At 42.1% G+C, this 144,179-nt stretch overlaps 2 protein-coding genes across 4 annotated transcripts; one reads left to right on the top strand and one right to left on the bottom strand.

Annotated features, from left to right (window-relative positions):
* The first annotated feature begins 27,081 nt into the window (after window positions 1-27,081).
* On the top strand, window positions 27,082-42,670 carry BNIP3 (BCL2 interacting protein 3). Its single transcript, XM_050959751.1, has 6 exons — window positions 27,082-27,475; window positions 33,885-34,062; window positions 35,211-35,295; window positions 38,772-38,878; window positions 38,984-39,133; window positions 41,361-42,670. Exons 1-6 carry the CDS (start codon window positions 27,430-27,432, stop codon window positions 41,410-41,412), a joined length of 618 nt encoding a protein of 205 aa, XP_050815708.1. The 5' UTR covers window positions 27,082-27,429; the 3' UTR covers window positions 41,413-42,670.
* Window positions 42,671-57,046: 14,376 nt separating this feature from the next.
* PPP2R2D (protein phosphatase 2 regulatory subunit Bdelta) lies at window positions 57,047-104,445 on the bottom strand. 3 transcript variants are annotated; one of them, XM_050959540.1, is made up of 10 exons: window positions 104,304-104,443; window positions 103,826-103,918; window positions 84,835-84,932; window positions 74,527-74,692; window positions 69,915-70,027; window positions 64,594-64,771; window positions 63,530-63,694; window positions 61,766-61,935; window positions 61,594-61,685; window positions 57,047-59,208 (listed from the first exon to the last, which is right to left on the bottom strand). In XM_050959540.1, the coding sequence occupies exons 1-10, from the start codon at window positions 104,308-104,310 to the stop codon at window positions 58,929-58,931; spliced, it is 1,362 nt and encodes a 453-aa protein (XP_050815497.1). In that variant the 5' UTR covers window positions 104,311-104,443; the 3' UTR covers window positions 57,047-58,928. The 3 variants fall into 3 exon arrangements, with proteins under 3 accessions (XP_050815497.1, XP_050815499.1, XP_050815498.1); XM_050959541.1 differs by lacking the exon at window positions 57,047-59,208 and adding an exon at window positions 59,215-59,857 and having other exon boundaries at window positions 104,304-104,445; XM_050959542.1 differs by lacking the exons at window positions 103,826-103,918; window positions 104,304-104,443 and adding an exon at window positions 75,475-75,595 and having other exon boundaries at window positions 84,835-84,931.
* Window positions 104,446-144,179: the final 39,734 nt, after the last annotated feature.

A 144,179-nucleotide genomic window follows, 5' to 3' on the forward strand; every position in this document is an offset into this window, starting at 1 on the left:
TTTGTGAACACTGTTCTGTGAACTGCACAGCCACGGAAGTACCCAGTAATTATAGTGATTTGATTTAGAGAGGCAAGGTAAGTGTTTGACAACAACAAAAAAGCTTCATAATGGAGCCAACGTATGTGGTGTATGAAACAGAGGGAGAATGAAAGATTTCAGACCCATTCAGGGACTATCTTTTAAGCAAGTGTGCAGTGTCTGAGCTGCACAATTCCAATGGAGACCAGTCAAAGTAACCAGGGTTCCTCTCCCCCCAATGTTATGACTCCTAAGACCACTGCATTGAGTATTTAGTCATGTTTATGCTATAATGTTGTCCTCCCTCCCTCCCTCTCCCACTGGTTTATGTATTCACTTATTCCATTGTATCTAAATCTTTATGAACAGTCTTTATACAGTGCATAGCATGAAGGATCTCTGATCAGAGCCCCATAGGTACTCCTGTAATAAAACAAGAATAAAAATATGCTTTAAACTAAATACCAAATATAATGAATCTGAAACAAAAATTGTGGCTTTAAAATATTTGAAATGTTGCACCTTTTATCTAGTTGGTCTAACTGGAGGAGGTGGGTCAGTGGCTCAGATTTAAATGGAAAAAAACAACACATGGTTTTTGTGTTGATATGCAAGCAAAGAATTTTTAATGGATTACAGCATGAGGCAGGATCACAGGTTAACAGATCAATAGGCTTGTAAATGATTTGGTCCAATATAATGTACAATTGGAAGAGATAACAGCAAGGTGCTTTTGTGTCATTATCTTGTGGGCATTAACTATGAAGATTTACATGAAAATAAATATAGACTTCCAATTGCTAACAAAAGGCTCCAGAGACAAGCAACCTCTCACATATCAGTACTGTGACGTTTCCTAGTGCATGTGAAGATTAATTTGACATGTTTTTATTTTAATCAGTCTTAAGACCAACTGAGAAAGGCCATTTTATAATCTATTTATTTCCTGAATTAACGTTCAGCCATCAAAAGAAGTTCTATTCTGCCCATTTCAAAGACTTCTCCCATTCAGGACTATACCCTGACTAGTAGGGACACACCACACTGAACATATAAAATCGATTCCAAAAATTCAAATAGAATTTTTTCGAATTAATTTCATACTGTAGACGTATCCTTAGATTCTCCTCTCTCCTCCCATGCAACTCTGGAACTCAGTTGTTAGGCCATGTTAAAAAGAAATGTCTAAATTACATCTTCACATCCCAAGTAGGAGATGAACAGGATGTAAAAGGAAAGTTGATTTCACAAATGAAAAAGCAGCAATTTTATGAGTCAGATCTTCAGCTGGTGTAAATCAGCACAGTAGGCTGAAGACCATGAAGATATATCTCTTTACACCAACTAAATATCTGGCCTCTGCCTGGCACAGTGGCACATATCAGTGTGTCTGTGTGGGAGCTACACAGAGCTACTACTTGCCATTGCCTAACTGCAGAGCAATGGAAAGCACAGCAGTCAGTTGGCATAGTGGCATAGTGGACCCACAGTGACATAGTGGACCCATAACTGCTTATTTTCTAGGGCAGTGGCTCTCAACCTTTTCAGACAACTGTACCCCTTTCAAGAGTTTGATTTGTCTTGCATACCTCAAGTTTCACCTCACTTAAAACTTCCAAAATCAGACATAAAAATACAACAACGTCACAGCACACTATTACTGAAAAATTGTGTGTGTTCTCATTTTTACCATATAATTATAAAAGAAATCAATTGAAATATAAATATTGTACTTACATTTTAGTACATAGTATACAGAGCGATATAAACAACTCATTGTCTATGAAATTTTAGTTTGTACTGACTCCACTTATTCTTTTTATGTAGCCTGTTGTAAAACTGGGCAAATATCTAGATGAGTTGATGCAACTCTGAGTATCCAGAGGGGCACACATACCCCTGGTTGAGAACTTGTAACTTGCCATTTTAATATCTTCCCTTCCAAGGACAGGCTGATGGATTGCATTCACATAGGTTCACCATCCAGTCATTAACAAAGTTCCTTTAACAATACCCACCACCACTGACACCTACCAGGAGTGGTTTCTGAACCCCAGTGCCTGCAGCCCATCACACTCCACTCTTATCCTACTGATGGTGAGCAATCTGAGCAGTGGGGTGTAATAACACTTTTCACAAGTGGAAGGAGAGAGGTTGGTGGGTATGAGTTGTCCTGCTGCTGTCAGCTGCTTACTGGATTTTAGGTCAGTTGTACACCATGTGGAAGATGGGAGGAGGTAGGCAAGCTGCCTCAGTTTACACCCACCTTAGTCACACTTGTGGTTACTTGCCCTACTGTTGGATGCACGTCTGTCTTCACTGCCTGACATGCTTTCTTCCACCTCCATAGCCCAGAAATGGTGACACTCACCTTGTGCTATCACTGAATGTCTCTTGAATGTTCGTGCCACATTTTAGGCACCACTACATCTACAAAAGTAATTACACTTGCTGTTACTATAGTAGTGAATTTGCCCCATCAGTTTGAAATCAATAAGTTACAAAGGGCACAAGTAAGAGCAGAATCTGGCCAATGGGTTGCAAAACAAATTACCTTTAAACTGAGGGAAATTTTGACAGCTAAATTATAACCTTTCCTGAATGTCTTGGATCACTTTGGCAAACTACACTAATGAGGAAGAGGCATTTAGTTTTAACCTTTCAAAGTTTATTACACATAAAATCCCATTTGTGGCAACTTGTGATTTTTTCTCCATATGATTGATTCATGTTTGAATTCAAATTAATGATCAAATGGTATTTTCAGTCACAGTGTAAGGCTGTAAAATCACTTCCTGTAGGAAGGCATATTAAGCCACTAAACATGTACAAGCAGCAAAGAATCCTGTGGCATGTACACTTATCCCTTTTGTTCTCTTATGGATCTATGTAATAAGAAGCGAGACTATGACAAATTCTCAAGCATGTGTATAAATATTAAACTTTGTTCATACTGCAACTAGAAAGAGTGGATAAATTAAATCTCTACATTAGAAGACAGTGGACTATGCAGTCTCATTTCAAAATGTGTATAAACCTGTATAAATAAAACCCCTCTGCATTATAGGTCACAGTTTATAACACAGCCATAGCTACCACAGAGTTTGGTCTCAACTGGAACTTACGTAAAATTAGCATTATGGTCACATCAGCCACTCCGTTTTCAGCTGAAAGGATTAAGTTTCCTTTTTCGGAATTTGATTTTTCAGTGATTTCCCTCTGCTTTCCTTGTCTTACATTTTAGTTCTTTATACTGTATTTTAAAGTTAAGCATACCATGTGAGCTACAGGAATTTTGAATCAACATTAAATGTTTTGTTTGCACCAATGGACAGAGTGATAGAATTTAAAGATGGAAAATATCCTCCCCACCACCAAAGTCATATCAGATATTAATCTGATACTCAACTTGATTTTATCTAAAAGTGTGGACAAGTAAAATAAAAGCTGCTGTAAAAAGTTTTGCTGTAGAATAAAAGGGATGGAAGAGTCTATGCAGAAAAAGGGGGAGGAAGGCAAGAAGCAGTGTGTGAGAGTGACAGTGGTTGGGCATCTTTGGACAATTCTCTGTAATTGTATTGGCTTGGAGCATCCCACTCAGATTTGCTCACAGGTGAATGGAACAGATATTCAGACATTTCTGTAGCACCATTCCCCTACTCCTCTCCTTTGAAGGGCTTCAGCAGGTCTGGGTAAGGGAGGGGACAGAATGAGCTAGCGGAAGCACTAGGCAGGACACAGATTATCCTCCTAGCTCCGCATAGATGATCTGGAAAAGATAATAGAGCATAGGTCTGTATTATCTTTTGTGCTGAGAAACCTTTCCCCACCCAGCATCCTAGGACAACAGAAGTGTCCAATGACACCATGCTGCCAAGGGGCTGGGGAAGGAGACTCTCACTGGCACCAGAGCACAAGACTTCTGCTTAGATCCCTTGAGAGCTGCTGCCAAATTATGAAGTGTGCACCATGTCCTATTCTGCCAGGTAAGGGCAACACTCTGCCTCCTTTCCCCTCCACTGGAATAACAAAGGAGTTCCACAAGAAAATAGCTAGCTCTCCTTCCATAGGGGCTTAAACACTGATAGCATAAGAAGTCAGCTCTAAAACAATGTAATATATGCGCTCGTGAGACAGGAAATACATTCTGACTGCACTGTGTTTTATACAGAATATGCTTGGTGTTTCACTAGCTCTGAAGTATAGAATATTTATCAGATTTTCTTATTAGAAGACAGATTTTAAAAATTTTTAGTGCCCATTTCTGTTTGATTTTTTCATGTTCATCTACAGTGTGAAGTACATTATTGCTTGTTCCCAGAATTAAGATTGCAGTGTGAGCACAGTGCAGGTATTGGCTGTTGATGTGAATAAACAGATGAGAGCTAATGTCTTCTCCTCCATAGAGTCATTGATAGGCATGGGGATTGAAAAGGTGAAATAAAGCAGTAATGGTCCTTCTTTTCCCCCAAGTCAAATGAACCAGTCGGAGCACGTCCTCCATGCTATCATATTTAGCCTTTGGTTCTTGAAACATTGGCACATTCATTCAGAGTCGTGGTCAATACATAATATGCAGCTAGGCAGGCCTAACACATTTCTGCTGTTTTGAACGTTTTAAAACATATTTTTCATATCAGTGCTGTGGGCTTTATCTTAGATTTCCTGAGGATATTTTTCCCAACTAGATGTTAGTATCAGATTTAATGGACAGTAGAGGGCAATGGAGAGCTATAGGCTTAATACAGTAAATCACAGCGTACTTTAACCATTGGAATACTATCACGTTCAGGGCTATGTGCATATTCAGTTCTTCGGAGGAAAATATCTGAATCACTATTGTGACCAGCACACGGATCTATAATAATGATAAGATTGTTTCTTAAAAAGTTAAATTATAATAGCTTCCATTTGTTCTATCTAGGAGTTTTTGCTTCTCTTGTCAGATGAGTCCATATCTTTGATTCCATTTTCCCTATTGGAAAACTAACAATACTTTTCCTCTCTATTTTTTTAGCGATTTAGTGATGGAGTTAGATTAATAAGACCTGGAGACTAACATCTTCTGTTTACCCACTGACATGCGGAAGATTGTCAGCCCCAATACAAGTTTCTCCACATCACTAACCACCTCTGTGCCGCACCTGTGATCTGGAGTCAATGAGAGGAGAATTTAGTTTCTATGGAATGCTTTTCAAAGTGATTTAAGGTGCCTCAGTGTTTGGGTACCCACCTCAAGACACCTGATTTTCTCACCACTTGCCATCAATAGGGCTCCACAGAGGCCGCAAGATATGCCTGTGTGGAACAGCATCTAGGGTTGGGACCAGAGAGGATAGCTTTCAGAGTGAAGGTGATGATTCCAGCATAGGGGAAAGTGTTGCAACAAATGTGCCACTTTTATAGCAACATTTGCCAGATATCTGTTACAAAAGAGCTGAATAATCAGTGTTTTGTAAAAAACCTGGTAGGTAGCCTGATGTAACATTGTAAAGATATGCATACTGATTCTTGATCTAAATGAAGGCATAAATCAAGATGATGAATTAACTTACTTTTATTACAAACCAGCATAATTTAAGAGTAATTTGGTCATTACATAATGAGTGCTAATGATTAACACATATATATATATATACACAGATCCCAAAGCATCTTTGCTTTATGGTATATTACTATTTATTTTGGTATTTCTCTCTAGCACATGTAGCTGTACCAGAGATCTATCAGCATGAAGGAACATGAAATGCCTTCAGTTTGTGAGGACCTGGGCAAATAACACACCAACGTTTTTGTGGTATTTGCTTGAAATTTTTTTTTTTTAAAAAGGATTGTATCCTTTATATGTTCCCTTTTCTTAAATATTAAAATGAATGAGTTTTTCCTCACATGAATGGTTATTTAAATTGAATTTTAAGCTCACTTGTTGGGTATTCATATCAGACGTGAAATATTATGGAGGGACAATAGCCTCTTCATAGTTAAAGATGCAACCACCTTCTACTATAACACCCCATGTTAGTCCGTGCTGCAGGCCCAGGATTGGGAAAGTGGAAAGATGGCTCAGAGGGTAAACTCAGCACAACTGTGAGTTCAATAGCTTGTTTCTGGCAATAACCAATATCTGATACTTGAGATAAATACTTGTGTTGTCATCTTTGTGGTGTATTCTGAATACAACATAACAACTAATAAGGCCCTAATCTTGTACCCTCCATGAGCCCCATTCACTGGAGCTCTGCATCAGTGCAGGGCTTTGTCTGGGCAGGATCAAGGCCTAAGGGCTTTAAGCAGAAAGGAAGGCCACAGATTGGTCTTCTACTCCCAGCAGAGCGTTTCAGTGAAAATTTGGCTGTGCTGTAGATCTGAAATGAAGATTTTCACCTGAGTGAATTAGATTGTTTAAAACAAGCAAAATATAGAAACATCCCCTCCCCCCCCACACACACAGAAGATACTTCATTTGTTCTTCTTGGCTGGATTAATTCACTGCAGTAACCTGTTACCTGCTGTCAGATGGCAACATTCCTTTTTAATTAGTGACCTATCTTTGGAGACCACTCATTTTTTAGACTGATGGCATTAAACACTCCATCAGTATTTGAAAGAGATAATGTTGTCTGACAATGTTAAGACTTTCCATGGCAGTTCATCTCAGGGTTGCTGTGGATTGGTCTCAAGGCCAGAGCTTGTGTTTTTAAATTCAGATGTGCAATATCTTTAGAAATTAAAGCACAACCTTCCCACTAGCTGTGCATAACCTTTTTTTCTTTTTTTAAAGGATTATTATTGGCTTCCATAAAACATTAAGACCTTAACATGAGCAATATGATCAAATGAGAGTTTGAAGTACAGAGTAGCAAATAACACCGAGCAAGCAAATGTGGGCCGTGGCAGGAGTAACTGGAGGTATGTTTTGTGGGAAAGCAAGGAATCCCATCCACAGCAGGCTCTCCCCAGTTTTGAATTAGGCCAATTCACATGCTGGCCTGTAACTAACCTTACAAGTGGCAGGGATCTATTGGTCCCATTAGTCCATTTCACATCTCTAGTGCTGCATGAAACAGTTCTTAGCTGTGATTGAAAAAGCAAAACAAAACAAAACAAGGAACCCTCAAACACCACAACCTGTTGTTATATTTCTTCTATTCCACTTGAGGGAAACCATTAAGCACTCAGACTTACAGCCATACCTGTCAACCCCTAGACTCTGAAATGAGGGCAGTGACCCTCCAGATGAGGGACATCAATTTTTTTACTGAGTATATCTGGAAAGGATGCAACAAGGGTCCCTGGGATTGGCAGAAGGATCCCTGAAGATGGCAGGAATGTGATATGGTTCCTCTGAGCCTGGCAGGAATGGGAATGGCAGGTGGGGAGCGGGGGGGACTAGGCTGGCAAGAGGGGTAGCTTGAGAAGTGTCCACAGGGGGAATCCGGACCAACTATGGTAGCAGGTTTAGAGGAGCTGGAGTCTGCCCCTCTTCCTGCTGCAGCAACAGCTGCACTTTACCATAGGCACTGGTACTCCTGGTGTTTATGGCAGGCTTCCTGAGGTGCAGTGCTGGAACGCACTTCAGAACAGGTACTGCTTCATGCATGGGGTCCTACCCAATTCACAGTCCATTTTGGTGAATTTCACAGTAATAGGATTTTTAAAATTGTAAATTTCATGATTTCAGCTATTTAAATCTGAAATTACACAGTGTTGCAATTTTAGGGGTCCTGACCCAAAAAGGAATTGTTGGGGAGGGGAAGGTTGCAAGGTTATTTTAATGGGGCTGCAATTCTTATTTCTGCGCTGCTGCCTGCAGAGCTGGGCCTTCAGTCAGCAGCCACCACTCTCTGGCTGCCCAGCTCTGAAGGCAGCAGCACAGAAGTAAGGGTGACCTGGTATGGTATTGCCACCCTTACTTCTGCACTGCTGCTGGAGGGGTGCCACCTTCAGAGCTGGGTGCCCAGCCACCAGCTACCATTCTCCAGCCACCAGCCACCACTCTCCAGCCACCCAGCTCTGAAAGCAGCACAGAAGTAAGGGTGACAATACCGCAGGCCCCCTCCCCCAAAAAAAATTATCTTGCAATCCCCCCTTCCCGCAACTCGCTTTTGGGTCAGGACCCCTAATTTCAGAAATGCCGGTCTCGCCCATGAAATCTGTATAGTATAGGGTAAAAGCCCACAAAAAACCAGATTTCACAATCTGTGACACATTTTTCATGGCTGTGAATTTGGTAGGGCCCTATTCGTGCAGGTCGGAGCTCACTCTGCAGCCATGATGACCTGCACTGGGGCAGCTGAATCAGGAATTTGCTATGGTAATGTAGGATGGAGGGACAACTTTATAAATCGTAGACAGATGCAGGATGTCTTGCACAGTGAAGTACACTTGGGACGTATGCTTGTAGCTGATGAAGATTCTAGGTGTACAAGAATTCTATCGTTTCCTCAGCCCAACAATGTCAAATGATATGCCAGTTTGCCAACATCTTACGCCGATATACATTTGTCATCAATATCAATGATATAATTTATTTTATGCCTCTATCGAAGATTTAGATATGCTCTCGGCCAAATTCTCAGCTAATGTAGATTAGTTACATTTAATAGATGTAGATACACCAATCTGTGCCAGAAGTTTATAGACTTATTTCTGACTGATCACTCACAGCACATTTACTAATTAATCATTGGAATATTTAATTCCTATATCTCCTTCTCACTTGGGCTTCCCCAGTGTTCACCTGGCAAAATTGATAAGCAAGATTTGAAGGACACACAACCAACAGCTGGTAGTCCTGCAGATTAAATACAGGCCAGATCCTGAGCTGGTGCAAAGTGGCATAGCTCCACTGATTTCAGTAGGACTATTCTGCTTTACATGAATCTGGTCTGGAGATGATTAATGCCTTATATAGTGCTTAAATTGCAGAATATATCTCTGCACAGTTGTGATTTAGGGATATGCTAACTACCTGTGGGCTTCTCAGAAAACATATGAGTTTTCCCTTCACAGATACCCAGCAAACTTGCAACACTCTGTGGAGTTATAGATCAGTGACTGGAATGAGGCTTTGCCCTGGGTTACCTTGCAGAATTTAAAGAACTTGCATCAGATTATAAAAGCTAAGTGAATTGCATCATTGGTGGGGTCTCCCAGTTCAGCTTTAATTATAGCAGATAACACACTTGTGGCTCTTAGACTGTCTATCCTAGCCTTTTTTCTGAAAGATTTTCCAGTTTTGCTAATACTAGTGTGGCCACTGTTTGATCTAAACCTGCATAATGCAGGTTTACACCATATGCTAGTAAAAATGTCAGCGGGTCTTGGTACCTTCTCTACACCAGTGCTCCCATTATTGCTACCAACCAGTCAAGGTACACAATTTTTCAGAAAAAAAAGGATAGTAATATTGAGTCCTCTTCAAACCCCTTAGAAACCAAGAAGGTCTCAACCAGCCATCACCAAATTGTACTAATTTGTACTAATCAGGCTGAAGTTTCACTGTATAATGTGGAAATACATTCGCTAAAACTGTTACTAAAACTCATCTGATCCTGTTTAGGAAGCGCAGTCAGTGTAGTCAAAGATGCTTTCCACTTAAAGTGAGGCCACTATCTATAGGTCATCAGCTTCTCAGATTCAAACACACTGTGTGTCACTAGCATGAGGTATTAGGGCCTGATCCAAAGCCTAAAGTTGATGGAAAGATTCCATGGGCTTAGGATCCAGTCTATTAATTTCACAGAGGAGCAGTCTATTGTTATTAATAGTAATTTATATTACACCAATGCTCACAGGTCCCAAATTAGGATTGGTGTCTCATTGTGCTAGGACACACAGAAACACAAAGAAAGACCTAATCCTTGCCTCAGACAGTTTACAATCTAATGAGGCTTGCTAATATGGGCCAAGCTAATAGGGAGTTTATTTGTTATTCATATTCATTGGAAGGTTGCTTTGTCCCCATGTCTATTATCCCTTTGAGATATAAGCAGTCTGATTTAGCTCTTAACAATAATAAAGTCCATCCAATTCTCTTGCAGACAGGCAGATTGCTTCTTCTGTTTCCAAGGAATAACAGTGGAACAGTTCAGCTCCAAGATCTAAATCTGTCAAGGGTTCTCCATCTCCCTCCCCTTTTTTAGTTGTTTGAGTAACCAGTTAAAAAGCCTCTTACGAAAGCCTTCAAGGCTTCAATACACATCCTGAGTCACGTCCCCTGTGCAAATGGGTCATTTGAAAGCATCAGTATTGGAGTTGATTGCGTCACTAAATACATGTACCTGTGGGATAGTGGCATGCTGTTTGAGAATACATGTCAATTGACTAACACAGATTAATAGAGAGTGATTGGACAAGAGTCTGGGTTATTTTTCAGATTCTTTTGTTTTATAAAGTTTCCTGTGAGGTACCCACAGTCATGTCTAAATTGGATGGAGATTTATCCACTATGGAGAAAAGAGTGTTTGTTCTGACTGGGGTGTTGTTCTCTGCACATTTACCAGCTCTAATTCAGCTGTAGTAGATACAGAGCTAGTCTATTTTCTTAGACGATATAACCCTGAGAACATTACCTCTTTCCCCACTCTAACATCATTACAAAAATGAAAGTCACCAAATTAGTCGTTACAAGACTTTAGTTGGGCGAGATCTAAAAGTGACTTTTTTGAGCAATATGTAATTTCAGATCTAGTGTTATCATTAAAGTATATCTATTTGCTCTTTCATTCTTTCACCAGCTTGCAAAATTTTAAAATCACAAACAGTGCCATTATTATGAGGAAATCTTTTCCTCCAACCTTTCTGATCTTTGGCTTCTTCTGCTAATTTGTACTTTGCACAGGTGTCTCACAGGTGACATGAGCAAAATATTGTAACTCACCCTCTTTTGTCAGAGGTAGGCTAGATCTTGAGCCCATGTGAGCAGTAATACACAGAGATTTGTTCCTTTTGATAGCCATGGCAACCACACCACACTACAAATCCTGGAGGCAAGTGTGATGGATATTTCTAGTATCAGAGCAATAGAGTCGCCATTGTGTGGGTTCCCCCAAGAATGACACTTCAGAAGCCATATAAAGGACCTTTTCTGGCAGAGATAAAAGGTGTAAGATGAGAGAAAAGGCAGAGGTTAGTTAGAACACTGGCTACTTCAGTTAAAGGAGTTACAGTAAAGAGCAATAATATATGAAGAAATAATAATGTGGGTATATAAATACAATTAAGAAGTCTAATAGCTGATTGGTCAGAGTTAACTCTTTCAGTCTACAACTCTTCTAATCCCCATAGCCTACATGATCCTGCAGGTTATGTGAGTCATTGCCCAAATCAGGATGCTAAAGTCTATCTGTGCTGCAGATGTTTCTTCGCTTTGGTTCTGAGCATTTTTATTCTTCCCATTATTTAATCTTTCCCATGCAGAATGGAAGCCCCATGCCAGTCTGTTCAGTACCAGAAGCTGGGAACACCAGTGAAGACAGAGAAATAGAAGCTGTGACGTTACAGTCTATATGATTTTATAAAAAATTAATAGAGTGAATATAATGTAACTGGAACATGCTTCATGCAAAAGGTCTCTTGTAAGGTATCGTTACAAAGCTTATTATCTACTGAGTGTGATCATCCTATTTGTACATATGTACCACTCTTGTATCTGAAACTAGAAATATGAAATATAACTCTGAGGGCCTATTGTAATTATGCAAAGTGTGGGCCATTAATGGTGGTTTGGAATCTTGATGACTCCCATTAACCAGGACAATTGACTGCGGATGGGTGTGTTTTACCTATAAGTCTTCTTGTACACGTGTGCTGGCAAGTGGGCAATGAAGTCTTGCAACGACATGTGATCATGTCACCTGAACTGGAATCTATCTTTAACCTGCTGTCTTTCCATTGAGAAGGAGGGGGTGGAAACCCAGAGAGGGACAAAGGATTCCTGCCTTATGCAAAAGATATATAAAGGGGTGGAACAGAACAAAGAGGAGAGAGGAGCCATCATGAAGAATCCCCTAGCTACCACCTGAGCTGGAACAAGAGCTGTATCAGGGGAAAGAATTGTGCCCAGGACTGGAAGGTGTCCAGTCTGAGGAAAAAAACTTACTGAAACATCTCTAAGGGTGAGATTATCTGTATTCAGTTTGATTAAACATAGATTTGTACATTTTATTTTATTTTGCTTGGTGATTTAGGGTATGTCTACAGTACAAAATTAATTCAAAGTTATTTTATTCAAATTTCCTGAATCGAGTTCATACAGTCAATGTTGTGTGTCCCCACTAATGCACTTGAATTCGGCAAAGTGCGTCCACAGTACCGAGGCTGGCATCGAATGGCGGAGCATTGCACTGTGGTAGCTATCCCACAGTTCCCACAGTCTCTGCTGCCCATTGGAATTGTGGGTTAAGCTCCCAGTGCATGATGGGGCAAAAATATTCTCACAGGTTTTTCTGGGTGTGTGCCATCACTCGCTCCTCCCTCCATGAAAGCTATGGCAGATGCCATGCTGCCAGCAGACAGTGCAGCACGGTGCACCGCCTGTCTCCTGGTATGTTGAATCCACTTCGAATGTCCTCTCCTTTTTATATTTACTCTTTCATCTAACCATTTCCTGCAATTTTTAGGCCATCGTGAACAGAGCCGCACAGCTTCTGCTGCTTTCTCCAGATGGTCTGGACTGGGCTCCCGTGGAAGCTGCAGAAGACAGCCATTTACCACCTTTTATCGGCCATCTTGAACCGAACAGCTCATTTCGTGCCCTTTTTCAAGGATTACTCATGCAGGCGTCATTGTGCGGCAAACATGGACCCCGCTCAGATCTCTGCTGCAGTTTTGACCATTGAAAATACCTCGTGCATTATCCAGCAGTATGTTCAGTACCTGCAAAACTGGGCAAGGAAGTGACGACAGTGTGATTACTACACTGATGAGGACATGGACACAGATGTTCCTAGATGCACAGCATGTGGCGATTGGGAGATTGTGGTGGCATTGGGCCAGGTTCATGCTGTGGAAAGCCAATTCTGGGCCCAGGAAACAAGCACAGACTGGTGGGATCGCATAATGTTGCAGGTCTGGGATGATTTCCAGTGGCTGCGAAACTTTTGTATGCGTAGGGCCACCTTCATGGAACTTTGTGACTTGCTGTCCCCTGCCCTGAAATGCAAAGACACCAAAATGAGAGCATCTCTCACTGTTGAGAAGTGAGTGGCCATAGCACTGTGGAAGCTTGCAATGCCCAACAGCTACTGGTCAGTGGGGAATCAGTTTGGAGTGGGCAAATCTACTGTAGGGGCTGCTGTGCTGCAAGTAGCCAACACAATCATTGAGCAGCTGCTATCAAAGGTAGTAACTTTGGGAAATGTGCAAACCACTGTGGATGGCTTTAATGTGCTGGGGTTCCCTAACTGTAGTGGGGTGATAGATGGAATGCATACCCCATTTTGGCCCCAGTACACCATGGCAGCCAGTACATAAACTGCAAGGGGTACTTTTCCATGATGCTGCAAGCACTGGTGGATCACAAGGGACGTTTCATCAACATCAACATGAGATGGCTGGGAAAGGTGCATGACGCTCGCATCTTCAGGAACTCTGGTCTGTTTGAACAGCTGCAGGAAGGGACTTACTTCCCAGACCAGAAAATTACTGTTGAGGATGTTAAAATGCCTATAGTTATCCTTGGGGACCCAGCCTACCTCTTAATGCCATGAAGCCGTACACAGGCAGCCTGGACAGTAGTAAGGAGCAGTTCAGCTATGAGCTGAGCAAGTGCAGAATGGTGGTAGAATGTACTTTTGGACGTTTGAAAGAGCGCTGGCGCAGTTTACTGACTCAGATCTCAGCACAACCAATATTCCAATTGTAATTGTTGCTTGTTGTGTGCGCCACAATATCTGTGAGAGTAAGGGGGAGACTTTTATGGTGGGGTGGGAGGTTAAGGCAACTTGCCTGGCTGCCAATATTGCACAGCCAGACAACAGGGCAATTAGAAGAGTGCAGCAGGGCACGCTGCGCATCAGAGAAGCTTTGAAAGCCAGTTTCATGACTGGCCAGGGTACGGTGTGACAGCTGTGTTTGTTTCTCTTGAAGTTACCCACATCCTATATATATGAAAGGAAATAAAGCCAAAATTGTTTTAAAACTGTTGTTTATTATTCGATGCACAATGCATTGAGAGAAATCAGAAGGTAGACTGGGGGGTTGCGGGGGGGGGGAGGAGGAGGGAAGGACAAGTCCAGAAACCACATCAAAAGTTTGCATATGCCAGCTCTTTGCTGCTTGGGCAGTCCTCTGAGGTTGAGTGTGTGGGTCCCCATAGCCTTCCCCCTCATGTTCTTGGGCGTCTGGGTGAGGAGGCTATGGAACTTGGGGAGGAGGGAGGGCGGTTATACAGGGCTGCAGCGGCAGTCTGTGGTGTTGCTGCCTTTCCTGCATTAGATCCACCATACAGTGGAGCATGTCAGTTTGCTCCTCCATGAGCTTGACCATCGCATCCTGTCTGCTCTCATCATGTACCTCCCTCCTCTCTTCGTGTTTCTGTAATGCTTTATGGGACTCCGCAATTGTTTGACTGCATGCATTCAGCTGGGCCCTATCAGTGCGGGAGGACTGCATGAGCTCGGCAAACATGTCCTCCCGAGTTTGTTTTTTCTGCCTTCTAATCTGGACCAGCCTCTGGGATGGAATAGATAGGGGCCCAAGTGAAACATATGCACCTGCAGGAGGAGAAAAGGGAGGGTAGTATTTTAAAAAATACATTGCAGAGAATAAAGGGGCCATCACACACGGCTGAGCAACAGAATTCATCTTGCAGGCAGCCCCTAGGGGCATGCGGCATTGTGCTTCTTCTACATTCGTTTCAATGCTTTCAAACTGCTTGGCCCTCTTTCCCACAGCAAGCAATGCCTGGTGGGTTTGCTATTTAATAAAAGGAGGGTCTGCGGACTCTCTGGCATGATCACTGCACACAACAACCCCACCCCTCCACCCCTGACCGCGTGGTCAGGCTCAGAGCAGGGATGAGCTGAGTCATTTACTCTAAACACTAACAACTCAGCACAACTGGGTTCTCCGCCCCCACTGTGTGGCTCCAATCAGGCTTTCACTCACCAGAAGTACCTTCTCCAGGGTCATGGAAGAAGAGCCCGCCTTGGGAGTCAGGGGAGACTATTGGATCCAGCATTAAGATTAGTTCCTGGCTAGGGGGGAAAACGGATTCCCAACTTGCCGCCTGTGCACTTTCCTCCTCTTCTTCATCCTCCAGTGTCTCTTCCGCCTCACTCCATGCAACTCCCCCCTTGCAGGTGTCCACGGACAGTGGTGGGGTAGTGGTGCATGGAGCTCATGGTAGAAGCGGAATGTATGGGGCTGTGACCCAGAGCACTCGTTTGCTTCCCTGGCTTTTTGGTATGTTTGCCTGAGCTCCTTGATTTTTGTACAACACTGGTCTGTGTCCCTGGAGACGTTAGCATAAGTATTTGCGTTCCTTTTCTTGGAACATAGTTCTGCCATAACAGACTCATCTCCCCAGCATGCAATGAGATCCAGTACCTCCCGTTCGGACCATGCTGGGGCTCGTCTGCGAATTCAGGACTGCGTGATCTCCTGTGATGGTGGACTCTGCATGGTCGCCTGTGATGGCGGACTGTGCTGCTGGTCATCGGTGCTGCTGGTGACCAAACAGGCAATGAAATTCAAAAGTTCTCAGGGCTTCTCCTGCCCACCTGGCTAGTGCATTGGATTTGAGAGTGTTGACCAGAGCGGTCACAAGGGAGCATCCTGGGATAGCTCCTGGAGGCCAATAACGTCCAATTGCATCCACAATACCTTTAACCCAGGATTGTGATCTCAATTTAAGTGCTACTCCACTTGCCTAGGTGGAGTACGGAAATCAAATTAAAGAGCCCTTTAAAATGAAAAAAAATGTTTGACCATGTCGACGGAATCATTTTTTTTCTGAAATAACTCGGCTAATTCCGAAATAACAGGCTAGGGTAGACCAGGCCTTACTTTGTTTTGTCTGTTACTACTTGGAACGACTTAAATCCTACTTTCTGTATTTAATAAAATCACTTTTTACTTATTGATTAACTCAGAGTATGTATTAATACCTGAGGGAGCAAACAACTGTGCATATCTCTATCAGTGTTATAGAGGGCGAACAATTTATGAGTTTACCCTATATAAGCTTTATACAGGGTAAAATGGATTTATCTGGGTTTAGACCCCATTGGGAGTTGGGCATCTGGGTGTCAAAAACAAGCATATTTCTGTGAACTGCTTTCAGGTAAATCTGCAGCTTTTGGGGCAAGTAATTCAGACCCTGGGTCTTCGTTGGAGCAGACGGGAGTGTCTGGCTCAGCAAGATAGGGTGCTGAGGTCCCAAGCTGGCAGGGAAGGCAGGCGTAGAAGTAGTCTTGGCCCATCGGGTGTCAGATCCCAAGGGGGTTTCTGTGATCCAGCCCACCACAGAAGCATTCTTAGAGGGATTAGAAACAACAAAATGAGGCTGAACAGAAAAATGCAAACCATCTGGGGAAAATATCGGAAAACACAGATATTTAATGAGAGGGCGAAACCTGGAAATCAGAACTACTGAAAGTGACTTGGGAAATGATAGTGAGGAACACATTACACATGAGTTCTTAATTTGATATGGCTTCAGAAAAAGGCCAGGGACATTTTGAGATGCACATGCAGGGCTGTTCCATCAAACAATAAGGAGGTTAAAGTTTCCTTGTACCTGGAATATCATCACAAACAGTTCCGGGGACCTCTTTACCAGAAAGTTAATGACAAACTGGAGAAGAGAAGTATTACAAAGATGACTAGAAGGCTAGAGTAAATGACTGATAAGGAAAGATTACAAGAGAAGAGCTGAGCATGAAGTAATCTTCCTGTCCCATGAAAATTTTCCAAGGATTCAAACAATTCTCATTCCACTTAGGGACATTGACAGTTTTGCAAACAAACAAAAAAACACAAAAAAAGAAATCCAGTGGTTAGGGCACTCACCTGGGATGTGAGGGGCCCAGATTCAAGTCCCTATGTCTCTCACATGCTAGGTGAGTGACTTGAAGCTGGGTCACTCACCAGGCAGGTGAGTGTCCTAATCACTGGGATAGCCCAGGACACACACTCACACTTTGACCAGAAATGATATGTTATCACAAAAAGTTTTGTTTTTGACAAATTGGCATTTTCCGATCAAACATTTTGTCGAAAAATTCCCAACTACCACTATCTATGAGTTAAATACGTAAGGGTGAAATTCTGGCCCTCTTGAAGTCAGTGGGTCTTTTGCCATTGATGTCAATGGAGTTAGGATTTCATGGAAATAATTTGTCTACATGCAGGGGAACATAACACACTGCAAAATTTGCAATGAAGGAGAGCATGACACGTGCCAGGGTACCCAGGGTTGTGAGGCACCTCGCCCTTAATGTGAGGAAGTCTTGTTTGTGCCTGTTGTGGATTAGCTCTCTGACTCCACCAGCCTGTGGCACCACAAGCACTCACTTCTGCAGCTCTCATCTTCTCTCTGCATGTTAACAATAGGCACACACCAACCCCAGAGTCCCTGCTTCCACTGAAAACTCACACAAGTCTCAGATTTGCTACTCCCAAAGGGACAGTATGCACCAATGAACTAGTTTTAACTCAGGGTCGCCACTCCATTTAACACAGAGAACTTAGATATATGCACAGTGAAAACAAGAATAACTATCATCAAAGAATAGATATTCAAGTGATGGTAAGTCAGAATATTGGGAAAATATAAAAGCATTGTTAGGTAATAAAGCAAGTCCTCACTCACCTCTCCAGCACCCGAGTTCGTGCGGAGTTGGTATGGGGCACACAATTCTGTCAGAGACCAGACACCAATGCGTTGATCAACGGGCTCACACTATCCTTGGCTCTAAAAAGCTTTAGATTAAGTGTGGCCCCTTTATTAGGGGTGAGCATCAATATTTATACACAGAAGTAAACAAAGTGATTAACAAAAGATAATGGTCATGCATAATTAATCAAGATTTTACAGGAAAAGCAAGTTAACAAGTAAATGCATAGAGATAAAGGCTAATGGCTACTAGGGAAAGGGGGTGTCATGAGTAGTTTGCAGGTCAGTGCTTTGTTCAAAAGGGTTCAGGAAGGATTATGCAGAGACAGTCAGTCTGGGTGTGTTTTGGCTCCCCAAAGTTCACCAAAAGTTTAGACCCAACATTCCTCCATTTGTAGCTTTGAGATAACTATTAATCAAAAAGCTACACCCTATTTCAAGATCTCAAGGGCCGCTTGGCAATTTCAGCCTGGGCCAATTCGAAGAGAGTAAGGCTTTTAGCTGAAGTGGGAAAAGAATAAACTGACTTACATGAGTTTATGAGGGAGGGGACACACTGAATACAGCAACACAGTATTAGAAGGACTACTATGGCCCCAACAACACCCACCAAGAGTTTTTTTAACCCACCCAAATCCGGGCAGCCAATTTCATAAGGCTCCCCACCAATCATAAGGTGGCTGGCCAGAGGAGTAGTTTTTAGCCATTTCCCTTAGGTGTTTGGTACGTTGAAAAGTGTCAGAGTAGGTGTCATTTACAAAAACACAGCATTCTTCATAAGCAGAAAATAAACTAAAAAAGCATAAAAAAACATACAGTTGTGAGAATAAAGGGTCCTCTCATTTTTTTCGAGTCAATTTAAGTCTAATGTCTGAGAGAGGTAAGCTGGTCCAGTGGTCGAAGGCAGTGTCCTCAGTGGTGACAAGATCTGCTGGTCCGTCACTGTGGTCCACTACGGCTGGCTTGGCATGGGAGTGGTGGATCCAAGATTTGCGTCCTTCCAGGAACACTGCAGTCTGGGTTGTTAAAAGAACCTGGTGGGGTCCAGTAAACCTTGGCTGGAGGGTGTCGTCACGAACGAACTGTTTGGCCCAGACGAAGTCCCCTGGTTGGAACGGGTGGATCTGTTCCTCCAGCGGCACGGTCTGGGAAAACTGCGAGGCTTTCCAAAGGGTACGGAGGCGAGCCTGTAGGGCGAGAAACTGACACGCGGTTAAATGATCCCCTCCCAATAGTGAAACATCAGCACGTGGTAGCGCCCCGCCTTTGAAAGGGGGGTGTCCATAGAGCAGTTCAAAGGGGGATAATCCCAATGCGCGGGTTGGGCGAGTACGAAGGTGAAACAGGACCAAGGGAAGTACCTGAGGCCACTTTAATCCTGTTTCCTGACAGTATTTAGCCAATGTAAACTTAAGTTCCCTATTTATACGCTTAACTTTCCCGCTAGACTGGGGGTGGTAGGGTGTATGAAAGGAGTGTGAAATGCCCAGTCCTTGTTCTAAACGGCCAAGGACATGACCAGTAAAGTGAGGTCCGCGATCTGAGTCGAGCACAAGAGGGATGCCAAAACGGGGTACAATGTCTCTAAGGAGAATCTTCGCCACTGTGGCAGCAGTACAATTAGCAGTAGGAAAAGCTTCGACCCAGGAAGTCAGAGGGCAAACCAAAACAAGGAGGTGCTTTTTCCCAAAAGCCTTTGGCATATCTGCAAAGTCAATTTGAAGATGTTGAAATGGAGCAGCAGGCGGAGGTTTTCCACCCTTAATTTTGTTAAGAGGTGGAGCAGGTCCATTACGCTGACATGTGCTGCATGCTTTCACTATTGATAGGCAATAGGGTTGAATGCCTGGAGCATACCAAAAGCGAGCGATGGTGTTCACGAGGGCGTGCGTGCCGTAGTGACCCCCTTTATCATGGTGCCAGCGAACTGCCACGGGGTATGTGGAGCGAGGGAGGCAGGCTCGGCCATCTGGCATAAGCCAGGTCCCTTTGACCAGAGTGGCCCCGAGGCTCTCCCACGATTGTAGTTCAGCAGCGGGTACTGGTACGGGGTGCGGTGGAGTAAAGGAGGAGGCTGCAATAGCCAATGTGGGCATGGCTAAAGGTAAGGTGGCAGCCTTCTTAGCGGAGGCGTCAGCCAGGGCATTCCCACGGGTAACGGGGCTACTATCTTTAGTATGGGCCCGGCAGTGAACTACAGCCAGGACAGAGGGTTTTTGGAGGGCGTCCAAAAGCTTGTGGATGAGGGGGAGGTGCTGAATGGGTTTACCGGCAGCTGTCTGGAAACCTCGAAACTTCCAGAGGTGGATATGACAATGCACAACTCCAAAAGCATATTTGCTATCAGTAAAAATGGTAACGGTCTTACCAGCGGCCAACTGGCAAGCTCGGGCCAGGGCATAGAGTTCAGCGGCTTGGGCTCCCCAGTTGCCTGGCAGTGAGGCGGCCTCTTGAATGTCCCATTCAGAGGTGACAGCATAACCAGTGAAACGCTTGCCATCAACATAGAAGGAGCTTCCGTCCGAGAAGAGGATGCAATCGGGGTTGTCCAGTGGCACGTCAAACAGGTTGTCTCTTATCTGTAAGATGCTGTAAACTACTTCCACACAGTCGTGCTGATCCTGGAGGACTGGCAGGTCAGGAAGCAAGGTAGCTGGATTAAGGGGTCCACACCTTTCAAAAATTAGGTTAGTGTCTTCTAAGAGTTCGGCCTCTAGCTGTTGCTGACGATGGGCCGAAAAGACTTGGGTTGTGCCCCTACGCAGAAGGGCTGACAAGGCATGAGAGGTCCAAACCGTGGTAAAATGACCCAGGGTTAGGCTCTTTGCCTTTGTGAATCAGCAGGGCAGCTGCTGCCAGAGTCCGGGTGCAGGATGGGGTTCCCTGAGCGACAGGGTCGATTTGCTGAGAGTAAAAAGCAAGCGGGAAATGGTGGGGCCCGCTCAGCTGGGTAAGGACACCACTAGCAATTCCGCCCCTCTCGTGGACAAAAAGGTGAAAGGGTTTGCTGTAATTGGGGGGGCGGAGAGACATGGAGGAGGCCACACTGTCCTTGAGTAACTGAAAGGCTTGAATAGTGTCCGGGGACCACTGCAAAGGGTCAGGAGCAAGGTTAGCAGTGAGTCGGTGGAGCGGTTTGCTTAACTCCCCGCAGGACGGCAACCAGGGGCGACAGAAGCCAATTAATCCTAAGAAACCTCGAAGTTGTTTCTTGGTGTTCGGTAGAGGGCAGTTTTGAATAGTCTTTATGCGGGCTGGGTCCATCTGTCTTCCCTCTGGGGTTAACAGGAAGCCCAGATATCGGACCTTTTGTGAGACCCACTGAATCTTTTTAGGGTCTACCTTGTGGCCTCTGGTGTGTAGGTATAATAAAAGTGCCTTACCATCGATGCGGAGGGCAGCTTCTTCGCGATTACCTAATAGGATGTCATCTACGTATAGGACCAATGTGGATCCCTGCGGACTGGTGAAACCTTCCAAGTCGTGGCGGAGGCACTGGCTGAAAATCGTGGGGCTGTCTCTGTAGCCTTGAGGAAGTCGTTGCCAGACATAACTTTGTCCCTCCCAGGTGAAACCAAAGAGATACTGAGAGTCTGGGTGCACAGGAATGCTGAAAAAAGCTGATTTTAAGTCAATAACAGTGAACCACTCAGCATCCCAGGGGATTTGGCTGATGATAGTAGCTGGGTCAGGAACTACTGCATGAAGAGGGACCACATACTGATTAACAACTTGTAGATCCTGTACAAAGCGCCAACGAACAGGGTCTCCGTCCTTTTTAGGAGGCTTTTTGACAGGCAGTATAGGGGTGTTACAGGGAGTGCGCTGAGGGCGGACTAGCTTTTGTGCAATGAATCCCTCGATAATGGGGCGGATGCCCTCCCGGGCTTCCAGCGACAGGGGGTATTGAGGGACTGACGGGGGGGTTAAGGAAGGCTTCACCTGAATCCTTACGGGCTCTGCCGAAAGGAGCAGGCCAACATCAGTGTCAGAAATTCCCCAGAGGGCTGAAGGCAAGTCAGTGAGGTCAGGGGAGAGAGAGGGGGGTGTTTCCCAATTACCCTGAGTAGGGGCCGAATCTCCTAACACTGTCATCAATAATCCTACCCCTTCAGGAGTGCAGGTTAAAGTAGCCTCAAGCTTACAGAGTAAATCCCGGCCCATCAAAGGGATCGGACAAGCTGGGGAAAAAAGAAAACGGTGAGGAAAACATTTATCAGCATAAATAATCATTCAAAGGCAAAGTGAGTCCCAGAGACTGTGGGTTGCCCTCCACCCCAGTCGCAGTTTTAACCTCAGAGGATAGCCAGGGAGAGGGGGCATGATTTAAAAGAGAGAAAGTAGCCCCAGTATCAATGAGGAAAGAGACAGGCAGTCCCTGGATTGAAAGGGTTAAACGAGGCTCTTTGCTGGGAGGGGAGAAAGTGAGAAAGGAGCCGGCTAAAGACATTAAGGAAATAAGACCATCACATTGTTTGTCTTCGCCCCCGGGGTACCGTCATTGAGGAGGCTGAGTTTGCTGCGGCTGCTGCTGTTTCCCGTAGTTGATCCAGGCCTGGGGAATGGGCTGAGCTGGTGGTGCACCTGTAAAGGCATCTCTCTAACTATACTTTTATTACTCACAAGAGATTTGACAGGGACATCCTCTGGGCTATCCTCGGGGGGGGGCATGCACCCTGCTGTATCTGTTTGGACATTAGCCTAGTAACTACTCCTCCCGAGGTTTGCCCCTCCATTTCCTCCTCATCCTTCTGCAGAAATTCCAATCTGGGATTCTGCAGATTCCCCTCTGCTACATGGAGAGAGTCCCCCTGCGGAGGAATAGGGGCAGGTGCAGAGGGGACCAGCTGACGAGTCAAAACACGCCGTGGTCTACACCCTTCATTGAAATAACCTGGAGGGGGTTCACTCTCGGGAGAGTACCTGACTGCCATAATTTTTAAAGATTTCCACAGCTCTGCTGCTGTGTCCCAACAAAACCAGTAACATAACTGTCCCGGATGGTCTTTTTCGATCTGGCTCTTTACTCCTCTTAAGGCAGCCTGTTCGAAAGAGCCATACGAAGGCCACCTCATCTCCGGGTCGGCCAATACCGCGGTATACCCAGTCCAATTCCTTACACATAGTGTGTACAACTTCTTCCTAGACATTCCTGTCTGTACTGGGAGTTTCCCTTCGTTCCATAACTTATTTACAATCCCCAACGGACTCTCAAGAGGCACGCTAGTCCCTTGACCCATGGTGTCTGACAGGAGCCCTCCAACTGGCGTTTACCCTGCTGTCCAATACACGACCCCTCAATATTGAATTGGCTGGGAGAAATCTCCTGTGGCGCCTTGCCAATTCATATATGAGTGGTCTGACCACTGGACAGAGGTACCGCACCAGAAGGAATCCCGGACGAGCCCCCAAATTGTTAGGTAATAAAGCAAGTCCTCACTCACCTCTCCAGCACCCGAGTTCGTGCGGAGTTGGTATGGGGCACACAATTCTGTCAGAGACCAGACACCAATGCGTTGATCAACGGGCTCACACTATCCTTGGCTCTAAAAAGCTTTAGATTAAGTGTGGCCCCTTTATTAGGGGTGAGCATCAATATTTATACACAGAAGTAAACAAAGTGATTAACAAAAGATAATGGTCATGCATAATTAATCAAGATTTTACAGGAAAAGCAAGTTAACAAGTAAATGCATAGAGATAAAGGCTAATGGCTACTAGGGAAAGGGGGTGTCATGAGTAGTTTGCAGGTCAGTGCTTTGTTCAAAAGGGTTCAGGAAGGATTATGCAGAGACAGTCAGTCTGGGTGTGTTTTGGCTCCCCAAAGTTCACCAAAAGTTTAGACCCAACAGCATCATAACATGCTTTCTAGAGCCTAAATTTAACTCACAAGAAATTCCCTCATCTCCTATAGCTTATCCCAAGTCCTTTCCTCAGGGTTTTCAGCCAGGCTGGCTAAAATCCCCCTTTCATAAGATAAAGTCTGCAGGTGGCTTGGCTTCACATATTGAAGGATGCCTAGGGATTCATTTGCACTCCAGTTAGACCAGACCAGTCCTATGTACATATATACATAACTCCTCACATATTTTCTGTACATAAATCTTGCAGTGGTTATGATGACCAATGTGTCACAAGCTTTATTAGAGGCCTTTCATAGCATTCTTTTGGTGAACCCAGGAGTACAAGGACCCCCTACCTACCCGTGCCATTTGCCAGTTGACATCAAGAGGTCTTTGGGTGACAGAGAAAATGTACTTGGCATAGTAAATGGGTATATACTTAAGAATAATGGGTTGAAAGTCAAGTTAAGGCTGAGGGGAAATTTCCTGACACTGAGATCTATTAGCCTGCAGAAAAGTATGCTAAATAAAGTGAGAGAAGCTTCACTGTTTGACACGTTTAAACTAGATTGAAAAAAGTGGAGTCTAATTACCTGATTCAGAAATTGTATAAAGCCATTATTGTTAATGTCATTCATAGAATAGCAGGGGATGTAATCCCATGATTTACTAATTAAAGTGTCCCAAAAAAAAAATAGGGTGTTGTCTCTTTAAAAAGTGAGCAAGTGAACACCATGAATTGCTCCTTATGTCATTAGGGAATGCATTGTAACCACTCAATTCATATTGCATCAGCTCAAAAGGCCCTACATAAAAGTGATAAAATATGAGTCAAGACAGTTCCTGTTTTCTCTGGAAAAGATTATATGGAATTTGAGAGAAAATGATAATCTTTCTATAGGTTTTTGAATGCCCATTTCTTTAATAATGAAATATATCCTTGCTATAGAGTTTGATAGGATGGTAAGAAAAAAACCTATTTACAGTTTATAAGATTTTGGAATAATTTCTATAGAACACTATTGGTTTAATCCCTATTAGACTCAATAGAACTTTTGCAAAAGGTCAACCTTTATCTTTTATCAATTTTATAGCTAAAATCTATGTTAAAATAGAAGAGCTTGTTAAGTTAAGCAGTTTCAGGTCAGACCATTAATTTTAAAATCATTTGTATTTTCAACTGGTCCTGGAATTTCTGAAAAGATTTTCAGATGATGGTACCAGGAAAGTGCATGGAGAAGCCTTGAAATCAGAGGTGTACCTATGTTTCTAATTTTTCTATGCAACACACCAGCATTTTCACAGATATGCAGTGGTCTAGTTCTTATTACATTGCATTTATTAAATGTGTGCTCACAGGGTGTTGTAACTGCATATAATTATGAACCCTTTTTGCCACCAATAAAACAAGAATGTGTTGAAAGAGAAAGTTTAAAAAAATCAATATAGAATTTTGTTTATTTACCAAAGATGGTTCAAAAGCAATTTACAACAACAAACTGAAATTTGACTGTGGCCGTTTTGATCAGAAATGTCTGAAGCACTGTAGTGTAGAGATTTCTTGTAGCAACAGAAGGGTTATTTTCCCTCATCGCTCTAGTAAATCCACCTCCTTGAGCGGAAATAGCTAGGTTGATGGAATAATTTTTCTTTTGACCTAGCAGTGTGTATAATGTGGGTTAGGTTGACCTAACTATGTCACACAGGGTGTGAAATTTTTCACAATGCTGAGTGAGATAGCTAAGTTGATCCAAGTTTTAGGTGTAAACCAGGCCCCACAGTGGCTAAAGGCCACTACAATTAGTAGAGTAGGGAAAGATAAAATACTTCTAGGCACAAAGGTCAGTAACAAGTTGCATATGTAAAGGGACTAAAACTCAGTGGGAGGGTGGGGGCGAGTTGGTTAGCTAGCTCACAGTATCAAAAGAAAGGGGAAGAGTTGATTGGGAAATCAGGATGCTGAGACTGACAGTCTCCAGGAACAATGGGGAGAGGCCAATGATTCAGGTCAGCCTGACTGATCGGGCAGGCAAGCGAATCAGGGAGTCAGGGGGACAGTTCCCGTCCTCCATGTGAGCTGGAATTGCCTGAGACAGAGTGGGGCCAAGCTCAGGAAAAAGCAGGATCCCAAACTGAGCTGGAGAGCAAAGTCACAGCAACAAAAGCCATAGAAGCAGCCCAGGGAGCGGGTCAGTGCTGGGAGCAGAGCCACAGCAGCAGCCCAGAGAGCAGACCTGTGCTGGGAGGAGGGCTGCAGCCACAGAGCCAAAGGGGCCAGAAAAGCAGGCCAGAGAGCTGGAGACAGAGCAGCAGCAGCGCTGAGGCAGAGGGGAGCTGGAGCTGTCCAGAGCTGGGTATGGTGAGCAGCTGGGGAGATCGAGGGGCCCCCCCAGCCAAGAGGCCTTGCAGGACAGACTTGGAGGGGGATCATAACCCTGACAGGGCAGGGGCAACGCTGGGAAGAAGGGTCCTGCCACCCAGAGCCTGAAGGTGTGTGGTCACGGCCAGGGCAAGTGTCTGACCTGCAGCATCTCTGCAGCACAGCCAGGGCCTGAGAAAGGAGGCCTGGGACTTTGTGAGGAACAGACTGAACTTCCCTTACATTCCAGAGATTCTGGTTGTGATGTCCCTGTGCCACAGAGTAGGGTTATGTGTTTTCCTTTAACTTTTCCCACGTTTTCCTTATTTTTTTTAATTGATTGCTGTTTAATAAATTGTGTTTGCTTTGAACTGTATATAATTCTCAGTGGGTCAGGGAAGTGTCCAGTGCAGCGAGAGCATCCCGGAGTGGGGACACCCTATCCCCTGCCCTAAGTGACCACAACAAGGATGGGGGTCGAGCCCCCAGGAATCCTGGGTCCAGCCTTGTTGGGGTTACAAGGACTCTGCCACACAGGAGAGTGGAAGGGAACCCCTCAAGGTCAGGCAGGCTTCTGGGTAAAGGGAGTGGGAGCGAGGACTCAGATCATTTTGCTAGCCCACTTCACCGGGGTAGTGTATAAAACAGGAAAGTTCCCTACGATAGCGGGACCATTCCCCCGCTTACACATAGCAAGTGGAGGAATGAATAAGTGATCCAGACATTAGTGCTAGAACATGAGGTCATGCATGTATGCCTAGAAATCAATGCACATTAGTGTGGTAGGAACCGAGCATTTAGACAGTCCCCATTTCCCATCCAATCTGAAATGAGGCCAGCTACAAGTGTCCAATGCAAAGTCAAACTAGCCATTAAGGAGGCGAGGCAAGGCCGGGGGAGGGGGCGGGTGTTAAACTCTGGGACTACATAATTGCTTGGTAACAGCGATTGCAGTGGCGATGGGGCGCCACTAGGACCCAGAGGCCAGTGACTGCTCGAATCGAGCAATACCTGCAGCTGCTGTTGCTTGCTCGTAGCATCCAGCCTTTGCGTTTTGTTCCCAGCAGCTCCCGAGCTCGCCGGGCAGCCAGTGCACCAGCCAGCGTTACAGGGGCAAAGGGGGAGGAATGTGATGACAACCAATCAGGGTGGCCCGTTCCCTCGAGACGTCATAATCACAAACAAAGCCCCGAACCTGCAGCAGCGGCAATAACAATAACAGACCGTGTCAGCTGCTAGTCAGTCGGCGGTGCGTACGTGGCCGCAGTCAGCAGCAGCTGCTCCCGCCAGCAGCGTCGGGAGAGAGCAGGCAGCGAGGGCAGGCTGAAAATAGAAACGCTCCTGCCTAGAAGAAACCAGAGACAATGTCGCAGGGCGAGGGGCTCAGCCTACAAGAGGAGAATTTGCATGGTAAGAGCCAGCCCTTCCCCCCTTGACTACCAGTGCCCGGGCCCCCTAGTTCGCAGGCCTTGCTAGGGAAAGCCCCATCAGCCTGGTCTCACCTAAGGACTTGCTGCACCGAACGGGGGCTGGTTTAGACCCAGGTTCCCTTTGTTTCTAGCATGTGACGTCTTCCCAAGTCAAGGTCTGCTGTTACGCTCAGTAATAATCATTCAGTAAACATGAAACTTGACAAGCAAGGGGCAAATGTCAGCACTTGCAAATGGTGATCAGTACTGCATGCGCAGGGAACAGACAGGCAGGGCTGTTCTTAACTTCCCAAATTAGTGTGTGTGTGTGTACTGGGCTTATTGTAGCTTGCCTAGATACAGAGTTAATGTGAGCAATTTAAAAATCACAAAGTCAGTGCGGGATCTTGTTACACGCACCGCCTTCCTCCCCACTCCCCCCCAGCAGTGAGGTTGCCATTAGCAGCAATCCAGTTATGGTAACATGGCAGGTACAGTTATGGCTGCATGGATGGCTAGCTGTGTGTTTAAGAAAGAAAAACACATTCTTGCCATCTCCCTGATACAATTCAGGTTCCTTAGACTGAGAATCTATGGGGCAGGAAAGGTGGCTTTGGAAGTACCTAACACACTGATTTTCTACTGGAAATTAATAATAATCTATCATTTAACATCTTTTTTAAGTTCAAATTTACCTATTCTAGTTTTGACATCTCCACCCCTTGCAGTAAACTATAATACTTTGACTGAATATACATTTGTTTCAAAATACTTAGGCAGCATGGAAATGGAACAAAGTGAGTTAGGATTATAATAGATATGAATGTTTTACTGAGCGTGAAAAAGGAAATGAAATCACAGCATGTATTTGGCATACTTAAAAAATATGGAAATCAGTTTGCAGAAAATATTAAATAAATCCTTCCTTATTCACCTCAAATTGGAAAAAGTGGGTATTTCCTGTATATACGGGAGTTTTGGGAATAAAGATAAAAAATCTACTTTACGTCCCCACTCTTCTCTGGGATTTCCCTTTGTGCCAATGTGACAGACAGAGCAATTTGGTTTACTTGATTGCACAGAGTATATATGCCAGTTTAGGAGTTTTGCACGTAGCAAAACCACAAAAGGGTGTTTCATAACTCTCAGAGCCTTGGAAGGGTTTTGGTGGTGGTGGTGATTTTTTTTTTGAGACAGACTCAGATGGTCTTATTTCTCTATCACTGATACATGCAGATAGGACACACATTGCATAAAGGGACTTTGCCTGGTATGTCACTTATCCTTTGTGTGGTTGGAAAGGTAATGATGTTAAACACTATATGCAAACATTTATATGGGTGCCTCATCTAGAATGGGACACTAAGACAGGTTTGCCTGATAAACCCATACTTACACCTGGGATATAAATATCAGGTTTTCTTGGGAAATAAGGTTCCATTTTATTTATTGTGAGTTGTAATTTTATAGCAGTTCTGGCAGGAGATTCTTAGAAAGCTCATGGAGAGAGAGAGCTGTTTCTCCACCCAGGAAGTCAAGGCTGGCTCAGTGACTAGGTGACAATAGAGATGAAAGAAATTCTGATAGCGTGAAAGAATGGAACACATTCAGAAAGCACTGAAATCTGAATCACACACAGCTTCACTGCCAAGGATAGATCCTCAAGAGACATGGGCTCCCTGGTAAAGTATAGAATATGTTATTTGCAAACCAAAAAGTGCTAAATCAGAGTTAAGAGATTGTGCATTCAAATAGGCTCCAGTGTTATTGCACATCTTCCTTGTATATGATATGTTGGAAGTGCAAAGGAATTTGTTGGGGGAGGTGGTAAAACTGTGATTGAGCATTAAGGCATGTGAAGGACAGTTGTTTTAGAGAGGTTTTCACTGATATTTGTGATATACAGAGAGTTCTACTCTGTACAAATTGAATTGTGCCTGCTCTCTGAGCAATTTGTCATTTCAGACATCAGAATTTTGTGCAAATGTTCTGTGGCACTGACTAATTTTGGAAGTACTGTATCCTACTAAAGATATTCACAAATCCAATACTGTCCCACTAGTTACTCTATCCATGACTTTTCTCATGCTGATCCCTATTTTTTGCATAATCCTGCCTGGTCCAGTGAACCAGTTAACCTTATTTTTTTCCTTCAGATCCCCCCCACCCCATGACTCATTCCATTTAGGTTGCCTCCCAGCCCCTACTCTCTTATCTGTTTGTTCCTGTTCTTTATAAAAACATAGGCCTTCAGTATCTAATCACTATTGCAACAGCTGATTTATAGTAATCTAGCTATAGCCCCAATCACCAGAATATACAATGTAAAAACAAACAAACATGATGTGTATGTAATGTGTGTTTAGCTCATGATCTTTTAAAGTCAATCTTGTCCTCTCCCTATTCTCTCATACATGCTGTGTTATGTCTGAATTGTGTGTTAAACCAGAGACTGTCTTTAGTTTGCTGTGTGAAGCAGTTTTAAATGTCTGTGGAACTGTATAAATAGGAAATGATCATTAATAATGGGTTTGAGAATTGGGATTTTGACAATTTTAACACTTTTACCAGCACTAGCCATTATCAAAGGTTCTCTCTGTACAACACATACAATTCAGGTCCAGATCTCTTACATCATATGAGAACATAGTTTGATTTTGTTCAAAGAGTAAAAGATGGAACTGTGATTTAACTCAGTTGCAACTGGAGGCTCCTGGCACTTGCATCTGTAGTGTAGATGGACTCAAAGGCTGCAGAAATAAAACAGCGCTTAGGTGTTAGCATAGCATGCTAATAGAGCAAACAGAGTATTACTTAAGTATCAGAGGGGTAGCCTTGTTAGTCTGGATCTGTAAAAAGTGACAGAGTCCTGTGGCACCTTAAAGACTAACCAATACATCTGCTAGTCTTTAAGGTGTCAGAGTATTACTTGTAATTTCCACTTGTTTAAGATGGCCTAATATAACCATTTACTCTAATCCCATATTATTGTGCATTCTAATAATTGCAGGAATACAGAATACTTTAAAGTCTAAAATCAGTCCTGAGAGCACTTAATCACTGTTTATCTTGTCTTTAATTTGAATAAGTATTCTCACATTGCTGGAACTCAGAGACAATGAGTAGCCATTTGCAACAGAGCTAAAATGCTGAGTAATTATTGTGATTAAAAGACATAAGGTTACCTGTTCAGACATTAACCTAGTATTAAGATAACATTTTTCAAATTCAAAGCACTTTAAACATTATTTAAATAATCAGATAAGTCTATAAAAAGATCATGTCCAGATTCACAATAGTAAAGCATGTTAAATTATTTTGGTACAAAGCTAACAGCATGTAAGATAGTAATCAGTACACTGCATGTATGTACAAAAGCTATCTCTATATCTCTGGTGTGGTTTGGACAAGAGTTTTTTGATTCATATGTATCTGGCATGCTCGCAAAAATCAAATATTTGGCTTATAATTATTTAAAAGTCAACATATGTACTTTCACCAACAGGATTGCAGCATGCAAATATAGTCTGTACTGTATGACAGTTGGCTGAGTTATGTGATATCACCAACACACCATCCAGTGACAAACTAATTTTTTTCCTGTAAAGGTGTATACAACAGACAGGCATAGTTTCAATTTAATTTCTTTCATATCCTACACCTAGTAAATGGAGGAGCAAAAGGTGAGCAAGGGCTGGAAAGAGGCATTTGGAGCAAGGCAGGGCAGGATGGGAGCCAGATGGTAGGCTTAAAACTGCTGAAGGTGCAAAAGTGAGGGCCACAGTCAGGCCACATCTACTTAAACATCCACACTGATGACTCTTCTGAGCCTGTTCAGGATTTCTACCACAACAGAACAGAAGGATGAAGAAAAGTTTTTATATAGACAATCAGACAGATGAAGAGATAGGAAGGCAACAGGTGATGGTGAAGTAAAGTGTTTTTCCCCAACTTTGTTATCCCAAGTTATTTTCATGCAAAGGATTATATGGAGTTCAGATTTTAGAGAGAGGTTATTAAATTGTCCATTTAGTCAACTACAACACAAATTAGCTTGATTCAATTCCTGTTCTTATCTCTTGAACATTCTGTCCACTCAGAACACAGCCAGCAAGAATCCTCTCTGTCCTGTCGCTCTGATTACATTTCATACTTCACAAATCTCTGTATTGGCTCCATTCTTTCTGCATTCTATTAAAGCTACTACATTATTTATTTTGATTTCATTTCTTTGTGTATGCCATGCTCCGTACACTCTGCTCAAGCCTCTCTCCTTACTGTTCCTTTTCCTAGTACTGATTTATTGGCTTCTTTTAAATCTCTTGTAAGAATGGTCCCTCCAGTTAATACATGCCAGTACCCTCCCCTTTCCACATTCTCTCATTAAAAGTCGCACCTATTATCTTCACCAAAATGCAAATACTGTCATCTTTTACCTAATTGTACTGTGCCTGGACTGCCTTTAGGTCAGTGGTTTTCAAGCTTTTTTTTCCACGAACCACCTGAAAATTGCCGCGGGTTTCAGTGGACCACTTAATGGTCTTTCCAAATGTTGTTTGTACTGTTAGCTAACTATTGTAAAGCGCTTTAGATAAAAGTGCAATATAAAAAAAACAAAAACTTTTTTTTGTTTTACAAATAAAAGCACACAACTCGTATTTTAATATCAGTTATGCAATGGAGGTTCCCTTTCTCCCTCACCGCGGCAGCCCCCAAGCTGGGGCTGGGAAGGAGGGCTGTCTCTCCCCGGCAGCCACAGCCCTGGAGCTGGGGAAGGTTGCTTCTTTCTTTGGCAGCCGCACATCCCAAATTTCCCCAACCCCCTGCCCCCCCCACCTTCCCCGCTATTCCCCTTCAAGGCCACCACCTCACCTTACGTGTGTTTTCTCCAGTGTCCAGGCACTTAATTAGTGGAGTCATGTCTGCGCAGCTCCACTAATTAAGGGGGTGGCCCTTTATTTCTCTTGTGTGCTGCCACCCAGGTGCACACCTTAGAGGGAACTATCCACAAACCACTTGAATGGAGTTTGCGGACCACTGGTGGTCCACGGACCAGTTTGAGAACCTCGACTTTAGATAATAAACTGTTCAGGGTAGGGACACTATGTCAATATTTACTATTTTAAAACTTTGTGTACATGAACATTTTATATAAATAGGCTCCATTGATTATTTATGTATTTAAGTGTTATCCACTTAGCTGATTTTATAAATGAAGAACCAACTCTAGGTCCTTTGGTGGTGCTTTTAACATAGAAGTTAGTTGTTACTGAACACATTTTGATAAGAGAAACATGTCACTGTCAGCTGATCTTACATATATTTTAGGATGCACTAGCTGATCTAGCAATTGCCAAACATCCTATATTGCCCAACAGTGATGCTTTAAAATGTGCTTAATGAAGAAGTTAAACAACAAGCACTTTTTTTATGGAGCGATGATTCTACAATATTGAATAAATTAACAGTGAGAACCCTGGCCGAGGAAGTCAGTCCTTGAGATTAGAATCCATATTTTTCAACTGCATTGAGCCATTAAGATGTAAACAGTGGCCTGTCTCACTGAATTAAAATAAGAGCTTCTGTAGCTTTGTATCGAGGCAGACACTTTGTACTTTCATGTATTTCCTGTGAATCAGAACTGCATGACATATTAGCTTTCTAAGAAAAGCATCTAGGCATTTGGTAGCCATTCTTCCCCAGGTCATTAACTGGAATACTAAAGGCATCGAGCCAGTACTTTCTGGTACATTTTACATCACACTGAAGAGTCACCCATGGTAGAGGTCTGACATTCGAGCCCTTGCAGCAACTTTTACACAGAGTTGCTTGTCCACAAGTGGGCAGTTGCTATAAAACAAACCATATTACACAAATGTCTGGGGGGGGGGGGGCTGATCTAAAGCCCATTAAACTCAATTCAGAGACTCCTGTTGACCTTAATGAGCTTTAAATCGAGCCCTTAACAGACAAAAAAGTGGATAAAAAGAACAAACAATATGAACAGTATCAATTTAAGCAGCAAAGAGTCCTATGGCACCTTATAGACTTATAGTCTGTTAGTCTATAAGGTGCCGCAGGACTCTTTGCTGCTTTTACGGATCCGGACCAACACGGCTACCCCTCTGATACTTGGTATCAGTATATTTACCCTGGGGGATGAAGGTCTTCAGACAACTATTTTGGAAGTAACTGAAAGGGATACAACTTTTACCCCTTTAAAAGTCTTGTTGGAATAGAGTTTTACCAGCAATAACTCATGTGTACCAGGTGTAATCATGTTGTAGAAGGCAGGAATGAGGTTATCAGACCTAACCTGAAAATGTTAAGTGGGTGTTTGTCTGTTTTTCAACTTTCAATATTTGTCTTTGTGGCTTTTTCCTGTTTTGTTTTTAAATTGTGCCAAGCAGGTTCCTGGGTGGAGCTGCACTTCAGCAGCAATGGCAATGGTAACCCTGTCCAGCCAACAAGCCAAGAGCAAGTACCAGACTCTATTTCTATTTACAATGGTGACATGGAGAAAATACTCCTAGATGCCCAGCATGAATCCGGGAGAAGCAGTTCAAGAGAAAGCTCACGCTGTGATAGGTAGCTATAAATACATTATTACAAACACAGAAGTGCTTACTATAGTGTAGTTTTCCTGGTGCGCGTGTGCGAGAGAGATTATTTATATAAACACACCTGTATAAAAAAATAACTCTTTTTATATAGCTAAAAATAGGAACACTGTTTCTGAAGCAGCCCATCCTGAAACCATAAAAAAATTATGAGAGAAAAAGCCATGGAAAATTTTAATCACACATTGTAAATGGGTCTTTTCAAAGTTTTTGACATGCTGTGACTTTGTAGGGGAAGCGTATCAGCATCAGCTGCACTTTGCGCAGATATACTGCTAAATCACTGGCAACATTCCTGCTCTAATAAAAGAAAATCTGATGTTTTCACAACCTAGGCTTGCACATGGTGGCTGCCATCCTAAGACTGTACGATCAGTCTGTGCGGAAACAATGCCAATGCCATTCTTAGGGTGTAAGGTGTTACTTTATTAGCTTTATGGAAAAGTAATGGTAAAAAAGGATGATAAAAACAAAATGTGTGCTTGTGACCTTAGGTAATTGCTAAAATGATATTTTAGCTTATATCTAATTTATGGACCATAGAGCTTTCTAGTAGCAGCATTAAAAACAATTTCCATAAGAGGCAGCTCTCATAAATTGACTGATTTCATTGGGGCTGTGACAATTTACACCAGTGGAGGATCTGCACTATAAAGTTTAATTTGATTGAAGGAACTGGAAGACTAATGGAATGGGCAAGGGGATGTGGGAGCTCCATTTCTAGGTGGCTGGTTTGAATAAGGCCAAAAGCCATTATCATCTATCTGCTGTTCTTCAGTGATATTTATGAACTATGTTGTGGGGGAAGTCCAGTAATCCTGTAAACACATGTCCACATGTGCAAAAGGTTATATCATGCATTAAACTGGCTTCCTTCTTGGCGGATGTAGTCAAATGAGCATGGAGGATGGGTTATGCTGCAACTCTAAGGTAGTTCCATTAGGTCAGGGTTGCAGTGGAGAAGCCTATGCTCTTGCTGCCAATGCTGTAACTGTCCAGTAGAAGAAATTGCAGCTGCTCCAACAACGTTTGTTTGCAAACTTTTAGTTCCCTATATAGAGAATATCAGCATGAAGAATTTAATGAGATTTTTCCCTCCTTTTGCTGTTTACAAAGCCCTCCTCGTTCCCAGACACCTCAAGACATTAACAGAGCTTCTGAAATGGAGACTCACAGCAGTGGAGAAAAGAATAGCTCTCAGGTAAAAGCCAAATCACCCCTCCTTTGAGAACGTGTTTGTGACTATCACAGTTCCAAGACTAGCCTAAGAAAACATACACAGAAAAGATGAGACTGATCCTGCAAAGATTAAGCAACTGAGTAACTTTAATCCTGAGAGTAAAAGGGATTTCTCGCTGGAGTCAAGATACTTATTTAAAGGTGGGCCTACGCATAAAACACCCACAGCTGGTCAGTATCGGCTAACTCTGGCTCCTGGGTCCCTGAGCCCAGCCATCTGCACAGCAATTTTATAGCTCTGCATTGTGAGCCAGCTGACCCGGGCCAGCTGCAGGTGTTTTACTGCAGTGTATTACCCTAAGTATTACCCTAAGTTTTCGTAGGATCGGGCCCCATTGTATGGACAGTTATAAGCTACTGAGTTGCATGGTCACTTTTTTTGAAAACATGAGCTGGAACTTTCAAAGGGCCTAAGGAAGTCAGGTGCTCAGTTATATTTTAATGGCAGTTTAGTGCCTGACTCTCTTAGGCCTCTTTGAAAATCCCCTACATGTAGGTCTGAAGTTACAGTAGTGATTAGGAAGGATGGTTCACTAAATAGGCTACAGGACTGAGACTCAGGAGACTTGGGTTTGATTCCCAGCACAGCCACCTACATCGTGTGTGACCTTGCCGAAGGTCATACAATCTACTCATAGTCTCTATTGCCCACCCGTAAAACGGGGGTAATACTGCCCTACCTCACAGGGGTCTTAGAAGAATAAAAGCCATTAAAGATTGTGAGGTACTCAGATATTACAAAAATAGGTTCAGTAGATATACAATTATTATTGATATTCAGTAATGTCAAAGATCTGCAAGGCCGAAATTTCCTCCTCCTGACATGACTGCCAGCCCTTTGCGTTGCTCAGGCTTACGCCAGCAGGTGTATGTTGGGAATCATTAAGAAAAGGGTAGATAATAAGACAGAAAATATCATATTGCCTCTATATAAGTCCGTGGTATGCCCACATCTTGAATACTGCATGCAGATGTGATCGCCCCATCTCAAAAAAGATACACTGGAATTAGAAAAGGTTCAAAAAAGGGCATCAAAAATGGTTAGGAGTATGGAACAGCTTCCATATGGAGCAGAGATTAATAAGACTAGGACTTTTCAGCTTGGAAGAGAGACAACTAAGAAGGGATATGATAGGTCTATAAAATCGTGACTGGTGTGGAGAAAGTAAATAAAGTGTGATTTACTCCTTCTCATAACATAAGAGGTAGGGGTCATCAAATGAAAATAATAGTCAGCAGGTTTAAAACAAGCAAAAGGAAGTATTTCTTCACACAGCACCCAGTCAGCCTGTGAACTTCTTACCAGAAGATGTTGTGAAGGCCAAAAAAAACTAGATAAATTCATGAAGGATAGGTCCATCAGTGGCTGTTAGCCAGGACGGACAGAGAGAGTATCCCTAGCCTCCGTTTTCCAGAAGCTGTGAATGAGTGACGGGGGATGGATCACTTGATGATAACCTGTTCTCTTCATTCCCTCAGGGTACCTGGCATCGGCCACTGTTGGAAGCCAGCATACTGGGCTAGGTGGACCTTTGGTCTGACCCAGTACGGCCATTCTTATGTTATGCTGTTGGTTTTATTTATAAATAATAATGTGCTGCAATGAGCGTATCATGAATTTAAAAGTAGTAACTTCAGGCCTAACAAAACCTTCATTTTGTCTGTCAGAAATTATAGCTTCAAAAGGTAAATTTTAAAAGCAATGATCTGGTATTTAGCCATATGATCCCCATTCACTTTAATAACTGGGGTTGAGCAGGTATATTTCTACAGGTTACTTAGATAATTTATCCTTAATATTTTGTGTGTTAAATATATTAAAACATTTTTATACATTACTTTTTAAATACTTGTGAAGACTGCTGACAACCAATACAGCTGCTTTTTTCCTGCAGTCCTCTGCCTCATTTAGTACACACCTTCCAACTTCTGCAACATACGAGGCAGGGATCCTACAGACAATAGCCACCTTCTCTATTCAGCCCTGATTAATCTTCAAAGCAAGTCCACCCTATGTACTGAATGAAGTGGGGATCCTATGGAAAAATTAGAATGGGAAATGTAATTAAAAGTTTGTATCATAATTAGGGGCGGCTCCAGGCCCCAGCACGCCAAGCGCGTGCTTGGGGCGGGATGCCGCCGGGGGCGCTCTGCCGGTCGCCGGGAGGGCGGCAGGCAGGCTGCCTTCGGCGGCATGTCTGTGGAGGGTCCGCTGGTCCCGCGGCTTCAGTGGACCTCCCAGGGAGGTCCACTGGAGCTGTGAGACTGGCAAGCGGCAGAGTGCCCCCCGCAGCATGACGCCGTGCTTGGGGCGGCGAAATTTCTAGAGCCGCCCCTGATCATAATGCATGCGCACAAGGGGACCAAATTAAGATTTCAGAGGCAACCTTTAAGTTTAAGTTTCTGAGCACTCAAAAGTTAGGAAGTAAACAGGTATTTCTTAACTTTTGAGTGCTGGATTTTGTAACCTTAATAATGTGGTGGTGTTTTTTTTAACATAGTGGTGTGGGTGTGTGTGTGTGGCTGCTTATGTTTTTAAAAAAGTGAACTGAAAACACAAGCCTTCCATTATGTGGCATTATATTGAAACCCACATGGGTCATCAACAGGCTTGGAACCTGTATATCCAGCACACGAACTTCTGCCAATTGAGCTAAGGGAGTAACTGATAGCAGGTTCTCATCCTCTATATGGAGTATCACTAGAGGAAGATGAGAGATTTTGCCTGGGATTTCAGTTATTTGTTGGCAGCTGTGGAATGGTGAGACTGAGAATCTTGGGTTCCCTCTGGAGCGGAGCGTACTCTGGTGCTCATGGACACTTCTGCTATTCCCCCCAAGTCTGACACGTTTTAAACCATCCATCTCTAGCCAGTCTGTCTCCTTCAGAGTCCTGTCTCTTCCCCATCCCTGGTTCCACATCTCAGTCCCAGTCTCTGTTCCTCAGGTTTCTCAATGCCCATTTTCACAGGGATGGCAAAAGTCATATCCCTGATACAAAGGCCACCCTTTGCCAAATATCACGTCTCTGTACCAAAGCATGGAGACAGGAGAGCTTTTCACATTGTTTGTCAGGGGCAAAACACCACATTTATTCCCTAGTCCTGTTCTTGGAAGCGATTGAACCATTTTGACTGAAATTAAAAAAAATAAAAATAAAATAAAGCAGCCTGAGGTAAACACCCTGCATAGAGGGAAGGCGTTGAATACAGGGTTGCAGGAACATTGGGATACCCCAAATGAAATTGAGAATTAGCATGGGGGACAGATGAGAGGGCTGCATTGTGGCAGTACAACCCAAAAGGGCCTTACGTTGGGCAAAGTCAGAAAAAGTCCCAAGTTCTGTCAGTCAATCCAGTTTCTATAAGGATGGTGGTGGTGGTTGTTTGTGTAGTGATAACCGTCCAGTGCACTGTTTGATGAAGACTCTTTGTTTTAGTCTGAAGAAGATTTTCTTGAAAGAAGAAAAGAAATAGAAAGGCTCTTGCAGAAAAATTCAGACTGGATATGGGATTGGTCCAGTAGGCCTGAGAACATCCCACCAAAGTGAGTGTCCTCAGCATCCTGCAGTCCTTCAGCTGGGGCTTTTATTTTTATGGGTGGTAAATGTATATTTGCTAACGTGATGTTTGTTTTCCTCTCCTAAATTAGGGAATTTCTCTTTAAACACCCTAAACGTACTGCATCTCTCAGCATGAGAAACACAAGCATGATGAAGAAAGGGGGCATATTCTCAGCAGAATTTTTAAAGGTTTTTCTCCCATCTCTGCTTCTCTCTCATTTGCTTGCCATAGGGCTAGGGTAAGTTCTTTATTTAAAAAAAAAAAAAAAAAAAGTCTTTCTACTGTAGCTTTCTCTCATCTGTTATCAGAATAGTGTCATTCCAACCTGTAGTTCTTCATATGCCTACAATTTAAATGGTACAACTATTTTGCCACACTGACCAGTTATTCACTAACTAGTATCCACTACTTAGAAGCTATTTTACCACAGAAGCAAAGCAAAACATGGCCAAACGTGACCAGTAATCAGAATAGTGTCATTCCAACCTGTAGTTCTTCATATGCCGACAATTTAAATGGTACAACTATTTTGCCACACTGACCAGTTATTCACTAACTAGTATCCACTACTTAGAAGCTATTTTACCACAGAAGCAAAGCAAAACATGGCCAAACGTGACCAGTAATCTTGTTTTGCAAGTGTCCTACCTGTTGCTTGTGGCATTGCGGCATGGGTCAGCTTTCCTCGGTGTTTTTCTCAGTACTTGAGGATTTACCTAAAAAACTGTCAAAAGCTGAAGTTAGGAATTATACATCAGACACAGCATTCAGTTCTGTTGTCATGACTGGATTATAAATCTAAAGGGAAAAAAGTTACTGGGTTTTATTCTGCATGTTTGGGAAACGTGAGCATCTATAAAAACAATGGGAGGGGTATTTTTCAAATTAGCATTGAGCCAGACTATGCTGACCTTCAACCGCACCAGTAGGAAAGGGACTGGAGGAAGAGACTCCCTCAACTCCATCCATTCAGGGGCTGGGGTTTCCCTACCTGTAGAAGGTGCTTCAGAACCCATCCCTAAACCCAGAAGATCCCCATGTATCCCCACAGATGTTAGGGAATCTGTGGGAGGCCAGGCCATCCACATCAAGGCCCCATGGAGGTTTACTAGGGACTTCCCACAGCCCTAGATGAGTGAGCTTTGTGGAGAGGATAAAGAATTCTGGATTGTTGTGTTTTTTCCTAGGAATCTCTGTGACGTTAAAGGGGGATTATCCGCTTCCCCCACCAGCCCCACTCTTCCCTTCTCCCTGATCTGCCCAGCCTCTGCCCTCTCACCTCTGTAGATCCTAGACCTCTGAAAAGGCCTCTGGAAGTTCCAAGGGGCAGGGGAAGGTTTGCCTTATGTTGCAGGCCACTGTATTATAAACAAACAAGGTGAAGCTTGCTTATTCCATAGGGCAGTTTGAATTGCTGTGGTCTCATACCAGCATAAATCAGCAGTAGATCCAAGGGGTTCGACCATTGTATAACTATTGAACATGAGATAAGAATCAGGCTTAATAAGTTGCCAGTGATGTTTACGGTTATTTCATAGGCTTGTTTTCAGTGTTCCTTACCTGCTGGAGAGTCCCTTATTTCCTCTCTGTTCACACACCCAATCCAATTGGTTTGGATCAGACTGCAGATAAGGGAGAACTATCTGAAAGGCACACACTCCTAGATGTGTGAGGGCACAGATTAGCTATCTTCATATACAAGTCCCAGACCCCAATCACCTAATAAAATAAGTGATTTTAAACAAACCAATCTTTACTTTCCACCAAATCTTAAATATATGTTTAAACTCACTTAAAATAAAAGTCTACAAAGTTGATTATATAAATAGAAATAAAAAAAACCTAACTGTTCAAGATTTGATAGAAACACACTGAAGTTTTCCTTTGAAGTACAAACAAGAATACCCTAACATTATATGTACTTCATTATTGACTCACCATAAATTTTTCTGACCTTGCAACATTCTAGCTGACTTATGGGTACAGTAGCACAAGATCACAACTTGCAACACCCTCAGGAAATGGTACCTTTAAATGTGGTCACAATGGTTAATTTTCATAGTGGTCGTTTCTTTCATCTGAGAAAAGCAAACAAATGCAGGAAAACATAGAACAATAGTGAAATCATATTGAGGTGAAAAATAAGGAACAAACAAATAATAAAAAGTGATTGATGAAAACACTAAGTCCGATAACTGAGTGGGTGTGTAAACAGCTCAGCTAACACTGAGCACGTTATTTTGCCTCTTAATCTGGTGTGAATGGGTCAAGAGTACACACAGAATCAGGAGCAACTGAAAGCAGGTGTTTATAACAAACTCTTTTGCAATCTTAACTATATCAGGTGCTGCGACTGCTTCTGTAAATTACATACTAGTAATCTGATGAAGGAAAAAGCATTCCTTACATGCTGTATATTCTTTTTAAAATGAAAATGCTTATTCACATGTATTCTCTTCCCCAAGGATTTATATCGGAAGACGTCTGACAACCACAACTACAACCAGCACCTTTTAAAGGGAGAATAAAATTTGGTCAGACTCAAAGCAATGAGAATATCCATCTAGGAGTACAAATGGTGAATGGCAGGAACTTCTGAGCTTGTGATAGCTACATGTCCTTGCTGTTCTGTAAACGTGTTCCTCCTTTAGTAGTAGATGGGGGACAAGAAATACTGAAGCCAAGCTATCATAAATAATTTTTTAGATAAATTTATAAAGCATGTTTCAGATTGATTAATATCTGCTGTAATGCTTGGTAGCATTAAAACCCCCTCAGTGTTAAAAAATAAACTCTTCACTTTCACGTATTGGTTGTGATGCAGCTAGGAATTCATCTAAACCATTAGTTCTTTATATTTCTGAAAAAGTGAGTATTGTCATTATTGAAGTGTGGCCTTATATATATATGCTTTTAGAGAATCTTGTGACTTGATTTGAGGTGACTCATCATTTTCTTAAGATTTTGATTAGCAATTTTGCATAGGGGAGACACAAAATGTTAAGACACGTTTTAGATGCTCAGCTGGTACATAGAGTGTAGCTTCAGTGGAACTGTGCTGACTTATAGCAGCTCAGAATTTGGCGTACAAGAGCCTCAATTAAAATTTTGACCTCAGTGCCTAATGAATGATTTCCTTTTGCAGTGCTCTTTGTTTGTCGCTTAATTAAACTTCCTCTTGTTCTTGCAAAATATCGCTTTAAAACTAAGTGTTTTTTGATTTGACAATAAAAAAAAAGTACATTTCCATTCTAAATTGGCCTATTTATTTCCATTATAAATCTGAAGGAACAGCATAACTTGCTATGTATACTAATGGAACTCATTTTGATTCAAGAATTTTATCTTACTGTAATAAGGAAAAAGGAGGATTTTATTTTTTGCCAAATTCATAGGAGGCCTTATGTATTTTTTAATAAAACTTGTGCATTCACAGTTGTTTCCCCTTTTTAAAAAAATGTTTAAAACCAATTTCTGAAAGCTGTTTAAAAGGTAAGGGCTCTCTGTTGGAACATTTCACTGTTTTTTTCTTACCTAATTCATTTGTCTTACCACAAATAGCAAAGAAAGGTTTACTTAAAATGATTTCATGATTCATCCTTAGATATGAATAACTCTGAACTATTAACTGATTAAAATAAATTCTCAAGTAGAAACAACTGAAAAGCACAATCTTTCATTTTACATACATGATATCTGCACATACAGATTTGACTTTGTTTTGTGATAACATCGTTCAAAAATAAATTTGCTTTGAGCATTGATTTTCTCCTTATCATTTGGCAAACAGACTTCTATCTTTTATTCTTGGAATGGAACAGAACTTAACATGGCTGTTTACAGCAGCTCCATGACTGTACACAGTGGGCACCTGTGAAACCTCACTATGTTTATGCCCCATCACCAACAATGTCATCACAATTATGGGGATAGTTTGCTGTAGCAAAGACAGGAAGTGGCACTCATCACCTAGCCTCTGATCTTGCAGACAGTTACACGTGTTTATCTTTACACATGAGTAGTCCTTCGGGGATCAGTGAGATTCTACATGTGTATGAAGTTATGTACGTGCAGGATCAAGACCTGTTTTGTACTGTATTTATTTTTTACATTTTTCAACTGTGGATTTCTAGGATTTCTTTATTTTTGGAATAATCTTTCCCATCAAACTGTAAGCATTTGAAAATAGATTCCGTTTGAAGCCACGATTTTACTCTATATAGCCCCAGATGAGTTTTGTGTTGGCTGATGCCTGCACCCATGCAGAGTTCATTCCATGATTGGGAGCCAGAGTCATGAGGAGTAATAACTGATGTTTTTTATTCAACATCTTTCCCCCAGGCAAATATTATAGACAGTTATTTCGACGTTTGAGTGGCCGTCAGATCAAGTGTACAAGAAAAACATACATTTTAGTGTAAAACACCAATTATTTTTTGTAATTTTTAAAAACGGAAGTGAGCACCAATAGAGTTTGGTTTAATTTTTAGTAGTAAATATCAAATACATTTATATTCTTCAAATGGCAGGGTTGGCTTTTTCCCCCCTATAATCAGTGTGTGCACGTATGTCACATTTTTATGTAACAAGCTTGTAGAACTGCCCTTTTTCAATTGTGTTAGATTGATATTTCTTGTTAAAAATGTAGTGCATTGGAAGTTCCTTGTTTTTAAATATATTCTGGTATAATTAGAGCAATATTTTTAAGAAGTTTAACAGAAGCTGTGAAATGCATTTTAGAGGGACTTCCTGGTACCATTGAAGTAATACTCAATTAAACATTACCATAGTAGATTGTGACATATCACTTGTAAGAAAAATACTAACCATTAATAAAAGGAAGGAAATATGTTTTGCTTCATTTTCTTATATTAACAACAGAAGTAAAGAAACCTAACACAGGGAAACAGAGTTCCCAGTGTGGTTTCCTGCTTGTGGGAAGGATGCTGGGGAATGTAGCTCTGTGGACACTGACTTAGAGTTGACTAAGTGTGGTTTAAACCCTTTTTAGCCCAAGTATGTCACCCTGTTGAGTTCAAGCTGTAGAGCTTCAAGGCTGCCTAAGAATCTGTGCCACAATGCTGTTTGCATACCACACGACTCAAACCTATTCAGCTACATTGACTGCACCACCATTTTCTTTTCTATTCCATTTCCAGTATAATTTTTCTCAAAACAAATAGTGTTGCAAATACCTCTCATTTAGATCATCCCTTATGACAGGATTAATATCTTTGCTCCTAACTGAATCGTTATACATAGGTGACAAATAAGACATTAACCAACAATAGCTTTTTCGTCAGTCTAAATAAAAATCACTTTTCAAGAAAATATCACTTGGTACCTGCAATGTAAATTACATATGCTTTCTCAGTGGTTGTGAAAGGTGCCAGATATATTTATGTGTATCATATATTATTGTTTTGCACTAGCCTCAGAATCCTCCATATCAGGTTCAGGACCTTGTGGTGTTAGGCTCTATAAAGGCTTACAGTGTTGGGCCCTGATGTAGAATGGAGCTCCTGCTGGGTGCATCAGATTTTCACTGATTGCAGTGGGGGCTCCCAGCAGATGCAAGGGTCCAATCTTTACCGAGCTCCTTGGAGGATGGGGGCCTAAACTTAAGCATGATGCTACAAATGTGCATTGCCAAACACTGCAAGGAAGAGGTGACACCTAATTACATTGGCCAGCTATCTGCAAAACTTGATGGTTCCAAATCAACATTGGGAGCTTTTTGATTTTATATACTTAATATCAGCTATTCCCAACATCACTGAACTTAGGCATTTGAGTTAAATAAATGTACAGTGTTATGACAGACAGTTGCAAGGAAAGCATGTTTGTCAAAGGTTCAACACTTCTCCCCCTTCAATGAAAGGGAGAGCATGCTCTCAATCTAGATCAGTGCCAGCATCCTCCTCCAAAAGCTTCAGCAAAACAGAGGAGGAGAGACTTTACATTCTTTATGATTGGAAGGCTCTCTCTACATGCAAAGTGTACGGAAACAACTAAAGGCATGAATTAAAACCAATTATTTTGGTTCTAGCTTGGTGCAGACAAGCCCTAAGTCAGTGGTCCCCAACCTTTTTCAGATGACGAGCCGTGGCGGCAGACAAGCATCTGTCGAAATTCCACCAACAAGCGGCAACTTCAATAGGCGTCGCCGCCGAAATGCTGCCAACAAGCTGCGTCATCCAGAGGCAGTGGCATTTCAGCAGCAACGCTTCTTGATGACGCAGCTTGGCGGCTGTATTTTGGCAGATGCTCATCCACCGGCCAGTACGCGGGCGCACTTAGACACCCCCGCAGGCGCCATGGCGCCCGCAAGCACTACGTTGGGGGACCCCTGCCCTAAGTCAAAAATATAGCAGGACTTTTTAATTTCAAAAAGAAATATAAAGTGTAGAAACTCATCATCTCTCTCTTCAAGTCACCTTGAAAGGTAGGGTTCAATCCCTGAAGAGCAGTACAAAATAGTAGTCAGTCAATCCATTCTGATACTTTCAGAAAGAACAGGTGATTCAAAGGCAGCATTTAGCTTTCAGATTCCATTTCTCAGATAAACTTGACATCCTAACAGTGCTGTGCGTGGGTAATATAACTCACTGGGAAAATTCAAACTCCAGCATGGCTCCTGTTCTAGCACAAAAATAAAGGTGACTGATTCTCATGAGAGTTGCAGGTACTCAACACCTTTCTGCCTTCTTTCTGCACCAGCTCAGAGCCCCATTTACCTCAATGTGAATCCATCCACATGAAGCATTTTGCAGAGGTGGGGCCTACTTTGGCTGAGATCTAGTACAATGTAGAATATTTTTCCTTGAAAAGTCATGGAAACGCCATTGCTTGCGGCTTTTCAAACCACACTGAGCAAAGCATGAGAATACACTCTGTGGGAACAGTCCTGTGCCAGCAGAGGACTGGGTTTAAATAATTTCCATCTCCAATTAATATTAAAAGAAAGTTGTACTCTATATTTGCCAAGACTAGTGGGTACATTAAAATAAAATCAAGTCTTACCACAGAGAAGAGATCCAAATATACCTAGCTAATAAGCCAACAGAAAAAAACCAAACAAACTGCATAATTAAATATATTTTAATTTGTAGCTAATCCAGGAGACTAGGCCACCAATTCAACCATCTTTGGCAAGGAATAAAAACCATGATAATAAAGTGTTCAAAATAATTGGAGATCCTTATATTACTTAATACTTTAAGTATCAAACGAGAGATGTTACTACTTCAGTTTTCCCCTGATTTCAGGATCCTCACTCAGTAAATTTGTATTCACTGTTCTGACATGCTATACAAATCATGAAAAGTATTCCAAAGGAAAAAACTTCACTCATTTTACCAAAAGTGACCTTGGAGGTCATTTTAAAAGACATCTTGCAGGCAACTTCTAGTGTTATAGACAAGTGATTGTAGGACCAAGATTTCAGACTCACCCCAGACTCTAAATTTGTAGTCGTATCAAAGTGTTAAGTTTGCCAGCTGCACAAAGAGCACCCCATAGCCTTCTGAAGTCTGCACCACAGCCACAAAATATCTGCTAGATAATATCCTTAGCTGGCAGAAGATCAGCAGTTGTAGTGAGGTCATTCATACTGCACCTGAAATATGTGTTAATGAAAAATGAAGATCAACTTGACCAAGTAAAGATTCACTAGACTACACAGACCTTTTCACATGGTTGAGAAAAAGGCAAAAATGATGGATAAATGTAACCATATTATCACAGCAGTATTAATCTAGCACTATTACTACTATACTGAGCATTTAACAATATTATATGGTATATACTGTATGTAGTACTAGACTAGTTCTATCTTGTGGTCAAATGAATTGCTTTTCATATATGCAGTTCCTACATGGATTTCCTGTTTCAACTATGAGTTCATTTATACAAGCCTAGAGAGCTCAGAATACACTACAAATATACAAGTATAACTAGTGACCAGCTAGTGTATGTATTATGGGTATAGAACTCATTACATCCTGGGAATTAAAAAATAAACAAAAAGTAAATGGTTACTTACCTTACAGTAACATATAATGCACTAAGTTAGGAGCAATAAATCACCACAAGTCATAGCCAGGATCTGACCCAAAGAGAATCCAGAGACTTCTCATCCAGGCAAAGATTATAGCTCTAGTTGATATGTCCACTTGCTTGTCACCCAGTTGGCTTTCCTTATCAAGTACAGGACAAATTTTTGGTTTGAATGGCTACAGTTGAGTCTTGAACTTTGTATGTAGTGTATCCTTGATCTTATTTTCTATAGGATCTTTTGGAAGGAAGTACTCTGCTGAAGCTGTGACTTGTGTCTTTCACTGGTGGGTAGCTGCTTTACCCACACTGGGTTGCTGTTTACAGGAGGGAGAAAGCACACTGCTCATCCTGGTCTGGGGACCCATTCAGCCAAGAAGGAGTATAGTACAAATACCTTGACTATGAGAAATAGCCTGCGTGATGGCCCCAGGAGCCTGGAAGGATGCCTGTCTATTCCCCCAGGATCCTAGAACACCTGTAAGTACTGTAGGGGACACCTCTCTGGGCTTTACCATGAAAAGGAGGAAGGGATTTTTCACTTACCTCCCTGTAAGTGATGGTGCAGCCGCGTGAGGAATGGAGTCCTCACCTGTCTCTGTTCTGGTCACAGACTGCATGAAGTGCTAACAGTGCTTAAGTGTGGAGCCATCCTGTGGAGAGGGGGAAGAGCCAAGAGAGACCCCCTTCCCACTGGTCAGACTCGGAGCCCCTTTCCCTGGCAAAGTGAGAGGCCACAGGCTGAAAACCAGACCAGTATATCCCATTACACTTCAGCCTGTGAGAGAGCGTCACAGGAATGACAGGCTTCTCTTTGAAGAGAAAAGCCCCAGCAGAGAGACTCTCAAGGGAGAAGACAAAGAAGGGGTTTAAACCGATTTAACAATGCTCATTAACAATATGAGCTATGGCCTTTGGAAGGGGGTGCTTGCTTGAGTTGGCAAGACTTACCCATGAGCCAACTGTGGAGGATTCCCTTCTCCATGGGAATCCTCTGTTCTTGGTTAACTCTCCTATGGGAGTCAGCTTCAGGTGGAGTTGAGGCCCATGCAGCTGTCCAGCTCAAAGCCCCATTCCCCAGCAGAGTGAGGGTCAGCAGCTTGTGGCAGCAGGACATAGCTTGCCATCTCAAGCCAGGCACTGGCAAAGTGAGGGTGGATGGCTTGTGGACAGGACACAGTTCGGCTTCTGATGCTCCTGAAAAGCTGCCTACAGCACCTCTTGGACTTAGCTCAATGATTCTAGAGCTTCCTTTCTGCAATGGTGGAAGGCAAAAAGCCCACTCAATAGGTGCAGTACCAGAGAAGCCAGATGGTTAAAGCATCAATATTCTGGTAATTCCTAACCTCAGGAGAGAGAGAGGAGAGTTATCATCTGAGATACATTAATATTCCATGAACATGAATAAAAAATTAAGTTATAAAATAAAAACAGTCTGGAAAAACTGAACTGCTAACTTGTTCCACTGCTGGAGACAGAAAATCTGGTGACCTGAGCTGAGTCCTGGAGCCTCCAGCAATGCTGGACTACATCCAAATTCCACAGGTGGGAGGTATTCCTTATTAGTGGTGGATGAGGAGAGAAGCTAAGCAACAGAAAATTGACATTTTCACTTTTCACACTTTTATGGAAATGCTAAGATGAAGTCAAGAAATGACATGGTCTAGGAGAGAAAAAGTTAGGTACATCTCATACAGTTTGAATTATGGATATCTTCATGGAGAAGCACAGAAAAGCTGCATAATTGCATCATGTATAATTTGTATTTAAATATTATTTAAATTAAGCTATGAAATTAAATATTTGAGAATTCCACAGTCAATACCATTAATATAAATTTTTAGCACAAGCGCCTTCATCCTCTCTTCATACTATATTTTATCAATCTAGCTTTAAGGATTCCTAGATGATTTCACCACACTATAATTTCACATTTTGCAAGTTATATGAAAATGTGATATTAGTCTTTTTCTCTCCACTCTATCTGCCCTAGCAATAGAAAGTACCAATACTACCAATTAGTCTAAAATACAACTCTTTACTCAAAATTACATATCTGAAAATGTATCTATCTTTAGAAGTTTAAAATGCACACTGCATGAGCATGACCTTTATATTTCACGGAATCATACTCTCTGCATCTTCAACCAAGTGAAGCATTCCCTGTTATATATATTACTTAGACTTACGGGAGAAAGATACAAAATGAAATTCATTGATTTTCATTCTCAAGCTTACTCTTGTGCTCAGCTCCATAGTTTTCCATTGATTTTTTTTCACCATTAACTTATTTACCAACTCTTTGACTTGTAGCTGCATTCTCTCCATGTAGTTATTAGAAATGGTTGAGACTAAACCCAGCTCCTCCTCTCTGTCCTTTTTATCTTTCCAACCACACTTCCAAACTGAAGACTATGGCTTATCTTTTTCAAAAGGGTCTAAAGATTTTAGTTGCCTCAGTTTTTAGGTGACCAACTTGAGATCCCTTCAAGAGGGCTGCTTTTCATTCAGTGCTGAACAGCAGCCTTCTGAAAATCTGGCCCTCAATTTAAGCATACAAAATCACTTGAAAATTTAAGCACTGCATACACATTCTGGATCCACACAATAAATAGCTGTTCATACAGTGCTTTCTGCAGTCCAGCACTTCCCACAATTCTGAATGTCTGGAGCTGCTTTCCCCTCTTGTAAGTCACAGAGTCAGGTCAGCATTTTGGCACTACATAGTCCAGCCATGCTCCCTCTGCTCCTACTTGCTGCCAGTTTCTCTACCACTGTAGCAGCAGACAGTGACAGTTTTTTGCTGCCGCCCTTCCTCCTATTTTAACTTTGCCACCTTTTTGGGGACTTTTCAAATGGTGAGTTTTTCCCAGCTCCACCCAAGCCTTCTGTCCCAAACTGCAGTAGATCCTGGGTCTGCGAGTTGGACCCACAGATGGACTCCCCTATCCACTGAGGCGACCATGACTCCAAGAGGGGAAAAATGGACCAAAACACCAGTGCAGAGTAGAGAGAGGCTCCAAAAGTGAGGAGAACCCTGACCCATGAACTCAGGGGGCAACTTCCAGGGGACAGCTGCATAACAAAGAGGGGAGGCTTATGGGGCCACAAGTCCCCCACTCAAGTCAAAATAGCACCCTGGAGAAGCAGGGCTTCAAATCAGCCAACCAGGAGGGCTCTGAAAATGAGTTTTCCCCTCCCAGAGGGAATGGGAGCCAGTTGGAAGGTTTTGAGGCAGCTGTCTTGAGAGGGCTGCAGGCTGTAAGGAAGGCAAGCCACAAAAGGACTCACCAAAACTGCAGCAGAACTTCTACATTCCTAAAGCAATAACGATTAAAAAAAATCTAAAAGGGTCAAAAAGGGAAAGAAAAAGCATAAAAATCCAGGATTCATTGAGTTCTCTGATGACGACTCCTTCTGTGAGGAAGGTGAGCTGTCTGGCTCTCAAACTTGAGCAGGCTCCTGTGAGTAAACCTCAGAGTAAATTTCTCCTCTCAAAATCTTCCTGAGGCTGCCATACTCCTTCACTCCTCCTTCGAGGAAGTGATTAAATGGAACAAGACTGATAATGGGAAATATATTAACAAGAGCAATCTCAGGCTCTACAACATCCAAGAACCAAGGACTCTATTGCTGATAGCGAAGGAGGAGTTCTCCCCCTAAGGAACCCATAGATAGAAAGATGGAAGCCACTTTCAAGAAGGGATTTAAAGCCTCCACCACCACCCTCTCAGCATCCTTTGCAGCTACCTGCATTGCAGGAGTGTCTCCTTCCTGAAAGATCTCAAAGCTTTTAAAGACAGATCACCCTGACTGTGGCTCCACTTTAAAGAAAATCTCCATAGCAAGTTTGTAGCTGACACCTCAATGGATGCAATGAGATCCTCACAGCCCAGGCCATGGCTTCCAGCTTAGTAGCCAGGCATCATCTATGGCTTCAACCCTGGAAGGTAGATATTCATTCTAAGCAAGTCCTGTGCTAAGCTCCTTTGTTTTTGGAGAAAAGCAGGATAAGGTGGTGGCAAAAAATACAGAAAAACCCAAACAACATTGCCTTCCCCACTAAAAGCCCTCTGGAGAGGATATAGATTGGCCTTCAAAGAGAGTTGCTTCTTTCACTCATTAGCACAGAGGTACCAGCAGATTCCCCAAAGGAAAACAGAAGAATTGAGGTCCAGGGGTGAGGAGAAGTCTCTAGAAGGACCTCAGTCCCTCCTCTCCCCCTCCCACCCCAATTCATTTCATGATAGACTGCAGAGGCCTCCACCCAGAACTGAATCTAAGAGGCAGGATTTCCCATTTCCTAAAGGAATGGTTTTCATCAACCACAGACAAGTGGGTCAGTGAGACAGTGAGCCAGGGATACCCCCTCGAGCTGGAGGCTCCATCTTACCTGTTCTTCACACAGTCATTCAGCTCCGATGACCCCACTGAACAACCTGACTCAGAACAAAATTATGTCACCCTGTAGATATAGGAGTCAGAGTGTTCCCACAGAAGAAAGCTTCTCCTGGCTCCCTCCCTCGGACTTCTGAAGTTCACCCTGGCAGCAAATATCCAGTACTGAACATTCCAGTTCAGCCTATCCTCAGCTCTGGCAGATTTTAGAAAGATGATGGTGGTAACAGCCAGACTCAGGTTGCAGGGAACTCACATGTACTCCTTCTAGAATGACATCATGATCAGAGTTCCATCCCAGTCAGCAGCGCAAAGGGCCACGTCTTGGACATTGGAATCTTCTCCAGGTGCACAGCTTCATCATCAAGGCCAAGAAAAACTCTCCTTTTCAATACATAAAGTTATTTTCTTGCTTCAGAGCCACATGAGGCCTACCATAGCACTATGCCTCCAACTGCCAGGACGCCTGGTGTTGTGCATCACTCCATGGGCCCAATCACATATCAGAAGTCTTCAAGCCATTATATTAAAGGTGTGGGATCACTGCATGGAACACATGAAAAATAAGTACAGGTTTGAATGCAGGTGTTCAGCTCCTTACAGTGGTGGCCTGCCCATGACAATGACCACAAAGGCATGCCCATCTGCCTTCCAGATTCTTTAGTCCCTGCAGTCAGTGCCAGCCTGGAGGGCTGGGGAGCTCACTTGGTGACCTTAGCCCAAGGTCTGCGGAGCCATAGCATAAACCTCTTAGAGCTGAAAGTAGTCAAGCAAGCACAGTAAAGATTCCCACTCATCCTAAGGAGAAACTACATCCTGTTTCAACAATATGACTAAACCACCAAGGGAGAACAAGAAGTCCAGCACTACACATGGAAGAAATAGAAATAATGAGGTGGGCAGAGCAGTTCCTCCTTTCCCTCGGAGCTATCCACATCAAAGAGGACCTGAATCAAAAGGCAGTGTGGCTCAGCAGGTGGAAAGACAAAAACACCAAGTGGAGCCTGAATAAGGAGGTTTTTGATTTCATCGTTCAGATGTTTGGCCTCCCTCCCACCAAACTGTTTGCAATTCATAAAAATGCAGAAGTCAAAATATTTCACAAAGGAGGCAGACCCTACTGTGAGGTTTTGGGGAACACTCAGACCAGTGAGGGGTTCTGTCACTGTAAGTCTGGGTGCCTTAATGCTGTACTGCCATGGCTCAGAATTCCGACACAGTAGCCAGCCCACAAGCAAAGCTTTCACCTTGGCTTCCACCAGCCTAGTTACTTTTTGCGAGGTAATCCCAACAGCCTTTCAGTCACAGGTCTCCCCAACTCTGACTATCCAGAGTTCTTAGCTACCAGCCTCTCAGACTTTTCCCTCTGGCTCATCACCCCTGAACGTGTGAAAACAGCTCCCCCATTATAATTCACTTTTGCGCATACACTCCACAGTTTGCACACGAGACCTGTTTTGGGTGAAAATACAAAGAGCAAACAGAAAAATCAGATTCAAATATGAAATATGGTAAAACAAACATACAAGTTACACAAAAAACCAAAGATGCTATTTCAGACTTTACACTTCTATATCTGACACACCAGATTCACTTTTTTAACATAAAAGTTACCTATTCCCTCTGAACAGTTTCATAGTAGAGAGAGGCTGTCCTTCAGTTTCTGGATGAAGATTTCAAATTGAAGTCTCCTTTAAAATTTTTTTTTTTAAACCAACCAACCAACCCACTCACCCACCCGGCATGGACACTCATGGTTACATTGGACAATGGGAAGTTCTAGCTGGGATGTCTCAGTGTTTTCCCATTAACCCTAAAGGCTTTTTGTGGGTTGTACAACACTAGGTGCTCCCCTTCCTGCCTGACTACTTCACTGTTCTGAGGTGATGAAGCTGCACCAGTTTACAATCACAATTTTCAACATATGTATACACACAAGTGTATATGTTATTGTTATTGATGTATGAACATTAATGACCATCTAGTTCAGAACATTAAAAGCTCTCATGAAAGTCCTTTCTTTACATTTTTATACATATTAACAATGTGTACAACCAGTTGATTCAATTGCTTATTCTTTGGCGTTCAGAACCCCTGATCTCCCATCGCGGGGTCTGGACCTTGATCACCTCCTCCAGATCCATGGGTACAAATGCCTTATCACAGTTGGCCACAGGGCATACTTTATACTTTTCCACCCTTTCAAATACTGTCCAGAAAATGAAATAAGAGTAGGTGATGGTAATACTGGCTATTTCTCAATGGCCGAGGCAATCTTGGTTTTCCAGACCTGATAGAGCTGAAACTGGAGCCTCCACTCTAGCATCCTGGGAGACCAGACATCGTCTCTCAATGTCCTCCTTTCATCCAGATCCAAAATGGCTTTAACTAACTGCCTGGCTAGTGAGGAAGAAGCACTTGAAAGTCTCAGTCTGTCCTCCAGTGCTAAAACATGACTTTTTTCTAGGAGAGTATCCAGACTAAAAACACTCTATCTGGGCCAGATTCAGCAACTGTTGCCAAGAGAACATGAATTCCAGAAATCCAGGAATTCCAACCATTCTGGGATTTTCTCCATGAAGGCGGACAGAGGCTTCCAGCCCAGTACCATTGTGTCTGCTCTTCGTTGTGTGCTACTCGCAGGATTTTCTGGCTCCCTGACAGACAATCCACAGGGAGCCAGTTTCCTTCAAGCAGTCCGATTAGCCAGACCAGGGGTCAGGCAGCTCTTCCCAAAATGGGACCTTCTGCTAGTTTTGAGGGCTCTGACAAGCCATCCCCTTCAAACCTCTGACTTCAAAGTCAGCCTTTTATTTAGCCATTATGACTTGATTCTTAGTAGCTGTCACATCTGCCAGATGAGTGTTGGAGCTGGCAGCCTTATCTAAATGGGAGCCTTACTGTGTGTTCCATGAGGATAAGGTGGTGCTTTTGACACAAGAATCTTTTCTTCCAAAGGTAGACTGCCCTGCCACACTTCCCAGGAGGTTGTTTCCTTCCAAAATCACATCCAGCTGAAAAGGTGTGGCACACAGATGTCAGAAGAGCGCTGAAAATGTCTCAAGCATACAGAATCTATGTGAAGATTGGACTCCCTATCTGTGTCCTTCCACCTGAAATGCCAGGGACTCAGAGCTTTCAAGTCCTCCATTTCTAGGTGAATTCCACTATGTAGCATGCAAGCTTATAAACTCAGAGGTTCCTGTCCCAGAACGGATCACAGTGCATTCCATTAAATCTTTAGCGACCTCATGGGTGGAATGAGCAAAATGTATTCACCTGGAAATTTGCAAAGTGGCCACTTGGTCTCCAGCTTCATTAAGCACTATAGCGTGGGCCTTCTATCTTCTGCAGAGGCCTCCTTTGGCAGGAAGGCAATGCCTAGAAATTAAACTGAGTGAGCTCACAAAAAGGGGGACGGTGGGCGAGCACAGTAGATAGTACTTCTTTCCTATTGAACTTTTGTTTCATAACTTCCCAGAAATCCAGAATTGTAAAAATACTGGGCTGCAGAACAGAAATTTTCTGATAATTTATGTTATGCAAGCTTTACAGCTTGGAAATTGCTCCCGCTTGCTGCCAGATGAGTTGAGAAGGTGTAGCCAGACTGTATGGCACCATATTGATCTGCCTCTGTGAGCTGCAGACAGAGCAAAGTAACCCTAGATGTTCAGAACTGTATAAGACACTGCTATCTGAAAGAAAATTATCAGTAAGAAATTTTCCATTTCATCTATAGCTCTCAAAAGCACTTTATCCCTGTTTTACAATGGGGAAACAGAGGCAGAGGGTGAAATGACTTGTTAAGGTCACCCAGCAGGCTGAGCCAGGATTAGAACCTAGATCTCCTGAATCCCAGTCCAGTGGTCTAGCCACTAGGAAACATTGCCTTCCCTTATTAAAAGGAATTTTATACAACTGATTACAGCATACAAATCTTCAAATGTTCTAAAGGGAGGATCCTCTTGGATATGCTTGGTGCATTTAAAAACATCAATACATTATATGGGAAAGTATCAAAGGATAGATCAAAAAGGGAAATTTTGACACATCTGTAAATTCTGATACAAAGATTCAGGAGTTACACTTCTCATTTCCTCACATAATTGAAAATTACTCTCTCCTAAAGATTTATCATCCTCCTCAAAAATGTTTGCATAAAATAAGGATCCTTATTTCCTAAGCTGAACATTTTTACTTGCCAAGACGAGAGCTTGGGACTTAATTTCTCTTGCAGTAGTTGTAGACAACACATCTAGGCTTGAAGAATTCAATTTAAAAAAAATTGACCCATTTTATTGATGTATTTGTAAGCATTTTTCAATTTATCAATTTAAATTTTCATAACAGGGAGGGTGTCAGACTATTGAAATTCAAAAAGTTAAAAAAGTTAAAATTGCCAACACACTAAGTAAATAGCCTTAAAAAAAACCCAAACTACTAATAAGTTCAAGGAGCATTTTTCTATCATTACCTATCTGTAAATTTCTATCAATTTTTTTTTTAAAATCAGTTTTGGTGTACACAGTGAAAACATCTATCAGCTTTTACTGATAAATACTTTAATCCATCCAGTGCTACACATATCTAATGTTAACAATAGTTCCCCTGTTTATAACTTCCACTTGAAATCGTACTATAATCCTGTGTCCTTAAGTACTTAAGATACCATGGTGTTGGGTGCAGTATAACAACTTCCCTAGAAAACAGAAAATAGAAATCTCGCTCCCACCATCCCCAATGGAAGTTTTCATCCTGACTTCAACTGGGTCAGGATCAAGACTATTTAACTTGAAAAGAGTAACGTGGTGTTACAAACTGATTTCAGACACCAAACAATTGATTTTATTAATCACATTTTATTTACATGCAAATATTTGAAAATTGGAGTGGAAGAATCCCACTCACCAAAAAAGGACAAGAAAAATTGTTTCCAAGTAAGATGCGTGTTGAAAGCTTTTCTTGAATCACCAGCTGTTTAACCAAAGAATTTAAAACAAAATTTTTTTTTTATATGAAGTAGCCAAATATAATCTCTCTTACAAAATCCTTTAGTTTTTTCCTAATCGCACCTATGGTTTGGTGTTTGCTGGACACAACTACAATGGCTCTATAATAAGAACCTAACTGTATTTACAGTCATCCAGTATGGTGAGATGTCCTTCTGAATTAATGATCTGACCTTACGAACGTGTAGTCCCGGTCTATACTAGAAAATGAGTTTGGTTTAACTACACTGGTCAAGGGTGGGAGAAATCCATACCCAAGTCATGTTAAGCTGATGTAAGTCCCTGTGTAAACAGGACTAGATCAATGGAAGAATTTTTCCATCAACCTAGCTACTGCCTCTCGGGGAGGTGGATTACTTATACTGACAGGAGAACCCCTCATGTGGGCCATACATAATGTCTACACTGAAGCACTACTGTACCACTGTAGCATTTTAAGTGTAGAAAAGCTCTTACACATATTTAACTTTGCTCAGTGGAAAATTAATGGGTCTACTCAAGTGAAGTGCATAAGAAGTGTTTGCAGGAGATTCTATAGGCTTTTGCTAAATATACGTGATCATTTCCTTTTCCTAAGGAGCATACTAATTTAATATGGACGTACACATTGAATTATATAGGGGGAACTCTGCTAGAATTTCAATTTCAGAAGCAAAAAAGGAAAAAGTTGTCAAAATACACAGAGCACGTTCAGGTAAACATTTAAAATTTATTAAACTTTTTGGTCAAAATAATTGAACAAGTATATACAATCCCATTGTATTAGCTCTATTATGTATTTTAAGAACAAGGTCAAATCTAATGCTTAAATGACCTAGTTCCACATTTCAAGATTTGCAAATAGTGTCACAACCAATATACAGTATAAGATTTTTATTTAAACTTTATTCGTAGAACCCCAAAAAGTTACCTGTATTTACTAGCTTATTGTGAACAAGAGTGGCACTATGGACATTAATTGAGAGGGAAGGAACAGAGACATTTTTCTCTTGCATATCCATATCTGATTGAGTAATCATAATACACCTTCATTTTTATTAAAAATGGAGTGTAAACCACACTTCTGTATTTCATCAGGGAAGCTCAAAGGTCTAATTTTCAGAAGACGCCTCTGATTTTGCAGGCACATTTTATAGTCCTTACATATCTAGGTAATTTGATGCTATTAAAATGAGCCTGCAGTTATTTCAGGTACAATTTTACACCCACACCTATTTTGGGTGAAATACTGATGGATTAGTTTCAGGCTCTTTTGAAAAATAGAGTACCAAGAATTATTCTTTAATCTCCTGTTGTCAACAGGAACAGACATTACCACAAATGCATTTCATATCAGTATGTAGCCTCCATATAACCTGATCTCATGGTGCCAACGGGTTACAATACATTAAACTTCGTTATGTTGTGCTGCTGCTTGGCATAATAAGTTTTTTTTTTTTTTTTTTAACTGCAATGTGAAATTTAATATACATATTATGCCAATTTGTAATACTTAAAATAAAGTATATTTTTTCCAAAACAAAGGTATTCAACAGGTAAAAAAAAAGTAATGCACATAAGGTATGTGTCTATGTCAAACATTTGAGAGGCATCCGTTAAATCGGATTTTGAATTGTTAAAGCAGCAATTTTGTTGAATGTTTTAAGATATTTTTTCTTTCTATTCTAGGTGGTCTCTTTCTATTATGGCCCTAGATAACTTTATACTAACCTTTTCAATCTCCTACTTTTTGTATAAAGTATGATGTAATTTTACATGAAACCAACACAACTTAAACTAATACGAATTTTGTGGAAACTAATTTCAGAGTTTGAAATATTTCATATTACACGAAACTGTTCATACCTGCCTGTCAAAAACTAATGTTCTGGGACAAACTTTTCAAATCTTCCCATCAGAATTATTTTTCACAACCTCAATACATGCGATAAAAAAATAAAAAGACTGAATACATACTTTCAGATTTAAAAACACTTTTTATAGTTTGTTATTTTTATTAAGTGGTTTACACCAGAAGGTGTGATTATAGATACAGTTGGTGAGTAAATATACATGGAAATCTGCCTACAAACCCAACTCAAGACCTACCTAAATGCTCAGAGATAAAAACACCTAAGCCTAGATAAAAGGCCAGAGGAGGAATGTTTACAGGCATAAAGCACAATATATGTTTTGAAAGGCCCAAATATTACAGCAGAGAAAGAGCGCAGAGACAGAAATTACATTTTTATGACAAGTTTTCTTCTTGGGTGTTAAATTTTTGGTCTATAAACTGGAAATGAAGGCTCAGACTTAAATAAATACATTTGAGTATTGGCCTTTATTGAGCACTGTCCATCAATTCTGCTTCTTGTGGGCTTTTTCTTGTTGAAAATTGCAACTCACATCCCCCCTCACCGAAGGCAGAACTACACCATGAACTCAAAACCAGGCAAGCTTCTCTCCTTTATCTATAAAGGGAAGTAAGTGCATCAATGTTCTTTACTGGTAGGACAACAAGGCCTTCTCTTTTACAGAAACAACTGAGCTTAACTATGCAAGAAGACGACTCTGTCCTCAGATAAGCCATCTTTAGTTAATTTTGTCCTGGAATATATACAAGTTATTGGTGGCAGCTACAGCAATGATGTTCTCTGTGGGGTGCCATGCTGTATGAAGGATCTTCTTGTTGAAGTCCAGACTGTCAACACTTATCTCATCTTTCTTTCTCTTACCACCTGTACACACTTTGCGTGGCTTTAAGATGGCACGAGGTTTGCTACTTTCTCTTGATGCTTCTAATGTAATATCCCGTCGTGTGTTACGGTCAAACATCCTAAAGAAATTGTTGTAGGAGCCAGTCATGATAGCACTGTTTAAAACCAGAAGAAAGGGAAATATTTTACTTGGATTACTAGAGACCATAATACATTATTCCACTGCAGTCTGCCTCTAAGTTATTTCTTCTGTGCACAGAACAAATGACTGCCAGCGCTCAAGTTTAAGACTACAACCTTGCACTATATTCTTTTCCCTCTTACTTTATGTCCTTCCTCATTGCTACTCCTTTGATCCATCTTCCCACGTTATTTATTTAAAACACCACATTCACCACTGCCTTCTCTCCAGCTGTCTCCCCACCCCCTTGCTATCCTACACATCCTCTCCCCTCACTGTCTCTTCTCTTACAGACACAAACAAATCATTCATGACCTTTCCCTGCTCTAGCCCTCTGGACAAGCACAAGAGAAACTGGCTAGTGAAGTAGCAGCACGCTCCCCCTCACAGCAGAACTGCCTCTATTCTTACTCTAGTATTATCCCTTCCCTACCCCCTCTTCATCCTACAGCACTGGAAGCAGTCAGGGGGAAAGCTAGTCCTTGAGCAACCACCCAATTCCAGCTAGCAGTACCAGAAATGCAGGGCAGCTCTCCTGCACTGCAGACACTTGGATGTGTATTTCAAAACTGCCTCCTGGAGCCCAAAGCCACTTCCCAGATACCAGTTATCTCTACCTTCCCCTGATGAGAACAAATTATAAAAGTTAATACAAAATATCTACATCACAGTGAAAATTTAATAATTGAGAACAGTGTAAAATACGTTGACTTTATCAAAATACAAAGAATACTATACTGATTGGATTATACTAGAGAGGGAGAGGAAAAGAACTTCTCTGGGGTGGAAACAGGGCCACATAATTTGTATAACAAGGACGATATCAGAGCCTTAACTACAGAACAGGTTTGTTTATATATAACATTCTAAATCTATGATAGTTCTTTTGACTTTGAGAAATCAAAAAGGTAATGCAGGTAACCTTTTGCCTGCAAATTTCAGAAAATGATCAACTTTGTTGAAAGATATTTAACTCTTGCATTAGCAAAAATGTAAACAGATTGACACCACTCCTTTCTGGAACTTGATACAAGCAGGGTAGGATTGCTAACATTCCATGTGAGATTTTTGCTGTGACCCTAATAATAAGCTCTCTGTCATGGTTACAGATGTAGCTGTACCTCTGTCCTCTTTCTTATCTCACTGAGTGCACTCCTTCAGGTGTTAGGCTCATTCTCATATCTATCCCAGGGTGGAATTTTGCAATGCTCCCTCTCCTTGACTGGGACCTAGGCTACAGTACCTTATCAAACATTTCTGCCCTGCAAATGTCCCTGTGTTTGGGCATCAGGTTTTTCCCTTCGAGAATCTGTGACCAGAGGTCTATATTGACCAAACAGCCTTCTTAAAACAAAAGCATTGTTTATTTTGCAGCAGAAACAAAGCGTATGGGGTAAAAGGATTTTAAAATAAATAAGTTTATATGCATGTCTATCTTATTTAAGAGTCCTATCATCCCACGATGTTGACATAGGCAGGTCTAGCTTCCCCAGAAGCGTGGAGTGAGTTGTTATGTCAGAGTCTCATTTTACTCTGGTTCCTTGTAGGTTTTAACTCCTGCTGAGAGCATGTTCCTATTTATACCTTGCTATGGTTCTTTTGTTCTTTGGTATTTGGCGGGTCCTGGCCAAATCCAGTTTTGTAGACTGGCATTGTCCCTTAACAACTCTCCAGTGTTTGCTGATAGGTAGCTCTCGAGCCATTCTTCTCCTTCCTGCCTGTATTTCAGACATACCTCTATTGAGCTAATATCAATATATTCATGCAGTAAACACCCAATAATCAGGGCAACATACAGTATCAATAAGTTATCACAGTGCAGCTACAAACCACTGCACTCTTGTATATCACTTTTTATCCAGAAATTTTAAACGTTTCCATGGATCATGTAAGAAAACAAAAAGCTAGAAGACATAAAACTGCATTATATAGCTACCTCTATTTCTGCATGTATCATTTACCTTCAATAGCAAATTTAAGGACAGAACCCAAAGAAAGGTTGGAAATAAAATTAAACAAAAACTGATCTTTCAAAATATTGAAACCCAGTTATTTTTTGTCTTATTTCAAAAAATTATGAAAAAAATTGTTTCAGGATAGTTTTAAAATTGAAATCCAAAAAAGCTAGTTGTATGCAACCGCAGCAATAATTTATACTGAAATAGGGTTAATTGAGAGAAAGTTTACATTGCCTTTGCCACCTCTTCGAGGGTGCAAAAAAAAAAATTTAAGACCCTAATCTTGCACATTGCGTTCAAAAGGACTGTTCACATATACTTTACATAAGCATGTGTTTAAGTGTTTTCAGGATTGGGGACTAAATTTCTGAAATTAACCTTATTTCGCAAGTTAACCTTACCTATCAGAACCATTCCAGCAGCACTCGAACTTGTCAAAGATGCAGTCATTTTCATACAGAGAACAAAGCTTGCTTCGAAGATATTCATGAACCTTAAAACATTTAAGGAAATGTTAGACAGATCTAAAAAAGAAAGATAATATTTTTTAATTTTAAAAAAGCAACACTTCACCTGATATGTCTCTACAGGCCTGTTTTCCATATTGAGATCCCACACTTTAACTGAAAGGTAGTCTCTTGTCATCATGTATCGACCACTGTGACTGAATTTTACATCAGATATTGAGGAAATAATTTCTGAAAAGAATGATCTGCTGCTAGGATCTTCAGGCTCTTCAAAAACTGTAAATAAAGATGTAAAGTAAAACTGAATCCAATACACCACATTTTACAAATGGCAATGTTATTCAGTATTTACATACTTTAAAATCATGGACCTGAATACTAAATCCTCCATTTAAAAAAAGAAGAGAAAAGGAGACCATAGCCCTGCTTAGTTTTGTGGGATTTTTTTTTTTTTAAAAAGGTGATCTTTCTTTAAAAAAGACACTAAGTTCTCATAGCTGTATCACTAGCTGTTAAGCTCCAATGGGTTCTCCCATTAGGACATATCAAGAAGCTGCAATTCCTGGAATTTGAGAATGAAGTTAAGAAGCAGAAACTAAAAAAAATGATATATGAAGTTAAATTCAAAAGTTACTGTGTTCCACTAGGACTACCGATTATTCTATAACGTTATGATAAAGTAAGTCTAAAATTTTTTAAAACATGAAACAATAAGAGAAGTCAGCATCTCCAGTGTACATTTCTTTTACAGATCCCACATATTTTAGTAGTGCTGTAAGGTACATGGTTTATTTATAAGTGAGTATAAATTGCACCACACACAAAATTTATTGAAAGAGCAAGTTTGTATTTACACTGAAATTGCAACGACGATCTTTGTTTGCTTTCTTGAAACATGCTTTTTGGTTAGGTTGAAAGTTATTTACTCTTAATTCTTCAAATCAATGACAATATGAACCATTCAACACCAAGGGAATAATACCAATGTTCTTTCTTACAAACCTTTTAAAAAACCTCATAGATTACTGTACGTTTTACAAAGTAAAGGAAACTATCAAAAATATGACAAGTTAGATTGGCCATTGACATTTCCAATTATATAAGCTAAGATGACTAAAAAGGAAATGCACCATACCATACTTGCCACAATGTTTAAGCATTTTCCTTCCCCAATAAAAAACCTCATCTTTGCTACAGTATATGAGCTTACCTGGAAATATCAATGCAATTTAGGTCAACCCCAGGAAGTAGATATATATAAAATCATTACTACTGTAATACAACCAAGAAACAACAGGCTGTGTGTAAAGATAGGCCCTATTCCTTATGGTGGAAATATAAAAGCTTTCCTCACCTATATGAGGCTGTGTGGCTCAGTGCTTCAAAAACACTGGCCTTTCACCTCTGGGAACTGGCTTCAAATCCAGCACAGATCATTATGAATAAAATTCATTCCGATAGCTGTAAATGGTCACAAATGAAATGGGTTCTGGCAGCCTCAGCCCAGTTCCTAATGCACAAAGGTAGATGTCAATAAACTGCCCTGAACTGGCACTTGTTAAGCAGATACCTTTGAGAAGCACCAAGACTGAGTCTGGACAGAAGACAGGTCTCACTGGTGCCAAAAGCACTTGAGTCACATCATCAATTGTCTCATGCTACACTTCTGCTTGCTGATGGCCTAGAACAAGACAATTAAAATGTTCCATTCTACAAAACGATGACTCTTTACCTTTGTAGGTTCTTTAACAATAAGCAGAATTTGACATTTTAATGTTTGTTTATATAAGTAGAATACCTACATCGTCTCGTGTTGTATATTACAAACAAGTCTATAAAGCAAAAAGATAGAATATTCTATGTTACTTACATTTTGAATGCCTATCACAGAGGGCTGAAGAACGCATATCACAGAGTCGTATAGTTCCTTTGCTACTACTGTAGACAAACACATTACAATGATGTGGGTGAAACTCTGCGGCAGTAATCACTTCTGTTAGTTCCTCCATGTTAGCAGGCTTAATATCTACAATGTCTGAAAGTTTGTTGGTAAAGGCAACAAATAGCATTTCACTTTTATTGCTTCTAAAATAAAATTTCAAAAAAATAGAAAAAGAAAAAGAAAAAAAGGTTATGATTCTGGTATATTTTTAGAAGCATAGGGTGAGTTCTTCCCTTCTGCTTTGGGACATCTACTCATTGTAAAAGGATAGGAGCAGCATAAAAATAATCCTGGGCTGGTCCTAGAATCTGTACCCTACAAACTAAAAATATTTGTGTGGAATTTTTTTGCAGGATCTTACAAACTGAACACTGAATAAGCTTCATTCCCCTTATGCCCTGAAACAACTTAATGGCTATTTTATATTTCTTTCATCTTTGCTTTTATTGCAGACACCTATGTTACTTGCCAAAATATCTCTTGGACCATTTTGGCCTGAGATGGGCAGCCTTAAGCCACAGCAAAAGGGTCACTTTCAGTATTGTTTGCTTGATGTTACTTTATATCAAGATTAACATCAGACTACACAGCTAACACTTTGAATACAATAGGAGACAAAACTCTTTAGCAAAATGGAATTCTTTATTTTATTTTACATATATTATCAATAAGCACATTTAATGGAAGACTCACTCCTACATTTAAGATATATGGTCCCAGCATTTCACCTCATCTTCACTTTCTGCTCTGCAAAATTAAACTACCTAAACTCTACATATCTTCCTACCTGCAGCTTTCCATTTCAAAAACATGTTTCACTGTGATTTAGTGCATTTGAACTAATGTTTAAATATATGACTAGAGTTAAATGAAAGTATTTAGGGCACTTATGTTTAGTAAAACTGAAGATATAACAATAAAAATCTTTCTATTAATAGTGAAAACAGAGAAATTTTATACATAATCATAGAATTCATACAGGAAAAGGATACTAAAACTTCTGTCTGTGATTTCTAAATGCCATAGGTTAATTCTTAGGTCATCCGCAGAAAGGTATGTTTCATGATCACTATTTACTGAAATAGAGTTTATGTGATACGTGTGTGCATTTGCAAATATTCTTCGGGGACTTGCTTCTACCATTAGGTCCATGGGTTTCAATATTGGCACCTGCAAAGGGGAAGAGAAGATATAAAAACTGACTTTTCTTGTATGTGGGGAAAAAGTTCACTGTAAAGATAAAAGAGCTAATAATTTGTGATTCAAAAGTTTACATTAAAGATGAATTAATTCTGCTACTGTATAAATAGTCTTATTTGCTATTATGTAAATTAATAATGTAGACTACAGAAATCTGATTTTCTCAATGTATAGGAACACAGTTCACTTAGTTCTAGGGCACTTTTCAAATCGACTAGGCAAAAAAGTATAATAAAAAACAGTTGCACACCCTACTCTGACTTTCCATATTAGCAGTCACAAACTAGATCTCAGAATGTCATTTTTTTGCATTTCAAATATGTAAGGCTCTCCCATACTTCCCCATCGAGAGATAAGTACATGTTCATATGGAACAATTTAGAGATACTCCATTTGAAACTCTCACATACCTGAAAATAAATCTTCTGCAGTTACTTGTAAGATCTAACACAAAAATTAGCTGAACAAAAGAGATCTAAAACTGTTTACTTTGAGCATCTGATAGCAGTTGGTGCACTGTTTCTCCTTTAAAAATCAGTTAATCCCTTCTACACAGCAACAAGGGAGCTGAAAAACCCTTAAAACAACATTTTAAAATGGAATGAAAAAAACTATTTGAAAGATGAACAACAAGAAAGTTAATTTACAAATGAAATCAACTTGACCATGTCCTCATAACATAATCTGATGCTCTTTTTACTGAACTATTGACAAATTATTTTTAACACACCAAGTGGAAAGGTAAGAGAATGGAAACTTTTTTTTTTAAAACTTAGATACAAGGTTTTTGGAGTTGCCACATATCTTGTTTATTATATAAAAAAAATTCTTCTTCTTGCCACTAATGATTAGTCACATTTTAACATTTACGGTTAAAATGCAAGAAAAAATATAACTGATGAAGTGGAGTGCTAGGATGAGGTGGACTAAAAATAATATTTCAGGGTACATGACTTTTATTATAAAAGAACAATCAAAATCCAGAACACTAGAATTAGTGTAATTAAGGAAAGGTTAAGCAAAATCTAAATTACAATTAATGCAGTTAAGTGTGAAAATCTCCTTTAACTCCTGGCTGTAAGGCTGCACAGAGGAACAGTGGGCACATGAGCCATACAGAGGGCTTCCACTCTCCATGCCCAGGGGAAAGACCCTCTGTGCCAGTTTTGTAGACCAGTACTGAAGGAACGGGGATGTCTTTATGTGAATCCAGTAGGCCTAACACTCCAATTGCTACAATTGCAATTCTGGAGTACCTGCTGTTCTGGAGGGGAAGTCACTATGTACCACATTGACAAAGATACATTCCCTGCATCTAGTCATTTAGGTTTTATGTGGGTGAAGCAAATTTCTTTAAAAAGGAAAAAGGGTGAAGTAAAATTCACTCAATGAAATCTAAAAGTAACCTTTGAAACTAGAATGTGAAAATGAAATAGCATCAGGTGAACATATTAAGAGACCACCTGAATCATTCCTGGATGATCAATTATGAAAACATACAAGTGTAAATATCACCAAATCTCAAATAAAAGGTACATATGTTATTAATAAGTTACTGATAAAATTAAACCCTGAACCACAAAGCTTTCTAGTAACTGTGCTGTGCAAGTAGTTTTTACTACCTATGGCTACGGGACACTAAGAAAAATATTACCTACACATACAATCTTGCTTTGGAAAAATGACTTGACCTATTATTGTCATTTGATTGGGTTGTGACTGACTTTAATAATACTGTTTTTATAGCCTCAGTAATAAAAGCACATGACCAAAAGTAGAAATACTTCTTATTTCTGCTCTCAAAGAATTTTTAAAGTATAATAGAACCTCAGAGTTAAGAAAAACACAGAATTACAAACACTGACCGGTCAAGCATACATCTCATTTGAAAGCAGATGTACGCAATCAAGTAGCAGCAGAGGGGGGAAAAAAAAACAAGAACAAAAACAAATACAGCTCGGTATTGTGTTAAACTACAAAAAAAGGGGAAACCTTAAAAAACGGTAAAGTAATGAAACTGTTTTTGTGCTTGTTTCATTTAAATTAAAATGCTTAAAAGCAGCATTTTTCTTTTGCATAGTAAAGTTTAAAAGCTGCATTAAGTCAATGTTCAGTTGCAAACTTTTGAAAGAAAAATCATAATGTTTTGTTCAGAGTTACAAACAACTTCCATTCCCGATGTGTTTGTAACTCTGACATACTACTGTATTTGGTCTTGTCTTAACACAGCATTGAATCTTCCTGCAATGGCTTTATATATTAAAAAGGGTAAATCAGGATTAGGAATGGATCCAGTTCTTAGTTTACGATGGTGAATTGGAAAAAAATGTTATCAATAACATTTCTTTCCATATTAAAATCATTAAATTCACAAAAAGAATAGGAATACTTTTGGCACCTTAGACACTAAAAAAATTATTTGAGCATAAGCTTTCGTGGGCTACGGCTCACTTCATCAGATGCACAGAATGGAACATACTGTAAGAAATTATCTATACATACAGAGAAATGAAAAGGTGGAAGTAGCCATATCAACTATGAGACTAATTAAGATGAGGTTTATCAGCAGGAGAAAAAAAAAAAAAAAACTTTTGTAGTGATAATCAAGAAGGCCCATTTTAGACAAGAAGGCGTGAGGATACTTAAAAAGGGGAAATAGATTCAATATGACCTAGCCACTCCCAGTTTCTATTCAAACCCAGGTTAATGGTATCTAGTTTGCATATTAAGTCAGCAGTTTCTCACTGGCGTCTGTTTTTGAAGCTTTTCTTTGGCAAAATTGCCACCTTTAAATCTGTTATTGAGTGAACAGAGAGGCTGAAGTATTCTTCCTTAGCTCTCGTCCCTCAACACCCCTACTCTATTTGTACTACATTGATGACATCTTCATCATCTGGACCCATGTAAAAGAAGCCCTTGAGGAATTCCACCATAATTTCAACGATTTCCATCCCACCATCAACCTCAGCCTAGACCAATCCACACAAGCAGTCCATTTTCTGGACACTACTGTGCTAATAAGTGATGGTCACATAAACACCACCCTATACCGGAAACCTACTGACTCGCTATACTTACCTAAATGACTCCAGCTTCCATCCAGGACTCACCACATGATCCATTGTCTACAGCCAAGCTCTAAGATATAACCACATTTGCTCCAGTCCCTCAGACAGAGACAAACACCTACAAGATCTCTATCAAGCATTCTTAAGACAACAACACCCACCTGCTGAAGTGAAAAAACAGATTGACAGAGCCAGAAGAGTACCCAGAAGTCACCTACTACAGGACGGGCCCAACAAAGAAAACAACAGAATGCCACTAGCCATCACCTTCAGCCCCAAACTAAAACCTTTCCAGCGCATCATCGAAGATCTATAATCTATCCTGAAAGATGATCCCTCACTCTCACAGATCTTGGGAGAAAGACCAGTCCTTGCTTACAGACAGCCCCCCAACAGTCCTTGCTTACAGACAGCCCCCCAACCTGAAGCAAATACTCATCAGCAACCACACAACAAAAACAGTAACCCAGGAACCTATCCTTGCAACAAAGTCCAATGCCAGCTCTGTACACATTTATTCAAACAACACTATCATAGGCCCTAATCACATTAGTCACGCCATCAGGGGCTTGTTCACCTGCACATCTACCAATGTGATATATGCCATCAATGCCCCTCTGCCATGTACATTGGCCAAACCAGATAGTCTCTACACAAAAGAATAAATGAACACAAATCTGACATCAGGAATCGTAACATTCAAAAACCAGTAGAACACTTCAACCTCTGTGGTCACTCAGTAACAGATGTAAAGGTAGCAATTTTGCAACAGAAAAGCTTCCAAAACAGACTCCAATGAGAAACTGCTGAGCTTGAATTAATATGCAAACTAGATACCATTAACTTGGGTTTGAAGAGAGACTGGGAGTGGCTGGGTCATTACACATATTGAATCTATTTCCCCATTTTAAGTATCCTCACACCTGTCAACTGTCTAAAATGAGCCTTCTTGATTATCACTACAAAAGTTTTTTTTTTCCTCCTGCTGCTAATACCTCAATTAATTAGACTCTTACAGTTGGTATGGCTACTTCCACCTTTTCATGTTCTCTGTATGTATATATATTTCTTACTATATGTTCCATTCTATGCATCTGATGAAGTGGGCTGTAGCCCATGAAAGCTTATGCTCAAATAAATTTGTTAGTCTCTAAGGTGCCACAAGTACTCCTGTTGTTTTTGCCGATAAAGACTAACAGCTGCTACTCTGAAACCTGTCATTAAATCTACAAGCACTAAATCAAAACCATTAGGAAAAAAAATACTTTTTGACCTTTCCAATTTCAGAACAAGTTCCACTCAAATACAACATCAAATGTCTTTTGTAATGCATCATTGAAACCATTAAATTTAGACCCAGATGACCAATATGGCCTAACACTTCGCTTTAATTAAAAAATGAGCTGACCATTACATAAAAATATTCTTTAAATTTAATTTTCCACCAGTGTCAAAGATAACCGCTGTACTTTAAATGCAAATATATGAATCCACACAAATGCTGCGAGATGGGTCACTAACACAACAGGCTATTCAGGGAGATAAGTAGAAGTGACACATTATTTAGGTTCAAAGACAGCTTAGAGTCTTGTTAAAAAACGATTATTCAAAAATATTCTGTCTTCTAGAAGTTATTTAGATGAGTGAAAGGATACACCTAATGAAAAATATTAACTTATTTTAAACAGACTTTAAAAACCCAATTTATATTTACAACAGCATTAAGATGTTCCAAGATGTCACTAAGAAGCCCATAACAAAATATTTGTGTCTGAAGCACTCTGGTCTTTAATGTTCCCAAAGCATCCAGGCAGTGTTTTATGGGCCCATGAATTAATGAAACTTCAGTAATGTCTTTCATTTAATTCTGTATGTTTTGTATGATCCTGAAATATCCAATACAGTTTTGACTCCACATAATACAAACTGCAATACAATACACAACTTTATAAGTGAATAACACCTCTTTTTAAATGTACAAAGGTAAAAGTGTACATTCAAAAAGTAGTTATAACTAGAGCCAAAGGAAAAAACAAAAAACATACTCGTAGTGAGGTGATTCTAAATGGATCCCGAAGTCGTCCATCTTCATCTTTCAAGTTATAACCTTCAGCTCTTTTATCTCTTTCACTTATTTTCCATAATTTAATAGTTTTATCTAAAAACAAAAATTCACATTCTTGAAATTGAAATTACAAAATTAAAGATGATTCAATAATTATAAAGTTACATGCCAGATTATAAACTCTCCTAGGCAGGGATTGTTTCTTCATCTGGGTTTCCTCTGTGCCTATTACAAAGAGGCCTCAATTCTGATTGTCGCCTTGAGCGCTACCATAGTATAAAATGATTAAAACACACAAACACTACATACCAGAATATTTTACTTTGTTTGAACTGCTTATGAAACCATTCAGAATTGTCCTTAAAGTTGCCTATTTTAACTATATAAATTTTCCAGACAAAATATAAAATTTTAAAGGGTGTTAAAGTTGAGAATACATATCAGTAATGTAGAGATTTGCAGGGATGTTCTTCTTATGCCCCAAACAAGATCAACTGAGGAAGTTTGGAATTAAAACTGAAATGAAAAGAAATTCAAATATGTTACTGTATGGAAATGCATAGTTAAGGCCTTAACACCTTAATTCTGCCCTGTAGCACCAACATAAAATAACCATATAAAGGCACTGTAGTATTTGATACCCTGGATTAGATGAAGTCCAGACAGACATTAGATTTTTCATATATTTTTCCTAATAGTGTCACTATAGGATAGAGTTAAGGTTTTCTGGGTGCTTTAACAGTGTATTTCCATTCTTTAACATGCTTGGATTTCTTTTAACTTCAACTTCGAATTTCTAGGAAACAGCTTTCTCAGCCATTCCCCGAAATCCTGGATTCCAATCTGAGAACTACAAAAGCCATGTTGGATTTATTATTCAATGGGGCAAAAAGCCATGACAAAGTTCCTAAATGACTGTAATTTTTCATATGCAGTCAATTTCCCAGACAAGTATCCTTGAAGGCAGCAGCCTCTTTCCTCCCTCCCTCCTACTGCCAAAAAAACAAATATACAAACTATAAGCTCTTCTTACAGCCAGAAAAACTGGGCCTCTCTTTCCACCTTCTGGAGCCAGAGAATAGTCCTCTGAATGTAGCTTTCAGCTCACCTGCTTTTTCAGTATGGTTTAAATATATTCCATTGGAAAATCTACCTGGGAAAGAATCCTATTCTCCTTCAGGATCACCAATCCCCATGATCCTTGTGCACATAAGGATACTGAACTATTAAGACAGGAAAGCTCTTTTTCCACTACAGAAAGATGCAATAATCAGCCTCCAGGGACAATGTTAGAAAGGAATGTTACCCTGATCCCACAAGTGAGGTTGGGTAAGAAGATTTAAGGAGGAGCACTACACAGGGTGAATCACCTTGTTAAGGTCAGGAGCATCTTGGTCTGCTGGTTCTGACAAAGAATGGAACCCTAGGCTTCTGGAGACTAGCAGGTCATCTACGTGAAAAAAGTTGTCCAAGGATGAGGCTGTGAGTTTTTCAATATATGACAGACTGAAAGCCCTGGCAAAAATATTCTGAGGACCACCAGCAAGGAGTATTAACTCAATGTTTCTTTTGGCTGACACAAATCTCCATGTTAAAAATTCTTCTCCAAGAAAACACATGATTATTCTATTCCTGACATGCTTACACCAGAACCAAGGTACCAATTGGCTTCTGGGCTAAGTGGGGGTTCTGACTTTTGAGAGGGAAGAGGAGCAATGTAGGAGCAGTGAAATCCCGACATCATAAGCATTGAGTATACTTATATCTGTTGACATTATAAATGGCGGGGCATTTCTCACAAGATCATCTCTATCAACTAAAGGAGAAGTAACAGTGCACCTGAAGGAGACTGACTTCACTGAACATTTTGAGTGTAAGGAAAAACATTCAAAGCCCCTGACTCTATCCTGGCTAATCCTGAGGTAAAACCACAGGTGTGGGAGGGTGGGGAGCGGAGGAAGTGAGGGAGAGAGAGAGAGAGAGAGAGAGAGAGAATTTAAGCAGAAGTCTAGCCTCTTTTTATCTGCTAAGACAAGGAAACAGCAAAGAAGCATGAATCATCCACTTTCCTTTAGAGGAAGAATGAGATCTTTAAGAAGTTTACTGTTATCATTTGCTGTTAGGAAAATCTACTCCTCTGATTTAAGGAGGGATGTTTGAAAAAAAAAAAAAAAGCTTCTCCTCCTTAAGAAATAAATATACACATATGAATATACAGTAAAAGGTTTGGCTAGCATGCCCAATGGAGTTGCGTTTAGTAATTTGTTTTTGTTATTCCCCATCAAGCTAACGAAGAAATGTACAGTTGAACCAATGATCTCCTGAGACTTCCTTTATATTTTAAAATTCTACGAAAAGTGTGACATACCCATTTGAACAAACCTTTCGTTCAGAAGGTGTTATATGCACTATTTTCATAAACAAAAAGGAGACTGATATACAATGTTGAAATGTACAGGGATTTGTTCTGCTGTTTCACAGCTGATGTCCCTGGTGTTCTGTTTAACAGGTGATCATGAGATATTGGACAAGTCCTTGTGAAAGGTAATAGGGTATGTGAACAGACACTTTCATAAAAGGTAGATGATTCCAGTCAAATGCTGGGTAAGACAACAGAAACATTCTCTAAGGAGCTAGGTTGTGTTATTGCCAAAGGGACTGTAACTTTGACAGTACAAAGATGAAGCTTTGACTGTTAGAATGCCAAGAAATTTCTATCGTATAAGGAACAAGGTAAACTATCCAGTTATTTCAAGTTTACAGACAGACGGCAATTCCTTTTAATAGAATCCATATAACATATCTCATTTGAAACCTTTTTAGGTTCTCTTTCCATTCTATAATTGTCTAATTCAATATAGAATAAGCAAAAGCTGTATTAGTAGAATTGATAGATATCTGGGGAAAACTGTTCGCTAGCATTCTGGAAAAAAGTGAATTCATTATGAGAGACAAGGAAGAATGAGCCTTACTCCCAAACCCCAAACACTAATCAGAAAAGCTGTTATCTCTTTTTTTTAAACATATAAACTAGTACCTTCAAGTCCTCTGAGTAAGGGGGTTTATTTGGATTACAAGTTGATCTGGGGAGGGGCCTTCCTTTAAATCTTATACAGTGGCAAGTAGATCAGCAGCAAATGATAACTTGTGTAACTGTCAGATGTACAATAAAATGTAGGCTTCTACAGGCATATAAGACCCACCCCAACCACTAAAGATACAAAGTTCTTTCACACTCACTTTGCAGGTTATTTTACGATAAAGAACACCAGAGCAATTGTATACTGCAGTATTCCATATGAAAACTTAATCACATTTGTTCCATGTTTTAAATCTATTAATTACAAATAATCATAAGGTTACATTAGTTGAAAGATTAGAGGGAAATAATTTTGATGTCATTTGTTTTCAACATTTAATATCACTTTTGTATTCAGTTTCACTGCTTCCTTGTGTAGTTTCCACAGTAATGGGGAAGAAAAACAGTTACAACTAGAAAAAAGTGATTTAAAAACAACAAAAATTGGCAGGCAGATTCCGGTTCAGATGTAATACTTGAAACTACTGTTGATTTTTTTTTTAAACTGGTTTGATTTCAAGTTCATACCATCTCTCTGGACTTGCCAACTGGCATTTTCAGGACATAGTGTAGGAGTAATAATCTGCAAAAAAGCCCTTCCCTATTAATAGAGCATTATGGTGAAACAGCAGCACTGTACTACAGTACAGTGCACAATCATACTGCAGCCCAGAACGCAGCATTTTAGTGGAACCATAATATAAATATTTACTACTAACATATATTAGAAGATAACCATTAAGATTTTCCCTAATTTAATAAGGCAGAGAGGACAGGTAGGGCTATATTTCAGATTTATTTAAGTGAGACTCTTAATTTTATGTATGGAATCGACATACTATGATCATGTACGTAATGGAAATATAAATAAATATATTCCTGTCAATACAGCTGTTCCTTTTAGTCTGCAAGCTCTTCCAAGCAGGCACCATGCTCTGATGTTTGGGAAACGTATCACATTGTGGGAACCACCAGAAATAATGTTGCATCACTAACATCAGGTTGCTCTGTCACTGATGAACGGCCCTGCCACTGGACAGCGCCAGAATTAGAGAAACATAAAGGAGGGTTAAAGCCTCCTTCTCTCAAGCTATGCTAAGGTTATGGGGCTAAATTCCTGCCTTTTGCAACACATTTGTGCATGAAAGGAGTAGAAAGCACAGAGAGCTTCCTTACATAGCCTTCAGTCACACAGGCAGAACAAGCAGGGAAAGTACTGCTGGCTATTATGTCAGCTTGCATATTACATCCAAGGACACATTCAGTGGGTTGGTAGGTATATCTTCCCATATTCCCCTAAGACAGCTAATGCATAGTTACTTCACTATTCTAAACATATGGTATCAAACCTAACATGTCTTGCATGTAATTAAAACTATGAAAAAAAGAATACTATTCTGTTGTATGAAAGTAATGAACAAACGGATCCAGGGTAAGACGATGAAATTCAACTAGAAGCATCAAAAGATCTTGCTGTTTTACAAAATAAAAGTACACAATGAAATGTCCTTACCATTTGTAGACAGCAGGAAATGAGCAGCATTCTGTTGTGGTAACCACCTAATTTTATTAATTTTTTCCTCAATTTCTAGACTCTTCAAGTAGTCAAACTCAGGTTCATGACTCTGAAAGGTACTGTAAACATTATATTCTCCCCGAGAATGAGGACGGCTTTTGTTCTGCAAGGAAGCATAAAATTTTTATTAATGAAATAGAACTTCTTTATTTCTATACCTAGAAAATGACAACATTCTAAATGTGAACCAGGAATTGGGAAATGCTACTGGGCAAAGTCTTGATGAACTGGTCAAGATCCATTAGAACAGGGGTCGGTAACCTTTCAGAAGTGGTGTGCAGAGTCTTCATTTATTCACTCTGATGTAAGGCTTCACGTGCCAGTAATATATTTTAACATTTTTAGAGGGTCTCTTTCTATAAGTCTATAATATATAACTAAACTATTGTTGTATGTCAAGTAAATAAGGTTTTAAAAATGTTTAAGAAGCTTCATTTAAAATTAAATTAAAATGCAGAGCCCCCTGGACCAGTGGGCAGAACCTGGGCAGTGTGAGTGCTGCTGAAAATCAGCTTGTGTGTCGCCTTTGGCATGCACACCATAGGTTGCCTACCCCTGCATTAGAATGATATTCTGTATAACTGGTCTTTTACAATACAAATTGTTAAGTTTTAATTAAACTTCCATTTTTGTTTAGTTTTAGAAATTGCAAAATCCAGTCTGTTCCTGCCATGTTTGATGCACCAGTACGCTCTCTGCTGGCAATGTTCTAGCCACAGAATTTCACTGCACATTAGACATACCCTACATGGTTATGGAAAAACCCCATTTCTCACAAGATGTGTGGTTTTGTAAAGTTTTTTAAATGTATTTTTTTAATATACCAATGTTATAGCATTACAAACTCTACAAAACTGCGCATATTGGAAGACAGTGGATTCTTACCACTATTGGGCAGCTCCAGTCCACAGTAGGGTTCTGTGGCTGGTATGTCAGCAACAGAGAGAATGTGGTGCACCAAATAGTGAGGGAGCAGGAGATCTGCAGATGGCCTTGACTTAGAGATCTGCAGAGAAACAAAGAAGTTTTACAGTACATTAATATTATACAAAAGTTTCTTCTTGTTCTTGTTATTTGGGACAATCAACATGTAATTTCTAAAATTACTGGTTTTTTTAAATATGCAAACTGACATTAATGCAGATTTGCATTAAAAGTGACCTGCAAATGTTAATCTCCCCTTATCAATGTGTGCACAACCCCAACCATCGAGCAAAGATGGTCCAATCCTGCAATGTACTGAGCATCCTCAACTTCCATTCATTTCAATGGAAGGTGAGGACACTGTGTAGTTCAAGACATCAGCTTGGCTTCCATTCTGTTTTAGACTACTCATCAGCAGGCTCTTGTTCAGGTGCTTCCTTCTGTTAACAATAACCACCATGAAATACAGCCAGAATATGGAGTAGGCTGGTGAGGCGTCAGGTACAATAACTCCTTACTTAACGTCCTCCCGTTTAACATTGCTTTGAAGTTTTATGTCACTGCTCCATGAGGGAACATGTTCGTTTAAAGTTGTGCAATGCTCCCTTATAACGTTGTCTGGCTGACTTTACAAGAGGGCACTGCATAAGTTCCTCATCTCCTCCTCCCCCTCCCTTCCTCCCAGAGCTTCGGGGGGGGGGCTGCCCCCCCCCCCCGGCAGGCAGGGCCACCCGGAACGCAGGGGCTTTAGGGGCTGCAGGACCTGGACTAAGGGGGACCCAGGACCCTGGCCTGCAGCTCTAAAGCCCCTTTTAGAATGAGGCCCTTTGAAGGGGAAAGCTCCGCTTCTTTCCAGCCACTGGCTGTGTGGCTGATCCTGCTCCTCCTGCCCGTGCTCGCAGGGTCACATTCTGAAAGAGACTTTAGAGCTGCAGGCCAGGGGCCCCTTAGCCCAGGGCCCTGCAGCCCCTAAAGCCCCTGCATTCCAGGTAGCCCTGCCTGTCAGGGTGGGGGCAAATCCCAGAATCGTGACCCCCCAGAATCGTGACCATGGGCGCGGTGTCACGCTGCGCAGAGCCACCTGCACACTTCCTGCACCAAACAGAAGCTGCCCCAGGTAAGTGCTCTGTTCCTCCTGTCTGCCCCAGTCCTGAGCCTCCTCCCAAACCCCCACCCTGAGCGCACTCCCACACCCTAACTCCCTCCCAGACCCTGCACTCTCAGCCCTGAGCCCCATGAGGAAAAAAAGAATGGGGGGGGGGAAGGAGGAGGAATAAGAGAATGCTCTCGGGGGGGGGAGGGGAGGGGCAAAATTGAAGCTGAGCACAGGGCCCCACAAACTCTAAATCCGCCACTGGTGGGAGAGGGAGGAGTGGGGAAGCGTCGCGTCTCTGCTCCTCCTCCTCCCTCTCAGAAAGTCCTAAGTGCTGCCAAACAGCTGTTTGGCAGCAGGGAAGCGCTGGGCGGAAGGGGGAGGAGGGGGATGCCGCATGCTCTGGAGAGGAGGTGCAGTAGGGGTGGGAAGAGGTGGGCCTGGAGTGGAGCGGGGACGGGAAAAGGCAGGCCTGGAGCATCCCCTGGCAAAGTCAGCACCTGTTCTTCTGGGGGGAAGCTGCTGCTGCGCAAGGTACTACCTAGCGTCCTTGCCTGCCTCATTGTCTGCAGCGGGCTGTGCCTGTGTGGGGTAAGCCAGAGGCACCTCCCCACCGCAGTACAGCACAGTACTGTACAGTATATAATGCTTTTTGTCTGCCCCCCCAAAATTTCCTTGGAACCTAACCGCCTGCATTTACATCAAATCTTGTGGGAAAACTGGATTCGTTTAACATCGTTTCACTTAAAGTTGCATTTTTCAGGAATATAGCTACCATGTTAAGTAAGGAGTTACTTTAATTCCTTGTTTGGGAATTATCCTAGATTTTTAAAAAGTTCTGTATCAGGTTATCCTTAATTGTACATAATTTTAAATATTTTTTTTTAAAAAATTACTGTGAATAGTCACTGAGGAAGGGACAGGAAAATGCATCCTGTGAATATCAGAGGTAGCTCTGTGCCTACTATAGCACATTAACAGTTATCATATATGGAACAGGTAGTGAAGCATATAGTTACGGTTGACCAACACTTTATAACTGTACTTATAACTGTCATCACACCACAAGCCCCTTCTAACAAAAATGATACATGACCCAAGGAGGGGGGACCGAAGCCTGAGCCCACCCAAGCCTCCCCTTCCCTGGCCCAGGATGGGGAGCCAAAGCCAAAGCCCCACTGCCCCATATGCGTGGGAGGAAGGTATGTGTGTGTGGGGGGGGACAAAACCGAAACCCAAGGGCTTCAGCTCGAGGCAAAGTGCCTGTAACCTAAGCCCTGCCACCCAGGCTGAAGCCCTCAGGCTTTGGCTCCAGGTGGTAGAGCTCCGGCTTCAGTCTTGGTCCTGGGCCTCAGAAAGTCTAAGCTAGCCCTGGCGACCCCAACAAAACGGAGTCCCGACCCACAGTTTGAGAACTGCTGCTCTAGCTCATGGGGATAAGCAGGACTTCACTGCAGTTGCTTGTTCCAGCAGCCAGGGACTGCTGTGGTGCCAGGCACCAGAATTAAAAGCAGGAATATGATCTCTTGTCTTCTCAATACTCCCACTGCTGGTGCTCAGAAAATTCTGAGAAAAATAGCAGCATAACTACAATGCAAATGGATAAGGAGCCATGGTGGGGAGACAGGGACTGGGACAAGAAACCAAGGGGAGGCAGTGGGAAGGCAAGACTAGGACTGGAACAAGTTCAGGTTGACAGGACCAAGGGCAAAACAGTTTGTAATCACGTTAGTATGCTACACGCAGAATCTGGAATAAAACTCAGGATTCCTGAATCAGAGGCGGAAGATGACCCGAAAGCCAAAAATGCATGCAGCCAGGAGCTCTTCTCTACCCTAAAGGATGCTAGCTAGTCGCAGCTGTCAGATCTTGGCAAAGTGCAACAAGGAGAGGAGGCCCCTGGTAAGTGGCTTTGATTTTGGGAATCGCTGAAGCGACTTGTTGCAGGCAGGGGGGTTGCAGAAAGCTGGCTTGTGTCTGTGTGATGCGCGTATCACCACATGCCTAGTTTGAACGGCAGAACAGGGTGTTGATTGACTCCCTCACTTCATGAGAGTTTCCTGGAGATCTCTGAGACATGGAGATACTGGGCAATCCGTTGCCGCAGGTTCTTTGGCACAGCTGCTTTGTTTCTTGCGCCATTAAGCGTAACTTTCCTGCACCACTCTGCTGTCACTGGAGGGTGGAGTGGGAGGACCATTGCTGCACACAGGCGAGTTGCATAAGGGCCAGGGCGGACAAAAAACAATAATTGGAATGTTGGGACAGCAAGAAGAGGGACTGAAAGGAGCATGCAGCACGCCAGAATGAAGCCATGGAGTGGCTCTTAACTGTTACGGAGAGCCAAGCGGACATGCTTCAGGTGCTACTACCACTGCAAACCAAGCAGTTCCTCACCCACCTTTCTCTGCGGCCACTGTCACAAAACTCTTTCCCATGCATCCTGTCCCTCGACCCAGACACCACCAACAGACTCTCATCAACCTCCTGGCTCCAGTCTGTATCCACAGTATTCCACTCCTGCCCCATCACAGTCCAGCACTGTGGACTTGCAGTACCCACTGCACTCAGCACCCCTCCCTCTGCAGTTTAGCCTTGCTGAAGTACAATACCCACGGCGTTGTTCTCCAGAGGAGAAGGCTGGATATGATACCTGGACATATGCAAATCTAACTGTCCCGGGACCCCACCTCCTCCTGGGACCCTCCCTTCCCCCTCAGTGCTGATGTGTTTTTCTGTTTGTCTCTCTCCTCTAGTTGTTTTTTTTAAACTAATTGTGTTGGTTTGCAAGTAATCTTTATTCTATTAACTGAAAACAAACAGAGCTCTGAAAAGCAGCAGGCAACTTTCTTAAACCTTCATAGTGCATCATCTGCACCAATGACAATCACCTCTTAGCATTATAAGCACTGCACTTCTGAACACAGCAGCAAATATTAGTGGCTTTCAGCATCAAAATTTCTGCCTCAAGGTATCCCTGATTTGATGGCACCGCTCCGCGTCCCTCTGATAGCCCGGTCTCTGGTTGTTCACATTCTGCCTTCAGGAGCTGAGCCTCAGTAGTCCAGCCATGCGTGAAGCTTTCATCCTTCTCTTCACAAATATTACAGAGTGTACAGCATGCAACTATAAGCATAGGAATATTGTCATCAGATCCAGCCTCCCATATAGGCAGCACCAGCAGGCTACTAAATAGCCAAAGGCACATTCAACAGTCATTCTGCACTTGCTCAGACTGTTGCAAACTGCTCTTTGCTGCTGTCAAGGTGCCCCGTGTATGGCTTCATAAGCCATGGCATTAAGGGGTAGGCAGAGTCTCCCAGAATCAAAATGGGCATTTAGACTTCCCCTACAGTGATCTTCTGGTCCGAGAAGAAAGTCCTTGCTTGCAGCTTCCTGAACAGGCCTGTGTTCCAAAAGCTCTGTGTGTCATGCTCCTCTCCAGACCAACCTGAGTTAATGTCCATGAAACACCCACAGTGATCCACAAGCACCTGGAGAACCATTGAGAAATACTCCTTCCAATTAATGAGCTTGGTGGCTAGGTGGTATGGTGCCAGAATTTGAATATGCCTGTCATCTATTGCTCCTCTGCAGCTAGGGAAGCCCATTTGTGCAAAGCCATCCACAATGTCACACACGTTGCCCAGAGCCACAGTCTTTTGCAGCAGGATGTGATTAACAGCCCTGCACACTTCCATCAACACGAGTCCTATGGTCAACCTTCCCACTCTGAACTGGTTAGCAACCGATTGGTAGCAGTCTGGAGTAGCCAGCTTCCACAGTTCGATCTCCACATGCTTCTCCAGTGGCAGGGCAGCTCTCATTTTGGTGTCCTTGCACGGCAGGGCTGGGGTGAGCTCTTAACACAGTCCCATGAACATGGCTTTCCTCATCTAAAAGTTCTGCAGACACTGCTCGTCATCCCAGATGTGCATGACGATGTGATCCCACCACTCAGTGCTTGTTTCCCGAGCTCAAAAGTGGTGTTCTAATGTGATCAGCATCTCCGTGAATGCCATCTAGTGTCGTAGCTACTACGCATGGTGAGATCAATGTCGCACTCCTCTTGCCTTTGTAGTTTAAGGAATAACTCTACTGCTACTCGTGACATGTTAATTAGAGCGAGCAGCATACTGGGCAACAGCGTGGGATTCATTCCTGCGGACCGAAGAGGGAGAGCGCGCAGTACACAAACCATTGAAAGATGGTGCTAAATGCAGATGAAAGCACAGGGATTGCTGGGATGCAAAGCAATGCCTCACAGGGCACTGGGACAGGATCCAGGATGCCCCACAACCCCCTCCGCCTTCCCTCAACTCTTAGTGACAGAAGAGGAAGAGATACTTTGTGGCATAGATGCCCACAGTGCACCACTCCAAATATCAGTGCAAGTTCCGCAAGCATGAACACAATACTGCGCAGGCAGCTGACAGTGTGAACACACAACAGAGGTTTCCCTTCAGTGCTCTCTGAGTGGCGCTGTAATTGCCAGCACAGTAACTCTGCCAATGTAGACATATCTCAAGTGGCAGAGGTCTGTGCTGGGGATCTAAAGGTCTGTGAAGCAGAAACGCCTATAAACAAACAAAAAAATCCCAACAGTGTGATTTTAGAAGGAAAAAGACTTTTTGCTCTGACCGAATTAAAGTCTAACCTTCAACCCAAATTTTCAGTCTAAGAAAAAAAAAAAAAAAGCTGCTCGAAGAGAACCAAAAAATAAAAGCGGATGTTATGAATATCTGTCTATAAAACACAAACTGTTCTCTGTGCATGGCTCAGTGAATGTCGTTTGTGTTTTCCTAATATTTCAATTCCAATTTTTCATAGCTTTCTATTTTTTTTTCAATCATCATCGAGTTGGGACTTTCATAGGATAGTTGAAATAACGTCTGTGGACTGACCCAACATGTCAAATGTCTCAAAATAGCTTTGGACCTGCTGACTGTCTAAAAATTTTTCTATCTGTGGATTTTCTGAGTGGTATTACTGCAATCAGGAGGTTCTTTGTTTGGTAAAGGTAACCTAAACTGAACCCCATTGGACAATGCTCATGACTTCAGAAGAGGAGTACTCCATTCTGATTCCTCAAGGGACTCCTGAGGTGTTGTTCCAAAGGGAAGGAATCAGCTAGGCCACCATCTTCAAAAACTGACGTAAACAAAGTTGCCAAAGCTTGTGGGTCTGCTTGCAACGGGCTTCTGGCATCTGGCCATTTGATGACTCCATGCCTAAAAAAAGGAGGCCTGTACTTGCTCCATCCTCCCAGCTGGCCACCAAGGGTACGTTCCAGCAACATGCAACATCTAAAATTCAACATCTACAAGCCTGTTTTGTCTAGAAAAGCAGCAACTTCTGTCAATGTTAAAACATCCAAGCTGATAAAACCAGTGGCTAATATTCTCAAACATGTAACAGCATCCTGAAGTTGAATTAAACAAAAGAATCAAATTTTCAAGGTTTATGTGTTTTTTCAATTTTTGTTAGTAGACAGACCTCTCTAATAAAAATGCAAGAATACTAATTTTTTTTTAAGAACTCCAACAGATGGCTAGTAATCACCAATGCGTGCACATGTGTGTGCATAGCTAATACCCACAGAATTTGAGAAATTACACACAAATAATCACGTTAAATAAACATTAAGGTTACAAAGTCAAGCACTCAAAAGTGAGATAATCCTGGAAATAAGGTTGCTTGTGCAACCTTAATTTAACTCCCTTGTATATGTGCATTATAATCCTGTCTTAAACTACATGATCATTTACTACAGAGACAAGGTGAGCGAGGTAATATATTTTATTGGACCAACTTCTGTTGGTGAAAGACAACCTTTTGAGCCACACAGAGCTCTTCTTCAGGTCTGGGAAAGATACTCAGATTGTTGCAGCTAAATACAAGGTGGAACAGATTGTTTAGCTTAAGTAGTTAACAAATATTGTAAGAGACCTTTCAAGGTGGCCAGTTAACCTCTGAAGTCATAAAACAAAAAAGGGGAGGTAAAAGTGGGTTACAGATCATTGTAATAAAACATAAATCCAGTGTTTTTATTAGGTCTGTGATTTTTAATTTTGTCTAGTAAAGTTATGAATTCAAGCTCCAAGGCTAGCCTTTTGAAGGTGTTGTGCAGGTTTCCCTAGAGAATGAGGACTGAGAGGTCAGATATGCAGTGATTGTTTTGTGAAAAGTGTTCGCCCACGGGTTATATGGTGCTTTTGTCTTAGTTTTCTATCTGATGAGTGCCATAGATAAGCCCATGAAAAAATTAATAATTCTGTATGCAGAGCAGGATTTGAATTGTATGCAGTAAATAAGGCATGGGTCCATATACAGGGAAACCCCGCTATAATGCGAATTCGACTATAAGGCGATCATAAGGTGGCTGTGGCCGCCCCAAGCAAAAAAAAAAAAAAGAAAAAAAAGCGGAGCGCCGCAGAAGCACAAAAAAGAAAAAGAAAAGAAAAGAAAAGAAAAACAAATGGCCGAAGTGCCGCAGAAGCGCAAAAAAGGAAAGAAAAAAAAAAAAAAGGCTGGAGCACTGCTTACTCTTTTGGTGAGAAGAGCCATTCTCCTCCCCAGGTGCTCCTCGCTCTTCCTCTGCCCCTTGCACGTCTCCCCTATTCTCCCCAAGTGTTTCCCTCTCTCGCTGCATGGCTGAGAGCCCCCCTGCTGGAGTTGCTCCCTTTCAGTTCTGTTATGGGCAGTTCACAAACGCAACTCTTCCGCCCAAGAGAAATTCACCAGCTTGAAACTGACCAGCTTGAAAAGGTAAACCTCGCTATACCATGACCCCGCATTTATCATGATCCAATTTTTTGGACCCCAGTCATGTTATAGCGGGGTTCCACTGTATTGAACTTGAGGCTAAAATGAAATATTGACTACCCATTAACTGAGCACTGCCCATCCTATACACTTAATGGTGCACGGTTCTGTAAAAAATAGTAAGAGATCTTGAATTAAAGACTGTCAAAATGCATACACACAAGCAGTAAAAGTTAAGGTTTCATGGACCACCCTTAATTCTGGTGATTCCTAACTTCTGAGTGCTTGACTTTGCAAATTGAACATTCTTTTAACGTAGTTTTTATGTATAACTCTAAAATGTAGATATAAATGTGCGCATACTTGAAGGCTCAGAGACAGCATTTTCCTCAGGCTTTCAAAGCAAGGTATAAAAATGCTCTTCGGAGGCAGAAAAAAGTTGAAAGAAAGTGAACATTCCACTTGGTAGCAAGAACCATATAAAAATTTCTTTTACAGATATGGCAAAGCGATGGTAATCCAAGTATTTGGCTGTGTAAGGATCAGGTAGTAAATCTGTGTTCTTTATATTCCATGAGCTTATAGTGCAGTATTCCAATGTACACCATGTGTGTTGTAATAAACTGGATTATGCCCCTTTTAAATGTAACCATCTATATTTACCAAGACTGAGGATACAGAATTTTTCTGTATTTTCTTCCTTCTATTGTGAAGATAATGGTACAAACAATATGCAAATATGAAGTGTATATATACACATGCCAGCCCACACTGAGTAACAGGAAAATGTTAACTGGTGCCTACTATCTCAATGACATTATTTGCCAAACAGTTTTTGGAGAAGGCCTTCTTATGCTCTGCCCTGCCAGGTTGTCACACATTTTTGGGGTTGATTGGGAAGCTGCTGTCTCTGCTGCTCCTAGAACACAGCAAGCTGCTGATGCTTCAATTTTCAAGCACCCTCTGTTTTCCTCCTAGCAGGTGAGCTGTCCATGCCTTCTTTCTGAAGACAGTTAAAATATTTCTAAAAGAGACTACAATTTATCTTTTGTCACCCTGACCTCGTGCTTTAAGTTAAACAGTAGGTCCCAGGGCAATCTGCAGAATAATTGACAAAGAGTCCTGTGGCACCTTATAGACCAACAGACATATTGGAGCATAAGCTTTCATGGGTGAATACCCACTTCGTCAGATGCAAGGATAATTGTGATGCAGAATAATCGTGATTGTACAGGCTAAACAGAAATACTTGGAATGGCCATTACTTCAAATACAGTATTGAGTTCAATAAAGAGATTGGGACAATTTCAAATTTTCTAAAGAAATATTATGGACTAGAAAGCAACATGGGACCATTTAAAGTTGGTGATATCAAAAGCTGTAGCAATATCATGCAAGTTAATAAATTAAAAACTCAAGAGCAGCTTCGGTAGGCACACTTCATTGTTTCTGAAGTCACTGACCTCTTGTTCCCTTTGAAATATAACCACTCTGCCTCCCTTGTCTCCTGTTGCAAGAAGATCTCCAGAGTAATTAAATTCAACTGTTGAAATAATATCAGCTGTAAACATAAAATAGAGACAAAGTAGCATTATAATGTGTAAACTGAGCCAAGTAGTTTCAAGACCTAGAAACTGAACACGATACAGAGGAAGACAACTATTCCACTTAGGACTGTTTTGCTGTCATATTACCAATCTGACTTACAGCATTACTATCCAAAACTAAGCCAACACTTTTGTGCATGTATATCTTATTATTTCTTACTGCTGTACATTTGCTGGGCAGCAACTGTATGCTCTGTGCTGAATAGAACAAGGTAGCAAGCTAAGCCCACAAAGGTATGTATGTCTATGCTGCAAACATCCATAGCTGGCCTGTGTCAGTTGACTTGGGCTTGCGGGGTTATAAAATTGCAGTGTAGATGTCTGGGCTTGGACTGTAGCTCAAACCCTGCAACCCCCGGGAAAGCAGGTATGAGATAACCTGCTCTCTGGGGAAGTTTCTTTCTAAGCTAATCTCCAACAATTGCGGGTTACAACCTAAAATATGATATTTATATCCTCTCAATTTTTGAATTTATTACAATTCTGGATATTTTTGCTACCCAGATAAATATCTAATCTTGTGCTGTATCTTGCTAAATTTCTGGCCTTAGTGATATTCTGAGGCAATGAGTTTCACAGTCTAATTGGGCATTGAATTAAAAAACAAATTTTCCTTATCAGTTTTGAATTTGCCACCTTTAATTCTTTTGAATAACCTCCTGCTCTGATGACACAAATACAACTTTCTCAACTTTCTCTATACCATTATTTTGTATTTATGTCCCCTGAAATTTGTCTCCTTTCAACATAAAGAATCTCAATCTTTATAATCACTTATGAGTTCACCTATACTTTTAAACATTTTTATTATTTGCCTCTGAACCCCCTCCAATTCTGCAACATCAGTTTTGAAACGGAGTGACCAGAACAAAACACATTATTCCAGATAAAGGCATACCATTGGCATATTAATAGCACTATAGTATTTTCAGTATTAATTTCCATTCATTCCTTATGCACTGTATCAATTTGCCTTTTTTTGTTTAAACCACTGCGGAACATTCAGAGGCCTTCACTATTGTCCAAAAGGATGCCTAGATCTTTTCCCAGAGTTTATTGCTAGTTTAGAACCCAAGCGAGTGTATTAGTAGTTCCAATTACTCTCTGCTGTGCACATCATGCTACATGTTATCAATCCTGAATTTCATCTGCCATTGTGTTGCCTCTTCAATTAACTTGATTAAGGGCCCTCTGAGGTTCCTTAAGGTCTTCTCCAGTCTTGACTAGATAATTGTGTCATCTGCAAGTTTGCCACCTCACTGATCATCTCCTTTTCTAGATAAATTTTAATAAATTAAATATTAGTCTTACCATATGATGTTGTGGCACCCTGTTGAAACCTTTTCATGATAAAAAGAGTGCCTGTTCCCCCCCAACTCTATTTCCTATCTCAGTCATTTTCTGATCCATGACAATACTATGCCTCTCACATAACCTGAAACTATTTTTTAAAGTTCTAAAATACATTTCCTAAAATAAATTTTCTGCAATACATATGGAATATTCTGAATACAGGATGGTGTGTCATAAAGGTTTTTATTGGCACTGAATAGAATGATCTAATTCAAAAAGTTTTGACAATCCTGAGCTCCTTGAAGTGGACACAAATTGAGATAAAAATATCACTCTATATACAGATATATGAAAAAAAATAGGTGTATGCATCATGAACACAATGAAAAACTGAAAAATTGCAAAAAAGCAGAAGGAATGAGCAAGTGATTTAAGAAAGTAGTGGAGGCAATCCAAATTTGAAGCATAAAATCTATAGACTTAGGATATTTTCAAGAATATTTCATATTTAGATGTCCAGCCTTTAAGTTACAGACTATCACCACTGTATAAATAAGCACATTGCTACTGTAAAATCTGAAAGCTATACAACAAGCGAGACCATTTTTACTAGTGGAAACTGGCAAACTGCCTCTGAATAGAAACTGAAATTAATCCTTCTTTTAAGCTATTACTGATAACCTTTAAATCAAAGGAAAAAAACGTTTTTCAGAAAATGCCTAACATCTATTCTATCCTCCAATTCTAACAGAGTACTCACTGACTCATTCTCTCAAAAAACAAAACAAAACATTAAAACAAAAAGCAGAAACTGGCATTGCTGAAACCTTGGGAGACAATCAGTATAGGTGTTTTTCACAGACTGATTTTGTTTAATTGCTATCAGTAACTAACTGATTTCACTTGCTTAACATAGGTCTGTTATTTACTATTTGCATTACAGCTACACTGAGATTGGGTTCCCATTATGCCAAGCACTTTACAAATAGGATACAGTCCCTATCCCAAACACTTTAAAATTGTAGTAAGCAAAGCAAACGGTGGCAGGGAAACAGAGGTAGAAAGTGATGAAGTAAATTAGGCAAGCTCACATAGCAGGTTGGTGGCAGAGCCAGCATTAGAATCCAAACTTCTCTGCAGACTCACAGTCCAGTGCTCTGTCCACTGAACTATGCTGTCAGGATACAGAACCCCAAAAAACATGCTGGGTCTATTAAAGACATGTTCAATATGGAGAGGTAGATACCTTATCCTGTTATGCCATCTCTAGTTAACAACAGAAGTGGAGGCAGTGGAGTTAGTGACAAAGTTCAATGGTGACAGAGGTAAACAAGGTCAAATGGACATTTGAATCATCTTGCAACTACAGTAGCCATTTGGATTGACTGCTGGAGACTATGAACGTATGGGATTTTCCACTGGAGAACTCCTTTATTGTGTGTCACTACTGGAAAACTAATGAGGCCATGTGGGAGATGCAGCCATTAGAATGACTTTTGGGTGTGTGGGTGTGCAGGGCAGGGGGCGTTGTTGGAACAAACATAGTAAATTGCTGACAGTCCATACAGGAAAATAAGTTTTGGAGAAGGAAGTGACATGGGGTACAGAAGACCATACAAGATAACTTTACTGTTTTGCTGTTGCCAGGGAGCTGCACAGAGCATGGTGGAGTCACCACTGTAATTTCAAGTTTGGAAAAGGTCACTTAACTTCTGCTTCTCTAGCTTGTAACTCTAACAATGTTTTAGAACACTTCTACTTATTTTTTTCAAAATCTAGAGCTTTCTTATTTAAGCCTACATAAGAAGTTTTAATGATGTTACTGCTATATAGAATAAACACAAACATTAGACGGTCACAAGAATTAGGACAGGGACTGTTATAGCTAACTACATCTAAGTGTTCTTTGGCTCTTTCAGCTCAAACTGTCAAGAACATAACGTATAGCAATTCAGAACTATTAATGCCCTGATGACAAAAGTGATTTTTCATCTCCTTTCTAGAAGGTAACCTGGCTTGCTGCCTCCAAGAGCAGTTCATATGAACAAAGAGCTTCCCATAAGGATCAAGATTTCCTGAAAAGGAAAAACTGATTGGGCTTTTGCTCTTTTTGCTTTATGATGCAAAATTCAAATTGTTATTTTTTTTAAAAAGGGGTTTCCTCTGTTTTTTCTGTTTACCACCACGATTTCAATAGCTTCCACCCCACCATCAACCTCAGCCTGGACCAATCTACACAGGAGGTCCACTTCCTAGACACCACGGTGCAAATAAGTGATGCTCAAACTAACACCACCCTATACCGAAAACCTACCGACCGCTATGCCTACCTTCATGCCTCTAGCTTCCATCCCGGGCACATCACACGATCCATTGTCTACAGCCAAGCACTGAAGTACAACCGCACCTGCTCTAACCCCTCAGACAGAGACCAACACCTACAAAAGCTCCACCAAGCATTCTCAAAACTACAATACTCGCACGAGAAAATAAGGAATCAACAGAGCCAGACGGGTACCCAGAAGCCTCCTACTGCAAGACAAACCCAAGAAAGAAACCAACAGGACTCCACTGGCCATCACATACAGTCCCCAGCTAAAACCCCTCCAATGCATCATCAGGGATCTACAACCCATCCTGGACAATGATCCCACACTCTCACAGGCCCTGGGTGGCAGGCCAGTTCTCGCCCACAGAAACCTGCCAACCTGAAACATATTCTCACCAGTAACTGCACACAGCACCATAGTAACTCTAGCTCAGGAACCAATCCATGCAACAAACCTCGATGCCAACTCTGCCCACATATCTATACCAGTGACACCATCACAGGACCTAACCAGATCGGCCACACCATCACCAGTTCATTCACCTGCACGTCCACCAATGTAATATACGCCATCATATGCCAGCAATGCCCCTCTGCTATGTACATCGGCCAAACTGGACAGTCTCTATGGAAAAGGATAAATGGACACAAATCAGATATTAGGAATGGCAATATACAAAAACCTGTAGGAGAACACTTCAACCTCCCTGGCCACACAATAGCAGATCTTAAGGTGGCCATACTGCAGCAAAAAAATTTCAGGACCAGACTTCAAAGAGAAACTGCTGAGCTTCAGTTCGTTTACAAATTTGACACCATCAGCTCAGGATTAAACAAAGACTGTGAATGGCTTGCCAACTACAAAACCAGTTTCTTCTCCCTTGGTTTTCACACCTCAACTGCTAGAACAGGGCCTCATCCTCCCTGACTGAACTAACCTCATTATCTCTAGCTTACTTCTTGCTTGCATATATATACTTGCCCCTGGAAATTTCCACTACGTGCACCTGACGAAGTGGGTATTCACCCACGAAAGCTCATGCTCCAAAATGTCTGTCAGTCTATAAGGTGCCACAGGATTCTTTGCTGCCTTAACAACGAGGAATTTCGGAGGACTTTTTGAATGACTCAAACATACATACTGGAATCTTTCTGAACCTTTGGTCAAAAGGGTTAAGGTACTGAATAAATAAAGTCTGTTCTTTGAAGTGTTTGAGTTAAATTGGCAAAAAACTTTAAATATTCTAAATACGTTAATTTTTCCTTTCAGGCAGGTTTCACTTCCATGATTATAAAGGAACAGTCCATAAATTCTCTAATCATCCATACAAATTCAAGGTTAGACAAGTGTTTTAATCTTTTTTTTTTCGGTGGGGGATAAAAAAAATACATGGAAAACCCTTCCCTCCTTCTTCTTGATCCCTTTCTCATGCTGTGCTACCCCAGCCTCCAGTACTTTCAGCTCTTCTTTATGCACTGTGCACAAACCCATTCTCTTTCCCTTACAAGCCACTTTTTTAAAAAAAGCAACCACATTTGCAGGGCTTTAATTTTTAAAGTCAGCACACTAAACGATGTATTTTTAATCACATTTGTTACATAAGAATATTTTTCTTCCACTAGTTGCGGGACCACCAATTTTCTCTACTACTAGAATATATCAGGCGACCCTTGACAAGAGGGAAGTAACCATTACCAAAATTTCCCATAAAAGTGAGGCAAGAACAAGTAGCATCAACATCATAGTATCTTCCCTCTGTCCTTTCTGAAGAGAGAAAATAGATTTCTGGGCCTATTATACCACGAAGCACTACTCTTGGGAGCGGCACACCCACAGAAAGCTATGAGATTAATTATGTATTACTTGGAAACACTTCTAAGGGCTTGTCCAACTTGCTGCCCTGCATGTTTCCTTGAGGGTGACAGCCTCACTCTGCCCAAGAAGCGGTCATAGGCCTCAGCAAATGCACTCCACTTGTAAATTAGGCAAGAAGGCAAGTTTTTTTGGGATTTATATGGTTCTATAATGCACTGTTATTAATCAGGCAATGATTTGTTGCTATCTTACTGTGACAGAATGGATCTGAAGGAGGAGTATATTCTTACTGGAAGTAGTTCTGTTGATATAATTTAACTGCTCTCTGCAAATCTACTGTGCAGCTTTGCTCCTTGTAACATGATGGTTTAGGGAGGAAGGAAACTAAAACGTCATGGGACACATGACAGCTTCAAAGTTGTCAGTAGCCATTCCTAGGGCCACTTTATCATCCTGGAATTTACGACACTCAATCTCTATAGACGGGACCCATTCTTTTTTATTTCATGTTAGGGCATTTTAAATGACCACTTTTTAGGAAGGCAGTAAATGGAAGTTTTGCTCAGCAGCTCAAAACACTTCTGTTAATGTGTGCAGAAGAGTGTTGAAATTCAGGATAAGTACTCTCAATATTGAGATGTCCCAGTTCTTCACAGTAACAATGAGCATTTTCACAATGTGGTTCTAACTACATAAGTTAAGATACTGTGTAGCAGGCCTGCACAACATGCGGCCCGCGGAGGCTCACTGTACGGCCCACAGGGGGATTCTAAATCCCGCGCACATGGCATTCTGCGGGGAGCCCAGAGCCCTTTGAATCCCGGACACAGCTCCAGCGGATGGGCTGGGGCTGGGATTTAAAGGGCTTGGGCTCCCCTCAGTGGCAGGAGCTCTGGGCCCTTTAAATTCCTGCCCCAGCCCCACAAAGCTCCGGGTTCCCCCAGCTGCCAGAGCCCCGGGCCACCTCTTCACCTGGCTGATTTAAAATCAAGTATCACCTCCCCACCCCCAAACCTTCCTTTTTGGCTCACAGCTGTTTTGGTGGGGTGGCGCTGGGGAAGGAGGGTTTGTTTCCGCAGGGTTGGGCAGTGCTGGCGTGGGGTGTTTCCACAGGGCCGGGAGGTGCTGGGGGGGGTGTTTCTGCAGGGCCGGGGGGTTTCGGTCCTCAGCTGTTTTCTTTGGAGTAATGTGGCCCTTGCTGCTTTACAAGTTGTGCAGGCCTGCTATAGAGGGAGAATAGCTTCTCCATAATTAAGGTCACAAACAGTTTCCATTATTAAAGTCATATTTTTGCCTGTTTGCTTTGGTCTGTATAATTGTTTTGGCCTGAAGACCTCCATATTTACTGCAAAGGCGTAGAGCAGGGGTCGGTAACTTTTCAGAAGTGCTGTGCCGAGTCTTCATTTATACACTCTAATTTAAGGCTTCGAGTGCCAGTAACACATTTTAACAGTTTTTAGAAGGCCTCTCTATAAGTCTATATATTATATAAGCAAACTACCGTTATATGTAAAGTAAACAATGTTTCCAAAATGTTTCAGAAGCTTTATTTAAAGTTAAATTAAAATGCAGATCTTATCAGTTTAGTGTGATCCTTGCCCTTGCTTTTCCTTGCTGAGTTCTCCAATGTCTAGCATGTATTTGGATACAGGAATGCCTCACTTAAAGTCATTTTGATGTTAAGTTGCTGATCAGTTAGGGAACATGTTCATTTAAAGTTGTGAAATGCTCCCTTCTAAAGTCATTTGGCAGCAGCCTGTTCTGTCCACTGCTTGCACGAAGAGCAGTCTGTTGCAGCCAGATGGTGGGTGGTTGGAACCAGGGTGGACCAGCAGCCCCCCATTAGCGCCATCCTTCCCTAAATTCCCTGTGCAGCAGCTGTCCCTCCCGCCACTGCCATGTGCTGCTCCTGCCCTCTGCCTTGGAGCTGCTCCCAGCAGAGACTCTTTCTTGCTGTACAGGGGGCGGGGGGCAAGAAGGGGGCTAATGTCAGGGTGTCTCTCCCCCCCCCCCGCTCCTGTACCCCGTTTAACTCATCTTCCACAGAGCAGGGGGGACACAGGAAGGAGGGAGCTTCTAGGCTGTAGCTGTGGTCTCAGGTCTCAGCAAGCTGATTTAATTAACAGAGCAGTGTACATAAGCCTGGTGTCTGCTACTTAAAGGGGAAATGCACACTTTCTCTCTCTCACACAGGGTGTTTCTCAGTCTCTGTCTGCCCTCCCTCCTTTTCTGCTGTCTTTTGTAGAGTGTGAGAGTTAACCCCTGAGGGCTCAGTCAGTTGCTAGTTCATTTAGCAGTAAGGCATTCCCTGGGAAATATCTCATCCTCTGACTCCTCCACCTCAACTAAGCTTCACAATCATCATCACTGTGTACCAGTATTAAATTGTTTAAAACTTATATTCTATGTGTGCATATCTAATATAGTCTTGTCTGGTGAAAAAAATTTCCCTGGAACCTAACCCCCTCGTTTACATTAATTCCTATGGGGAAAAACTGGATTTGCTTAACATCGTTTCACTTGAAGTTGCATTTTTCAGGAATATAACTACAACGTTAAGCGAGGAGTCCCTGTACTTTAAGCTGCACACAGGCTTCCGAGTGATCAGTTGTTAACTGGCTGGCAGGAGGTCAGCGGCTGGAACCCTAGATTGGCAGCCAAGGTGAGTGGAGCAGGCAACTGGTAGGGCTAAGCAGGGACAGAGGCCTGGACCCTGTCTGGCAGGGGGACTGTGCTGGAACTTCAACTGGAAGCAAGGTGAGTAGGGCTGCAGCAGGGACCCTGGCTTCCGGAACCCCAGAGCAGAGGCGGCTGAGCAGCTCAGCCTGCCCCCACTCTGGGGTTTCGGCCACTGGCTCCTGCCAGCCAGGGTCTCAGCCCGCTGCCAGCCTGAGGTTCCTTTACCCAGGCCAGCAGCAGGTGCTGAGTGGGACCGGCAGCGGGACACGAGCTGGCAAGGGGCTAGCAGTGGGAACTCCAGAGCGGCGGCGGGCTGAGCCGCTCAACCCGCCACCACGTGCCATCAAAAATTGGCTAGTGTACCACCTTTGGCATGCGTTCTGTAGGTTGCCGACCCCTGGCTTGGGAGAATGTTTCTGTAAAGTATGCAAAAAAAAAATCAAAACCTTTTGGAATGACAAGTCATTTAAAATGTATCCTGATTTGAATCTGATTGTTGTCTAATGTTTGTCTTCTTGTATCTCAAAACCAGCCTGCTACTGTCCCTTCAAATTTGCATAGAGTTATCTTTTTGAAAAGTTTTAGTTAAGCAAAATTAATGAGTCTTGGATTGTTTTGGGATCCAATCATGTCCAACTCCATTAGGATTTTAACGTGTTAAAATATAGCTGCTTTCCTAGATTTGTTAGCTACAAGAAGAAAAAGGAGAGAGGGAAAGGGCTGAGGACATGACCAATACCACAGGAAGGGAAAAACAGCAGTTGCTGGAGTTCAGCCATGAGGAGGGAAATACCTTCATTTTCACCCTCTTCATAGTGTGCCACTCTATCCCACAGAACAGCGATCCTCAACTTTTCATGGTCATGCCCCCCCACCTCGGGAGTGGGTACCATGGCTCACACGGGTGGGTGGATGGACAGTGGCAGGGGGGATAAGGCTGGGGCCACAGCTAGGGGCATGTCAGGGGCCAGAAGCGGAGCCACAGCCAGGGGCCGAGGCTGGGCTGGGCGAGCAGTTGCAATCAGACTGCCGGGAAGGCCGGGGGTGGAACCTGATGGCAGTCCCTCCATCTCCTTGTGGTGGCTGGGCTCTGCCCCTCCCCAAACGTTCCTCTGTGCCACCCTGGGGGGCGTGCCTCACAGTTTGGGGACCACTGCCACAGAAACAGACACACACAAGGGACAGAAACACACAAAGGGGCAAGAAGCAGGAGAAGGTAAATATACAGGATTATAGCCAGGAGAGAAGCCTATATTTTCAAAAGGAAGTCCTTATGGTATTCTCTGATTGACATAGTTCCAGGAGTTAGAAAATATGTCTAATCAATCTACTAAAAGAGCATTTAATTTACTTAAATTATTCGGAAGTTATTTCAACTGTACTACTGGCAAAGATGTTTAAACAAACACTTAATTATTACAAAATCCAGCTGGTACAGAGTGTAGTACAGGGGTCAGCAACCTTTCAGAAGTGGTGTGCTGAGTCTTCATTTATTCACTCTAATTTAAGGTTTCACGTGCCAGTAATACAGTTTAACATTTTTAGGTTTCTTTCTATAAGTCTATAATATATAACTAAACTATTGTTGTAAGTAAAGTAAATAAGGTTTTTAAAATGGTTAAGAAGCTTCATTTAAAATTAAATTAAAATGCAGAGCTTGCTGGACCGGAGGCCAGGACCCAGGCAGTGTTGAGTGCCACTGAAAATCAGCTCACATGCCGCCTTTGGTACACGTGCCATAGGTTGTCTACCCCAGGCTTAATACAAGCAGCTTGTTGACACGAAGAGTTTTTTCTAATTACATAAATATACTTAGACTAATGTAATGTCCCCATGTGGACTCCATTACATCTCTACCTCGATATAACGCAGTTCTCGGAGCCAAAAATCTTACTGCGTTATAGGTGAAATTGCATTATAATCGAACTTGCTTTGATCCGCCAGAGTGCACAGCCTCCCCTCCCCCAGCACTGCTCTACCGCATTATATCAGAATTCATGTTATATCGGGTCGTGTTATATCAGGGTCGATGTGTATTCCAGTAGAAAAGTGTCTTTTTTTTTTTTTTCCATTTTAGCTTAAACCCTTCCCAAGCAACATAAGCTACACTGAAGGCAATTCTATTCTGGAATGAGAGTGGGGCCACTTGGTAATTACACTGTACCCGTATAAATGGTCAAATTTTATTATATAAACAAGTCCATGTAACTCATGGTCTTTACAAGTCCTACTTCTCTGCCAGTCTCTTTTTCAAGGTAATCACCAAATATTTTTGCTTTACAGGAGCTAAGTTGGGAAACAGAGGGCAGTAGCTTTCAGTGGTCACACATTATAGAACTGCTGAAATGAACCTAGCTGCTGGGTTGTTGTCTGTTCTAAGCTTACGGAGACTGAACAGAGGCCAACCGATGGCCCCATCCTTGGGGCCTTAGGCACATCTTCGGGGTGCAGACCCTCTGTCCAGTGCTCCCCCTCCCCCATGAGAGTTGGAACCCACCCAGCTGCCTAGCCCCTATTCTCAGATTTCCTGTTGCTTAAACTCACCCTATCCCAGAGTTCTGCCAAAAGATGAGAGTCTTCTGGCTTTCAGTTTAACTCTCTCCTGAGGCAGTACAGTAATTGTTGCATATAATGCACTCAGACACTTTACTTAGACTTCGTCTACACTGGACTTTCGTCAGTAAAACTTTTTGTCGTTCAGGTGAGTGGAAAAAAAAACATTCCCCCGAACAACGAAAGTTTTACTGATGAAAAGCGCCAGTGTGAACAGTGCTTAGTTGGCAGGAGGGCTCTCTCCTGCTGATAAAGAGCAACAACACTGCACGCATTTTAGCAGCATGGCTGTGACGCTAAAAGGTGCGTAGACAGTCTCAGAAGTCACCACTGCTCTTTTACTTAAGAGATAAAACAGAAGACATTACAGGTCATTTAGAAAAACAATGAAAATCCTAAATGCAAAGCTTCTTGTGAGCTCACTCTTTCCCTGGAAGTTACATAAGCAGAGGTCTTGGCTACACTGGCGCTTTGCAGCGCTGCAACTTTCTCGCTCAGGGGTGTGAAAAAACACACCCTTGAGCGCAGCAAGTTACAGCGCTGCAAAGAGCCAGTGTAAACACTGCCCCAGCGCTGGGAGTGCGGATCCCAGCGCTGTAACCTAATCCCCACGATGTGGTGGAGTACCTGCAGCGCTGGGAGACCTCTCTCCCAGCGCTGGCGCTGCGACCACACTTGCACTTCAAAGTGCTGCCGTGAGAGTGCTCCTGTGGCAGCGCTGTACGGCTGCAAGTGTAGCCATACCCTGAGTCTCTAGCCTCATCAAGCCACTACATGCTGGGCTGCAAGCTGCTACATACTGGGTTGCTTCCTCCTTATTGTAAGCTGAAAAAAAAATGGTCACAAAAAGAGCTCCTACCTTTTTGTAACTTTTAGCCCGCATTGTCAGGTGACATCCTATTCAGCCTCCTCAGGTGATCAAATTCCTTCCAGGTGACCTCTCCCCTGATTAATGAGTCTATTGTTTAGAGCTATTCCGTTTCAATGGGAGAGCATTTCAAATTTATTGATCTTCTATTGTCAGGCCTGTACCTCTACTCTGTTGGAATTTTAGTCCAACATGGAAGCAGCAAAAAGACAACAGAAGAGAAAGGGCTGAAACTTCAAAATGGAGTTTGTAGCTTGGTAAAGATACATACAGAATGTTCATAATCTCAGAGAATGCAAAAACTGTACAGAGTACTCAAATTGTTAGAGCATGACAACCTGATTTTAAGGTTTCCTATTTCAGAAGTGAGAAGAACATACTCCGCATATCCACTTTTGAGGTGGGGCTCTTCCTTTTCCAAAGGGTCAAAATCTTGTTTTTGGCCTTACCAGGTTACATGGTACTCAAATTTAAAAAAAGTTATAGAATTTAAGGCTAACTGCCTTGCTCCTCAAGTCAGTGTATTTTGAGGAACGTATCTGGCCAGCTTTTTTTAAAAAAAATAAGTGATTACTGTCTGGAATGTTCACAATAGTCCTGGTGGAACTGAATTAGTGAGCACAGAGTGAAGGTGCACATAAATGCAGTTATTATATGACTATCACCACAATATGTGGACATACACATGCAAGAGATTTTAAGTCTGACAAAATAGTATCTATGTGATCTTGCTTCTAAGAATTAGTCTGTACCTAAAGGACAGTCACAGCCACATATATTTGAAACTCCATTGATTGTAATGGGTGAGCACCTACTGTGACGAGCTGGGGCTTCTGTTTGAACCAGTTCTGAACAGTGGAGGATATTATGAAATTGCATCATGAATTTCAGTAGCACGGAAAGTCTATATGTACGTGGATCCATCGTGAGTTAGCAGGCTGTGTTATGACTCTGCCAGGCCAGAGACAACTGAGTGATGAGCACTCAAAGATGGTCAATTCAAAGTATGACACCTTAGGACAATGGGTTTGTTCCAGCTGGGCACTTCCTTCTCTTGTCTATGGGCAAGTGAGGAGGGGCAGCAAAAGAAGCTGGCAGGCCCACTAGGAGTCTATACATGAATTCACAAGGGGAACAGAGTGAAGGAGTGCCATTTTGATCAGATTAAGATGAAAGAGATTGCTCAAAGGAGAGGTTTGGTAAGGTAGCAGAGGACCGTACCTGCCTGTCCTGACAGAACACAGATGATCACCCAAGTACTCCCAAGGGAAGGATGAGCTACTGTGGAACGCTACATTTAGGATGCATATTTTGTACTATCTGTACTCTCCTGTGCTTTACACGATTAAAGATAAGAGAACATAAAAGTGTAATGCTATACCCACACATACACAGTCTGTATATGCTTCACAACTATTGTGTCACTGAGAGTTAAACTGTAAATCAAAAACTTCACACTTTCGGGTGGAGTTCTGGGACAGGGATGTGTTTAAATAGTGGGGGGTCTGAAGGATCAGTGCCATGCCAGAGGGACTAGGTGGCTAGATATTGGGTTCCAAAACTCCAGGGGCTTGAGGGGGAAGGGAAAATATACATCAGATAGAAAGTCTGCACCCTGAGAATTTGTCCAGGGACCCCAAGATTAGGGCAGTGTCTGGACTCCACTCAGCCTGCAGAAGCTTGAAACACCCCAGGGATCCAGCAGACAGGGGGTTGGATTCCTCTCAGAGCTATCCAAATAAGTGGCCAAAATGGGACACTTGGTAGAATGCGCGACAACAACATGCAGATATCTGCGGGACTGGGGCCTAAACTCATCCCTTTATTTCAAAGAAGGATCAAGATACACCAATGTCCAAATAAAGCTTAAAATAGGATACAAATTCAAGCTACATAAATTCTTAAAAGGAACACTTGTGCTTTCTAACAGTGTGATTGCTTCACAAAACTTCAAGTATAAATAGCAAAATATATATAGTTAGTATTTGATTACAGAAGATAGCATCTTTAACATCGTCCAGATACCAACACACAATGCTTTCAAGAGAAACACATTTATGACAGAGTTAACAACCTTGGGAAGCCTAATAAAAAAAAAAAAAAAAAAATCAAGATGTCAGTCTAATAAGGATCTTAGGTTCCTTCCAATATTTAGGCAGCTCCCTGACTTATCATCCCTGAAATTAAAACAGGAAAAAGGTATATAGTGAGGCCAGACAAAATTTAATGTTATCCATAGTACTCCACTAGCCAAATTTGAAAGTGACTAATGCTTGGTCTACACTACCGAGTTAGGTCAACATAAGTTGCCTTATGTCAGCCTCATTATGTCAGTGTCTACATTACAATGGTGCTTCCGCTTAAGTAAGTGGCCCATTATAGCAACATAGTAATTCCACCAGGAGGCACAGTGGTTATGTTGATGAAGTTAGAGCAATGCAGTGTCTGTGTAGACAGTGTGTTACTTATATTGTTTTTTGTCTCCCACTGTGAGCCCTCCTCCCACACTAGTGCTGACAGCTGGGTGTGGGCTCCCAGCCTTCCCCCTGCCCAGCGCTGACATCCCAGAGTTCTGTTGCCACCTCCTGGCATAGGATTGAGTGGGAAGGAGAGCCTGTCCAGGGTCAGGCTCTCCCTCCTTGCCAAATCCCTCACCAGAGGTGGCAGGAGGACATTCAGCTGTCAACCCTGCATGCAAGGCCCACAGTGGGAGCCCCAGGGCTGACCAAGTAGCCAGAGCTCAATTTCACAGCAGAGAGCCCACCAGCAGTGAAACTGACAGTCTTGTAAGTTTCACTGCTATTATTAATTCTCATTTTGTCTCCAGCTCAGGCTGTAAGCTGATCCCCAGAGCAAAATGTGAACTAACAGCAGCTGTGAAACTGACAAGAATGTTAATTTCATTGCTGGTAGGCTCCCTGCTGTGAAACTGAGCCACTTTCTGGGTCATTGTGAGCCCAACAGCTGCCTGACAGCAGGGGGTGGGGGAGGCAGCTGTGAGCCCCCTGCATAAAGATGAAGCTGTCAGCCTCAGGGCTGCCAGGCTCCAGCTCTCAGAGTCCCACAATGCCCCACTTCAGTCAGTGGAAGAGCACCACCCACAGAAGAAGCAAGAACGCCTCTATCCCAATATAACATGAATTTGGATATAACGCGGTAAAGCAGCGCTGGGGCGTGGGGGGTCAGGCAGGGCTGCACACTCCGGTAGATCAAAGCAAGTTCGATATAACGTGGTTTCACCTATAATGCGGTAAGATTTTTTGGCTCCCGAGGACAGTGTTATATCGGGGTAGAGGTGTATGGACATGAACTGCTGCTTTAATTATTGCGGTGGCTGTATGCCAACTTAAGTTGACAATTTTGTAGTGTAGACAAGCTCTAAGGAACATGGTCATACCTTTTGATCTCAAGGATGCAAGCATATCAGTATGCTGATATACACAATAGACCAGTTTTGTTGCTTTTTGTTTGTTTTAAAAAATTAATTTAGTACTATGTCTGCTGAAAAACAGCAGTCTTCTATCGATCAGATAGGGCAAATTAGAGAAAATAGTAAGATCAATCAATCACAGTTCTAATTGGTGCTTACAAAACATTTAAACTGAAGCCTACATTTATAAAGTAACTTTAAACAGAGCTATCGTTGCCTGTGAAATCTGTGGCTATCCACATAGAGGCTTTAGGCAAAATATTTCCCTGAAATAAGGAAAACTACAATTGAGATTTAAACAATCCACTTTTAAGAAGTCTATCTTTGTTAAGTAACCGAAACACTTGGTATTATCAAATTTCTTTCCCCAATACCATTCTTCAGCTGTTCTCAAACTTTCCTACTTTGAAAACTACATCCTTCTATATGCAATAAATCTAATATCTATCATTTTGTATGACCAGTTTAGACCCATCACTGATACCCTGAAACAGCGCACTTCCACTTATTTAAAGATATACATATAAAAAAACAATTCTATATCAATCTCAGCAAAAAAGATTCACTATAAATTTATAATAGCGGTTTCAGCACAGGGATAGCATCAGAAAGAAAGCAAACTTCAGTTTTCTATATTAATCAAATAGGTTAAAAAAAGTTTTGAAAATGTACATTTCAGATAGAACTTACCTGGATCAGCACATATAATCTATTTGGATTGTTACTATCTCACCACTCAGAATAGTATTTTCATTAAAACAGCATCATAACAGAAACAGATGCTGAACATGATCTTTTAGGTTAAAGAAATATCTCTAACTTTAAAACTAAAAGCACTTTTAACTTCCTCAATAGTTGCAAACTAAACATGAGTACTTAATAAAGAGTTTATAGAAAAAAAAGTCTCCATTTGTGTATTTTATGGATTTGACACCACTGTGTACTGTCATTTTCAGATTTCTTTGTACAGTTAGTTTTCCCCACTTACATCTCTTTTTCCTTACAGCAAAAGATAAAGACAATTAAATATATATTTGTAAGACCACAAGAAGTGACAGGAGATTTGCCGTTAGTAGTCTATACCATCAAGACTATATTGCAAGCTGATAGTGCCCCACCAAATCAGTTTATATGGACAGCTTGGTAAAAAGACTGAGATTAGACACCACAATTCACTCTCAACACCTAGGATCAAATACTGCAACACTCACTATAGGTGCAGACTCTCAGACTTCAGTGAATGCCACAAGGACAAAGAGAGGCACAATAGCAGAGCCCAATGAAGGACTGACGGACCAGTTATTTTTTTTAAATGTGATTATAAATATTCCTGTTTAAAGACAAAAGGTGAGAGAAAGAACTCTAACAAATGGCAAAGGCTAACAGTATTTCAAGGATAGCAAATTATAAATATAACTAAGGTTTCAATCCTGTAAAACACATGTGCTTTCATATCAATGGGACTACTTACAGGTGTAAAGTTAAGCAAAAGGTAAAGCATTAAGCAGTATCAGGAGCAAATAAGCTTACAAGATTTTGATTTATACTGGGGGGGGGGAAATAAGGTTAAAAAATAAAAAATGATTTTTAAAATATACTTTGATATAGAATTAATGAATCCCTCATATGAAGTCCATACTTTTCATATAAAAATTATTTAAGACACTCTTCAAAAGCACTTCGAAATAAAAGATCCAGCTAATACCTTCAGCTGACTCAAATTTTACTATGAAAGAAGATTTTATGAACAAATTGATTAAATTTTAAATCTCAGACAAAAGACTGAAGAAAATGCTAAGAGCCACAACACCACACGGGTAAACTTTTACAAATATTGGGCTCAACGCACACTTGAAGGAATGGGGTTAAGTAGGGCACAGACCTCACTTCCCATGCCAACGAAGAGGCCCACTGCACACAAGGGGATTCACTCATATTATAGGGTAGCAAACACCACCCTCATCCTCTGTGGGATACACAATGGAAGGGCAATTTTAGTATGGTGATGTGTTAAATAGGAGATCTGTTGGTGAAGGTTGCTTAGAAATAAGCTGAATCAGCACATTATCTAGTAAACCTGGCTGTACCCCTTCTAATGAAAGTACTGTCTACTTCAGATAGCACTGGCCAGCAGTTATGTGAGCCTTGCAATACTAGAGGCCATTTTTGGGTAGCCTTTCTGTCACCTTGAGGCAAGATCGCTGCCAGTTTTAATGTAGTTTATGATGCTAGAGTGAATGAGGCCACAACAGGTGCTTCTGTTTCACTTAGGCAGAACTCCTGTTGATTTAATAGGTACTTAAAATCAGACCTATAGTGGGAAAGTATGTTGTTAAGAGTTTTATAAGTTATAGTTATACAGTTTTTCCTATCAGACTATGCCAAGGGATGGAGCTTAAGTCTTTCTAATTTGCAATACATCCTGTAATAATGTGCATTGGATCTTTGATAACACACATTTCTTCCATATTGAATTCTGATGTTACAAAATCACGGAACGAGGTAGTAAAACATACTCGCTGTTTAGAAAGGAGATAGCTTCTGATTATACACAAATGTCCTGGTAATCAGCAGTGACTGAAAGGTAATTTTATTATAGTAAATATTTTGCCAAAACTGGATTGTTTCTTAAAATATAAGCAGCGGTAGCTCTTTAAGCTTTTTCACGGATAAGAAGTTTAAAGAAACAAAAAGATAGTGTTCTAAGAATGCCTGAAAACCTATTAATATAATTAACTTACATAAATTCACAACTTTAGTGTGTGTTACAATTGTAGAAATAATCAGCTGATGCATATACTCATCTCTAGTCTGACTATTATCTGCTCTAATAGATTGAGTCTCTTCACATGCCAGATATTTTGGAGGCAAAACAAAAACAAAAGTAATGTGAAAACTAAAACGGTCTCATAATATTTTTGCAGGGAAAAATAATATGGATGAAACAAACTATGCATGGGAAAAATACATTCAAAAGTAATTCCAGAACCAAGAACAATGCACACAAGCAGCTAAAATATGTGTGTGTTTTTATTTTTATTTTTAATGTAGTAGAAACTCAAATACGTGAGGCAGCATATGACATCCTGTTTACAAGCGTGCATCTCAAACTGGGACAATCTGAATATAGGAGATCTTTTAAAAACAGAGACTAACTCACTGAAACTCATACAGCAACACTATACACATCAATCTTGATTATTTAGAAGGAGTGGACTTTTTAAAGCAACGTAGAGCATTTTGGAATAAGAATGGTAAAATGATAAACAAGTCTAACGTATTTCAACTGCGCTTCAAAGGATACTTATTTCCTACCCAAATGTCCTTATTTATAGCTTTCAAATGTTGGCAGACATGAATAAAATCCTTCATTGCTACAGTGAAATTCTAAACACTGCTTTTTAAATTCATTCCTAATGAAGGAGCCTCCCTCTCTGCAGAAAGCAGAAACTTGACATGTCTGACTACGTTTCTTTTAAAAAAAAAAAATTATCACTGTCAATACCCCATCTCCCTGGTGATTATAAATGAAGAAGAGGAGGAAGCCACCTTCTCTGTTATGCTATCTTGTGAGAGCAAGCCGTTCTGAAAAGCACAGGCACCAGCTTAGTCATCGCATCCTCCCTCCCTTCCTACACACACCCCATCCTCCGGGATTCACACTGGACCAGGAGAATTGCAGCACCCGCAAGGACTCCTCGTACGAGTCGATAGGCGCGACACGTTAGACAAAAAGAGGTGTTGGTGTCTGCGTCTAAGGCGGGGGTGGATTAAAGTGAATGCAGGACTGGGAGTCACTGATACCCCCGACTGGGGACCCCTATGACACGGCGATTCCTGCTCAATCGCGGGGCGCAGCGCCCGGACCCCCCTTCTTACCTTCGGCCACGTCCTCGTCGATAGCCCCCTTCACCTGGGAGAAGCACCACTGGAAGTCGTTACCACCTCCTCCTCCGCCACCTCCTGCCACCCCTGCGGAGACAGAGCGCGGTGAGGGCGAGCGGCGCGGGCAACCCCAACCCAACCCCCAGGGAGCCGACCTGACCCCTAACCCGGCCCCGGCTCCCCCACCAACCCTGGCCTGGCTCCTCAGTGCCCAGCCCAGCCCGGCTCCGTACTGCCCGGCCCGGCTAAGGACCACACGCGGTGCGGTCCGGCTCGGCCCCGAACAACCCAGCCAGTCCCACCGAGCCAGCTCAGCCTCCCATGCCCCGGCTCCGCGCTGCCCGCCTAGGCCTGACTCCCTGCCCGCCCCGGTCGGAAGGCAGAGCGCCCTCCACCCGGCCCCTACCCTTGGCCAGGCCCAGGCCCAGGCCTCCCCAGCTAACGGCCGCGGCGTTGCGTCCGTCCCTCTCACCTGCCATGTCGCGCAGTGTGTGTGGGGTGGGGGGCTGCGGGGCCCACGAGGGGGAGGCGCCGGCCGAGACCGGGTCACAGCCGCCGCCGCACACAGCTGCAGCCGCTGGAGGTTTTGGGGTTTCAAAATGGCGCCCATTGCCGGTCGGCCTGATCCGGTGACGTCATCCGGCTGCCTCCCTCCAGGAGGCGGGGCTGGGAGCGCCGGGCGGTGCAGGAAGCAGGCGGAGCCGGGCCCGAGCTGTGACGGCGGGGGATACAGGGCGTGGGGGAGGAGGAGGATCTGGCGAGAGTGTGGGGGGACTTGGCGGACATAGGCTGGCCGAAGCGGGAGTCGGGCTGGGCTGGGCGCGCTGGAGGGGGTGGCCTGCTGGCACCCAGGAACACAGCTTGAGGAGGGGCAGTTTATCCCATTTGAGCTGTAACGCCCGCCAAATGGAAACCTGCTTGGCTGGGACGCGGGGGGGGTCCTGAACCAGGAGGAGGGGGACAGGCTGAAGTGGGGTGGTAGCTGGGGTATCACCCAGTGCTTAATTTGCCCGTTCTGAGCCCTGACACCTCAGGACTTGGCAGTTCTGAGCCCTGGCACCTCTGGGCTTGCTGTGTCAGTGTGAAACTACAGATGTGGCTTGAGCACCAGTACCTCTTTCACTACTAGTTAAGCCCTGCTAATGCCATGCTGGGGGAAACAATTCCTTCAGGCTGAGCCCAAACGGGCAGTGAGGTGGTATAAGGCAGAGGTGACATGTAGGGGAGCGTGTGGGGTCCAGTGTCTCCCTAGATTGGCCTGCTGGGGGGCAGAGGAGGGGTTCTGTCCTTCCACTGGGCCTGCGACCCCAGCACGCTTGGCCCCTATCCCTGGCAGCCAGGTCTGAGCAGGGAGTGGAAGGGGTGGGACTAGCAGCTTCTCATGCCAGCCATGCTGGGTCACTGTAGCAGCTGCCTGAGAGAGTCTGGCTGGGGAAGCGGTGGTGGGCTACCCCCTGGCTAGGCCCAGCTGCTGGGGACACAGGCCGAGCAAGCTGGAGCCCCCTCTTCTCCAGGCATATTTCTGACTTGCTCAGCCCCTGTCCACGGCAGCTGGGACTGGGTGTGGGGGTGGCCCGCTGCTTCCCCAGCCAGGCTCCCTCAGGCAGCTATTGCACAGAGCAGCAACCTGGAGTGGCCAGCTTGAGCTGCATGAGAAGTGCAGGGAGAGCAGCCAAACGGGGTGGGGGAGACACAGTGGGAGATGGACAGAGCCCACTCCAGCAGTAACTCTGGTTGGGTAGGGTGAGCGCGGCGGCCCTGGGCTGCGTGCAGGGGTGGGTTGCTGAGCAGAGGAGACACGTGTCCTCCCCTTTAGATTGTGGGCCCCCCCCCCCCCAGTATGAGGAGACACGGATCACCTCTGGTACAAGGCAGCAAGAGAGGAGCAGGTGGGATGAAAGGGCTGAAGTGTTACTATTGCCGTGTTTAAACACAATGCTAGCTAACCTTGTTTCTATCTCAGTTTGGTTGGTCGGTGCAGCTAATGTTGGATAAACTGTAATGAAGGCCAAAATCAGAGGTGATAGAGACACCAACTTGGTATGCAGGTCCTGTTGGGATCCTGGAAGTGGGCGAGCAGAAGCCTGGTATGCAGGTGAGAGGTAAAAGGATTGGACCTGGGAAGATTAGGCAAACATCGTCTCCACACAACTTTGCACTCAGAGCAAGCATTGAGCCCCGGTGGTTGCACAGCTGAGAGCAGTTGCTTAGCGTTATCCTGTGAGATCAATCAGGACAGAGATAGTAGATCTATACTGGTGTTTCCATTCTCCATTTTAGTTTATGCAGTCATTTCAGTAACACCATAATCAACAGGCCACAAAAAGGGGTAACACTGTCAGGAAGATATCTGGCTTCTGAGTATATTTTTAAACAGAGTTCCATTTAGTCCACTGTCATCTGTAACCTATCATTTAAATCAGCTTCTGTACCCAATGACTGGAGGATAGCTAATGTGATGCCAATTTTTAAAAAGGGCTCCAGAGGTTGTCCTGGCAACTACAGGCCAGTAAGCCTCATTTTAGTACCGGGCAAATTGGTTTAAACTATTGTAAAGAACAAAATTGTCAGACACACAGATGAACATAATTTATTGGGAAATAGTCGACATTGTTTTTGTAAAGGGAAATCATGCCTCACCAATCTACTAGAATTCTTTGAGGGGGTCAACAAGCATGCGGACAAAGGAGATCCAGTATATTTAGATTTTCAGAAAGCCTTTGACAAGGTACCTCACTAAAGGCTCTTAAGCAAAATAAACAGTCATGGGATAAGAGGGAAGGTTCTCTCATGGATTGATAACTCATTAAAAGATAGGAAACAAAGGGTAGAAATAAATGGTCAGTTTTCAGAATGGAGAGGGGTAAATAGTGGTGTCCCCCAGGGATCTGTACTGGGCCCAGTCCTATTTAACATATTCATAAATGATCTGGAAAAAGGAGTAAACGGTGAGGTGGCAAAATTTGCCGATGATGCAAAACTACTCAAGAGAGTTAAGTCCCAGGCAGACTGTGAAGAGCTACAAAAGGATCTCACAAAACTGGGTGACTGGGCAACAAAATGGCAGATGAAATTTAATGTTGATAAATGCAAAGTAATGCATATTGGAAAACATAATCCTAATTATACATATACAATGATGGGGTCTAAATTAGCTGTTACCACTCAAGAGATCTTGGAGTCATTGTGGTTAGTTCTCTGAAATCATCTACTCAGTTTGCAGCGGTAGTCAAAAAAGTGAACAGAATGTTGGGAATCATCAAGAAAGGGACAGATAAGACAGAAAATATCGTATTGCCTCTATATAAATCCATGGTACGCCCGCATCTTGAATACTGCGTGCAGATGTGGTCGCCTCATCTCAAAAAAGATATATTGAATTGGAAAAGATTCAGAAAAGGGCAACAGAAATGATTAGGGGTATAGAATGGCTTCTGTATGAGGAGAGAGTAATAAGACTGGGACTTTTCAGCTTGGAAAAGAGGCGACTAAGGAGGGATATGATGTAGGTTTATAAAATCATGAGTGGTATAGAGAAAGTAAATAAGGAAGTGTTACTGTTTATTCCTTCTCACAATATAAGATCAGGGGGCAACCAAATAAAATTAATAGCTAGCAGGTTTAAAACAAACACAAGAAAGTAATTTTTCACACAACACACTGTCAACCTCTGGAACTCCTTGCTAGAGCGTGTTGTGAAGGCCCATACTATAACAGGGTTCAAAAGGGAGCTAGATAGATTCATGGAAGATAGATCCATCAATGGCTGTTAGCCAGGATGGGCAGGAATGGTGTCCCTAGCCTCTGTTTGCCAGAAGCTGGGATTGAGTGACAGGGCATTGATTACTTGATGATAACCTGTCTGTTCATTCCCTTTGGGGTACCTGCCCTCTGCCACTGTTGGTAGACAGGGTACTGGGTTTGATGGACCTTTGGTCTGACCCAGTATGGCTGTTCTTATGTTCTTAGTATGCTGGACATGTTTTTGCTTTTAAATCCCCCATTAATGGTAGGCTCCTCTTCCCACCCACCCCCCTCTTTCTTTAGTCCTCTGTTCGGAATCCTGCACTCTGAGCTAATACCATTGATGTATTACTGAGTTTTAGCATCTTTATTTCTTATTCTTATACTGTTTTTTTTTCTTTAAACAGCCATATGTCTTTATAGTTTTAAGGATCTGATTTAAATCCAAAATAACAAGGAGAATTCAGAGTTGATTTACCATTCCTTGTTAAACCGTGCCATTCTGGTATGGAACTAAATAGTATTATAGAAATGTAGGAGTTGAAGGGACCTCGAGAAGTCATCAAGTCTAGCCCCCTGCTCTGTGGCAGGACCAAGTAAACCTAGACTATCCCTGACAATTGTTTGTCCAGTCTGTTCTTAAAAATCTCCAATTCTACGAGTATGTACTGCTCACATTTCCTGCTTGGAACAAGGTTCCCTTTCACATACAACAGTAGTCTGTCTACCTTTCTTCCCAAGTGGTTTTTTTCCTCTTAATAAATTTAATGCTCACAAAATGTATTTTTGAAGTCCTCTATTAATGTGCAGGGACATTACAGATAATGGCATCTGCAAACTTCTATCTGCTGCCCTGCCAGTGTACATCAACCATGATCTATTTTAGAGAGACCAGTCTTAGAATGGTTTAGTCTCTATGTCCATTCAAAACCTCAGCCTATGAAAAGTTCACTGATAACTTGTATTTTTTTTCTAGCTAATGTCTTGCACAGCTAATCTATAATATCAGTCACCCAAGAAGTTTAATTTATACAACTTTATACACAAATGGTACTTTCATAGAAAAATGCCCTGAATCTTTTTAAAAAGGAAAATGGTGTCAGTGTATATTAGAATCCCTTAAAAATCATTTAGGCCTTAATTAATTAAATGCAGCATACCACTGAAGTTGCATGTTATTCATTAATGCCAATTGAATTTCCTATTTTAAAATGTTCTTTTTAAAAAAAAACTTCATCCTGGAATGATACAACATGAAGTAATAATATGGACCCCAATCTTGAAACCTAATCCACGCAGGTGCTACTGTGGGCTCCACATGGGTGCAGGAGTCCACCCAGGCATATCCTGCAGGATGTGGGCCACAGGTGTATCTTCTAGAGGCCCGAATCTCCATTTAATTCTGACAGTCATTTTGACATTATAAATGTGGGACAAATGTAATGTGATTTCAATTCATATTAATAGAAATAACGTTTTTAAACTAGTATAAAACCAATGAACACTTCTTAGGAGTAGGATATGCATATCTGGGTTACAGACCACATTTTATTTATTGCTTCTCCCCTAGTCTCATTTATCTCATTTTCCTGTAGACTGGTTTGTTTGATTAAATGTACAATGAAAAAGAAGACACCTGTGTTATGAAAGCCTTTGCAACACCATAGTTAACGTTGCTTTCTATTTTGCATTTAAAGTGAGAGTTTAACCCATGTTTTATATGAGAAACACGGTGAGTGAAATCCTGACCCTACTGAAGTCAATAGAGGTATGTCTATACTGCATTTGGGAGGTATGATTCCCAGCATGAGTAGACAAAATAGCATTGTGGATGTTGTGGTACAAGCAGTGGCTTTGGCTAGCCAATCGATCTCAGACCCAGGGGGTTGGGTTGGCCTGGACTTGGTCAGCGAGTCCAAGCCACTACCATTGCCGTAATGTCCACCTTGCTCTCTTTAGCACACTAACTTGAACAGAGCTAGCAAAAGTCTGTCTACCTTTGTTGGGAATCATATGTCCCAGCTGCAGGGTTAGTTGTTCACTAAGAATCTTGTCATTAACTTCAGTGAAAACAGCATTTCACCTAGTGTATCTGCCCCCAATTTTCAGTCAGAATCTCTCTCTCAAGTAAACCTTGAATTTTCTGAGGAATTTCAAGAAGATTGGTTAATTCATAAATGTCTAAGGCTCATAATTTTTTGAACTGCTCTAGCTCAGTGGTCCCCAACACGGTGCCTGCAGGCACCATGGCAGCATTTCGGCGGCGACGCCTCTTGATGATGCTGCCTCTCGGCAGCATTTTGGTGGCGATGCTTCTTGGTGTTGCCGCTTCTCGGCAGCATTTCGGCAGCTGCTTGTCCAGCACCCACACTCCTCAGCAGCTAGTCGTCTGGCACCCGCCACACAGAAAGGTTGGGGACCATTGCTCTAGCTTAAAATGTATGTAATCAGAGTTTGGGCTCCTTGGCGTTATGCAATCATTTTGTTACATAAAGAAAAAATAGCATTCTTTGTCATAATAATCTTTATGTGCCACAGGTACCCAATGGAGGATATATGTGACTGTGACTTTTCCAGAAATGTGCAGAACAGATAGCAGGCCAGAAAGTTTAGGAGAACTACCTTACCCACTGTAACAGAGTAGTCAGCAACTCTTAATCTTCGCTTTTGGGCACAGTGGTAAATGCAGGCACGTTTTTACAATCCAGGGCAGGACAAGGTGATTTGAGGTAGAACTTGCTTAGGACTTGGATATACACTTGCTATTACTTAACACTCATCTTAAAAAGTATTAGAGGGAAAAATCAGGAATACAATGATCACAAATCCCCATGATCACAAAATACAAAAATAAAAAAGGTTACTTGGAGAGAGAATTCTCTAGCTTTCATAGTCTTTGGAGCATTAAAGTTAGGACTGGAGTTCAGGGGACATGATGTGTTTGGTATCTCATGCTGGCTGGCTTTCTCTGGACACTTGGCTGTTCAGGCTCGCATGGTCTGTGGAATCTTGGCATCCTGTTTCCTTGGAACTTGCCTTAGGAAAGCAGAGGCATTGGCTTTTCTTGATATTGCAGTGGCCCTGGAGGATCACATCATCTTCTATATTTACCTGGTACTTAAAGGTTGCAATTCTTACTTGCTCCATTCTCATGGCACCTTCCTGGAGATCTGAGGAAATCCGAGGATCACAGATCCCACTCCAGTATGTATGTGAATCAGGGTTAAGGGTGGGCAAGCTTGAATTTGTCAGTTTGGAAAATCCTCTCCTTTTACTGGGCAGTCCTTTAACAGTATCCATCACCATACTGCAAAGCAGATGTACTTCCAAAAAGTGTAAAAAGCATGGGATTCAATGGTAGATGACTTCACAGACATGATTTCAGGCCTCTTTTGCCCCCCACACATCTTCTCTGAGTTCAATAGGTGGGTGCAGAAGATGCCAAGTTCCTCAAGTATCTTACATATTCTGGATGTGATCAATGACCTAATGAGAACTATTTGGGTACAATACCTCACACTTGTCAATATTTCATTCTGTCTGCATTTCTTAAAGTATTCTGGGTTTTTTGCTGACATTGAGGCAACAGTTTGTAGCTTCACCAGATAAAGGTTCACCTCATCGCTAAGTTGACAGAGCTGTCTGCGATCCTGTTACTACAAGTTCCACTTAAACTAAAAAGGACTAGTTTATACATTATAAAGAAAATTGAAATTTACATATTAGTCCTCACTCACAGAAGGCTATTTCCCTCATAATGATGTCCATGAAACTTCTGGATATGACTTGTTGGAAGAGTTGTCCTGACATCTTCTCAACTCTTTCCTAGGTAAGTGAAGTTTGAGCCTGGAAGACGGATAGGATATTGGTATCCAAAGTTGTTTTCTTTAGCAGAGGGTTGACCGCACCTTGTTTGAGGTTGTTTGCCAACTATTTGCTCTGACATGTCTTCTAATAAATGACCCAATTTCATCAGCCAGGACAGGCACAGATCCAGTTCATATGAGGCATACTGCTTGCATCATCACTAGAATTTGACACATATCTCATGTCAACTCTAGAATCAAATTCCCTTCAGTTCACTTGAAAGTTATTTCATTTTCCACAATGGTTCTTTGCTTTTCCCTGCCCATAGTGCTGAAGGGGCAGTACTCAGCACTGTTCTAATCAGTTGTTATAGTAAATGTGCTACCTATTTTTTTTTTTTTATTCGGTGAGAATAGCAAGCAAGAGTACCCAGGTGAATCCTGGGGTATGTCTACACTACAAAACAAAACAAAAAGCACCTGCTGCAGAGAGTCTCAATTACCTTGGGCTGGCAAGGCTCACGCTAGGGAGATAAAGATAATGTAGATATATTCCTGCTCAGATTGATGATCAGGCAAGGTTGATGGGTGTCAGAGCCTGGACTCCAGCCCACGCAGGAATGTCTGCACTGTTATTTTTAGCCCTATAGTGTGAGCTCAATTCAGTTGACCTAGAATCTGAGATTTGTTGCCGCAGATGGATTTTTTTTTTTTTGCAGTGTAGACATACCCAGTATTACCTTTCCATTTAAAGTAGAGATGAGATATTTATTAACTTAATACAAACTCATTATTTTTCTATTTTGTCACCTACTATGTCTTATCATTCATGCTGTAGAATGCAGATCCCCTGAATTTAAAGTTCTGATTCGTAAAGAAAACTTTTCTTTGTATTTGTAATTCACCATAATGGAAGGGATTGTCCATTATGCCATTTTAAGACCTACAACAGCGAGAACTTCTGTGAGGTAATTTTAACGTGCAGTTGATATATGAGGAGCATCTGTCTGTGACATTTCATAATCAAGATGCCATAAAAGGGCACAGTCTTTAGTTTGAAGGGAATTGCTCATCCATGCTTCCATGACTGAAGTAAAAATGAGCTTGATTTCACAATTCTCTTAAGACAAAAGAGAGACATACTAGTGAATGAGTCATAATTGTACTAATTATTGTAATAAGATTTCTATTCTGTGATACGTTGCTAAATGTCACAGTTACATCCCCACCCAGCTACAGCTCCTTAATTCTGTGGAGCCTAATTAAAACTTCAGAAGAATTCCATACATTTTTGGGTTTGCCCAGCCCTACCTAGTTTCTAAATGCTACGTGTGTCTTTTCCAGGGCAGAAGAAATATTATAAAGTTGTCACAGCTAAGTTGTGCGTCATTTCTTTAGTTAGGTGTGGTTCCTGATACTCCACTTATACTCTAAAACCAAGAAGACAGTCACTATCTGGGATTGATCACCAAGGCAGATTTAGCATGACAGCACTCATACATTTAGACCTTTTTCCATACCTGTATAAGGCACTAAAATGGATACTTAAAAAAAAAAAAGTATTTGTGTTTTGCGGTGCCTTTAAGGGTGTGGGTCTCCAAAACATCCTTCAAAATCTGAAGAATATTTGTTTCAAAAACTTTGCCACAGCATTCTGCTCTAAATATAGACCAAATATATATGAATATAAACAGTTTATAAATATGGTGCAGAAGTCTGCAAAAGGCCTTTACTGAGAGGAAAAAGAAAAATGACATAATCACGGCTGGCAGCCTGATCATGTCTCTTTTTTGCTGGAACTCTTCTACTTTGGGTGTAGTAAACACGGGCCAATTTATTGAATAGTAACTTTTAATTTGGCCTTTAAACAGATACATTTATTTTCTTCATTTTCCTTTGGTTTGTCTGAGCTACCCCTGGAAGAGTTTAAGGCCCCTGCAAAGGAAACAGCCTCCCAGAGTACATTTTTAATTGGCCATGAAGTGAAATTAACATTTTATCTTAATCTTGTGACTGCATTTCACAGCGATGTCAGTTCTTATATTCAGTGTGCACATCTGCATGCTGATTTCACTTGTAGGAAATAAGTTTTTGGATGACACCCACATATTCCCATTGGAGTAAAGAAGTGCTGTATATATTGCTACAGTTGGTTCAAATGCAGAAGCAGACTATTTCTTCACTTCCCAAAACATACTATGCCAAGGCTGGCACAATTTCTTCCCCTGCTCCTTTTCCCTTAGCCACTACTCCCTAAATAAGTATTTAAGATCAGTAGAAAGTTGATGTAGATATATTAGTGTAGACCTACTCTGGAATTCTGATCAGAAAAAAAAGTGAGATTTAGTGAAGCTGAGAAGCAATTGTATTTTTGTGTGTGTATATATGAATGAATCTGGCAAACTGGAGATGTGGGACTAAATGGATGAAACTCTGGGATCCTCTCAGAGTCATGGCTCATGTTCCTTGTCCAATGTGTTACCCCAAAAGGAGTATGGTAACACTTCAGAGAGAAAATACTTGAGAAATGGTAAGGAGAAAGATAAAAAAGAGAGCCCCATATCTCAGAAGAGCAGAATCTGCTCCCTTCCATGTTTGTCACCAGTGGATTTAGCTTACTATAAGGGTGTCCCTCCCTCCCTGTGTGATGTAATAAAAATGAAGAAAAGACAAGGTAATATGTTGCAAACGAAGGTAAGTGTATTAAGGGTAACGGTACAGAAAACTGGGAAAAATGGGGGAAGAAACACAAACTTAACCATACAGTGATTCAGTGACTGGCTTTAGGAGCTTGAAGCTCAGACTCACAAAACCTCCTTTGGCATTCAGAAAAACAGTAAATGAAACCCCAATACAGAAACCTTTCCTATGATTTAAGTGCAGTGGACACAGTCTACCGGTACAAAGCCCTGGACCTTCTACTCTCCAACTGATTTAGAGCCTTTGAGGAGGACTACTGGGGAGTCCCGACGACTGTTGGATTTCGTCGCAGGCGGGGAGACCCTCTGGGATGATGGACACCAGGAAAGCAGGACCCTCCACAGGTAAAATGGATTCAGTTCACTGTGTCGGAGATAGTGATGACAGGCCTTTCCTTCCTCAACCTCACTGCAGGATAGATGGTACTCTTCTCTCTAGCTCTGGAGTATTAGGAAGACCCGACCATACACACGCTGTCGCTGGCATGGACAGCCCTGTGCAGGCTCTGAGAGAGATCTTATATAATCTCTAAGGCAGGAAAAGCTGGTTCCGTCCAGTCTGAGCCAGAGGACTTCAGTGTCTAAGTTGTGTACAAGTTTGCTTACTAAGATGGAGTCCAAGGGTCATAGTTCATGTACTCCATATTAAATTCTGTTGAAGCCAGTGATTTACTTAATATTACTTCAAAAATACATTATTAAAATACCTAATTGAACATATTAAACAACACCAACTTTTTCTTTATACCTAACAAATAGTATGATGTCAGCTTGCTTATTGTACAGATAGTCATCCATCAGCCATTTCGAAAATTTTTGCCCTTTCAATATAAATTAAGCTCTCAAACTATGTAGAAAAGATACTATGCAGATGTGACATCTTAGATTCTAGTGCAGAAACTATGGGTCCAATTCGGCTATGAAGTGAGCAGGAACCAGTTTATGCCAGGGCTAAATTTGGCTCTATTGAAAGAAAAGAACATTTAAATTACTATTGGATATTGCTAACAGAGTTTGAGGTCAGTTACTGGCTTGTCATGATAGGTTAGCTACTTTGAAATTTTAAATAATTGAAACATACTTAATAATTGAAACAATCTTGTTACTGTCTGTTGTATATTCCATGCATCTATTCGCAGTAGTGATGACTAACAGTAGTATAAATATAAAAATAGAGAATCGCATAAAACAGAGTATGCAGTCCATATTTTAGAAATTGGTGGTATCTCAGTCTAGATGTATATATCATGATCAACAGTTAAATTGAAGACATGCAGCAGTAGTCTTAGCAACAACAGTTTAGGACCCAGGACCTTTGTTTTTTTTAAATGCAGACCTTATGAGCTAAGAGAGAATCTTCATTAATTGTCACTAGGGGCATAGGCAATGTGGAAAATCGCAATAAGCAGGTTAAATGTGAATCTCATTTGTTTCAATAGGAATTAGGCAACTAACCTGCTTACTTAAGAAAATCCAATTAGTTGTCTGTCTGTGTCTTAAGGCACCTAAATACCTTTTGAAAACCAGGTTCTGTGGGCCAGATTTTCTAAATGGCTTGCACACGGTTTCCTATGCAAAAATGTGTGCATGATTGTACACCTAATGTGTGTGCAATTACCAAACTGAATATTTGTGGATTCAGTTTTCTGGTTAGACATATAACTGGCCATTTGCATATATAGATATAATTGTGGCAATTTATTTATTACATAATTCTATGTGCACCTGCAGCCTCAGTTTTGAGTATCAAGTTAATGGGCATAAATAAGACCCATAGCACATATGAGGCACCATATGCCAAATTCTTCTTGCACTGTATTGAAAAATTACTCCATGGAATCAGCATTCTGCTCTGCAGGAAAGTAACAACTGTATGTTGTTGTGAAATGAAAGGAGGAACACTTCCTCGCACAGGTAATAATGGTAAAAAGTTGATGGCACCCTGTGATGCTTCCCAGGAATGCATAGAGTTCTGAGACCTCTCGCTACTACTTGCCCTTTATGTGAGGCAGCCTTGTCTCTGCCTTCTATGGGTCAGTTCTCTGACTTCATCAGCCATGAGCAACACAAGCACTGCCTGAAGGCCTACGCAGGCCTCTCTCTTTCTCTCTCTCTCTCTCTCTCTCAACGGGTTAGAGATAGGCACAATCCAACCCCGAGACCTCCAAGTGTCGTCCTGGAGTGTCCAGATCCTCTCACACACAATATTCACAAAGTCACTGCTTCCAAAGAAGCAGTACAACTTACACCTCACATCACTGGTCCACTGGACACACAGCACTTAGATATGTTTATAGTAAAAACAAGTGAACATTTATTTAACAAATTATAGAGATTCAAGTAATGACAAGTACAAATATTGGCAACAAATGGTTACATATAAAACCATAACACACATACTGGAACCTAGACTTACTTAACAAGATACTTTCATGTCTTGTAGAACAATGCTCACCCAAAATCCTTCCTGAACAATGCTTTAGGTGTGGGCCTAGGTTGCCTGTACTTTAATCTGGCCCTGCCTATTTCATATACCATGCAGAATGTGCATAGGGCTGCAGGCGCCACTGACTTCTAAAGTCATCTTCATGGCCCATTGTTTTGACTATATCACGGCCTATTTAAGTCCTTTCACTAGCTTCCCTGCATCCAACACAAGTGCCTTACATTCAAAGTCCTGTACAATTTAGCCCCACACTTAGGAGTGACAGAAGTGCCCTAAAAGTGGGGGGGGGGGCCACAGGTGCTTGAACTGTGGCCCCACCCCTCTCCATGCTGTGCTGCCTCCCGAGGCACTGCCCCCGCACCACTCCTTCTCCCTGACCCCCTGCCCTCCTGCTGCCCATTTCCACCGAGGGCCCGCCCTCGCATTGCTCCTTCTCCATGAGCCCCACCCTCGTGCCGTTCCTTCCCCTCAGGGCCTGCCTTCATGCCGCCTCCACTCCCCGAGCCCCTGCGCTCACACTGCCCTTTCCTCCCGAGGCCCTGCTCTTGTGCCGCCTCTTCCCCCCAAGACCCCACCCCTCTTGCCTTGCTCCTGTCCACCCCCGCCCTGTTGCTCGCCCTTATGGCTGGTAAAAAGTAAGGGAGCCCGACACTCCCTGTTGTGGTACCCCTGTGCACACTGCCTATCCAATCTATTTTATAGCAAGGCTGACTCACCTTCACACCACCATAGGTACCAATACTGATCTTTTGCCTTGTGGAAGCACGTTGTCCAAAATTCAGGCAGTCTGAAATTTAGGCATTAGACACGACAGCTAGTTAAATGAGATTCTGTACACAACAGTAATTCTAGAGAGAAGTGAAAAAGAGAGGAAGGTTAGTCTCAAGATTAAAACACTAGAGTGGGACTTTAAGAGCTGTGGGTTCTGTTTCTGGCTCTGCCACAGACTTCTTGTGCTACCTTGGCAGAGTCACTTAGGCCAAAGTTTTGAGAATCATTGTGTGGGAGAAATTCACAGTTTACCAGCAGAACCTTTTGAAAATGTCTTTTGTGACCAGTGGAGATAAAGTTCAATAGCTCTCAAGAGGTGCCCCAATGGGCAAGGTTCAAGAGGCAAGCCTTCAAAGTCTACTGTTCCTCCTGTCTGTGATTAGCCTTTGTAGGAAAGGGTTGAGAAAAACAGCAAGGATAATGAAGGGGGAGCTGTGGATTATCAGCATAAGAAAAGCTGTGAATCTCTGCCATCATCATAAGAATCTCCTGCTGGTGCTGAGGAGCAAGAAAAAAGAATCTGTATTATATGCTCCTTTTGAAGTCATTTGCCAGCAAGCCGCAAAACACTTTTCAAAAAGAGGTAGGAGATAGGAGCAGCCTAACTTCATCAGTGGCCTCTGGCCTTTTTGCTAACCACAAATGTAAGTTAAGAAGTATGAGGGTGAATGAATGAGGAAGGTGATAGACTAAACTGTCAGTGATTTGGAGTGGCTTGGTGAGGTGTCAGGAGACAGAGACTTGAATAGGGAGTGAAGAGAAAATATCCAGATATGGGATCATAACATGGGTGGGTGCCAGAAGGACCAAAAAATAGAAAAGCAGCAGCCTCGATGCCTCCTTCAGAGCTGGGAGGCATGGGAAAGCACTTTGAATGTAGAATGAGTGAATACTGTTATGCCATTAGTGTGTTGTATGGCTATTAGACTCAGCATTTTTTGTTGCCTCTTCCCTTTATCACATCACATCACAAAACTGCATAAGTCTGTCTCGCATAATTAGATTATGTGAAGTACTTGGTGTTTTCACTGTCACATGGGCTGCCAATAACATATCTAGATAAAGTTGTGCAAACAGAATGCAAAATCGGCCATTAGTCACTATGCTGTAACACCAGTAGTCTTCTATTTATGTCAAGCTGTGTCTAAGCAGTTGGTATAGATTAAATAGTGCTTAACAAAAAAGCAGTTTCTTACATAGCTTTATCATTTCTATTTGACAGCTTGAATGTTTGTCAGTTGAAATGTCTGTCATTGGTATTTATAAGTAAATGAATAGACAACTTTTGCTAGTCAGCGTGTTTAAGTTGTAGGGAGTAAAAAGTTCATGACCAGATCTGATATTCTGCAGCACTTCTTTTCTAATATCGATTATATTTTATCATAGAAATTGAAATATGGAAAAGATCTGTCAGGTCATCACCCTGCTGGTACAGGATTATGCACTACAGTATATTATCTAGTTCTGGGACCTATATGGTTTTAAATAAAATTGGTGAATCAGAAATTACAATATATGAGAAAACTCCTGTTCATATAGCTATGAATAGACTCACCAAGGGCACGCCGCTTATGACTGAGTTTGGTATAGCAGCCCATTGATCATCTGGTGCTTTCTTTCCCCACAATAGCAGCTCTGGCACTGTGGTTACCTCTCTGCTTGTGACTTTGCCCTCCAGCCAGGTCACTTAAAAGTTTCTCCCCTTCCAGCATATCAAGGTCCCACAAATAAACAGTCTAGTGCCCTTATAACAAGGTCTTCAGCCTCAACTCCAGGCCTTAAATGGCCATAAGATATTGTGGGGAAATGAAAAAAGTTATAAAAGAACACCAAGTGTCTAGAACAATTAACTGGTGAAAACAATTTTGTAATACTGAATGGATGTACACCCACTAGGTTTAATGCAGCGGATGGAAATCTTTACTGTCCAGACCTAGGAATTGTGTCAAGTAGTACAGCAAGCAAATGCAGCTAGGAGGTCCATAAAGAGGAGGGTATGGAAGGTGATCACTTCCTTGTACTTATGGTATATCAAGGTAAAGGCAATGTTAAGGAAGGAAGAAGGCACCCTACTTGGAAAATAACAAAAGCAAACTGGGAACTATTTAGAAGCAAGGTAACAAAAATATGGATGGATAATGTATAAGTGATGACATTGAGGAATTTAGTAGCAATATAACTAAAGGAGTCATGATGGCAGCAGAGTTAACTATACCTAAGATATCAAGTTACCCTAAAGATAGAAACCGTGTACTATAGTGGAATGAGTGTAAAAAAAGCATTTATGGAAGGAACAACATGTAAGAAACCAAAAAATATAACAAATAGCGAGAACTTAATGAAATATAAATAAACAAGGTAATTATGCAAAGGGCTAATTATGCAAAGGGCTATTAAAAAGGAAAAAAGAAAGCTGGAGAAAGTCCTATGAAAAAATCAAGATACTAAAACAAGGGCAGTATATAGGTAGTTTAGGACAATTAATCAAATACAGAGGAAGAGCAATTCTATACCAGGCCTTATTGTAAAAGGCCATTAGATCTTTTAATCCACTGAAGAAAAAGTAGAAGCCCTAGCAGAAATATTCCATGACATTAGTAATAGTGAAAATCAGAGTATAGAAATCCACATGAGGAAGAAAAAAATCATTAAAGGGAATCATGAAACCTGGAAGAGGTGGGAGGAAGATGAGGATACAATATTAAATGAAAAATTCTGTATGAGGAGACTTCAAAAACTGTATCTAAAAACAAAAATTCTGCACCAAGCAAGGATGATGTGTAAGAAAATGCTAAAACACCTGGATGAAGAGAGTCTGAAAATACTGCTAAAACTGTACAACAGTATATGAGGAAAAGGTGAGCTATCAACGGAGTGAAAACATGCAGTTGTAGTCCCAGTGTGGAAACCTGGTAAACTGCAAACTGGCCCTAATGTGTACAGGCCAATTGGGGTACAAATGTTGTAAATGAGATTAATACATGCAGCAGTTTACAAGCATTACCTAAATCTAAACACTGAATCCATTTTTATACCTATTTTAACAATACTAAGATGCAGGTGAGCCAGACTGGCCCCAGCTATTATTTGTCAGTGTTCCGCTGAAGCCTAGGGGCCATGCATGAACTGGCACCTGGTCTGCTGGCATCACGCATGTCAGTCTTTGACCATTTACCTTTAATCCTTTGGGAATTTAGTACCTTGTATTAGGACTATTTGTTTATCAAAGCTTCCTGAGCCACCACAAATCCTTAAATCTTATTTTGAGATCAAATGTCAGCTTGAATGATGGGATGATTCTGAGAACTAAATAAGGCATCTGATTATCTGAGGCAATAACAATTTTTCCCTTAAACCATTATATATTAAAACATACATTTGTTTTCTTCCTGTTGCTTTGATAGTCTGAGAGTTCAAAAATATCATATTGCTTATGGCAAATATAATTTAAAAAACTCATAACCTGTACTACCAGAGCACTCCTGTGTTCCATTATCTTTTATACCTGTTACCCTCTCTTTTAATAGTTATGGAAGAAAATAGCTTGCATTAGCTACAATTCTGTTGATCTTTAACAGTGTTGCTATCTATGTTGTAGTTAGAGATCTACATAATGTTCTGGTTCCTTACATTCATTTCTGGATGAATAGTGCCCTCTGCTGCCTGAGAATCATAGCTTCATCTGTATATGAATTTCACACTTTGAAACCAATTACAGTGTAGTTCCCCTCTGCTTTGTAATACTTCAGACTGTCATTGAGACAGATTAGGGTTCTCCAGGGCCGGCCCACAACATTTTGGAATCTGAGATGGGGAGCTCAAATGACACCCCCATTTCCCCTTGCTTGGGCCAAAACTTTGAAAGTTCTCAATTCTGCCTTTTTCATGTTCTACTCCTTTCATGGTACTGCTCTGCTACCTACCCCAATAAAGGAGAGCTAACAACTTAAAATGCCTTGTTCAAAAATTTTAAGTAACACTTAACTTCCAAACGCCTGAACAGCAAATATAACTTTTCTTCTCTGCATAGTAAACACTGGCATTTTTATCTGTTTGAATAATCAAAGTGGTGCTTTCCATGCCTTCTTGGTTGCAAAGATTTGAACTGCTTCCTGCTGAAGGTCCACAGTATGGGCCGGCTCATGCTCTACTGAGATGGTTGCAAGGCCGACCAGCCTCTCCTGTGTCATTGTGGAGCGTAAATGTGTTTTTATTAAGTTCAGCTTGGAGAAGCTGCTTTCTCCACTGGCAGCTGTTACAGGAAGTGTTAGAAGTATGCACAGAGCAAGAAAAGCATTCAGAAAGAGGGTGGTCATCTTATTTGTGCACGTATATTCCAGAACAGCTTTTGGAGTTGATCCTGCTGAAATGTATCTTGAAAGGGCTTCCAGTTCGTCACTTGAATCACTCACCTCAACATTGCGCATGTCATCACCTGTCAACTCTGTCTCTAATGCCCTGCATTGCTGGTGTAGGTGGTCTTCAGGTACAGTGAGGAGTTTTGGAATATCATACAACATCCCAGATATACTGCTGTGTTCCTTGAGCTGCATGAAACGTTCTTCAACTGACTGTACTGCACAATCTAGCACCTGGTTAAAGAATTCAACTTTGAATTGTTGTTTGGGGTCTCTTATGGGATTATCCCATGCCTCGTAATCAAAATGTTGTCTTCTTTGGTGACTCTTGTATTTTTGAATGGAAAATAGCTTCAGTGTGAAGTTCCTCTGCTAACTTCTGTGCACTCTTCAGAACATTTTGAAATCCCTTATCTGACCGGTAAGAGTGTAGATATGACTTTTCTTTGTCCAGTTGTTCCATTGCTCCAGATATATCAAGGTCAACACTTTGGAGTCTCTTTCTTACAACATTTATTTCAAACAGTATGTCATGCCACAACGGTAAGCCACACAGAAATTTGAAGTTATGTAGGTTTCTAGTGATTCCATTTCCCTCTGCCACGGTTCTCCCACAACCTGTTCCTGTCACAGCATTATCCTCCATAATGGCAACTATGGCATCTATCTTCCTAATTTGGTGTTTAATAGGCTTTATCACCTCCGCTCTGACAGTCACCATTGCAGGGACATTTTCACTAGGTTCTGTTGTTACAAAACGCATCATTAAAGTCATTTGTTCCGTATGGCTGATGTCAGGTGTGCAGTCCAGAATAACAGAGTAATATCTTACTGACTTCAAATCTGCCACAATCTTCTGTTTGACTTTTGTTGCCAGTAACTGTATGATCTCATTTTTCCAAGGTAGTGGTTTATGTACATTTCTTGGGTGGTGACTCTTCTTAGATGCTCCTGGAGTACAGCATCAAACTCAGCCATGAGCTCCACAATTTTAAAGATGTTTCCATTGTTTGGCACATACAAATGATCTGAAGTGCCACACAGTGCTAGGTTTTGGGTAGCAAGCATTCTCACAATGGCACTGAGCTGTTTCAGAACATTTTGCCAGTAAAGAGACTCTGATGCACTCTTCTCTTGATGCTGATCATCTATGGTGGCCTTTAACCTTAGTCTCATCTCAAGCTCTTTCCACCTATGGAATGCTCTCTGGTGATTTGCTGCCTTCTCATGGCATGCTAGATTTCTAGCCAGATTTTTTCAGTCCTTTGTTCCTGTAGAACCCAATGTGGCTGGAACATTAGACTGGAAGAGTTTGCAACAAAAATAGTATGCAGCATTCTGGGTTTTTGAGTACATAAGCCATGGCCTCTCCACTTTGTCACCATTGGGGATTTCAGGCCATTAATGTGTTGAATGGAAAATTCTATTTTCATTGTCTTTGGGGAACATGAAGTTTTTCACTTGCTGTGCCCCATGTAGTACAAGGAAGTCCCTCAGGCTACTGCTCAAATGGGTCCACAGTCCTGGATCATCTAGACTTAAGGAACTAAACTCAACAGCAGCTGTTTCTTGTGCTTCCACCACACTCTTCTCTGATCTACACTTTTCTTCAGGAATGTGCATGGTTACATCCATTTGAGATGGAAATATGGATGCTGCAGTAGCTGCCAGGTAACCTGCACTCTGACTAACTGGAAGATCAGGCATCTTCTCACCACTCACATCCTCACTGGGGCTGGAAGGCTCACTGTGAACATTTGTGTCTATGTATCTCAGGAGAGCTCCTTCCTGCTTAGATAGAAAAGCTTCCTTTGCTTTCTTTCTTTTTCTGAATGCTGCCCCAGAGGAGCGTTTTCTTCTTCCATTCATGACTACTGTTCTGTGCTAGCTATAGTGGCTCTCAACATTCAGTTGAAGGGGACAAATAAGCAGGCTGGTAGTAGGGCCTGAGTGAGGGAAGATATCAGCAACTTAAGGGCCTAACTGGCTCCTGCTACTTCAGTTGACTGACTATTCTCCTCAGGTGGGTTCAGGGAAGCAGCAGGAAACAGGAAGCTCCCTGAGAAGCTGGTGTTGATCAGTCCAGGCTGCTGGGGGTGCTAGAGAGGTACATAAGAGGCTGCGGCTCCTCCCTTTCCCTGTAGCTACTGCTGCTTTCTGTTATTCCCTCTCACCTTTTCTCCTACCAGCCTGTTATGTCTCTTGTGTCCTCCTTCCTCCAGCACAGCACTCCACCATCTCTGTGCATCTAGAGCAGAGAGAATACATGTGCACCAGCAGCAGATACAATTTTCTAAACTCTGGGTTCTAGTGGCGCCTCCCCACATCTGGCATCTGAGGCAGCCACCTCAGTTCGCCTCATGTCTTTCATGCTATTCATCTCATGACAATTCATTGCAGTCCTGCCCATTAGTATTTTAAAACTTCCTTTGCTTGTAAAAACTGGACAAATACTTAGCAGCTCATAGTGCTTTATGAACATTTCAGAGTTAATCCTCACAGCTCTCCTCTCACTTTGGAAAATACCATTTTCCCCATTGTAGAGATGGAGAAACACAGTCTGACTAATTGCTCAGTTATGGCTCTTCTGAGCCCCATGTCCGGTGCTTTGCAAAATACTGTGTGTACAACAGAGTCTGGTGGTTCCTTAGTGCAGCCTTTCTTTAAAGTGATAGGCTTCCAATATACCACATGCAGGGGCATGCTTGACCATAGTCTTATACACTTATGCCACTCAAAGATGCCCTTCTAAAGTCACTAGTGCCATTTAGATCACTACAGAGCTGACCCTCAGTACTCCCCAGTAGTAAAACTAGATTATACTGGGATCCAAAGTGTGGTGCTTCTTATACCCTCTCTTGTACAATTTTACAGCAGGAGGTGCAATTTCTTCCTAAATTACTTGTCCAAGGCCACAGCAGAAGAACTCAGGAGTTTAAGGTCCCTAATCCAGTGTTCAGATCACTAGACCATGCTCACTTATGAAAGTTTGCTATTCCTATCAACCAGTATACCACAAGTTTTACTGCAGCACTGTACAATCCTGAAAACTTGGCCTATGTAAATGGTACATGTCTAATTTTTCAAATAAAGTATATTTCTTTCTGTTCTCTGATTGTCTCAGGAAGTTGCCATTCTCATGTGCATTTATTAACATAGCTTTTCATGTTTCCAGGGGCGGCTCTAGGTATTTTGCTGCCCCAAGCACGGCAGGCAGGCTGCCTTTGAAGGCTTGCCTGCGGAAGGTTCCTGGTCCCACTGATTCGAAGGCATGCCTGCGGGAGGTCCGCTGAAGCCGCGGGACCAGCGGACCCTCCGCAGGCATGCTGCTGAAGGCAACCTGCCTGCCGCCCTTGTGGCGACTGGCAGAGCGCCTCCCGTGGCTTCCCTTTCCAGGCATGTGCTTGGACCCGCCCCTGCATGTTTCCAAACTAGCCTCTCTCGGCTGGGTGGAGCAGGTTGAGTAGACTGTTCAGCCATTGAGCTGTACATTCTAACTAGGCCTCGTTCAGGGGTCAGACTTGGAGGAATCTGGAAAATGCAATTCTCATTGTTACTGTAAGGGTCTGACACACACAAGTTTGAGCTAAATCTAGATTAAAATCTTAACTTATCTAGGTTTTTTTAGTTAGAGCATGATGATGATGATGGAAAAATCTGGTCATTGTGAGAACCTCAGCACGCTGAAGACCCTTTCAAAGGTACTGGGATCTGTGACAGATGTAGCAATTTCCTACACATCTTTGGGAGAGCCTACTGAAGTAAGTTTAAGTCTCTTTGGGGGGCATTGTGTTAAATGCAAATATTATATATTTTTGTGGGCTGGGATTGCATGTCACCTCTCTGGGGTTGGGGAGATGTGATATGAGGCCTGGGAGTTCAAAGGACTATATTGAAAATGTGCCAGACAAGAATGCATTTTCAGGACAATAAATGTGAAGTGGATTTCCTGGGGATTACCTCCGGGAGAGGCTAATGCAAATTCCCTATCTCCAGTTATGCAAAATCCCAGTCTCTTGAAGCTAGGCCCTGAGGAGAGGGTCATTGTCTGCTGATTACCTGTTCCCAGAGGCTGAGATCAAAGGCCTGAGTTACAGAAATAAACAGGTTTCAGAGTAGCAGCCATGTTAGTCTGTATCCACAAAAAGAACAGGAGTACTTGTGGCATCTTAGAGACTAACAAATTTATTTGAGCGTATTTCCCCATGTTAAGTTCTCCTCACACCTTCTATGAGTCATCTCGATTATCACTTCAAAAGTTGTTTTTGTTTTTTTGTGCTGATGATAGCTTATCTCAGTTGATTGGCCTTTTACAGTTGGCATGGCTACTTCCACCTTTTCATGTTCTCTGTATGTCCATGTTCTCTGGATTTATCTTCTTTCTGTGTGTTCCATTCTATGCATCTGAAGAAGTGGGCTGTAGCTTATGCTCAAATAAATTTGTTAGTCTCTAAGGTGCCACAAGTACTCCTGTTCTTTTTGCAGAAAGAAACAGCTGAACTGCCCAGTGTGGGGTCTGGTTTTGAATCTCAGATAGCCATGAATTTGTAACCATGGAGAAAACCCAGCTGTGGGTTTTGAAGGACTGACACTTACCAGAGTCCAAGGTTGGAGTTGGGGTGATCGCTGGTAAGCTTATTAGCATGTGTGTAGGTTCTTTTATTGTTTTCAGGTTAAGTATGCTTGCTTAGAAAGATCTATGTGGTAACTTATAACTGTAGTCAATTACACTGTTCATAGCCTTTGGAGAGAGAAGCTGATGCTGGCCTATTTAGGCTGTCTGGCTTGCTGGGAATCTCATAGCATAAGGCAGGAAACTGTTCAACCTTAAAAACTCCTGGTCATGAGGGAGACAAGGATCTCCACTCAAAGAGAGGCAACGGACCCTGAAACTGTGATAGGTGGTAATGCACATAGGTGTCTTTAAACCTTCCAATACTCAGCACTTAGATACTGTAATGTTAAAGTGCTCTATAAACATAAACTAGTCAAGAATTATGATCTTATTCCTATGGGAAGCAGAAAGTCTAGATGATGAGTCAAAAGCAGAGGTGGCTCTAGCTTTTTTGCTGTCCCAAGCATGGCAGTCAGGCTGCCTTCGGCGGCTTGCCTGCAGGAGGTCCGCCAGTCCCGCGGCTTCAGCATACCCACTGCTGAATTGCCGCTGAATTGCCACTGAATCCGTGGGACTGGTGGACCTCCCGCAGGCGCGCCACCGAAGGCTGCCTGACTGCTGCTCTTGCAGGGACCCGCAGGGCGCCCGCGCCCCAGGCACACGCTTGGAGCGCTGGTGCCTGGAGCCGCCGCTGGTCAAAGGCGAATCAAAATGAGTTTAAGTGCATTTAATTGAATGTGATTTATACCTTTCTTTGGTGCCTCAGCACGCAAATTGCACTACGGTAGGGCTCAGTCCATCAGAACTTTAGGCTTGGTTCTCATTGATCTGGCAGCATGCAGCAGCTTTACCTGGCCACTAGAGGATTCCCTTCTAGTACAGGGGCCACAGCCAGGGGACAGTGGGTGTGCTGGGGTATCCCTATGCCTCTTCTGGTCCCTGGCATTAAAGAATCCCTAGGGGGTGCCTGCCACAGTCACCTATGAGACCCTGCAGCAGCTAAGAATAGAAGGTGCTATTATCTATATTGGCTGTTTTTGGCCCCTAAGGGTTGTTATAGGAAGCCAGGGATCAACACAGCCAACTCTAGAAACTGAGGGGCCACAAACATGATGTAATATATTGCCTCCTCCCAACCTGTCTGCCTCCTCCTCCCCCTCCCCCCCAGTATCCCAAACAGGAAGATGGCACTACAGGGCTCCCTTGTGAAGTTTCTTCCATCTGAGGATCAGGGTTTGACCCCTGCTGAAGAAACAGAGTGCTCACATGCAAACCTCAGGGATATACAGATCTCTGTGCCACCACCCTACTAATCAGTTTGATTTGCAAAGGCCCCTCAGTGTGTGGTTCCACTGCATGGGGAAGGCTGTAGTTACTCCTGAGCTGATTTCTTGTGGATTTGAGAAGGATGGGGAATGATCTGGTTCTCACTGGTGCAGCCCCAGCTCACCATTTGTGCCTATCATTCATGTGCAGATCCTGACCCCACAGAAAGCTTTTGAGTGAGGTCCTGAGAGAGGTTTGGGAACTGTGTCATGAAGTAGGAGCAGACTCATGAATAGATGACTCCTCTCTTCTGATGGAATCTGGGGAATGAGTGGACCCTAAAATTCCAGTATTCTAGATTTTTATAAGAAATTTGAGTGAGATAGATACGTCTCTTTGATAGTACCTGCTCACATGAGTGAGCAGGAATGGAGACTGAATCAAAATCATATAATATGGGATTCAACCTTCAAACCAGCCTATTTGGAATCCCAGAGGAGTAGGCCCACCAGAACAAAAGGCCAGCCCTTAAATGAGGGAGAGGCTACAGAAGTAGGAATCAACTAAACCTGAGGGACAAAATATGATAAACAAGAGGGAGAGTCAAAGGTGTAAAACAAAGGAAACAGATGGGGATGCTGAGCAGAGAACTCCAGACAGTGTCCACTGCACCATGAAAGAATTAAGGCCTCAGATATACACCTTTGTAGGAGTAAGAGAGTGTGTTACCCATCCAGTTCTCAAGAGACCTTATGCAGCTGGAATGGGCAAAGTCTCCAAGATAGGGTCAAAGGCCTATATCTTCAGAGGTGCTTGGGTGCCTAACTCTCATTGATTCCATTGAGAGTTAGGCACCTAAATACCTTTGAGGATCTGGGCCCAAGTCCACAACTAGTTTTCATTTCAGATCTGCTGGGTAAGAAACCAGACTTTCAGGGTTAAATGATTGGAGAACCAGTGCAGCTGGGGCTCATTTAAGATACAAAAAGGAGCAAAAGGAAAGGCATGAGTTGAGGTTTACAAAATGTTAGATGGGGAACATGGATTGAGGAGACTGCTGACTTCATTGCATGGTAGGTGAGGGGTAATGTGTTTTTTCTGTTTGTGCTCTGCTGAAGAGGACAGCTCTTTAAATGCTTAAGCACCAGATAAGGATAAGAATTATGTTTGAGTTCCCCTGGTTGTGGGTGAAGGGAAGCCCTATTTTTTGACTGCTGAGGGGAAAAGGACAGATTACTTGAGGTAGCAGGATCCAGTTTAGATTTAGGGGCCAATAATTCTTTTTTTCCCTTTCTCCCTCCCTTCTCACATATATGTTAGTAAGAACAATGTCCCTGGAATGATGTACCATGCTCCAGCCAAACTAAAGGTAACACTTAGGGCTTGGCTACACTGGAGAGTTGCAGCGCTGCAACTTAGTAACTGTCCACACCTGCAAGGCACATCCAGCGCTGCAACTCCCTGGATGCAGCACTTGCTGTACACCAGGTCTGCTTGGGGTGTAATGATTGCAGCACTGGTGATGCAGCGCTGCTCATCAATTGTGGCCACCAAAAGCGCTGTTTTTGGCCTCCAGGGTATTAGGAGGTATCCCAGAATGCCTGCTCACAACAAACCGGAAGAATGGCTGAACTCCAAGCTCCCCCCAGCTGCTTATCTAAAAAGCAAACACAGCTCCTGTTTGCTGGAGCGAGCGGAGGCAGGCAGGGGAATTGCTTTGGAAGGTTCACAGCTGTTTGCTTGAAGAGAGAAGTCACACGGCAGAGAGGGGGATGGGGGAGTCCGTGTTGAGCAGCTGCTTATGTGGTCTGAAGGCTATTTAGGAGTGCATAATTTGCATTCAGTGAATAAGAGAGGGGTGGGGGAAGGGCTCGAAACTTTTAAATTGATTGCAGGTTGGTGATGTGTATGTTCCAGTCCTTAGAACTTGCAAGGCAGGGAGCTGACAGATCCAAGAATCCACTCTCTCTCTCTCTCCCCCACGTTCCCCCTCACCCCCCTCTTTTGAAAAGCACATTGCAGCCACTTGAACGCTGGGATAGCTGCCCACAATGCGCCACTCCCAACAGCACTGCAAATGCTGCAAATGTGGCCATACTGCAGCGCTGGTAGCTGTCAATGTGGCCACACTGCAGCGCTTTCCCTACACAGCTGTACGAAGACAGCTGTAACTCCCAGCGCTGTACAACTGTAAGTGTAGCCATACCCTCAGGGCTTAATTCAGCCATGGTGCCAAAGGATCAATTAAGTTTCACCTGCTTAGACTACAGTTGAATTGGGCCAAATGTTTTTATAATTTAAATATCCAAATGCATAGTTCAAGGAAGTCATGAATGAGCAGAAGCTTGAACTGCAATCTTTTCTCCCACTTATTATAGGGAAACTTAAGTTTTAGCTGGATATGTTTAAAATACAATATTAAACAAAACTCTGCTAGTTCCTGTTAAACAAATATACTTATTACTGGTGTTTTCTAAAGTGTCACTTCAGGATGAAGCAGTACATTATGCTTGAGAGTAGCCAGTGACAGGGCCAGCCTTAGGGAAAATGGTGCCCTAGGTGCCTTGTATTTTGGCACTCACCACCTCCCTATCCATCCCCCATCCCACACACAGACTCCTGGTCCCGCTGCCTCCCAGGCTCCCCACCCCTCTCCTTCACTCCTGGGTCCTGCTGCCTCCCCGCCCCCCACACTTTGTCCTGAGTCCCTTCCATGACTTCGCAACCCAGGCCTGCCCCATTCCTTGCCTCTTGACCATGGCACCCTGGGTGGTTGCCCACGTCGCCCACCCATAAGGCTGGCCCTGGCCAGTGATTTAGCTTGATCTAATTCCCCATGCATGGTCCTGATTTTGAGTGTTTGGTTTTAAATTATTGTTCTAAAGCATTAATTCCCAATCTTTGAAAAGTGAGCCTCCCCTTTCTGCCAATCGTTCCCCTCTACACTTCAACCCCAGTTTATGTAGCTAAGAGTCTACACATCTTAATTTACAGAAATCCATTCCCACCCTCTGGAGGGGCAGTGTCCCACACTTCAGGAAACTGTTCTAAAGGGTCCATTTTCTCTTTGGCAAACATATCAGCCTTAGCCTGAATTGCTGTAAAATCATATCAGAACGTACCAGTAACCTGTCTGGATAAGGATAATCAGCTAGTGAAATGATACTCTCATATTTCCATATTGAATAATCTTGTGGGGAGGACTAAGGTGCTGAAATAGGCATCAGTGAACCTATTCATTTACCAAATGCATTAGAAATGGGGAGTGAGACATTTTAAGAGGCTGGTTCCGGGTGTCCACAAATGACACTTTGGTGCCACTTTCTGTCAGAGAATGAAAAAGAAATAAAGAGAGGCACAATCAAATATTTGCTAAACAGAACCACTAAAGGACTGTGAAATGCCATTTTAGAGCACCTGCCCTTAAAGCACCCCTATGATTTTGCACCTAAATTAAACAAAAAAAAGACCTGCACTTCAAACTATGATCACATCCCCTCCTTCATATATCCTTCCCTCCTCTGTTGTAAAGATGACGTCCATGGTGGGCCAAAGTGTTGTAATGGTAGTAACAGCTACAACTGAAAAAAAGGGAGCTAAGTTAGAGTTATCTCTCCGCAGTGTATGATGATGCATATTTGGTGGTGCAGTGGGACAGTAGCATCTGGAACCATAGGGAGTGGGCTGCATAGGTGCCCCTTTACCTATTTTTAAGATGTAGGTGCTGGTATGGGTGCCCAAATGTAGAACTGGGTATGCCAATGAAGGTATCCAAGTGTGCAATCTGAACTCCCCAAAATGGCAGTAATCCTCTGTTGGGGTTTAGGATTTATTTTTTGCAGCCTTCTCAAAAGAAGTTCAGTATTGTTCACCTGTATTAAGATTTTCTTTAAAATTAAACAAAATATACAAAATTATTCTGCAGTTTAGCCAAACCCTCAGGCTCCACCCCACCCCCAACAAATGTACCAAATATAGATATTCCTAGAGAACCAGTCACCACAGAGTCTAGGCGCTAGATTCAAAAGAGATCATTTGTTCATTTAAGGAAATTATCCCATCTCAAGAAATATTGAATTTTTATTTTCAGTAGGTCTAGATGTTCAATTATTGTGCTGAGCAAAACAAAGACTTTTTCATTAAGACATTCCTAGTATTAAAACCAGCTGCTACATGAAATGGACTAGGTCATCTATGATACAAACTCTTGAATATTCCTTCCAAATGTAGGGGAAGGCTGCACTGTTCCTTCTTTTGCTTTGTGATTAGATTAAACAGTGGATTGAAATACCTGTGTCTATCATTTGAAAATGGATGACAAAGATTTCATCCGATGTGAAGAGACACCAAGTGAAATAAAAAGAAAATCTTTCCCTTGTGATACACACTCTTCATATAATGGTTAAATTCTATGGTCCTTTTTCAGCAGCATGATGCCTTAAAGACCTAAGTAATCAAAAGATCCAGGATGCTAAGAAGTTAGGGGAAAGGATTTGATAAATAGTTTACATTGGTGTTGATTCATTAATTTTGATGGAGTTAAAGCCATAGAAAAGGAGTCTGGAACTAATGATTTTCTGGGAAAAACATCTAGTCACTTGGTGGCACTATCGTTCCTTATTACAAAAAATTCAGTGGAGAACATTTGATTGCAGAGAACTTCTCCTAAAAAAACAAAAAAAAAACCCCAAACCCTAGATAAATATTTAAATTTTTGGCCCTTTTAGAAACAGTTAAATCAAAAGAGGGGCATGAAAAATACATACATACATTTTAAAAAAAAATGGTTAAAATACTATGGAGATTTATTATTCTAGAGCAGGTTCTCTAGGTTGTGGGTTTTTATCTTTCTTTAATGTGGGAAAATATGTAAAACATTGGGAAAGGTCTCTGACTCTGTTTTTTAGTATTTGTACCATCTGAGTCTATGGGTGGAATACTAATACTGGAAAATCTTGTTTTATATGGAAATACTCCATCAAAGTTTAAGAATTTGTTTTTATACTCTGCAGGAATGAGTGCATAATTGCTATCTACTAATCCAGGAAACCAGGTGATGGATTAGTAACTAAAAGACCAAGGGGCATGGCAGAGAAGATAGATAGCATGGTTGATAAAAAAAAAAAGAAAAACACAAAAAAACCCACTTTTTTTCTATGTAATCTGCCATTAGTAGTTTTTTCCTGCCTATTTTCTCATGTTTGTTTCATGTGTTTACCAAGGAAGGGTAGCTCACCAGAGAATTACAAATCCATATTGTCTGCATAAATGAAAGCTGTACTTTCAGGATAACTGACTGCCCAATTACGGTGTCCAGATCAGAATAAGTCATGTTGAATGTTGTGCTATATAAAATTGTCATTGGTACATTTAGGCTGCCCAAGTAAGGAAAACACAATGTAATGGCATCCAAAACAGAGAGAGATTATTTCTAGAACAGAAAACTGAAATTCTCATTCCCAGGGTATCACTTCAACTATCTGTTGGTAATGATGAGCAATTAGGTGTGAGGAAATGCTCCCTTTATGGAAAATAATTTGAACATCACCACAGTGGAGGGGAACATTCTTGTATGAATCTTCACTTCAAAGCTCCACCCATTCCAGGAATGCTTCCTGGGGAAGTAGAAATCAAAAGCCATTTTGACTGCAACTTTCTATTTTAGATTTTTCTATGTCCCCCATTAGTATATTACCTGAGCGCCTCCTTGTCTTTAATATAGTTATTCTAACACCACCTCTGAAATAGGGAAGTGCTATTATTCTAATTTTACAGATGGGAAATTGAGGCCCAGAGAGGTTAGATGACTTAACCAAGGTCACCCAGGAAGTCAGCAGTGGAGCAGGGAATAGAACCTTATTTTCCCAAGTCCCAGCCTAGTGTTTTAATGGCTAATCCTAACCCTCATGCCTTTGACCCTGATGATTGTGTTTTGTTTGTTTCCTTCATGCTTCCCCCATTCCTCCTCCCCTGCCACTCTTATGTCTTGGGACAGATGCTCCTTCCCTCCTTGTTAAGTATTTTTGGGAAAGGAGGAAGGGTTCATGGCTCCTTTCCTGCCCACCCCCATCAACTCAGGATTTTAGTGTGACTTCTAATCCATTCAGCACTCACCAGCTGCAGGGAGTCCTGGGGAAGGAAGCAGCATCAAGACTTCATTTTGGAATGCTCTTGCAGGCCGGCACAACATGCGGCCCCCAGGCCTCATGTGGCCTGAATGGGCTCACTGTGTGGCCCGCGGGCAAGCGGCAGGGTGGGGCTGCTGGGTTCACTCACAGCCCCACACGCACACATCATGCTCCAACTGCCTTAACAGCCAGAACCGCACATGTCTCCCACTCTCCCTGCCTGGCGTACAGAGGGTGCATCACTTCCGGGGCCTGCTGAGGTGTGAAGCGTGGGCACGAGACAGAGCCGGGAAGTGCTGAGCAAGGGGAGGGGCACCCAACCTGGGCTTGAGCTGCAGCTCAGGGGGAGGCAACTGGGCCGGGACCCCCCCCAATCCCCCTCTTCAGTTAGGGGCGAGGCGGCTATGTGCTCGTTGGTCCTAAGGGTGGCCTCTGTAGTGATTGGGAGGGAGCGGGGTTTGAACCGTCTGTAGGCAGCCAGGAAATCCCTGGGGGAGACATGTGTCGCACCTGCCCTGCCCTGACTGCTGTCCTCTTCCCCGGTCCAAGGACCTTCCCCCTTCCACACACACCCCCACCCCGGGCTCCCTGCAGCCCCTGTGTTTGTGTGTTGGACAGTCACATTCAATCCCTTCACGCTGCCCTCCTTTCCCCTCCCCTTAGTTCATAGCCCCAGAAAATCCCTTCAAGCTGTCCCCCCCTTTTCCCCTCCCCTTATTTCATGGGGGGAATCTCTCATAAAATCTGCAAGGTAATTATGAAAAGTACAAATGTTTTCTTTCAACGGAACAGGTGTTTTTCATTTTTCCATGATTCATAACAAACATTAAAATTAAATAAAATTGTTTGCTTTAATTGAAAAATTCTTAATAAAGTATCACCCACCCTCAGCCTTCCTTTTCGGCCCACAGCTGTTTCGGCAGGGTGGCGCTGGGGAAGGAGGGTCTGTTTCAGCGGGGTAGGACTGGGCGGGGATGGCTGGGTGTTTTGGCAGGGCCAGGGCGGGGGTTCAGGCCTCAGCTGTTTTCCTTGGAGTAATATGGCCCTTGCCGCTTTACGAGTTGTGCAGGCCTGCTCTATTGGCTGTTCCACTGGCCTTCATGTTAGTATTCTGTACTTCCGTGAGACACAAGCTAAGCTACCGTCTTTGGTTTTCAGGTGGGTGGTTCTCAGTAGGCTTAGAATGCTGTGGGTAGGGCTGGTTTGGAAATTCTCCCTCCTCCCCTCCCCCCCCCCATAAAAAAATAGAGAACAGAACATTTTTGTTTTTTTCATTGAAAAATTTCAAATTTGAATCAAACCAAAGAAAACCTAAAAATTTCCCATGAAAATAGACCTTCTTTGCAAAAATGCTTTTTCTGAAAAGCATTTTTCATCTAAAAAATCAGTGAAACATCTTTGATCAGCTTTAGCTGTGGGACACAATCTTGTGGGATAGTGGAATTTGCCATGAGACTCTCCCTTCCCCTGGGACAGACACATTTCATTTTCACACTAAGCAGCTTTTGTTTATATTTTAATAGTACCATTTACAAAAGCATATCAGGCTGAAAAAAATAGGCCTGTGACAGATTGACTAAACTAATGCAAAAGCTATATTTGGTTTCTCCCTCTCCCTTACCTGTGAAGTTTTCATACATTTCCTTTTCCTATTGGAAACACTGCACTTGTTAGAACAAACAGCATGAAGAACAAACAATGGTTCCAAGAGTATTTTGTTTTTTGATTCACCACAAAGTGAGTGTTTCAAAATGATACAATAAATAGACTATTCATTTGTAAAGGAGATAATTTTATATAAAGATCCTAGTTAACTGCAATTAAGAGAATGTCAGGAAGTAGCATGCACATTAAAGCAGCACCTTTCCGTAGCACACTGAAGGATTTGTCAGCATTTCCACTATCAATCTCTGGTTTCTAATTTGGGAGGGGTTGGGAAATTGCCAAGTCATATTTGAAATTTGATTGCAACCGAATACCCTTGCCCTGCCCCTTCTCTGAGGCCCCACCCTGCTCACTCCATCCCCCCTCCCTCCGTTGTTCACTCTTCCCCACCCTCACTTGCTCACTCACTGATTTTCACTGGGCTGGGGAGGGTCCCTTTTCCACCAGGTGTTCTGGTTGAAAACCAGACACCTGGCAACCCTATACTAAGGCACAGGATGGGAGGTAGGTAAGCAGGAGCTTCCAGCCTGGTACTTCTACTCTTGGTCTCCCTCCCCAGGACATTTTCCAACACAGCTGAACCAGCGTATGGGGGGAATAGTAATCTATATGGGCCATAATAGTTTACTACCTCTGACGGTAAGGGAAGAACAAGGAAAGAGTCATGCCTCTCTAGAATATTTCTGAGGTGCTGCACCTCTGAGCTGCTCTCAACACAGGTTGCTTGTATACGCACTGGTTAGTAGCTAGTTTCCTAAAGTAATTCATCTTTGTGTTCAAAATAATTGAATTTCCCTCCCTGGAAATAGAAAACTCTTATTGCCATGAAGCCCTAGGAACTATTCAATTTTTTCCTACTTTATACTGTCTATTTCAAGGCCTGTGCCCACTTCCAGAGAGGATTGGCTGGAACAGTCTTCAGAGCCCACTAATGCTTCCCTTTAATGCGTTAGTGACATCAGTGGGCACACACTGGTGTGTTGTAGAAAATGGACCCAGCATTTAAGGGTCTGATAACTGCTCATGTTTGATATTGATGGTTTTGCTAAACGTGTCTCATTATTATTGTTTTGTTTAAAGCAATTATCAAAAAAGATACTTCAAACAGCAACACTTACCTAACTCCTTATGAGTTAGTTCTATGGCTATTGCAATATGACCAGCATGGGGCATGTCACCTATATTGTAAACAGCTCAAGGCAAGGAGGGGGATGGTGTCTTTTATTTCTTTTCTAAAGAGCCATAGAGCCTATTTTTTGGCGCCATGTAAATTATAACATCTGAGCAGGAGTGGGCTTTAGTACTGTGTGATCTACAAAGAGGATGAAAGGGAAGTGATGCTTTAGTAGTTAACATGTGGAATGCCTTCTTACACTGGGAGATGAGCAATAAAACACAGGCTGCTAAAGATGATGGAATTTTTGCTAAATCCATTTGGAGACCATTTTCACTGCACGCCTATCTGTAATATAGCTATAAAGGAATATGTAGTGACATGTTAAACTGCTTGTGAAAGAGACAGTACTCTTTCCTAAACCTCCATCTTCCTTATCACAAGAAAATAAGAAGTCAAAATTAACTGTGAAAAAATTGGACCTATAGGGCCAGACCCTATCCTGGGAGGCAACTGCTTTATCTTCTGCCACTGATGTTAAGCATCTCTAGAGCTGGCTTAACTGGCTACTGGTGTCTGTGCATGTGTGGTGGTGTTTTTTCCTTGCACAGGGAGACCATTGACAGTAAGTGCAAATTATAGCAGCCCCATGGCTGTGCCAGTTTATGTTGGGGACCAGATGTTGTCATGCTTGGCAGGTTGCATTGTGTATCTTTGCTTAGCTGCAGTTGAGGGTCTTGGCCTTAATGCTATCTATATGTTTGGAGTTGACAGAGAACATGCATCCATATTTTTCATTCCTTCATGCAATCTTGGGTGAGCTCTGTAGGAGGCACAATATCCTCTCATACATCACAACAATTTTTATTTGGTATCACTTGAAAGAGCTGACGGAACTGGGAAGAATGATACAAAGACCCCCGTGATCTCACAGAGATCCCCGTGATCTCACAAAGCTATAAAAGTGTTTAAAGCTTCCAGGAAGGAATTTTGCTTGATTCACATTTTGTTACCTTCCTGGCACATGAAAAGAAGGTGTGATTCAGTTCAAACTAGATGGAAGGATAAACAAATGTAGATCTGGGATTAGGGTTTTCGACTTCTCGAGGGCTAATTTTAAAGAGTTAAGGAAATTAGTTAGGGAAGTGGATTGGACGGAGGAACTTGTGGATTTAAATGCGGAGGAGGCCTGGAATTACTTTAAGTCGCAGCTGTGGAAATTGTCGGAAGCCTGCATCCCAAGAAAGGTGAAAAAAAACATGGGCAGGTGTTGTAGGCCAAGCTGGATGAGCAAGCAACTCAGAGAGGGGATTAGAAAAAAGCAGAAAGCTTACAGGGAGTGGAAGAAAGGTAGGATTAGCAAGGGAAGCTACCTTGGTGAGGTCAGAACATGTAGGGATAAAGTGAGGAAGGCTAAAAGCCGCATTGAACTGGACCTTGCAAAGGGAATCAAAACCAATAGTAAAAGGTTCTACAGCCACATAAATAAGAAGAAAACAAGAAAGAAGAAGTGGGGCCGCTATACACTGAGGATGGAATGGAGATTAAGGATAACCTAGGCATGGCCCAATATCTAAATAAGTACTTTGCCTCAGTTTTTAATAAGACTAGTGAGGAGTTTAGCGATGATGGAGGGATAATAAACGGGAATGTGGATATGGAAGTGGATATTACCGCAACTGAGGTAGAGGCCAAACTTGAACAGCTTAATGGGACAAAATCGGAGGGCCCGGACAATCTCCATCCGAGGATATTAAAGGAACTGGCGCATGAAATTGCGAGCCCGTTAGCGAGAATTTTTAAGCAATCGATAAACTCGGGGGTTGTGCCGTACGACTGGAAGATTGCTAACGTAGTTCCTATTAAGAACTCCTATTTAAGAAAGGGAATAAAAGTGATCCGGGTAATTATAGGCCTGTTAGCTTGACGTCTGTAGTATGTAAGGTCTTGGAAAAAATTTTAAGGGAGAAAGTAGTTAAGGACATAGAGGTCAATGGTAATTGGGATGAATTGCAACATGGATTTACTAAAGGTAGATCGTGCCAAACCAATCTGATCTCCTTCTTTGAGAAGGTGATGGATTACTTAGATAAAGGAAATGCGGTAGATCTAATTTACCTCGATTTCAGTAAGGCTCTTGACACGGTTCCACATGGGGAACTGTTAGTTAAATTGGAAAAGATGGAGATGAATATGAAAGTTGTAAGGTGGATAAGGAACTGGTTAAAGGGGAGACTCCAGCGGGTTGTATTGAAGGGTGAACTGTCAGGCTGGAAGGAGGTCACTAGTGGAGTCCCTCAAGGATCGGTTTTGGGACCGATCTTATTTAACCTTTTTATTACTGACCTTGGCACAAAGAGCGGAAATGTGCTAATAAAGTTTGCGGATGACACAAAGCTGGGGGGTATTGCTAACACGGAGAAGGACAGGGATACTATTCAGGAAGATCTGGACCACCTTGTAAACTGGAGTAATAGTAATAGGATGAAATACAATAGTGAAAAGTGCAAGGTCATGCACTTAGGGATTAATAATAAGAATTTTAGATATACGTTGGGGAAAGAGTTACAAGAAAACAAAAGTATGCTTCTAAAACTAAAACTTAATTTAACAAACAAGTAGTATCTCTTGTTCAAAGAAGTGTTTCTGGCCAAGTGTCTTTTCCAGCGTGGTTGACCAGACTCTCTGACTAGGACCCTTCACCGAGATCAAAGTGTTCAGTACTTTTGTCTCTTTGGATGAAGGATGCCAAAATGGCTTTTCTGACTCCTTATGTTCCCAAAGTTCATTGACTGTGTTTCAAGAGGCAGGAAGTCTTCCAGGTAGGTGCAGTCTCGTTCTCTGTTGAGACTAAGTGGTCATCTTTTCCCCCATTTGCCTCTTATGTCTTTGTTTACCTTGCGTGTAAATGTGATTTTCTTTGTCTTTGGTCACACCTTATTTAATTTACATTGGAGACAGGTAGATCGCTGCCTTCCCTCTTATCTGGCTGAAAACCTGTTTCTCCCTTGGTTTGGTCACAGATGTCAGTCAGTGATATTAAAATATAATATCTGTGAGTATTCATCATCCCTCATAGTGTTAATATATACATTTCACAATGATATTAATCACCAGTTTTTCATTAGTTCTCAAATGATATATTACACGACTTCTTGTACATACCCACTATCTCAACACGCAGTTGTCATAATCTGTGTCATACCTGACAAGAGTTGCTGACACAGAGTAGTAAACCATCAATGGACCTCTGTATCACAGTTTTCCGTGGCATATTTCTGCTGATATCCAGGAAATCAGGTAGGGGGAGATTAAAACCATGACAAAGGATTAGGAGTGGATAATGAAGTTCATTTTTCCAAACTAGTACTACTAGGCAGGGCTAGCACTACAGCATCCAACACACATCTGCTGATTGTGTAATGATGCACTTCTTTTTTTATTCCTGCACACTGATACTAATCTCTGCAAGAAGGTGTTCTGGCTGCCAGTTGGCTTTCTGCTGAACCCCCTGACCTATCCAATGTCCAGTTCCCCAAGTTCTAACAGCAGGTCCAAAATTAAGTGGGAAGCTGATTTCTCTCAGGTATGTGTGTCAGCAGGGGATTTGGAGAAATATTTGATAGCAGCCTGGACTAGAAATTCTTAAGTAGCTTCTGAAAGTTTCCAGTTTTTCCTAGTGCAAGGGTTCTAAAATTTCATTGCACCGCAATCCCCTTCTGACAACAAAAATTACTTCATGATCCCAGGGTTTGGGGGACACCGAAGCGTGAGCCCACCTAAGTCCCACTGCTTTGGGCAGGGGGGCCAAACCCTAAACTCAAGGGCTTCAGCCTCAGGCAGGGGGCCTGAAACCTGAAGCCCTCAGGCTTTGGTGTTGTTCCTAGATAGTGGGGCTCAGGCTTCAGCTCCAGGCCCCAGCAAGTCTAAGCCAGCCCTGGTGACTCCATTCAAAGGAGATCATGACCCACAGTTTGAGAACCACTGTCCTAGTGTAATGGTTAATAGGCACTGTAACAGGGGCCCTGCTCCACTCCATCCTCTTCCCTGCAGAAACTGCACAGAGTCCCTCAGGTGTGCTTTCAAGTCCTCTTCACCAATATCATCACAGTCCCCTGTGTTTCCACCTATTTATAGTGTTTGCCAGGATCTAGGTCTGATCAGCAGGATCTGAAGGGAACAAAGGTCTTCCTACTCTGAGCCCTCTCTTTGACTAGCCCTGTTCCTCCTCCTTTCTCTCCTCTCTCCCCTTGCACTTCCTTGCTGTGCTCTTTTTATCAGCCCTGGGCTGATGGGGTCAATTGAGTTCTTCCCCAACTCAGCCCACCAGACTGATTAGATCATTACCCCCAATCAGTTTCTCTTGGGGCAGTAATTGTCCTCTAGTCTAAGGGATCAGGATGTAGACCAACTAATCACTTTCTGCAGCCACCTCAGCCAGGACCCCTCTTGCTGTATCGCTGTTTGTCGCTGTTTGGGAGCCTGCTGGCCTTCCTCCCAGAGAGGCAGTTTGATACACCACCACCACCACCAGCCAGGGCCTCCTCTGGTCAGTTACCAGCTGCTGGTGCTGCTGCTGCTGGAGAAGTTGCTGTTGCTGGAGGAGGCTGTCACAGAGGTGGTGTTGCTGCTGGGACTGCTGCTGTTACCTGGACTGAATCTTTTTTTCCATCATTGTCTTTGCTGATAGCAAGGCAGTCATTGTTGGTGCTGTCAGTGGGGAGAACGGAGCCCTCTCCCCCACTCCATTTGCTCCCCCACTACCACCATTATCCCATCCGCAACTCCCACGAACCACCTGGGACTGCCTCCACTCGCCAACAGAGCTACTCACCTCCACCCTGTCTGCCATCTGGGATTCCAACAGCAGCTGGGACTTTGTTCACAAGCACATGCTGGTGCATGTGTCCTCCCCCTCCCCTTGTGCTTGTCCCTCCTCAGCTGCACTAGGCTGCTGAGGCCCCCACACCCTCTGTTTGCCCATCAGCCTCCCTGCAGCAGTTTGCCCCCTTTCCCTTTGTGGCATGGTTATTAGCTGGAATGATGTTTCATGCAGGGCTGCCCAGAGGGTGGAGGCAAGCGGGGCAATTTGCCCCAGGCCCTGCAGGGGCCCCGCAAGCCCCTCTGGGTTTTCGGCAACACTTCAGCAGCAGGCCCTTCATTCACTCTGGGTCTTCGGCGGCGGGTCCTTCAGTGCAGCAGAAGACTCGGAGTGAGTGAAGGACCTGCCGCTGAAGTGCTGCCGAAGCCTCGGAGCGCCGCCTGGTGAGTACAAGTGCCACCGCAAGCAGCAGGAAAAAAAAGAAAAAAGCCACGATCGGCGGTAGCTCTACTGCTGCTGCTGCTTCATTCTTCGGCAGCGGCTCCTTGCCTCCAAGAAGCACCCGCCGCTGAATTGCCACCGAAGACCTGGCCCTGCCCCAGGCCCCTGATCCTCTGGGGAGCCCTGGCTTCATGTGCTCACTTTGCCAGGCCAGTATAGGACCAAATTCTGCTTTGTTACAGCACCATAAGTTATCATCCGTACAGTTACACTGGATTTACGTTGCTGTAACTGAGAGCAGAATTTGACCTTATATTGGCCTGGGGAAGTTAGTACATAAAACATCAAATGCTTGTGGAATAAACACTTCTGGATCAATGGGACAGTGTTACTATGGCTCTGCTTTAGGCAAATTTTCAGCAGCTTCTTTACAATTAAAAGGTCAAAATACAAGAAATGGGAGAAAAGAAAAAAAACAACAACACTTTTGTATTTTTGCTGCTATTTTCCTAAATACAAAAGTGCATTGTTATGATAATTGCTTAGCTAAGATATCTTTATGTATTGACCAACACCGTTGTTAACAAGCTTAACTTTGTGAAGCAGTTAATTAAAAATAAAAACACTAAATAGGAGATGTCAATTTGCTTTTACTGAAGGGAAGATCAAATCCCAGCCTAATTATATATAAAAAGTGGAGATCTCAGTAAACTGCTAACTTTTAGTACTTTGCAAACAAACTTATTAGTGATTTTTTTATGAGCATATAATTTTTTGATACTAGAGTGGCTTAGGGGGAAAAAAAGTACATATTGTATAGTTTGGCCTGGGGAAACTAAGATCAGATGATAATATATATAGTAAACACATCTAAAAATAATTATCCCAAATTGCTTTTGTGGAATTAAGAAACAAGGGAACTAATCAAAGCCTAGGAAAAAACATGATTTAATTAGGAGAAAAAAGGAAGTGTGCTAATGCAAAAGGTCAGCAAAAATATTGTGGGATTGTATGGAATCTTTAATGAGTGCTGGTGCTCTGATGTAGACTACCCTTTGGCACTCAACAATTTTTAAAAGCTGCTCGATTAATTATTCCACTAAATAGGCAAAATATTAATGATCAGTCTGCTTCAATACATACTGAGCCTAATCCTGATCTGATTGGAGTAATGCCAAAACTCCCACTGATTTCAATGAGAGCAGTATTGGACTCATAAATGCCACATTTGAAGGATCAAACATCTGTGGTGATAATGCAAAAAAAAAAAAAATGTTAGAGTCTTCTTGATGAAGCGACTCTAGGGCCAGATCCAATTCAAACTGAAATCAATGTGAATCTTTCCACTGACGTTAATTGGAACTGCATGAGGACTTAGAGTAGAGAAATAGCGCATCATATAGCAATACAAGCATTTAGATATATACAAAATGAAAGAAACAATGTTGAGATGTGCGAATGAATGCAGTCCTGTATTAACAACCTGCACACTAGTCTAATAATCTTTGTACAAAATATGCCTTGTGAGGTATCATTTTAAAACTAATAAACTCACTGGTCAACAATATCTTGATGAAATGTGTGCAGCAACATTATATCTAGTTTTAAATACAAACTGAGATTATCTGAGATGTGTTTACCAGACAATTCCGGGTAAACCAGTTTTTCACACACAAAGGACAAGCTGATGCCTCTATCCAGGTGTCATCAAAATTGATGGGCCATCACAGATGAAGTTGCCATTCTTTGGCAAGGCAGGGGGGCAGGAACAAACAGACCTACATTTTAGCAAGCAGCATGAAACCTCTGTCACTGGGAGACTCCTTGTCCCTGCCTTTACAGTGAGAATAAACCTTATCTAGAGGTAACCCTCAGGCAAATGCATTTCAAAGAGGGACTGGCTTACAAAAGTGAGGAGCAAAACACCTCAGGGTAAGTCTCCCTATCCATCTCTCTCTCTCTTTCACCTAAGAGGACAAAGGGAATAGCTTTTAACCTTTGGGAGCAGATCCTGGCCTGAGAATTTAGTCAGCGGTGTTACTGGAATCATGTGGTAACCACATCTAGTTTGTTAAATTTTAGTATTTTATTTTTATTTCCCTTGTAACCATTTCTGACTTTAATGCCTTATACTTATACTCACTTTGTAGTTAAATAAACTTTGTTTTCTTCTTTAATCAACACGAATCCAGTGTTGTGTTTAAACTGAATTGTGTGGGTAATTCCATTTAAGGTAGCAAACTGTCGGATATTGATCCCCGGAGACGGGTAACCAACCTAAAATATCTGAACTATCCAGAACTCTTTTTGGGGGGAAATTCAGGATTGGGTGTGTTTGTTGGGGTCACCCTGCAAGTGGTAACCAAGGCTGGTGGAACCAGAGGGTGACTGGACGTTGCTGATAGGTTGCAGCTATACGCAGACGCTCAGGGTGGGACCTGTTTGAGAGGGGCCTAGGTTGGGAGTTATAGCA

This window comes from Gopherus flavomarginatus, chromosome 6 (assembly GCF_025201925.1).
Source record: "Gopherus flavomarginatus isolate rGopFla2 chromosome 6, rGopFla2.mat.asm, whole genome shotgun sequence".
Classification (NCBI taxonomy): domain Eukaryota; kingdom Metazoa; phylum Chordata; order Testudines; family Testudinidae; genus Gopherus; species Gopherus flavomarginatus.

What these genes read in the sequence shown, in the direction of transcription:
- BNIP3 (XM_050959751.1), top strand. Translation starts at nt 27,430, where the DNA reads ATGTCGCAGGGCGAGGGGCTCAGCCTACAAGAGGAGAATTTGCATG. An exon ending in GAAAGCTCACGCTGTGATAG is followed by an intron (nt 34,063 to 35,210) that starts GTAGCTATAAAT and finishes CTGTTTACAAAG; the next exon opens with CCCTCCTCGTTCCCAGACAC. An exon ending in GAGAAAAGAATAGCTCTCAG is followed by an intron (nt 35,296 to 38,771) that starts GTAAAAGCCAAA and finishes TCTTTGTTTTAG; the next exon opens with TCTGAAGAAGATTTTCTTGA.
- PPP2R2D (XM_050959540.1), bottom strand. An exon ending in CGACGAGGACGTGGCCGAAG is followed by an intron (nt 84,933 to 103,825) that starts GTAAGAAGGGGG and finishes TTATGTTTACAG; the next exon opens with CTGATATTATTTCAACAGTT. An exon ending in GGCCTGTAGAGACATATCAG is followed by an intron (nt 61,686 to 61,765) that starts GTGAAGTGTTGC and finishes AAATGTTTTAAG; the next exon opens with GTTCATGAATATCTTCGAAG.